This window comes from Lethenteron reissneri, chromosome 18 (assembly GCF_015708825.2).
Source record: "Lethenteron reissneri isolate LAM-NWPU_2019-01 chromosome 18, ASM1570882v1, whole genome shotgun sequence".
Lineage (NCBI taxonomy): Eukaryota > Metazoa > Chordata > Hyperoartia > Petromyzontiformes > Petromyzontidae > Lethenteron > Lethenteron reissneri.
Window position 1 is genome coordinate 4,511,598 of NC_083796.1, and position 121,896 is coordinate 4,633,493.

At 45.1% G+C, this 121,896-nt stretch overlaps 3 protein-coding genes and 1 long non-coding RNA gene across 4 annotated transcripts; all 4 read left to right on the forward strand.

Annotated features, from left to right (window-relative positions):
* The first annotated feature begins 41,716 nt into the window (after window positions 1-41,716).
* On the forward strand, window positions 41,717-48,975 carry LOC133343739 (zinc finger protein 474-like). The gene is given in 7 exon segments (XM_061553509.1): window positions 41,717-41,893; window positions 41,896-41,910; window positions 44,261-44,832; window positions 45,466-45,745; window positions 45,987-46,405; window positions 46,924-47,104; window positions 47,697-48,975. Coding segments are annotated over 7 exon segments (1,653 nt in total). The 5' UTR covers window positions 41,717-41,862; the 3' UTR covers window positions 47,852-48,975.
* A 2,312-nt stretch (window positions 48,976-51,287) lies between these two features.
* Window positions 51,288-59,186, forward strand: LOC133343586 (microtubule-actin cross-linking factor 1-like). The gene is made up of 7 exons (XM_061553278.1): window positions 51,288-51,855; window positions 52,494-52,574; window positions 52,735-52,863; window positions 54,446-54,526; window positions 55,256-55,365; window positions 57,794-57,855; window positions 59,146-59,186. Exons 1-6 carry the CDS (start codon window positions 51,577-51,579, stop codon window positions 57,795-57,797), a joined length of 684 nt encoding a protein of 227 aa, XP_061409262.1. The 5' UTR covers window positions 51,288-51,576; the 3' UTR covers window positions 57,798-57,855; window positions 59,146-59,186.
* Window positions 59,148-105,318, forward strand: LOC133343585 (uncharacterized). Its single transcript, XM_061553277.1, has 20 exons — window positions 59,148-59,231; window positions 60,198-60,299; window positions 60,886-61,035; window positions 77,440-77,568; window positions 81,027-81,126; window positions 81,408-81,478; window positions 86,910-87,026; window positions 90,065-90,182; window positions 92,062-92,184; window positions 93,143-93,265; window positions 95,017-95,116; window positions 95,372-95,489; window positions 97,181-97,357; window positions 99,899-100,078; window positions 101,837-101,979; window positions 102,137-102,248; window positions 102,448-102,665; window positions 102,907-103,035; window positions 104,772-104,843; window positions 105,155-105,318. The coding sequence occupies exons 2-18, from the start codon at window positions 60,243-60,245 to the stop codon at window positions 103,019-103,021; spliced, it is 2,151 nt and encodes a 716-aa protein (XP_061409261.1). The 5' UTR covers window positions 59,148-59,231; window positions 60,198-60,242; the 3' UTR covers window positions 103,022-103,035; window positions 104,772-104,843; window positions 105,155-105,318.
* A 3,198-nt stretch (window positions 105,319-108,516) lies between these two features.
* On the forward strand, window positions 108,517-120,797 carry LOC133343587 (uncharacterized). Its single transcript, XR_009755264.1, has 4 exons — window positions 108,517-108,605; window positions 117,935-118,160; window positions 119,403-119,678; window positions 120,483-120,797. It is a non-coding gene; the product is annotated as an uncharacterized LOC133343587 (long non-coding RNA).
* Window positions 120,798-121,896: the final 1,099 nt, after the last annotated feature.

The window sequence follows — 121,896 nt, forward strand, 5'->3', positions numbered from 1 at the left end:
TGTATGTAAACATTGGATTTTCTGTTTGCACTTAGTCACATATTCACTTTAAGATGTTTTTTGTTCATGTTTTTTTTTGTTTGTTGCGGTTGCACCCGATTCAAGAGCCGAATGGCTCACAGGGCTATAACTAATAAATGAACTTGAACTTGAATTTCGTTATGGAGCGATACACGGTGGAGCAATGGTGCATTGGGTTAGAGCGCGTGGCACGATAAACCCGGCGACCTTAGTTCAATTCCTGGACAGAGCTAACATGAGTGGTGATTAATAGCTGAATTGATCCGAACCGAAATTCCCAGCGTGGCAAAATGTGATCAACAACCACCATGATCACCACTGTGTGGGAGGCCTTCATCCCGCAGTAGATTGACAAAGGGCTGTACAGTATATTAGTAAATACATTGTTCTAAAATTTGAAATGATTATTAGTTGTGCCAACCCTAATCAACCAACTGAGCAGTTGATATCGTATAGCAGGCAAAGTTATTTTATTTCAATGATTCAATGCAAAACCAATACTGATGTATTCATTAAGGACATCTTACTATCTCCAGGTGATTTGCTTGTCAGTTTCTACGTAGTATCTTTGTTTACCAAAGTTCCTGTGCCTGACACCATTGGCAATCATTGAAGATTTTGTCCAACAAGGACTGAATGCTGATGTACCGGCCCTGGTTAGACACCGCCTCACCAACACTTACTTAACCTGAAATGGAACATTCTACAAACAAGTTGAAGGTACCCCAATGGGTTCTCCCTTATCTCCAGTTGTAGCCAATATTTTCATGGAAAAATTTTAGACAGATGCCATCCAGGCATCCACTCTACGTCTGTCCTTGTGGAAGAGGTACGTAGATGACACATTTGTCATCTGGCCACATGGCCTGCCAGCTCTGGACCAATTCCTCAACTACATCAATTCCATACACCGAACCATCAAATTCACCGTGGAGGTGGAAAAGGATGGCAAGTTACTATTCATGGATGTTTTAATAGAAAAGAGACCAGATGGCTCAATGGGACACTGTCTACAGGGAAGCCTCTACCATAAGGTTTGGCGCAAAGTGGCAGTCTGGATGGCGTCAGTCTCAAATTTCTCCATGAAAACGTTGGCTACAACCGGATGTAGGGGGGATCCCATTGGGGTGCCCTCAGTTTGTTTGTAGAAAGTTCCATTCCAAGTGAAGTATGTATTGGTTAAGCAGTGTCTCACCAAGGGGGGTACCTCAGTGTTCAGTCCTTGATGAACCAAGTCTTCAATGATTGCGATGGTGTCAGGTACAGGAACTTTGGTGAATAAGGAAACTACATCAAAACTGACAAGCAGGTCGTCTGGGGACAGGGAAATACCCTTGATTGTCGATACCAGGTGAGTAGAGTTTAGTACCGCAGAGGTGGTTTTTCCAGTGAAAGGACGCAGGATTTCAGACAAAACATCGCTGTCCTTGGTGCTGACGTTAGGAAAAACCGCCACTTTTAAAAAAAATTCTTGCTGTGGATTTCACACCTGATGACGATTGCTTGTGTTGCAGTCGAAACGTCGTGATAATTTTTATTGTTTTATATTTATATTATTTTATTATTTCTCTTCTACGTGACTTGGTTCTTTCTTTTACCGAAAGAACCAAGAACATGAATCCCTGCAGTCACGAAAGCTTTACATCATATGTACATATTTATTTAAGCAAATGATGTTGAGCAATTGAATTACAATTCGAGCCATGCAAACCACTATTTTAAAATGTAATTCGCCAAACATCCCCAATATTGGATCTTCCTGAAAAAAGTCTGACTCCGGGAGGCTATTCCTCGATAACTAATTCGTATTTCCGGAACAAAAAAATTCTACATTCATATAAAAACCTCAATACCATCCAGGAAACACATGTCAATTGGAGGCTCATTTGGGAAAATATGTGAAATGGCTGAGTAATTTCCCAGTATTGGTATTAACTGCCAAATGCTCAATTAAGTATAAAAATATTATCATGAGGTCCCCCTTGTAATCCAGAGCCAATCATATAGACTGACATTGCTGGGATGACTATATTGTAAATATAATTGATCCTTTTGGAGGCAGTGCAATGGGAAAACACTACTAACTGGTTGCAATGTGGATACATGAAATATGATTTTTTTTTACAATCTGGAAGTTCTACATTTGTAGGCTTAATTAAGATAATAAAGTACCATAACCAGAAGTCAATGTTTGTCTTATGTAATTAATTGGTACTGTACCATGTTTCAATACTTTTTCCTTTAATAAATCCAAGCAAAAAAAAATCACAAATATATTAAAAGTTTAATTTGAAAAAATAATGGATATGTTTCAGGTGTCTTGTTTCTTTTGCAACACATACATCGTAAAGTTATAATCACCCATGCTATTTCCACTGCAGTATGAAGGCTTCCCCCTCACCGTAATATAGCACGATACCACGATACCACAATCCAATGTGCTCCCACATTTGCGCTGATCTCTTTACTGCGTTTCCGCAGTGGTCATCCTCTCGGACACATTCTATCCTGCGTCTGCCATTTCGTCACCAGTCTTACCCAACTGCCATCAATCCCTTCTGACTGCCATACATTTTCCATTGTATTCTAATTTTCCTACGTGATGAAACATAACTTGCAGAGGCTGAACCTCACTGCCTTGCTCGACGCTGTGACCTTGGACCCACGCGAGGCTGTGACAAGAATGGCCTGCGTGTCGTTTCGCGACTGCAGCAGCATCAGCAGCAGAGTGGCCAGTCAGGAGTGCAGCATTCCCTCGTTATTCGCGAGGGAGCGCTGCCCTCCCTCGTTATTCGCGAGGGATATGTTCCGGAGGTGCTCGTGAATGGCAAATGTGGATAATGATATTGGCCTACGGAAAAAACCTACCTTTGATTTTTCATGAATTACCTTAAATAAATACCTAAATAAGCTATTAAATCTAGATTTGACAGACTGATGACGGACGCTTGTGTTGCACCCGAAACGTCGTGATTTAATTGAATTCATTTTGTTTTATAATTACGTGACTTTACCGAAAGAACCAAAGAGTAAGCTATTAAATACATGGAAATTATGATAACAGAAAAAATTGGTCATAATAAACATAAAGTAAATACATTATGAACATCAAAGTATTCAATAATAGTTTATAAATGAACTTACCTTAAATTATCATCACTTTCTCTCTCTCGATGCAGTCGTTCCAGATCAGAATCAGAAAATGCATTTCTACTGGAGGAATCCGATGAGTTATAAATCTATTTTCACAGATGTCCAGTAAGGGTGGGTCACCAAGATACAACAACAAACAATAATACAACAACACTTTATAGTAGTAGTACAGAGTTCAAGAAAGGTAAACAAATCACCCAAACACATCCAAATAAAACCAAACTATCCACATCCTACCAGGCAAAGCACAATTAGGTATTAACTTATTTTTCAAACGCGAACTGGCCACAATTGATAGCTCAACAAAGTGGAAATTAATTGCAGCCATATACTCCTAACACATATTTCTTATTGTGGAGGGAAAACCCGGAGGGACGGGAGAAAATATCCACGCCAACTCCAAATGGACAGGCATCGGTGGTTCGGGATCGAACCCCCGACCTCCTGTACACGAGGAGAGGAACATTACGTCGCTCTACCGTGGCGCCCCTTAAATAAATAAAAATGTAAAAGTATATGTTCCAATCGCATGATCAATTCCCAAGCTACGGAAAGGCAGTAAAACAACAGCAAAATACAATCCCAGACCACAACCAAGACAACACACAATCCGTCAATAAAAAAATGTACATTAAAATGTAACTTTCAATACATTGTAAAGGATTACATTTACAACTCACATCTTCAAATGTGGCCTTATCCAGCACTAATCTTCTGCTTGAGAATATTTTGAAGGAAGGTCTATGATTTTTTTCGATTTAAAGCTTTCGTGACGACAGGATTCACCTCCACTTTTTTCAAAAAAATCCTTGCTGTGGTTTTCACACCTGATGATGATTGCTTGTGTTGCAGTCGAAACGTCGTTAGAATTTAATTGTTTTATTTGTATTATTTTTTATTTCCCTTCTACGTGACTTTGCCGAAATAACCAATAATATAAAGATCTATGATGTTAAGATGCGGTTAGGAGAAAGCCAAAATCGCGTACAGCAAGTTCGTGAATAACGAGACTACTGTACAATACTGCTTTACGATGCATACAGTACCACTATCATCTTATGCACAGTTTTATAATTTACGTGAAGCGCGCTGCAATAAAGCGCTAAATTAATCTAGATGAGATAAGATCATTCCTGCCCTGCCCAAGACCACTTTTGTTAAGTCATGAAGATTACTCAGATTTGTATTCATTCTCTGAAACGTGCTCCTCTTCACGTGTCTCTGTGCACTTTTCAGCTCTTGATCTACATTCTTTGTGAGTCTATTTTCTCCCATCCACGGGATGAGAGAAGCCACGGCAGGTAATATGCACCGATTGGAAACTCCTTTGGTATACAGTACATACATTTATTATATTGATTTGGTGATCCTGCGTTGGCAGTGGTGCACACAAACACAATTAACCAAACAATGCCAATAACTGCCTACATTTTTTAAATATATCCAATAATCCATGTTCATATATATTTTTTTACAAAAAAATCCGAAATATCTCCTATTTGTTTTTATAAGGCAGCGATCTTGCTTTTCATCGTGAGATTATGTTTTCAAGCTGTCGTTCACCTCTGTATCTCGTCAATTCAAATAAAGATTCTAATTATGAATTTGACCAGTCCGCCTTCAATAACTGCCCATGATTTAGAAACTCTTGTGTTTTCCAGATGTATCCCTCCAGCAATAGTCTTATCTTTCGTATGTATCATCCTTTTCATCTCTCATCTTCATTTTGTTAACATGCTCCGTGTGGTTTCCCTCCCATCTTTAGTGCATTGTCAATGACAATAATAGTTCCATCATCGTGTGAAGTGGTTACACCCAGGGTTTTGATCCTATTGCTTAAGAGCCAGCAAAAATTCTCATATCCCCTGCAGTAGCCCTATCTACAAAACCAAGTTTGAAGATCCGGCGATGTTGGGATTTCAACGAAAATCCACACGTTTTAATTAATGTATCAAGAGTCATGATCTGTTCATTTGCATAACGATTACAAAACATGCTGTGAACAGCTGTTGATGCGACTGAGCTCAGAAAACCAAGCTGCTCCTTGTCAGAGGTTGCCACCGTTCTCGAGATAATGTACAAATATGAGATGTGTCATCCCCTTTTAAATCCCAATGTTTCTAATTGTCTGTCACGTGAAAGTGGTTTGTGAGGATTTAGAGTTTTTTTCTGGTTGCAGAAACTGAAAACTTTAAATAAAATACATGACGCAAGAGCCTCTTGTGTGCGAAAGGCTGTCCTCATTCATAAGACTTGAACAATGTTTAAAACGAAACTTGACATTTTAATGGTTGAAACAAGTGTTGTATTCATGCGATGAATACAACAAAATTAATGTTCTTTTAACTTGCACGGACATGGTGTCACTAATGGTGATGAATGTCAAAACAATGAACTTTTTTGTTTTTCTTAAAGGACATGGGCACAATTTCACAAGTTTTTAAAACATTTTAGAAAGTAACATTTGCACATGCCAGTTGAAAACAGCAATGTGTACAATTATGGCATATAATTTTCACCAATTTGTCATTCAATCCCAGTTTTAGCAAAGGGCAATTTTGCTAAATGTCACTGAGAAAGCTTTGGCTCCAACACACATCGCCGTCAACAGAAAATGATAGGACCAATGGCGAAAGCCTGCGATGTCTGGGGAATTCATTTGGCCATGAGCTCTTTAAAATAGCAAGAGGGCTCTTCCATGCCTGCCAGTAGCATTGGCATCCTCTACAAAAGAAGCCCATTCTCATTAACAATGGCACAGAAAGTTGGAACCACTCAGAGAGTAAATACACATTAAGCATGCACCCACGAAGCTCAGGAAAATTCGACAATGGGCGTAGCTTGATGTGTAAAATTGAAGTCACCTGCTGTGTGATTTATTGACAACGTGTATGACTATTTTAAACGAAATTATTAGCCTATTACGTCTGGGATAATGCGTAATGTAGAGTGAAACAGCTGCCACTAATATTGCAGGAATAAAAAAATTGGCAAAAGCCCATGGTGTTATAAATAAAATGTAGCTATGAAATTGTTAATGGCCAATGTGAAGTGAAGTGACAACTTGACGCTCACATGAACTCTATTGCGCTACGCAGAGCAAAATAACAAAATGCTTCGACAGCATATTATTGCCTCTGAGGATTTGTAAATGGCCATGGGTGGAGCTAACACATAAATTAGGTGGAGATTGCCACGCAGGGCGTGTTTCCACGACAAGAATACATGATTTAAGTGGCTTTTTAGTGCCATGTTTAAATCGTAGAACATAGAACCGTAAATAAAATGTTAATGCAAAATAGAGTGCAAAATAAAGTTTGCTTATTATTTGGCAGAGTTTAAAGTCATATTGCAGGACCACACGTTGCGTAATAAAGTTATTTACAAGCTGCAACAGCAAGGAGTGCGTGGTGCAAAAACCACTTGAAAAAAATGACGTTTCTCGGTTGGTCATAATATGACAATATTTATATTGTAAGTGAATACAAGCCAGGAAGATCTAAGGTCAACATAAGCCAAGAGAATAAGAAACAAACTCCAAACACATTCCATATACATGAATATTCGATACTCGTACCCTACCCGATACCCGGCTACCCGTACCCGGCCGGGTACGGGTAGCCGTTTGAGACCCTGGTGCGGCCGGGTACGGGTACGGGTAGGCCGTGAGTCACCGGTGAGTAACCGTTTGTCACTCATTTCGGGTAGGGTACGGGTAGGGAACGTCTACCCGTACCCAGCCGGGTACGGGTACCCGTTTGCGACCCTGGTGCGGCCGGGTACGGGTAAGGAATCAAAACCCGTTTGCGACCTCTGCCAGGAGCTCCCTACAATCCCCTCGGCACGGCCTGGCACTGCCCCAGCCGCGACCCCCCCCCCCCCCCGAACCCACCAGAGGGCTCCAAGGGCCTCCACCGTGACCCCCGTGACCCCCGTGACCCCAGCTCCTTGCCGGCACACCAGGGGAACACACTCAACGTCGTGTGCGCCAAGCGTCCACCTGCAACTGCAGCCGCCCAAAGACGGTCACCGCTATGTCACTACACGTGTAAGAATTTCCAATTGGCCTCGGGGCTTTAATCAGCTATTTATTATGATGGCATGATAATGGTGATGCTTAACATGCTAGTTTTGTAGTGTAATGGTGTGGTAAAATGCTCATTTGAAAAATTATGGGGTACCACCGTCGCAAAATTGGTTTGGAAATGAATGTGGCAGTATTAAATTGCTAATTTAATGCGTGGCACAAAAATCACAATTCACACACATTACACACACTGTTATGTTTATAGCAACAATTAAACTCTGATGCGTCTAACAAGGTAGAACATAATAATCATGATGTGCTTATATGAATTCTACGTTGGTACAATTGCCTTCTTCGATTTAAATTATTGAGACCCTGAAACACAATCATGAGTATTCTCAAATCATGCACTTTTACTCCACTGCTCGACGAATATCTGTTCTCACGTACCACCTTTAATCATGTGCAACTCTCTGTACCTTACACCCCACGTGCCCTAAATATATCCCTCCACGTTCCTTTTGATCTCCACTTCGTGCGTAGTTTATCTCTCGTCTGTCATCTCACTCACTAGTTGCATATGTCACTTGTGTCCAGCCAAAATCCAGATCATTTTTTGTTATTTTAATTAACGTAGGACACTTTAGAAAGTTGTTTGTTTTCGAACCCATCTATTTATGGTCTTGTCTCAGAGGTATCAAAAGCATGGGTTTTTCAAAAGCGTTCTTCTCAAAGTTTCTTTCATTTGTAAAATTTTATCAGTGTTATTTTTCTATTACAGCAATACTTATTTCATTGCTTGTCTTAATCTATTCGTCTATTTCACCTGGTTATTTTTGTTCCCCAAAAACGTAAATTTCAAAGTTGGACCATTTATAAAAAACATTTATCGGTATCATTATTTTATTAATTAATCTGAATTACATTATTTCACCTGCTTATTGGATTGAGATGGGGACATTTCGTTTGAAGGAGGGGGTGGGGCGGCTCTCCGTGGTGTCAAATCCCACATGAATGCACGTGGAACAGAGCGGAGTATCTATGAGTATGGGATTGCAGCAGAAGGCCTACAGAAGTGTTTATATAAGAAAGGGTGGTAAATGTGCGGTATAATCCCCCCTGATACGGGCCCTATTCCAAGACACAAGACACACGATAAAAAAAAGAGATGGCTTGTTTGAAGTGAGTGCCGCACGGAGTGGAACAAATCACAGAAATAATTCACTTCAAGAGTTTAGGTGCGGCTCGGATTAAATTGAATATGTGATGGTATTGTGGACACCCCCTTGAGATGGTTTGAGAGTCATAGAAGTCTGTCTCTGGAATGCACAGCAGAGGCACTGGGAAAAATTTGCAGGATATTTTTCCAGTTTTCTTTTTTTCACTGATACAACTTGCACACGTGGATAACGACAAACTAATATATCAGTTATTCTTTGGTTCTTTCGGTAAAGTCACGTATAAAGATAAAATAATAAATTAAATACTAGCATACTACGACGTTTCGATTGCAACACAAGCAATCATCATCAGGTATAAAAGAAATAGCAACAAAAATCTAACCAGAAAACTATAGACAGACATATAAGCAGACAGACATCATAAAGATACACAGAGAGAGAACACGTTTCGGCACAAAGAGAGAGGTCGTCTCTGTGACGGGGCCTTAAATATAGAGAGGGGGCGGGGGCGGAGAGAGGGAGGGGCAGAGAAAAAATTAGCATGTCAATGAGTGGACAACGACATGGTACGCTACCAAAGCATAATTCCTGCAGTCACGAAAGCTCCAAAATTAAGATTAATATATCAGTGCAATGTGAAGTGGAAAAATCAATGTTCTGGTGTTATTTCACACACATCTATTCTAATGCTGAAAGATGAACACCGTTACAAGAAACTTAAAAACACCTCTGACCCCAATATTACCGTAAAAATGTATTTAGTTTATATTCTGGTGCATTGAAGCTTTGCTCCGTTCGTACAGCTTCATTCCAAAAACATGGGGCCCTTTTAAATAAGCATTATTTCTGGGTGGATAGTTCTGCAGTTTGTATTGCCAAGGAAAACTGTTACACAGTGCAGTGCAGCATTGTGAAATCCTGTCCTCAAGCATGCATATGAACAGATGCCTCTAGAACCTTTCTCAGAATCACTTTAAATCAAATTTTACTTTATGTAAAATATTTGGAAGCATAAGTTGAACAGAAGGTTGAATATTTAAAAACCCCATCCCAAATGCTAAACCCCTAATAATAAAATCTCGCAAAACACCAAATGAATGCCGAGCAACATGCATTCCGAACACATACCATCGCTCTTCCCACTGATATTGCAAAGTTTGTACGTGGAATGGTATTTGCGTTCATCAGCATATTTTTTTCACGTGGATATTAAAACACATTCAGAACAAAAACACGGATTTCCAAATTGTGATGATCAAAGTACGTTGCATATATTTTATTCCATATTTATTATTAATGCATTGTTTGTGAATAATGTACGTACTTTCAACAGTTGGTACGAAATAAGTTAACTAAGACAATTCTACGATGTGTCACCTGATTCTCTGTTTTATATTGAACATTGTAAAGTGTCATTTATGAGTGGCTTTTGTATTAGGCTCATTATTTTATTTTTTGCGAGCAAAACTTACAAAAATATATATGACAATGGCAACATTGGCCATAAACTGGAATTTAACTGTACATTGACAATTATTCCAGAAGAAAATATGTTCCTACATGAAAAGCTATGTGCACTAAATAACGAACAAGGGTTTAATTCACAATACAAATATATATATCTGTATGCCCATCAGCCTATGCACCTTCTGAACATGTTTTTCCTCGCTAAATGTAATTTTATTCGCGGTCTTGTCATTGCACAGGCTTCCCTCGTGTACCCGGTAGTCGATGCATTCCAAGAAAAAGGCACACAAAGCGATCGCTGCCTGCTGAGTCGCGCACACAGTACACACGCAGTACACACGCAGTACACGCAGTACACACGCAGTACACACAGTGTATACACATTACACACGCAGTACACACGCAGTACATAAACAGAACACACGCAGTACACACACAGTGCACACACAGTACACACACAGTACATACGCAGTACACACGCAGTACACACACAGTACACACACGCAGTACACACGCAATACACATGCAGTACACACGCAGTACAAACACATTGTACACACGCAGTACACACACAGTGCACACACAGTACATACGCAGTACACACGCAGTGCACACACAGTACACACGCAGTACACACACAGTGCACACGCAGTACACACAGTGCACACACAGTACTCACACAGTACACACGCAGTACACACACACAGTATACACACAGTACACACACACAGTACACACGCAGTACACACACACAGTGCACACAGTACACACGCAGTACAGACACAGTACACACACAGTACGCACGCAGTATGCACGCAGTACACATATAGTACACACACAGCACACACACACTACTCACACAGTACACACACAGTACACGCAGTACACACGCAGTGCACACACAGCACACTACTCACACAGTACTCACACAGTACACATAGTACACACATAGTACACACGCAGTACGCACGCAGTACACACACAGTGCACACACACAGCACACACACTGTACACACGCAGTACACACGCAGTACACACACAGTATTGTCCCAAGTCTGACCGCATAGGTGCATATGAGTGAAGTCAAACTGCATATCGAGGATTTTGGGTCGAAATAGGTGAGCGAAATTGCCTAAACCGAACTCACATAAAGCGAGGGAAAACTGTAGATCGATACCAGGACTCTGTGGTGGTGTTGGATTGTTGGGTGCACTTAGCATAATATATCCTGGATATATTTTCTTAGGTGGCCCAGCCTTCCGATGATATAAGCTCAGGGTGAGATGACAAGAGATATCGAGAGAGAGACGTCGTGAGGTGAGCAATACAGATGCAACAGAAATCGAGTGAACAAAAACGTCGTCAGAAGGTAGAGCTGTAGCGAGATAAAAGAACATAAATGCAGGGGGACGAGATACAAATGTACCCGTTTATGTTCCGTAGATTTCATGTTTATTCAGATTTCAAATTTATCTCATATTTGGTTCATTCCTATTTGTATGAATCCATGCCCCTTTTAAGTGTTCTTGTACCAACCGCCACCAATAACCCAAACCCACCGCTGTGCTCTCACAGAATGCACTTACTCAGATGATGGAGGGGTGGGCTGAGGACACAGCTTGATATTAATATGATGTATGATGGAATTAGTCATGCAGAGAGCAGTAACGGTATTACCTACCTGTTTGCTCTGGTAGTTTTGGAGTCGGTCACCTCGGTGATTAATATTCTACGCTGCACTCTTAATGATCGTTATCAAATACGCGACAAGCTGAATGTAGCACACTCCCTTGGTGAACAAGGCCAGCTGTGCTTATATCAGAAGTGGTTGGCTTTTTTTTGTATTAAAACCTGTCTTCTGTCCTCCCCCTACTTCACGTTATTTGGCGATTCTGCGTTAGCAGTGGCGCACGAGTTCAAATAACAAAACAACAACAACAACAAAAAGCATTCATCAATAGCACTTCCTTAACGAGCATACAATGGGGCGACGTTTTGGGCAATGTGTAGATGATGTCCCACCCATCCTCACACACTCGCTCCACACAAACAAACACGCGTACCTTCTGCACTCGACATCACACACGCCACACGCATCAAACACGCGCACAGGGGATGCACCAGGGAGGTCAGGGGGGTCAATCGCGTCGGGCAGTGAATAGAGTCCAGGGGGGTGTGAGCACTGACGTGCCCGACGCGCAATCCGATGGGTGAGTGGCAGAGGTCGCAACCGGGTACCCGATACCCGTACCCTACCCGATACCCGGCTACCCATTCCCGGCCGGGTACGGGTACGGGTACCCGTTTGCGACCCAGGTGCGGCCGGATACGGGTAGGCTGTGAGTCACTGGTGAGTAACTGTTTGTCACTCATTTCCCAACGTCTTGTCTCTACTCACAATTCAAGTTCCTAGAATCAACCCACCCGCGCCTGCAACATGGCTTCATCCCAGAGGTCGCAATCAGGTACCCGATACCCGTACCCTACCCGTACCCAGCCGGGTACGGGTAGGGTACGGGTACGGCCGGGTACGGGTACCCGTTTGCGACCCTGGTGCGGCCGGGTACGGGTACGGGTAAGGAATCAAACCCCGTTTGCGACCCTGGTGCGGCCGGGTACGGGTACGAGTAAGGAATCAAACCCCGTTTGCGACCTCTGGTGAGTGGTTGGCACTCTGATTGGATCGGTGCGGAGAGCGAATCGAACAAGAGCGGGTGAATTGAAGAAAGGTGATTGGTGCAGAAGGGGTTTAAACGGGACTGGAAAACGTGGGGACGGGTTTGGGGTTGACGATGAGTGTTTGCCGTGGTGTACGATCGTTGACAACGGAGTAAAGCAGTTACAGAACAACCAGGCCAAGTCTCCTGTTCAAATGCATATTCTTCACAGCACATAGATAGGCCAGAGAAGTAAGCGTCTATGAATTCTATTATCACTCCACCTCTCTGGCCTATGTGCTGTGAAGATGGTCCATTGCCCGAAACGTCAACTAACATGCGTTTTTTTAAAGGCAACATTACAGACGAATGCGTTGAGTTTTAATGTTAACGTGTGTTGCTTGCATGTTAACTTTGCTGCTGACGTGGGATGCGATTATATCCATCTTCCGCTGTGGATCACATGTTGGAGATGACATAGTCATTCCTTTATGTAACAGTTTAGGTTTCCAATAGAGACCATGTCTGAAGCATAGTAGCCTCAATATGTTTTTGTAATAATAATCCCATTGATAGAGCGTTTTTCATCAAGGATATCAGAGTGATGTACAGGACACAGCAGGCACTCAGTATATATATAAATATATAACAAATACATTTTAAAAATCCATTTACGAAATGAACTAAAAGTTTAATACGCGGAAACGTATATACATAGGTTTTAAGACGCAATAAAAAAGAATGTCCACAAACAATCCAATTTGAGCAGCCAATAGTACAAGGGGGCTCCGGCCGGCAGCGGTGTGCCTGCTCATGAATGCTCATACTCTAAGGTTTTTTCGGTAAATTTACTGTATCAATTGATGTATTTTCATTTATTATTTAATTTTACTATTTTTTACCTACGTGACTTTACCGAAAAAACCTAAGAGTATAAATCCTTGCAGTCACAAAAGCTTCAAATCTACAACCTGCTCATGAACTCAAGATTGCAGCCCCCCCTGAAAGTGCACAGTATACAGCACTTGTGAGAAGCATTGACAAGACACACGCTGTTCATCTATGGGACCTTTTTGCCAGTATCAATGAGGATGGAACATAAGAATAGGTTATAAATGCTCGACTCGAGCTATAAATGCCCTGATACTTGCATTGCCTCTGTAGTGTTCGCCTTTTGGCGTTGCTCTCTGGTCTAACACCGGTAAGACAAGACCATAAAAAGTCTGTTGTAGGCCAATCCGATCCAAAGACAATTCATACATTAATTATCAGAGCATGTATGTTCGCACGTTTTTGCCACAATTATGTGTGGTTAATTCAGTCTCGATGTCTCGCGGAAGATATCTACGGCATTTGGTGTTTGAACATCTGAACACCTGATAATTGTTTTTTTACCCTTTAATCTGGCAACAAATCTGACACCTTTTTTACGAGGAGTCATTTTTGCATAGACCACAATACCTGCAGTCATAATGCAAACAAAAAAACATAACTCTGATGATGTATGCACTGTCCTTGAAGTTGATTGGTCCACACCCGAGACAGCTTTCCTTAGAGCCTAGTCTCACATGGTGTTGGACCAGATGACGCCAAAAGGCGCACAACTCAAAGACAATGCACCATCAGAGTATGAGAGCTCGGGGTAAGCATTTACACCATTGGTACTTCATTTGCCAGTAAAAAAATATGATAATTGTTTTTTTACCCTTTAATCTGGCAACACACCTTTTTTTTTTACTGACAAATGAGGTACCAATGATCTGAACACCTGTTTCATTTCCACAAAGGGTTAAGCCTCCACGTTGTTTAACTGGACAAACCATTGGTACAGACGGTGGGTGGTGGGTGGTGGGGGGCTGAAAAAATAACGCGCGTCCAAAAGAGCGTCAAACGTGGAGCGTAAACTCCGTCTGCTCGTGTTGTGTTTGAAATTAAAATATGCCAAAGCTATCGTAAGGCGACCTCCTCGCAGTCTAAATGGAAATAGACGTGCGATGACACCGCGCGACCTTATTTCCCAGTGTTTAAAATAAACGATAAGTGAATCGCATAATTAATGAGACCAATCAGCATCTACACGTGTTTGCTCTAAATACGATTGCCACATTAGCATACAGATACTATATCTCAACATTTCTATGGCACGTTCTTATACGTATTATTATACGCATCACATCGTTACCTTCATGTCAGCCGCTCCTTAAAACGACGAAAATAATTTGTCAAGATAAAAATGTTCGCTATAAACTTCATCATTGCAAGAGAAATACGGTTAAAGTAATGCGGTCTGCTTTGATTAGGATTTTTTTTAAATCTCGAACGTTACCTAAATAATGAATATTAGAAAGACAAGGGAATTGGTAATGTGCAGTATTTCCAAACGTGGGATATCTCGCGGTCGTGGCTAATGTCTCCACCGCTGAGGAACAAAAACATCTAGGACATGAGAATAAGAGTGTCTCACAACAGCAGAAGAGGGAAAGAACCACTCGTAAATCATTGTCTCAAGTGAATCATCATTATGCAACTGGCAAATACAGGGACTTTTAACGTCCCGGGAAGACAGAGTTGCCAGGGTGGCTACATTAAAAAGTCAACGATCTCGAGATGACAAGCACAGGTGGCAACCTTAGTGATGGCACCAGGCAAAATCCTTAAGCCTGGGACAACTAGACCCTTCAACAGCACAGAGCCCCTCGATGCCCATTACGAAGCCTGTGCCCACCCACAAGAGATGGGCATTCTTATTGAGCTCAATCCATCACAGCGTAAGCCTGCGGGAGTACGGGTTCCAATACCAGATTATTATGAAACATTTTAATATATATATTTTTTAATCTCCTTGTGGGCATACGACTGAAAACAGTTCAGGTTTAAATGCTGAAATTTGCAAAACGTTGAACAAATTGTATAAAAAAAAATCATTGCACCCTAAGGCGAGGTTTTTAACTCAAGGTTAACCTTTCTTTTGACAAGAGCAATTTCTCTCTCTTTTTTTCTTCTGGGAAAAACAACTTTCCTAACTTTTTCCAAACACCAGAGTGACGTGGAGGTTAAGGGTGGATGAATGGCACCAATGGTTCAGTCACAATGAGCACGAGACGTCCACCATTTGTGACAAATTAGGCGGTGGTTGTGGCAGGCAGCATAGCAAATATATTGCTCACATACAGGCTGTGTGAAGTATGCATTTTCCCCACCGAGCATCGCTTGAGATTCCACCGTCTATAGGAAAACAGCGGTAAAAAGTTATATTGTGTGGTCCAAATGTTGAGCAATAAAAAAAAGTTCGCTATATTTTTACACATCTTGTATTCTACACACTTGTTTCATGCACCAATTATTGTACTGTATATACAAAATAGACATGCTGGTAGCATAAATAAAATATCATCATGTACATCCCTATGTCAATCCACTGTGTAATAGAATCTTCGCCACACTGTCAGTTATGGAGGTTGTTCGGCCAGACTTCTGATTATTGATTAAGTATGCATTAGTGCAGAGAAAGACCAAGATCGGTTCAGATATCTCTCAACATTGATGTTAGTCGTGGCCAGCAACTGAACTCAGTTTCATACTTTTAGGTTTTTTCGGTAAAGTCACGTAAGTAAAAATAATAATAATAGAAATAAAATTATGATAAATGAAAATAAATCAATTAAATAAAGTGATTGAATTGATTTATCTATATATATAAAATCGTTCATGTCTGTCTGTCTGTGTGTGTGTGGACTTTGGCCCATACGCACTTTCATTGGACGGCGGTTGCCCCTGGCAACGGCTAGCCACGCCTTCGCCGCTTTCATTGGACCTGGCAACGGCTAGCCACGCCTTCGCCAAGGGCTGCAGTTTCATTGGACGGCGGTTGCCCCTGCCAACGGCTAGCCACGCCTTCGCCACTTTCATAAGCTCCGTATTTAATTAAATAATAGCCATTACACAGTATTGTTGGAGCGCTAGGGGGGGGGGGGAAGGAACGCCACCCGTACCCTGCCTCTTCCAAGCCGACAATTTTAGGCGAGGCCGCAGGCTTTGCACGCTACTAGGCCTCGACACCCACCACGCCACTCTGAGGTAAATTCATCAAAATTTTTCCTACTCTTCACTACACCCCCACCACAATGTGTGCTATTAATATTACTTTTAAACCCAACGCGCCAACAATCGATTACTTTAATGTTCACTGTACAAATACTCATTAAGCTGGGTGAGCGTACTGCCAGTCTATCATGTACACTGTAGCCTGCTTATTAAGCTCGGTGAGCGTACTGCCACTCTATCATGTACACTCTAGCCTGCTTATGAAGCTGAGTGCGTGTACTGGCAGTCTATAATGTGGACTCTTGCCTGGTTATTATAATCGATTCTTTATATGTTCTTTGTACAAACAGTCATTAAGCTGCTTGAGCGACCCCAGTTCGATTCCAACTCACGCCCACCACCGCTGACGATTATTTGAAACGGACCTGGCCCTCCCCTAGGTCCACTCAGCCTCAAAAGCGTAACTGCTGTCGTGTGTGAACATCGTCACTGGGGAGACAAAGGCGGCGGGGCATCGTGGATCCAAGTCCCGGGCGAAGCCGGGTCATGTGTATGTGTGTTTGTGTTTATGTGTATGTCTGTGTGTCTCTATGTATGTGTGTATGTATGTGTATGTATGTGTTTGTGTGTATGTGTGTGTGTATGTATGTGGGTTTTTTTTTATGTCTTTATGTGTATGTCTGCGTGTCTCTATGTATGTGTGTATGTACGTGTGTGCATGTGTTTGTGTGTATGTATGTGTGTGTCTATGTATGTGTGTGTCTATGTATGTGTGTGTCTATGTATGTGTGTGTATGTATGTGTGTTATGTGTCTGTCTGTGTCTGCATGTATGTGTGTGTGTATTGTGTATGTGTTTGTGTGCATGTATGTGTGTGTTTGTGTGTATGTGTATGTCTGTGTGTATGTGTTTGTGTGTATGTGTGTGTATGTATGTGTGTGTATGTGTTTGTATGTGTTTGTGTGTTTACGCTCGCATTACACAAATGTGTTGCTGGTCTAAGGCGTTCCTCGCACAGCATTGCCGCTTTATTATTTCAGTCGTTTACTGCCTTACGCACCCTGAAAGTCGTGTGTGTCTGCAGCAAGCGCGTGTATGTGTACCTATGGACGCGCGCGCGTGTGTTGTGTAGGGGGAACGGTAGTGTAGTGCTTAGCGTGCTGTCTGTGTCTGTGTGTGTGTGTGTCTGTCTGTGTCTGTCTGTGTGTGTCTGCGTGTGTCTGTGTGTGTGTCTGTGTGTGTGCGTGTGTGGTGTGTGGGGAGCGGTAGTGTAGTGCTTAGCGTGCTGTCTGTGTGTCTGTGTGTGTGTGTGTCTGTCTGTGTCTGTCTGTGTGTGTCTGCGTGTGTCTGTGTGTGTGTCTGTGCGTGTGTGGTGTGTGAGGAGCGGTGGGTGTAGTGCTTAACGCTACGCTGCGCTACCAACCCGGCGAACCCAGTTCCATTCCCGCTCACGGCCACCACCGGTGACGATTATTTGAACCTCCCCTAGGTCCACTCAGCCTCAAACGAGTAACTGGTGTGGCGTATTAACATCGGCACTTGGGAGACAAAGGCGGCTGGGCGTGGTAGATCCAAGTCCCGGGCGAAGCCGGGTCATGTGTATGTGTTTATGTGTATGTCTGTGTGTCTGTATGCATGTGTGTATGTATGTGTGTGTATGTGTTTGTGTGTATGTCTGTGTGTGTATGTATGTCGGTTTTGCCGCCGTGGTGGATCCAAGTCCCGGCCGAAGCCGGGTCATGTGTATGTGTTTATGTGTATGTCTGTGTGTCTGTATGCATGTGTGTATGTATGTGTATGTGTGTGTATGTGTTTGTGTGTATGTCTGTGTGTGTATGTATGTCGGTTTTGCCGCCGTGGTGGATCCAAGTCCCGGGCGAAGCCGGGTCATGTGTATGTGTGTATGTGTTTATGTGTATGTCTGTGTGTCTGTATGCATGTGTGTATGTATGTGTGTGCATGTGTTTGTGTGTATGTATGTGTGTGTGTATGTATGTGGGTTTTTTTGTATGTGTTTATGTGTATGTCTGCGTGCCTGTATGTATGTGTGTATGTACGTCTGTGGATGTGTTTGTGTGTATGTATGTGTGTGTCTATGTATGTGTGTGTATGTGTTTCTGTGTTTGTATGTGTGTGTATGTATGTGTGTTATGTGTCTGTCTGTGTGTCTGCATGTATGTGTGTGTGTATTGTGTATGTGTTTGTGTGTGTTTGTGTGTTTACGCTCGCATTACACAAATGTATAATGCGGGTCTAAGGCGTTCCTTACACAGCATTGCCGCTTTATTATTTCAGTCGTTTACTGCCGTATGCACCCTGAAAGTCGTGTGTGTCTGCAGCAATGGACGCGCGCGCGTGTGTTGTGTAGGGGGAACGGTAGTGTAGTGCTTAGCGTGCTGCCTGTGTCTGTGTGTGTGTGTCTGTGTGTGTGTGTCTGTGTGTGTGTCTGTGTGTGTGTCTGTGTGTGCGTGTGTGGTGTGTGGGGAGCGGTAGTGTAGTGGTTAGCGTGCTGTCTGTGTGTGTGTTTCTGTCTGTGTGTGTCTGCGTGTGTCTGTGTGTGTGTCTGTGTGTGTGTCTGTGCGTGTGTGGTGTGTGAGGAGCGGTGGGTGTAGTGCTTAACGCTACGCTGCGCTACCAACCCGGCAAACCCAGTTCGATTCCCGCTCACGGCCACCACCGGTGACGATTATTTGAACCTCCCCTAGGTCGACTCTGCCTCAAACGAGTAACTTAACTACTGTAGCGTATTAACATCGCCACTGGGGAGACAAAGGCGGCCGGCCGTGGTAGATACAAGTCCCGGGCGAAGCCGGGTAGTACAGCTAGTTTTCATATATAATTATTTTATTTCAATTTTTTTTACCTACGTGACTTTACCGAAAAAACCTAAGAGTATGAATCCTTGCAGTCACGAAAGCTTCAAAATCTAGAATGAACTCAGTTTGCTGGGTTTACCGCATCAACCGTTGCACCATATTATTTTTCATAATAAAACCTATTTTATAATCCTATTTCTATTTAGAGTTTGCTTGTCCCTTGTCCTCAAACACCTTACGTCATTGTATACGGTACTCGAAATGTATATTTTATGTGCACATGCTGCATGGTAGTTATCCAATTAAACAAATTTGCCGATATCAGAATCATATAACATGTTGATCATGTCAGCCCAATCGGTTTAATCTTGCTGAGTTTAGTGAGACGTCTGACTGTGTTCACTGATCTCCAAGTTTTTCACTGCATTGCTAATAGGGCTTGTTTTCTGTTTGCCAAAATGGCCAAGCATATGCAGTATCTGTCTCTGCTTTCTTTATTCGTCTCTGCCAAGTTCATAATCGGAGTGCATTACATTGGCTCGCGCATTTATTATCTGGATACAAGTCACTTAAATGCTTTGGATGCCGACAAACCCCTGACCATTACTTACATTCAATATTACGTGAAGCATGACAACACAGCTGTATGCGCATTTGCGAGCACATACGAAGCATGCATTATTTATGGCAATGAAAGTCCGAAGTTTTTTTTTATCTAAAGTGGGGTAGGGGTGGGCGGGGAGCGTTTTTAATAAAATATATTCGAAGCCACCTGTCATACACCATTATGGGACGTCTAAATATGCTCTGGCTCCATTTTCCTCCACGCTCGTAATTGACTGCCTGTCCCCACCTGCATACTCAGCATATGCCAAGGGCCATGGCATCACGGGGGGGGGGGGGGGGCAAAATAAAATGAGTCTTGGCCTATTATCCAAAGCACAAAAACAATATAATCTTCCTGCTCGATCGAGTGCTTGACCCATCTCGGGTTAAGTACATCACGGGAATTACGCACCTGTGTGTGTGCCGCTGTGAAACAAACATATTGAAAATGTCATTTAAAGGTAGCAATCCTCCTTCTATATGCCAGATGACAACGACAAAAAAAATCCCCCGTGTAACCTTAACAGACTGTTAGGGCAAGTGCTGTTAGCGAGCACCTGTGAAGCCCAGCACGGCATACGAGAGGTATGGGAGGCCAAAACCATGCCCGGCCGCCTTTGTCTCCCCAGTGACGATGTTTTCACACTGCACCAGGTACTCATTTGAGGCTGAGTCGACCGAGGGGAGGCCCAGGATTTGTTCAAAATAATTGTCACTGGTGTTGGCCGTGAGCGAGAATCGCGCTAACCGCTGCACCACCGCTCCCCACAACTACCCCAGGTAAGAGCACATCAACACACGCACACAAAATGTGTCTCCGATGCAAGGGAGATATTGACACTTGAACCACTGACTGCAGCAGTCGATGTGGCCCATGAAGCTGCAGAAGATATGTCAGGAGATAAGCAGGTGTGGAGTCTGGTTGATACACTAATACCTCGGTTTACGTTGGACATGCGTTCCTGAAATGTGCAACGTTTCTCTAAATGACGTAAATCAAAGTAATTTATAGGGCAAGGCGGAGTCGAAGGCTGATGTGACAGATACGAGAAAGAACAAATGATGCTTTCGGCGACGTAGGTGTGGGTTGAGGCAACGCAAATCGGGTAGTGGCTATGTATAAGGTGACAACTTCTTTGCGAAACGACTTAAAAGGGGGAGACGAAAATTGGGGTATTACTCTACGTGAGAATACCAGGTGGTGTAGGCTTGGACTGTAAGGTGGTGAGAGAGAGCAGTGGATTATTATATCTACCTGTGTGGATCTTTGAATGATATGTCCTCATGTGTTTTTTTTTTTAAAGGTGCAATGCTTTCCTCCCACGAGATAGTCGTGACATTGAACTGGCCAAACATCCAAATACAGGACCCTCCTGAAAAATAATCTTCGGATCAAGTGAGGATTTTTCTGGATGAACAAGATGTCATTACATCTCTTAGTTTAATTTTTTCTTCATAATGCTGCCGTGATGTGATGGTAATAAAACTAGACTTGGAATCTAGAGGTCGTGGGCTTGGTTCATTCTCCTAGCTTGGCATTTCAAACCAATGGGCAGTTTTATTTAATTCATCTGCCTCTGTCAACCCAGTAGTATAATTGGGTACAACGCAATTAGTCAAACGGCAGGTTGTGTGTAGTGGGGTAAAGGGTGGGCACTCCCACCGTTTCCAAAGACGCTGGCAGGTCAGCATGGAAGAGTAGGCCAAATACCCTTTAGATAGGCTCTCGAGTGTTCTCTTGCAGAGGTCCTTTCGCCAGCAGTGTAGCGAGCAAGTAATTGCAGGGCTACACTTTTACAATTACTATGTTCTATATGCTTCTGTGTTGAAGGGGTGGACATCAATGGTAATGAGGAATAAGGTTAAAAACGAAAGATTTGGTTGAGTTTATCCAATGGTGGGATTCGTCTTTTAACGTAGGCCTCTTTTTCCTGTCTGACAATTGAGAACGCAATGATACAACATGTCTATTTTTTGCAAGCGAGATAATGACACAATCAGCATGCTGCTTTCACACATCAGCCACACCGACTGGTGGTAAGCATCTGCCGAAGACGCCACTGCTGAGATTAAGCGACACACTCCTCTGTTGTATTCCACACGTGACCGCGCGTGGAAGGGGTTGAGTTTACCAACCGCGGTAAGTGAATAAAGCGAGAAATTGGAGCGATAACTTTAAACCGCTTCGATTAGCGATGCAAGGCGGCGCACGAGGCTGGGCGTGTGTAAATATCTCATCGGTACCACGTTGCCTTTGCTTCTGTGAAAGGAGGTATCGTGCACCCAGTACCCCCTTGATAAAATGTCACACGCAAACATTCAGACGGTTCAGTCGATGGTACTCGACTTTAATTGTTCGAGGGCCCAAACCCCCCCCCCCCCGCAAAAAACCCATACATTTTAGAAACAAACATAATGATTGGGGTGCAGAGGGGAGGGGATGGGGATGGGGGGTTACATGTGACGGCCTGAAAATTGTATGCGAGAGAAAAAACAGCGTCTTGTGGGCTGAGTAGCGTGCCGTTATGCCCCACTCGGTTGGAGCTAATGGCTTCATTCACATTCCTGTCGCAAGCCGCCTTCTACCGGTCGAATGATAGCTGCGCCTACTGTACACCAAATTTCGAATGTCTAAGAAAGGAAACAAAAAAGTTACGCAAATTTCGATTTAAAGCTTTCGTGACTGCAGGGATTCATCTTCTTGGTTCTTTCGGTAAAGTCACGTAGAAGGGAAGTAATAAAATAATAAAACATAATAAAATAATTCTCACGACGTTTCGGCCACAACGCAAGCAGCCGTCCTCAGGTGAAACCAGGTCTGTCGAGGCGACAGCGTCTGACAGACCTGGTTTCTCGACAGACCTGGTTTCACCTGAGGACGGCTGCTTGCGTTGTGGCCGAAACGTCGTGAGAATTATTTTATTATGTTTTATTATTTTATTACTTCCCTTCTACGTGACTTTACCGAAAGAACCAAGAAGATGAAGTTACGCAAGGCCAGATTTATTTGACGGAAGTTAAAGTTCACCTCCTGCACGTAAGAACCGCTGAGTGTACTTTCGCAGCACGGCTGCGTGCACACTGCGGCGAGAAAATGTTTTAGATGTTTTCGCCGGTGCGAAGGGGTGTTTAAATTGAGAAGTGTACATGCGTAGGACTGGCTCCTGTCTCTGGCTTGTGGACTGAACAGCAGGTCATGGGGAAGTCACGACACATAATCAATTCCCCGTCACAAAACAAAAAAAGTTTTGATTTAAAGCTTTCGTGACTGCAGGGATTCATATTCTTGTTCTTTCAGTAAAGTCACGTAGAAGGGAAATAATAAAAGAATAAAAATATTAAACAATAACATAATAAAAATATTAAACAATAAAATTATCATCAGATGTGATGATGATTGCTTGTGTTGCAGTCGACACGTCGTGAGAATTATATTGTTTAATATTTGTATTATTTTATTATTTCCCTTCTACGTGACTATACCAAAAGAACCAATAATATTTCAAAAATTATTTCATTTGTACGTGTTTTGGCAGTTTTCTGAAATATTTTAGCAATTCAGCATGGCAACGGCTCTCAGTCTCATAATCCTAAGGTCGATATTCTAAAAAGCCATTTCTTTGAAAAGAATCCTTTCCACCTCCACTTCCCAGCGAAGGTGGGTCCGTCTGACCATACTTCACTACACTGGTCCATGTGGACTGAAGGGAGAGGCCAGCCCAGGGAAAATTCAGTTTATCACTCACCACTGATGATAACAATGGCCAGTCTTCTCGACAGACCTGTTCTTCACCTGAGGACGGCTGCTTGCGTTGTGGCCGAAACGTCGTGAGAATTCTTTTATTATGTTTTATTTTTATTATTTTATTATTTCCATTCTACGTGACTTTACCGAAAGAACCAAGAAGATTAATCCCTGCAGTCACGAAAGCTTTAAATCGAAATTCACAGCACATATGTTATACATTACTGTAAGGTACATTGTAATGGCTGTCATATGGGCCCTTTGAACATTCGTGCTGGGGGGGAACCAAAACATGGGAAGCTTGTGCGTTCGTGTCTAAGGGAAACCAACAACATATCTGAAGCACTCAAGAAGTGGTGCCATTCTATGATTCTTCCTGATTGCCATTGTTGTCCACTCCTTCCACACAGCAGCATGTAGAATATAGGAATCGAAGAAGGTCAGCCCTACAATCACCTGCTTGCTCCACTGCTGGCAGGAGGACCTTTGCTAGAGGGGAACACTCGGGATCTCATCGCAAGCGTATTCGGCTTACTCTCAGCGACCCATTTAGCTCTTGTGTATTTTAAATTTACAAATACAAGTTGCATCACATCTTGTTGACATCAAAACCAGGGTTTTGTAGAAAAGTTTGCTTGGTCTTAATGAACAAAAGGCAACCCGTATACAGTATTGTCAATGAAAGCGGGCAATGCTTTCTGGTATGAGAAAAATAGATCACGTACAACACGTATACCACCAACACAAGAATAATACTGCATCGATTTATCAGATTATTCAGTTCACAACACAGTGGTATTTAATCAATCGAGTGTGTTATTGATTGATTTTATTATTTCATGAACAGAAAGTTCCTGGTTTACGTGACCTCTGCATCCACGAGTGGCTGCTACATGAACGACATTTGAAAATTTTGTTTGTAAATTAAATCGTGACACTAAATTGCTGTCATTTCATTGTATCTCCGGGGATGGGTCAATCGTAACATCTCTACCACGAACATTATATTTCTGTAACGAAACAATGTGCTCAATCGCACCTAAAGTGAGCAGTTGCTCCATACAATGTTAATTCAGCAAAGATGAAAGAGCATACATGAGGAAAGCGATGCGCTCAGTATAATCCATATGGTATTCTCATGCCCTGGCCAACTTAGTGCCTATGAAACATGCAGCATCACAAGGCAGTCACATGCACAGCAAACGCCTTGGCATCAACTCAACACACACACACGCAGCCTTGTTGAAATCTAGCTTTGCTCCATAATGCACTCATTTATTTATCTCACACAAGAACTCTGTCAACTTCACTGAACCCTCCCCACTGGTGGCGTGACGGCAAAGTGAATAACGCAGACTCATACAATTGCACCACTTATTGACTGCTTCAGATGTTATGTTGGTTATGTTGGTTTCCATTGAACATGACCCATATGACCCATATGACAGCCATTCTATTTTTCACCTTACATTATAACACGCGATATTGCATATGTCGCCATTTTTTAAAAATATATATATAATGCATCCAAGAAAACATTGCATCTGATCGTCAGGAATGATCTGACTCACGATCGGGAGCGGCGGTGTTGCGACTGTGGCGCTTACGAGAGCACCGTGCCGCTGTGAAATCAGGAGCTAATTTATTGACTCATCGTTAGTCAACGACAGCAATGTTTACTACGTCTGGGGGCCACACTGCGGCTGTCTGGTAAGTGGGGGAGCACTCCCAAGCGCACATTGCTCAGCATCGTCGAAATCGTTCACAATTTTCTCCAGACTACTGATCGCATGTTCTTGACGAAACGCACAAATGTATTCAAGTTTTGGTTAGCAATTTTTTTGTTTGTTGCAAAAACAAGAAATTATGCTGTAAATAATGTTCTCAAATTGTTTATTTTTATGCAGTTGGCCAGCCTGATTGATTTACTGACCACCGAGTTTGGCAGTTAGTAAAAAGGTTTTGTTGTTCAAAACCTCTTGCCATTGTACTCTTAGTTCTTTCGGTAAAGTCACGTAGGTAAAAAAATAAAATTAAAATTTATAAAAATAAAATAAAATCACGACTTTACCGAAAGAACTAAGAGTACAATGGCAGGAGGTTTTGAATCCTTGCAGTCACGAAAGCTTCAAATCTAGAATTAATACCCTCCTGCCATTGGGTAATGCTCCGAGGCAGAGCAGAGACTAACACAATGTCTTATATGCCCTACGGTACAGGTAAACATTGCATGCTGTACCATGCTGCATCTCAAATGTTGTTATTAAAAACTTTCAACTGTTATTATTGTGATTTAATGAGGACCCAACAGTCATTCTTTTTGACGGATTCTTAGCGAGGTTAAAATTCTTACGAAGATTCCGTTCTGTAGATGTGGCTGGGTCGTTCGGAGGTCTAAGCACTTATCCAACACCGCTAAGATTCTGGGTTTGAATCGAAGCAGCCACCCCACTATTAAATTGGGTCCTAAAGTGTTAATTATATCAGTCCCGTCACCAATTAGCGCATACAAACAAAGCAAAAAAACATTACATTAAATTGAGATATTTACACTTTAATTGATCATTGAACATTTAAAAAACTAATTGGTTTGACTTCCACGCAATAAAAATGTATGTTTAGCAAAGCATGCGGATTAAACGACCAAAATCCGCGCACGTTTGAAGGGATATCAGAAGAAATTCCATGAAATGTGCTTCTTCGGGCTATGCTCTCGCTGTCAAGACGTGCAGTCGTCTGCATCCTTCATCTCACGACGCGATGCCAAGAGCACAATTGGAAAGAAATAGGGAAAAAAGCCAAAATAATATAAAAAATAATCTCTTCTGTAGCGCATAACTGCACACATTCTTCTTGGCTTAATTGGGGCAAGAACATAACTGACAAAGAGTTAAAATGAATCACAACAAGGCCGCTAATTTGTTCTTAAATCTATCAGAAGTTTTTTTTTTTTTTGCCGTCTCAGTCAATGCGTTTAATTAAACATCTGCCGCAAGTTTGAAATTGACAGCATAATAGTAGCAAAACTGTCATCATGACACCGCGGTGCGTTTGATGCCAAGTGAACGGTCACTGGCAGATGGTGCGATGTAATGGGGTGGAGTGCCATGCTGTTGTCCCTTGGCCTCCCCCAGTGTCGGGCGGGACACGATGTGCGTCAAGGTCATGTGGCCCATATTGGAGCAAAAAGAACAAATTATGCAGTGAGATCACACCTGCGGTGGACAGGCTCTGTGCTTACACAGCTGGCAAAATGACGCGCAGTTTAGGGCCTCTATGATGAGGATTGATTAAGAGCTAGTTGCTGCATTTACCAAAACTGTTCATTTTGAAATCTGTGTAAATTAATATATATACACGGTACCATATTTTCAGGATTAAAACATGCAACTTTCCCCATGTAGTTTAAGCCAAAGTTTCTGGTGTGTCTTATACTATAATCTGTAGAATACACATGTCTTCCGGAAGACGTGTTTTAGATATTTGTCCATTTTATCATCTCTGTCCATTTTAAAGCAGCGCATACATAGTCATGTTCTGGAAGAGCCTCCGCATGGTACTGTATTCTCCCGATAATAAACTTTTTTTTTGTTCAAAAATACCATCACAGTTCTGGGCGAGTCTTGTTTTCTGCCGGATCTTATCAACCATAAAAATATGGTAAACATCGGATATGCTGGCTTTTCAAAATGCAACATAATATAATTAGCTATGTTCATTTGATTTTAGCTGTTGTTAGTTGAACCGTACGGTAGAATATCCAATGCTACCGATGTAAATCCAGCGGTGATGAAACTTAAAACTAGAATCGCATGGGGTTAAGGAGACCAGGTTTTGAAATTAGCACGTAATAACATGCATTAAAGCACCAACAATGGACACTCATAAGCTGAAAGTAAACACATTACAACAGGCCCAGGCAAAGTCCACGGTGTGCATTCGAGACGGCCACCTTTACTGAACCTTTTCCATTTAGCCGAGGATGCCAGGCACTTGCAAAGGGAGTATCCGCAGATGGAATAACAAATAAATAAAACAAATTCATGACTGCTGCAAAGCGCACATTCACCAAACCTGGCTTGTGTTTTATAAGCAAACCCTTATTATATGTTAAAAAAGAAGCATTCTAAAGGGCATCTGACAGCTTCAACATGCCACGCGTCCAGAAAACAGTATGCCAGGAACTTTCCTCAGAAAACTCTTTATTAAACGTGAATAATAAAGCAACACGAGTTATATTAATGATATGCAGTGCGATTTATGTATGTTCATCTTGAAGAATCATACTGTGGCACAAATACTAAAACAAGCAAACACATGCTCCCACAAGAAGGAGCTCCAGAGAGCCCCTCGAGAACATAGCTTGGCCTACTCTTCCATGCTGGTCTTATGTCTTAGTCTAGGTCAGGGGTGGGAAACGTCCAGCACGCGGGCTGTATAAGGCCCGCGAAATCATTTGGGTCTGGCCCTGCCAAGGCAACCGCAGGTGGGACTCGAAATTCAATAAATCTAGGAGCAAACCTGGAAAAGCAGTTGCGAGTAGCAACATCATCAATACCAGCTAACATCACACGCCTCGCCAAAGAGAAGCAGTTCCAGCCATCACATTAGGGGCGAGTTAATTAAATGTTTGACCAAATATAACGGGCTAATTTTTAAGTTGATAATTTTGTATGACCCGCGAATGATGTTATAAATATCCAAATGGCCCTTGGCAGAAAAAAGGTTCCCCACCCCTGTGGTCTAGGGGTGGGTAACCGCCACAACACGCGATCTGCTGATCGACTGGTGAGGCCATTTATACCGTTTGATGGACAATGTTGGCGTGGCGGGAGTGTTAAAGAAACTTGCACCATTGCTCAATTGCCACGCCAAGAGATTGAAATGAACGGGCGACCTCTGGATTGCAAGTCCATCGTGCTAACCATGACTAAATTAAAACAATTTTAAAACAATTTTACCAGCTAAAGCCCACTGCGCTTTACAACTATTTTCCAGAAGCGATCTGGCCACAAATGATAGCACAATGAAACGGCATTTCATGTGTACATTTATAGCGGCCAAACACTCTGAATGCACGTTTCTAAAAGTGGAGGGAACAACCAAATGGCTCGGAGAAGAAGCCACGCGACAACGGGGGGAGAGAAAGAGAGAGAACACGCAAACTCCAAATATACAGCAGGCATGCACACAAAGCAACATTGTAAAAAAAATATGCCCCATTCAATTCTCATTTGCGCAGTAATTAAAGTTGTAAATTAACCTCCGTTATGCAGGTGTGACTGCATTGCAGGAATATACACGAGAAGGCTATTAATGGTAACTCTAATAGCAAGTTATGTAATTAATCCAACCAATATCATAAGAGTGGGTAAGTGAAGATCTGTACGAGTAAACAGTAAAACTGCGCGGCAGGACAAACCGCCTTTATATTTTCAGTGTTGGCGTTGCGTTTTAAAATATGCATGCGCTTACAGTGAAACAGCATTACACGGAGTGCAGACATAACATTTGAGCACTGTGTACGAAGACTTAAATTAAATCCAATGGACATTCATAATTTATTACACTTGCCTCACTGCAATATAATACAAATGCCTTATCATTAATTTACCTCATATTTTCTCCTACACGATTGTGCTCTATTGTACCTTTTCAATACGACATTTTCTTTACTAAATTGAAGATCGGTAAAGCGTTACGTTTTACTAACAATCGCAGAAAGCTATGAAAGTTGGAAAAACAATTCCGGACTGTCAGTGAGACCGAGAGCCTCTGTCCAAAACACATGGAATGTGCCCAATCTTGTCAAATTTTGGAAGCTAAGCAGTTTGAGCCTGGATTATAGTGCTTGGATGCATGACCACCGGCTTGCTAGGTTGTCACGGGCAGCTGCAGGGATGTGCTACATTGCAACAGAGGGTAGTACATAGTAAAACGATCTATATCGTTAACTGTGCTTCTATGCTCCCATGTCTATGCTTGATGCATGGCCAGCTAACCCCCCATGTGGTGAAGCCTTCATCCAGCAGTGGATTGACAAACAAGCAGTGCACTGTCCTGTATATGCTCAAACACACACACATCACGTTCTGCGAAAATGTGATGTGGAGCAAAGACAAACACCGCGCGCGCATCTCGTGAAGCTCAAAAGCTGAGCGGGGAAAGCAATTGAGGATGATTATTTAGTTTGTGCAAATTATACTGAAGTAATGCCCGATATATCCCAGTACCACCTACACACGTAATCTCCCATGCACGAAGAACAAACAGCAGCGAGGCATTTCTTAGCATCACCGCGTATCATTGTGATGTTACAACATTGTTGTTGTGTTTTTTTACATCATAATCAGGGCTGTTTCTTATCCCCCATTGTGAATGTGCACTGCAGGTGCATACCAAGCATGCCACGGTTTCAAAAAATGAAGCATTTCTGTTCGTAAAAAATGCGGTGATGAAGGTGTCAAGGCTGCTATAATGAGTGGACATGCACGTAACAGTTTTAATTTAGCAGGTAAATGAAGAAAATCAAAACTTAAACGAAAACCAATCAACACAATTCATCTGAACACAATCAGTTATATTGTGCTCGTGTTCTAAATAATAAGATGACTATTTAGCCATTGCCGTATCACCTCACGTGACTCATATAATCCAAAGGAACCCACCGGGTCTGCGCAAAAACTCGTAGTCAGCTGCCCTATGCTTCCAATTATCCTCGATTATACGATGTAAACACAATTTTTGTTCCTGGGTAGTAAGTGTTATTTTCTAATTGCTTATGCCTCAAAATTATTTAAAAAATGGCTGTTATTCCCCACAAACTTTTCTTTTGTGACTAGGACTTTATGTGAAGGAATGACACAAATTCGCCAGTTTTCTCATTGAAAATAGGTACATTTCAAAATATCACTGTCCTGGCCACAAAAGCTAAATTTGTAGGGAATAATAGCCATTTTCTGTACTTTTGAGGCATAAGCAATTACGAAAATAACACTTACTACCCAGGAACAAAAAAAGGAATAAATTTGATACACAGTGTTCTTAATGGAGTGGATTATTAACTTTGATTTTATGTGCTGATCACAAAAAGCAAAGTTTGTTTTGAATAATAGCCATTTTCTGTACTTTTGAGGCATAAGCAATTAGGAAATAACACTTACTACCCAGGAACAAAAAAATGATAAATTTGATACACTGTTATTAATGGAGTGGATTATTAACTTTGATTTAATGTCCTGGTCACAAAAGCAAAGTTTGTGGGGAATAATATCCATTTTCTGTACTTTTGAGGCATAAGAATTTCGAAAATAACACTGACTACCTAGGAACAAAAAAATATGTTTTTGTTACGCAGTAATTATCTGCATGGCATTTCGTCAGTGGATAAGCAAACCCACGGGTGAGAAAAGTTATCCTCCAGTTAGTTGTGGGAACAGTTAACATGAGCAAGGGCATGTTAATACAAGGGTATAAAGTTGGCGTGCAAAAATTCCCAACTTACAAATGATTTAATGACGATGGTGGTGGAGCTTTTTCAGTCTTTGATTTACAGCAGATTTCATGGCAACACAGAAATTATTGGCCTCAACAGAGCCCGTGGGATAGAATCTTTACGGCTGTGCCTTCTAAGAATCGTCAATTAATGTGGAGAAAACACGCCAAACATTTGTTCCAAAGTTTTAAATTAGAATATAAACGAGCAACCCGCAGGTTTTTTGGATGTCACCGTCCGTCTGTAATGTACATCCAAAGACAACTATCTCCCATCTAGCATTAACAGACTTTTAACAGACATGGACACATGCCGTGAGCGAGCACCTTTGAAAACGAGTAAGGCACACGAGGTGGTGGTTGGCCAGCACCACGCCCGACCGCCTTTGTCTACCTAGCAGCGATGTTTACACACTGCACCAGGTACTCATTTGAGGCTGAGTCAACCTAGGACAGGCCCAGGACCGGTTCAGATAATCGTCGCTATTGTTGGTGTTCGTGAGCGGGAATCGAACCGCTCACACGACACCGAGTCACGCAGACGGACGAGGCAGGTTCAGCAGATCTGACATTTTTATTTAGAAAGATTAGTAACTATTAACGACATATAGGCACAGCACGAAGGAGGAGGGTAGGGGTAGCAGCCCCCCGTCCCCCTCCCCCCGTCTGTCCGTCAGAAGTCCGTTAACTCGGACGTCTCTCACGTGACAGACGGAATAAACGGTGGGCAGAGAGTTAAGATCTAATCCCTCCACTCACTTTCAATCGCCTATAGAAGGGGGACCATCGATCGGTTCTTTCAAAGACGCGGGGAGAAGCAAGCCAATGGGAAAGGGCCCAGAGGTTGAGAATGAGAGGTGGCACGTTGGTGCGAGGCTCGAGGCAGGGAAAATAATTTATTTTTTACTGGCAAATGAGGTTCCAATGGTGTAAATGCTTACCCCGAGCTCTCATACTCTGATGGTGCATTGTCTTTGAGTTGTGCGCCTTTTGGTGTCATCTGGTCCAACCCATGTGAGACTAGGCTCTAAGGAAAGCTGTCTCGGGTGTGGACCAATCAACTTCAAGGACAGTGCAAATGATCAGAGTTGTGTTTTTTTTTGCATTATGACTGCAGGTATTGTGGTCTATGCAAACATGACTCCTTGTAAAAAAAAGGTGTCAGTTTTGTTGCCAGATAGAAGGGTAAAAAACCAATTATCAGGGAAAATAATGTTAGTTTGTCGACTGCACGTCTACTGCTGTCTGCATGGCACCTGTTCAGAATGTCGAAATGAACATTACGTTCAATGGAATCTGCATCCAATGATTTTAGTACATCTTGTGCGGGGAACATTACACTTCCATCTTTCCCAGCAAAACGTTGTATCTTGTATAGAGTCCTGCCTTCTCCACCTTTCTCTAGCCCTCTTCTGTACACCATTTCAAAATTCATCTCGATTTTTCGCTTCGTCTGTTTCTCTATTCCCCTGTCCCCTCTTCGACTCTCTCTCCGCTGTACCTCATCCACTTGCCCTGCCCCCTCACTCTCCCTCTTTCTCTCACCCTCACTCTCCTCATTTCCACCTATCCCTTTCCCATCCCAATATCTCTCTTCTCTCCATTCCCACTGCTTGTCATGTTCCCTTGCTTTCCTCTTTCCCTTTTGCTCCTTCTTCCCATTTTACACCCTTTCACTCTCTTCCCACCGATCACCTCTCTGCCTCATCCTCCTCCTATCTCCCCCCATCATCACACAGATATGCGCAGTGACGTCACTAACCGTGCACACGCACTTGGTCGCGCGTCGGTAATACAGCCAGCAAAACTTTCTATATGATACAAAGGTTTTCCCTCGCTTTAGGGCCGTCCATAAATGACGTCACGCGATTTTGGACGATTTTTGACCCCCCCCCTCCCGTCGTCACAGGCGTCACAAAAAGTCATACCCCCCCTCAAATATGACGTCACAAAGCTCTGCCCCCCCCCCAAAAAAAATTAAACATGCTTCAAATCGCTTTAAACTATTGTCATTGTAGTGCGTATTTAATGTGCCGCTGCACTCTGATGTTGTAGGGGAAAACATTTATTTAAAAAGTCTATTCAACTAAGTAGAACGTGTTGTCTATATTTATTTAAAGTTGAGCATTTTGATGTGACGTCACATTTCTCAACCCCCCCCCCCCCCCCCATCGTCACACATCGTCACAAATGTCTGACCCCCCCCCCCCAGGCGCGTGACGTCATTTATGGACGGCCCCTTCATGCGCATTCGGTTTGTGCGATTTGGGGTATATGGGGCTAACCTATTTCAGCCCAAAGTTCCATATTTGTGGTTCGAATTCACTCGTGGCTATGCGGTCGGGCGTGGGACATTGTGGTGTGTGTAGTGTGTGCGCTACTCGGCAGACAGCTGTCTCCTCGTGCGGTTTTCCTTTGTGCGCCCCCTTTTTGCATCGAATATACCACATACAGCGAGGGAAGCGTCTCGTATATTAGGCAGAGTGAAGCCAAAGTTGGGTTCTGCAATGGCATGTCTGTTCTACAAAATAGCCTAATTACAAATTCCATGGTCAGCTGAAAAAAAGTTGTTAGCCTTGTATATTTTTTTCGTCATTGCATTAGTAAAACCAGAGCTGCATTCAAATTACAATGGACATCTGCACACCTACCTTAAACTAGTTCCATCGTGTTTGGACACTCATGTTTTTTCAACGTATCCTATCGCTTAACCTTGTATATTCCTAGTTTTATGCAACACTCTGTGATAGCTTTCCCATGTAAACGCATTTCGAATTATAAATGCACCCATGCCAATGTGGCACGCAACCAATGAGTTACACTGTGCAATAGCCTTCCGGTAAAATGATGTATCGTGTGCTAAATCGGTGTCAGTGCAATACTATGCTCAAACATACATCACGCAAGATGCATTATTGTTGGAGGAGTGTGGGCAGGAAAGGGCCTTGTGAAAAATGGAGGAAATGATTCCGTATTACATGACCTTCTAGGAAACAGCACATTCAGCTATTCTCATGCTTACCCATCCCAAACACCGCACCAATCCTCAAGTGGGGGTTGAACTTTAAAACGTATTGATCGTAGTCATTAATAGGTTTGGAGGAGTGGGTGCACACGCTGTGCTGTGTGTGCTATAAACACCAGTCACCTGATGCTCTTGGGTTTTTTTTCCGGTAAAGTCACGTAGGTAAAAAATAAAATTCAAATTAATAAAATATTAGAAATAAAATAAAATAGTAAATCACGACGTTTCGGAGGCAACACAAGCTTCCGTCTTCACGTGGAACCGTCACAGCTGTAGCAATCGTGCTGTGACGGTTCCACCTGAAGACGGAAGCTGGTGTTGCCTCCGAAACGTCGTGATTTATTATTTTATTTCTATTATTACTTTAATTAATTTAAATTTTATTTTTTACCTACGTGACTTTACCGAAAAAAACCCAAGAGTATGATTCCTTGCAGTCACGAAAGCTTCAAATCTAGAACCAGCCACCTGAGTTTGCTATCTGGCCATGGCTAACGTCTATGGGAAAGTTATCTCAAAAATAGACCCCCCCCCCCACTTCACCAATCTGCACTTACCAGCGTGGTGAAGTATGGCAAAACACACCTATGAGAAAACATGGAATGGGGAGATCTTCCTCCATTGGTAGATTGCGAATGGCTAGAATATTTGTTTTGTATGGATAGGTACAAATCATGCTGTTTTGTAGAGTAACAATAATTCGTTAATTGTGTTTTTTCAGTAAATTAGTGTAGAATGGTCAGAAGCTGAAGACAATAACAAGCCAAGCTGTATAATGGTTGTAGCCTTCCCTCACGTATTTATAGAATAACACAAATTCTCGTTAAAATTATCTATATATACACATACACATCTAAACGTTAGGATTAAGTGCTTAAATGTGTGCACAGAAGTTACGGCATTATCTTAACTTGTCTAAATGCATTCTTATGCAATGGTTGTGAATGCATTAGGACGAGCAACTTATTTGTTCCAAATGATTAACTTCTTAGATGTTACATAACCAGTATATGTATCGCTAATAAAATGCTAATTAAAGTAATTACGCAAGGGAGAGTTTACCAGCTCAAACACAATGCTGTGAAATTAATCCATAGCGCAATTAGACCAATACGACTAAAGGATATTTATTTTCAGGTGGAAAATAGCAGTCTGCTTATTTATGTTATTACCCATCTATAACCACAAAACATTAGAGGGTTTATACGATAATGTACCAGTATAGCATTTTGTAGTTGAAAAGTAAGCTGCCGTCTAGATGAGCCTTATTGCCAATACTATCTGGTAATGCAGCAATAATTAACTACTGATGAGCCAAAAAAATTCGAAACTGGACTTGTTTTGTTGTTCTAGACAAATGCAGCCTGGTAATATTGGTCTCAAAAGGCAAAAAGTATTCAAATTCTATGTGAAGAGATAAAGGTCTTTACTTTTAACAATTTGTAATTTAAAATTAAGACGTTTATTTCGATAAGCTGTGTCAATGCGGTTGCACAGCCCTGTAAAGGGTTTCTTAGTTTTTGTTTTAACCAATTAACAGAGCGAACACACCCCTGATACCAAAACAAATCATTGTTTACCAAAACTCACCCCCCTGAAAACACTATAAATGGTTACTCGATTTACTGTTTCGTCTGTAATTATAAAATTATTATAAAAACATGTATATGAAATAAAGAGAAAATACTTTTAAAAATTTACGTGAAAACCCACTTACTACTATGCATAAAGGATACAGTACAGTATTTTTCATTTATATATATTACCTCTTATGATATCTATCAGAAACCTAGACACCGATTAAGAAATTGCAAGATCTGTAAAATGTACAAAGAACTTTGGAGAGGAGGGTGTTAGGACGTACACAAAGATACAGAACGATGAATACATGATCAGAGCACAAATACATGTGTAGTGAGTGCAACTGAGTCACAGACGTTATTCTCCAGAGGCAACATATTTATTCACAACACGTATATACAAAAGGGGTAACTGCCCCTCTACCAGATACAGCCTGGGGTGGTGACCACCCAGCTAACTACACTACACATAGGGGTTATGGCTACGATGGATCGGACCCTCACTTGGGTCCCCGGCCATGTGTTGGTGCCTCTTCAGACGTAGGACGTAGAGCTTCCAGCTTGTAGGACGTAGAGCTTCCAGCTTGTAGACGTAGAGCTTCCAGCTTGTAGACGTAGAGCTTCCAGCTTGTAGAACGTAGAGCTTCCAGCTTGTAGAACGAAGCGACCCCGGTCCCTCTCAGAGACCCACCTTTTAGCCTCCCCTCGGCCCCGCCCACCTTCGCGAGCGTTCTAGCTCCCTCTCGAAAGCTCTCCCCGGACACGTGATCACCCTCTAGCCCCCCCCCCCCCACCTGGGGGCCTCTCTGTGGACACTCCGGATCACGTGTCTACAGGGTCAACCAGAGTGCCATGACCCGGGGCAACCCTGCCCCTGGGATAACACTCTCCCGCTCCCACTTGTTGGAGCCCGCACTGTACGCCATGCGTGGTGCCCGCGCTGTCCCACTGCTCACCAAGCCCCGCTGGGGCTGGTACTACACCCACCTACGGGGTGTACGCGATGACAATGCATCGCACGCTGTACTATGCTAGAGCCGGCCTCACTCAGAAACCCACCCGGTGCTGTCCGCGACGTAAGTACATCGTACGCCACGGCCCTCCTGGGCCAGCACCACACAGTGACATCCCAAGTGTCACTACACATGTTTGAGAAATCAGATTGACTTCTAATAAATGTGAGTTTGGGCACGACACATTGACAGGTGTGATAACTATTCTCGTGATAGAATAACAGCCAAAGCAGTTGCTACAGCAGAGATAGAGCAATAAGATCAGCATCTGTGCAGGAGCTAGATGGATTGTTGTATTGTAGAACCGTGAGGAGGGATAGCATTGACTTTGGGAGTCCTTTATCCAGAAGTGGACATCTCAGATGATGATTGAAAAAGAACGCAATCTCTTATATAAGCATACAACGCTTAAAAAGTGTAAATCATCACAATACACAAAAAGCAGAGGTATATAAATAAAGCTCCGGAAGAAGTACAAATAACTTTAAAATTGCTACGAAACAAATCCCACTGCAAATTTACATTCATAAAGACACAAAACCATGTACAATATGCATGCTGTACACTGTCAAAATTAGGTCCACACGTGTCTCGTTGAGAAGCCAGATTATGTTCCAGCAAGTCCACTTCCGCCGCACGTATTTATATTGTTCTGCAAACTCCACTCTCCGCAGCACGTGCTTCTATTGTTCTGCAACTCCAATTCTCTGCTGTACCCTCTTGTCCACCCCTAACCATCTCCTTCACATCTTCCCTGTCTCGCTCCTTCTCGTTTGAATCCCCTGGCCTCTTACTCATCCCCGCACTTCCCGGAGTGGCTGTCCAGAACAGGAATATTGTATACGATATGATAATTGCTGATTTGTACTCTTTTATTACTTTAAAATAAGTTTTGCTGGCTGGCCACGCACTGCCCAACGCACGTTCTTGCTGGCTGGAGGCCATATGTCACACAGAGGGTAACTGATGCGCGTGTGGGGGGTGCGTGATGGGAGTGCGCGGCCACCGAGTGGCAATGCGGGTAGGGGGTGTGTGGGGGCCTGTCGGAGGGTGAGGGGGGCACGGGGAGTTGTGGGTAGACGGGGTGCCTGGCGGTTCTCATGTGTGAGAGAGAGAGAGGGTACGTAGGGGTGGGGAAATGAGGACGTTGGAGGTGGGAGAGGACTGTTGTTCAACGACGGGAACTTTATACGCGTATATTTGAAAAAAAGTTTGGCTGGCTGGACAGACGGTCACTTCAAACGGGCGTGCATCCTGCTCGTTAAAAAAACACAAAGAACATTCCGTGTGCATAATGTTCTTCTTCACGAGGTACAGGACGTTGGCCATCCTGTCGAACACAGTACCACCCTAAAACACATCCGAGTTATCTTGAGGATTGTTGCAAATCCCAAAAACAACACCGTTAGATAGGATTCTAATTTGACGCAAACTGGTCTCTACATAACAAAGTAATCATTAGCGTTATTGTGGAGAATACAAGTACCACAACACATAAGAAAACTGTGGGAAGGTTGATTGTCTGCTTATTTATGTTGTTACTTATATCTTTCAGAACAACGTTAATACAGAAGAGAGTCTGTGCACGTGCGTTTTAAATTACGGCCCTACAATGCCACCACGTGGATTCACACGGACATAGACGGTCACGTCCATAATGGCCTCATCAGGAAAGTATGTCCACTTGTTTAAAGGCACAGCATATGAATATCCAATCAATATTTAAATACAATACGCGTATATTTTCTCTTTGCAAAACCACGCATTCATTGACCAACATGTCATGCTGCATTTCATTTAAATTATTATATTTTAGAATTGTATTAAGTGGAAGAAGAAAACAAAAGCAACAATCAAATCAACTAATGCCAATCTATCGGATACTTCCCAAGTGCCAATTAAAATGGAGACCTCTTATCCGCGGCCTTGAAATATGGTCAAAGGGGCCGTCCATAAATGACGTCACGCACCTAGGGGGGGGGGGTCAGACATTTGTGACGATGTGTGACGAGGGGGGGGGGAGAAATGTGACGTTACATCAAAATGCGCAACTTTAAATAAATATAGACAACACGTTCTACATAATTAAATAGACTTTTTAATAAATGTTTTCTCCTACAACATCAGAGTGCAGCGCCACATTAAATACGCACTACAATGACAATAGTTTAAAGCGATTTGAAGCATGTTTTATTTTTGGGGGAGGGGCAGAGCTTTGTGACGTCATATTTGAGGGGGCCTGACTTTTTGTGACGCCGTGTGACGAAGGGGGGGGGGGGGGTCAAAAATCGTCCAAAATCGCGTGACGTCATTTATGGTCGGCCCCAAAACACAACACCCGCCGTTCACCAAGGCGCCTGCGCCAGGCTAGGTGCACTTTGAGGCCACGTGAAGTGTCGGGGACCCCAACCCCAGGTAGAAGGTCACGGGACAGACCCAGCAGGTGCCATGGGTTAACTGACTGAGATGGTTGCACCAGCTGTGCCCCCTACTGTGACAGCTCTCAGATTTATCCGCCCGGCGTTCCGCTCGTTGATGTGAGCCTCGCTCCTCTGCCCTCCGCTGTTGTTGTTGCTGTTGCTGGAGGGCGACTGCCTCCAATTCCACAGCAGCGTCCTTCACGAGCCCTTCTCCACAGAGGTCGATCTTGACACCGCTGGTACCGGTCATGGGCAAGTCCAATCAACTCCACATCCTTGTGGACCACATCAGTCCGTCTCTTCTTCTCGCCCAATGTCACAACACCAAAGGTCCCCCGTGTAGCCTCAACAGGCTGTTGGAGCAAGTGCTGTTAGCGAGCACCTATGAAGGTCGGCACGGCACACGAGGGGGTGGGTGCTCAGCACCACGCCCGACCGCCTTTGTCTCCCCAGTGGCGATGTTTACACACCGCACCAGCGACTCATTTGGGGCTGAGTTGACTTAGGGGAGGCCCAGGACCGGGTCAGATATTCGTCACTGGTGTTGGCCGTGAGCAAGAATCGAACTTGGGTAGCCGAGTTCACATCGCAGGGCGCTAACCGCTGCACTACCACTCCCGTAGATCAGCCACAACTCCACCCCCTCCCTCACCCCACCACCCCCTCCCTCACCCCGCCACCCTCACCCGCCACCCTCTCCCTCACCCCACCACCCCCTCCCTCACCCCACCACCCCCTCCCTCACCCCCCCTCCCTCACCCCACGACCCCCTCCCTCACCCCCCCTCCCTCACCCACCACCCCTCCCTCACCCCACCCCCCTCCCTCACCCACAACCCCCCCTCCCCCCCTCCCTCACCCCACCACCCCCTCCCTCACCCCACCAACCCCCTCCCTCACCCCACCACCCCCTCCCTCACCCCCCCCTCCCTCACCCCACCACCCCCTCCCTCACCCCACCACCCCTCCTCACCCCCCTCCCTCACCCCACCACCCCCTCCCTCACCCCACCACCCCCTCCCTCACCCCCACCTCCCTCACCCACCCACCCCCTCCCTCACCCACCCCCCCTCCCTCACCCCACCCCTCCCCTCCCCACCCCCCCCTCCCTCACCCCCCACCACCCCCTCCCTCCCCCCCCCTCCCTCACCCCACCACCCCCTCCCTCACCCCCCCTCCCTCACCCCCACCACCCCCTCCCTCACCCCCCCTCCCTCACCCCACCACCCCTCCTCACCCCCCCCCTCACCCCACCACCTCCTCCCTCCCACCACCCCTCCCTCACCCCACCACCCCCTCCCTCACCCCCACCACCCCCTCAACCCCTCCCTCACCCCACCACCTCCTCCCTCACCCCACCACCCCCTCACCCCACCACCCCCTCCCTCACCCCACCACCCCCTCCCTCACCCCCCCTCCCTCACCCCACCACCCCCTCCCTCACCCCCCCTCCCTCACCCCACCACCCCCTCCCTCACCCCCCCTCCCTCACCCCACCCACCCCCTCCCTCACCCCCCCTCCCTCACCCCACCACCCCCTCCCTCACCCCACCACCCCCTCCCTCACCCCCCCTCCCTCACCCCCCCACCCCCTCCCTCACCCCACCACCCCCCTCCCTCACCCCCCCCTCCCTCACCCCACCACCCCCTCCCTCACCCCCCCTACCTCACCCACCACCTTCTCCCTCCCCCAACCACCCCCTCCCTCACCCCACCACCTCCTCCCTCACCCCACCACCCCCCCTCACCCCACCACCCCCTCCCTCACCCCACCACCCCCTCCCTCACCCCACCACCTCCTCCCTCACCCCACCACCCCCCTCACCCCACACCCCCTCCCTCACCCCCCACCCCCTCCCTCACCCACCACCTCCTCCCTCACCCACCACCCCCCTCACCCCACCACCCCCTCCCTCACCCCACCACCCCCTCCCTCACCCCACCACCTCCTCCCTCACCCCACCACCCCCCCTCACCCCACCACCCCCTCCCTCACCCCACCACCCCCTCCCTCACCCCACCACCCTCTCCCTCACACCACCACCCCCCTCCCTCACACTACCACCCCCTCCCTCACCCCACCACCCCCTCCCTCCCTCCCCCACCACCCCATGACGCGCCGCGTGACGTCGCGCCAGGTCGCCATGACGACCCACGACGCTGCCGCCGCAGCTGCGGCCAAATCTGCGGCCTCCTCGAGTCCGCGTGGTGCGTTCACTTCTCGCCACCACCACGACCACTGTGACCACCACCACGACCACTGTGACCACCACCACCACTGTGACCACCACCACCACTGTGACCACCACCACCACTGTGACCACCACCACGACCACTGTGACCACCACCACTGTGACCACCACCACCACCACTGTGACCACCACCACCACGGTGACCACCACCACCACTGTGACCACCACCACGACCACTGTGACCACCACCACCACCACTGTGACCACCACCACCACCACTGTGACCACCACCACCACGGTGACCACCACCACCACGACGACCACCACGTCGCTTCGCCACTCTCCACGGGCACCGCCTTCACGTCTCTGCTCCTTTACCGCGCGCATCGTGAGCGCAGCATGGCCCGGGAGAGGAACGGGGGATGCGGCTGCCGGAGCTGGAGAAGGCGGAGGCGGCTGTGGTGATGCCGGTCGGCTAATTTGTTGGTCTTCACTAAGAGACACTTTTAACTTTGTTTATTTATTTATTGAGTAAAACAGCCACTGTAGAGAGAGAGAGAGTCTGGTAGGGGTCCACTCGGCAGCACTCATGAGTGACCGCAAGACCAAAGGTAAGATGAGGTTCGCACAAGTACAGTGTCCATCCACTGCTGGATGAGGAAAGGGCCTTCGTAAACTCATGGCACCTGCTAGGTCTGTACCGTGACCTCCTGCCAGAGGGCCTTCCACACTCCACGTGGCCTCAGTGCACCTAGCCTGGCACGAGCGGTGGACGTCGGTTGTTGTTGTTGTTGATATTTAACTTCACCCGCGATGGGTGGAGACGGAGCCATAGTACAGCACAACTGCGGATTAGTTTTCTGCATTGGATCTGCTGCCCACCAAGGTAGCACTCGCAGCCCTCACACCTAACATCATATTAAAATACAATTATATCCATAAAAAACATGTATTAGGTCTTGATTTAAAGCTTTCGTGACTGCAGGGATTCATATTCTTGGTTCTTTCGGTAAAGTCACGTAGAAGGGAAACAATAAAATAATAAAAATATTAAATAATAACAATTCTCACGACGTTTCGACTGCAACACAAGCAATCGTCACAAGGTGTGAAATCCACAGCAAGAAAATGTTTTAAAAAAGTGGATTTCACACCTGATGACGATTGCTTGTGTTGCAGTCGAAACGTCGTGAGAATTTTTATTGTTTTATATTTTTATTACTTTATTATTTCCCTTCTACGTGACTTTACCGAATGAACCAAGAATATGTATTAGGTTATCAAAGGTTAGAATTTCGTCTCGTAACGGGTAAACTTTGAGAACTGCTCCAGGCAAATGGCTCATGCATTATTGAGAAAATTCCACTACCTTGCCATCGGGAAAGAAGAAGACTCGGTAACTACATCTTTTAAAAACGTATATTTGAAAGAGTTAAATGTCAGTGATTTAAAGGTTGATGTTTATCGTAGTGTGTAGGTCTGTGGGAGTTATGGAAGGCAGGACGCGATATTGGAATGGATTTTATTGCTCTGCGCTCTGAATTAACAGCTGCTGAAAATCACCTGAGCAGCAGTTAAGGATTAACTTTTCAAATGTTGTTATGTTACTAATGTCACTTTAGAGATTCCCGTGAATCGCCACGTCTGTGGGAAGCTGTGAAAAGTCATTGACTTGTCCACATTATTCACCGTCTTTTAGTTCAAATGAAAATAAGAGAAGCCAATGTACTATTTGGTGAAGGAACTTCTATATTTAAATTGCCATTCAATACTCAATGTCGGCATGACACTAATAGCAAATTTTCCGTAATCATGGTCCATTGTAAAATGTGCGTGAGACTGTCAAATGTATTACATCTATTAGCAAGGGTACTTAAAGCTGACACTTTTAACACTGGAAAATAGAAATTCACAATATATTGCTTTGTTGGCATGGAGCTGGGCACCACCATATTTAACATGTTTGTAATAGGTTACCTGCAGATATAAACATGACAATAAACATGTCGCTGTGTGTGTTTTGTAGCCAGTGAAGATTAAACATGCCACAAGTTCTTTCCTGCAGCAGTCTAAGATACTGTTGATAATAGAAGCCTTTTAAAAAGGAAACGTGCCCTAAAACAAGTAGGGACTTGACTCACTGGGGTACTGAGCCTCAGTGGAACTCTATACCCCATCCAGCTGGAGATGAATGTGCCTTGATTATACTTTAATGATTTCATTGTTTGACACATGCACAGTACCTTCTTCGGGTTTAAGTTTCAGAAATGATCTGGCCCTTTTAAAGATGTTCAGTCAAGCTAAGAATGCATACAGTTTAGAAATTATATTGTTGTGTATAGTTAGGAGATCCGCAAATAGAGATAAGTTAAGGAATCTTTTTTTTATTCATATGCAGTATGATTGTAGAAGTCTTGGTGGTCTGCTGTTATGCACATTAGTGTATTCAGGATCTGTTTAAGCAAGTTAATTAAATCGCACTATAAGAACATTTTATATCGTGTATTTTTTTTAATAATCACATTGTGAGAGCACTACATTACAGTCAGTAAAATCGTTACGATAAAGCTTGCCTCTGATGGTATAATACGAAAAAATGATCACAATGCAGTAACTATTCACTGATTTTATTTGTTCACGTGGGTAAGACACATTCGTCCCCAAGTTATATTACAAAAATTAGAGAATCTTGGTAAAACAAAGTAACAGCAAATAACTATTGAAATCATGAAAAATGTTAAAGCTCTTCAGAGACTACCCCAAGTGCAGTGATCCATACCTTTAATGAAGCCTATCTTTTTTTGCCCTCCCTTGTCGAAGTTGCTCAGCAGAAAGCAGCCAATAGAAGCCCACGAGCCGATCTCATTCCTTGCAAACACTGTGGGAAACCTTTTCTGGGAGCACGTTTACCGACACATCAACGCAGCTGCGGTGCCTTAAAAACAATTGCATCCACCAAGGCAGACCCAAGTGTCGCCACTTCTGAGAAAGTGCAAAACACTTCAGCCACAGAGGCATTTAGCAAATCAAGAGGCCACGATTCGCCAGTCACCCTTGCGTCTGGACCAAGTCATGCTCCTCTAGTGCTACAACAGGAACCAGGCAAAGCAATAAACCACGGCAAGCGACTTTCCAGGCCGAAGACAACCACCCTTCCCCTGCGACCCAACGGGGTGTTTTCACACCCAGGTTTGGAGAAGCCATATTCTCTGCCCACCATACCTCCGAGACGTTCAGCTATGAGAGTGTGCTACATCTGCGGTCGGGAGTTTGGCTCAAAGTCCATCTCTCTGCATGAGCCAAAGTGCCTGGAGAAGTGGCAGATTGAGAATGAGAAGCTGCCAAAGCACCTACGGAGGCCAGAGCCCAGCAAGCCAAATACGGACTCAAAGGCAGGGAAGCATTTTTTTTATCATTAAATTCGTAATAAGAGATGGCATATCCAGAATTTTTTTTGTATTATAAAGTCTATAATTTCGTTAAACATTTTTATTACATATATAGTCTATACATTTTGTATCATGTAATATCTAAATGTATCTAAAGTGATATATACATCAATCAACAAAAAAAACTCTTGAGTAAGTTGAGTAAAATATTTTCCAAAACATAATTGTTTCCTTGTAACGGCCACTACTGATTGTGTTCTTTAATATATGCATATTTTACATTAACCTCTTGATTATAACTGTGATTGTTTGGATCTAAACATATATTGCTTATTTCAACCTAACATCTATTCACTGCATTGGAAATACATTTGTTCGACAAAATATGAAACACATTTTATGTTACATAAAATATTATATTAATATGGAAACTATTCAATATTTTGGAAGTAATTCTATCATTAAAATTCCATATGAAAAAAAATGAAATTGCATTTAAAAAAGGAATAAGCAAACATTAACTGATGTGCTTCTTTAGTGTTTAGCCTTCCTTGACAATAATGGCATATTTCTTTTTTGGGAAATTCATGAATAAAATTTAAATAATGAAATACATATAAATTTCTCAATTTTCAGGCTGGTGTTGGTGCAGCTAACGACTTGGCTTGGCAGAGTGCTCAGGCGCAGCTTGTTGCATGCGATAACTGTGGCCGCACTTTCTTGCCTGACCGTCTTGCCATCCATCAACGGAGCTGCTTTAAGTCCAAGGAGATTGCTGCCAAGGATGGTGGCCGTGGAGGGCCCTCCCTGTCCCGTGGAGCCACTTTCCGGAAACCCTCAAGCACTGTGAGCTCGTCCTTGCCCGTTGTTTCAGCTCCCAAAGCTCCCGGTGTCGAAAGGCTTGGAGTAGACAATGGTAAGGAAAGGGTTAATACATTAATTCATAATGTGCATTGGGTGTTTCGATATTTTTTTAATATCACAATAAGGAAGTAAAGTTAAAAGTGAAGTGGTTCAATAATAAGATACATTAAACGGGTAATTATAACTTACATTTTTGCACTTGCCATTCGGATTTTTTCAACTGTCAACATATTTACAAAACTCACATTATGTACCGTACATGTACCGACTTGTGCAACCTTGCTTGTGCTTAGGAGGCGGCACGAATAAAAAGAACGGGAGTGTGACGGCATCGCTGCAAGCCACAAAGGCCCCCATTCCACGCACTCTCATCTGCTACATCTGTGGCCGAGAGTTCGGGACAAAGTCACTGAGCATCCACGAGCCACAGTGCCTGGAGAAGTGGAAAAACGAAAATGACCGACTGCCCAGAGAGTTACGCCGGCCGGTCCCAAAAAAGCCACTGGTGGCACAGGCTGGCGGGGGCACCGGGGCAATTGCAGTGAGCAATGAGGCAGCCTGGGAAAGCTTCAAGGGGCAGCTGGTACCATGTTCTAACTGCGGCCGGAAGTTTGCGCCAGACCGTCTGCAGGTGCACCAGCGCAGCTGCAAGGTTAAAGGTCCTGGCACTTCACCTGCTTCTACTGGAGCAGGAACAAGTGCGGCCATGCAGGTCAAACTCCCCATTATATGCTGTGGCCACGGCGATAATTAATTCATTAAAAAAATGGTCTATTACTGCTTTACCTATTTATGGTGATGGTTAGCTGTAACATATTCTGTGAAGTATATACAGTGAAATATCGTGTTGTCTTAATTTATACTGAACATAGTTTACTCTGTATGTACATTTCTCTGAAGTAGGGTAATGATATATATTTCTGTTATATAGGACAGCCTTATTTGTCATGTAACCGCATTACATTAAATGTATTGTTATGCTCATTATACATGCGTAGAATTGTGCATGTGAGAATTTATATTTTAGGGTTTATACGTTTTGTATATAATTGGTTCGTGATATATTTTCTATGCAGCACAATGTCGAAATGAATTATTGAATCGAATTGTAACTCCATATTGTGACAGTTCATCAAATATGTCGAGAGTGAGCAGTGCATTTCTATTTTCCCATTCATTATAAACGAGTCACACATTTACATAATTTTTACATCTTTTATTGAAACCCAGCCCAAGGTAATCCGAAAGCCGCAAACGGTCATCTGCTTCATCTGTGGACGAGAGTTTGGAACCAAATCTATCTCCATACATGAGCCACAATGCTTCACGAAGTGGCATATTGAGAATGACAAGCTTCCAAGGAATATGCGTCGGCCTGAGCCCAAGAAACCTGAAGTGGCCTTAATTAAATGTAAGTAATGTTTGCAGCAATAAATATTAAATACACTCACCACTCAGCCAATTAACCATTAACTTTCCTAAATCACTTGACCTCTTCTTTTACCAGTCACTGCACCATTGTTTTCCTAATGTAATTTGATAATGAAAAGCAATATACCCATGTGCTTAGTCAAGAACATTTTCACATTGTCTGTTCTAATGCATGGATCAGAAATATGGATAGTGACAAAAATGGCGCAAATAGCAAGAGTTGTATGTTATGAATTAAAGTTACTGACAGACAAAAAGATATTGTTCACAGAAACAACACAAAATATGGACGTCATATTAAATGTCAAAAAACTAAATTGGCTTGGAAAGAGCACTTCATCACTCGATGGGACCGGTTTCCATACGGCAGCCAGGAGAGGGATCGCATGCGAAATGACAGTCAATTTGAGAAGTGGGCGTTGCATTCTGTTCATATGCAGAAGTGTGATGAATTGTAACAGGACCATGAGGAATGGCTTGGGGAGGTCTTCATCCAGCTGTGGATAGATCATGGCTGATAATGGTAGTAAGGGTCTCCATCTGGATAACTCGTGTGTTGTGCCTGTGTGCAGCGAGTGGGACCTATGACCTGGAGGCAGCCAATGCAGCGGCGTGGCAAAGCTCGCAGGGCCAGCTGGTGCCATGCCCTGTCTGCGGCCGCACATTCCTGCCTGATCGCCTGGCTGTGCACCAGCGTGCCTGCAAACCAAAGCCTGCCAAGGCTTGAGCTGGACCAGCTGGCTCTGGAACAGCTGAAGATAGGGAGGCCTTCAAAAAATGTCCTTCTGGGAGCTCTGAATGTTCTTCCAGTTGGTTACCAATTGTTTATAAAAAAAATAATAGTGGAACAGAGTGGTAAAAAATATTCTGGGAAGTTTACATTTACAGCTTTGATGCTCATTAATACATTCACCAACGTGTAGAGGCTAGAAACGTGTCATACTCACTTCCATGCTGATGCAAATGGGTTATTATACAGATAGAAAATAAACTGGTTTGCCTTTAATTGTCTCTACCTTCACAACTGCACCATCACAGCCTTCCCTGTTGATATGCTGTAATGGGTCATTGCTATATTAATGAAGGCCGAAATTGAACCAAACCTTATCCAGCATTGCCCAATGTCAGCATGTTGACTGGGCTAGAGCAAAATGAATGAACCTCAAATTAACATAATTCTATCCTTACTTTACTCCCCCCTTCAGCAATCAAAGCTTTCAACTGAAATCCTAGTCAGCCTTCACTCAATTTTCCCTTGTTGCCCTCATCGTCTGGAGCTTCATTTTCCCAGACATCCATATCTTCTGCTTCCTGCCCTATACAATTTCAGAGTCAAGACCTTGTTTCCTCTGTCAATGACTGTCTTGATCTTTTTAAAATAAATATTGTCCACTGTACAGTGTCTTGCGATATGGTTGCATTTAGATACTTTACGAGTTAAGACTAACAAAATATCAGCCAAATGAAGGGGCTTATATGAGAGAACGCGTCTGCTACGGAGATGGAGGGATGCCATCCGCTTGTATGCAGGTGCAAGATGGATTGTTGAATCACAAACTATAAGAGGTGGTGGCAGTTGAAGAGACCTTCATCCAGCAGTGGATAGGTCAAGGCTAATGATATTGATGAACATTTGTATTATATGCACTATTTTTGGGGAATTTTTTTTCACAAATGTATGTAATGATTTTTAATATATATGCAGCAGGGCAGAGTACCAAGATTTTCCAATTGTTTTGCACTTCTAATATGGTATCATACTTTACTCAATGAATGTGACGGTTCATGTACCTTTACATTAAATCATAGCATGTGTATGTTGAAATATATAAAATCTCTTATAATAATATAATAAAGATGTGTACTACAACCTGTGTGCATGTGCATTGAAAATATGGAGTGCAATGGTCAAAGCAAATTTCTGCTCTAATGAGCATCTCATTATAAGGCTGAAGTAGTGGTTTAATTATGAATGAATTATGTTATATTCAGGGTGATGGCCGTGTGTATGGGGTAAGAGGAATAGGTCAGTGTTGCCAAGGTTCCAGGGCTCGAATCCTGGCATCCACTGATTTAATAAAATGGTTTCTCAAGTTTAGAAACGCGATGGTCTTGGCCTGGTCACCAATGACTACGCAAACGCTCCTCGACACTTTCAATTTGGTCTGTCACTTAACACGCTCTGTGATTTTAACACATTTAATGCCACAGTCTGCATTTTCTTTTGCCCTTATTGTCACAGACACGTTCACATTCAGCGCAACACGTGAGGACGTGGACATGTGCGCGTCTCATGATTAGCCTCTGTCTCTCACAAAGCACACACAAGAAGCTAAGAAGGATTTACTGCTTATAAAAACCCATTTATTTCCCCCACTTTCCAGCATAAGAAAACTAAGCAAAAGCTTAGTGCACCAAACAGCTTAAGATTAAATGAAAAAGGGATGCACCAAATAGCTCTATTTTAGACTCAGACATTAAAGGTCAATTGACGTAAAATATATTAAATTTATCTAATTGTTTTCAGCTCTCCTCTCATCTCACTACATCTTTGTCTCTTGACTACATCTCTCCCATCTGCATCTCTCTTTTCTCATCTCATTGCACATCTATATTTTGTCCACATTTCTCTCATCTAGCTACATCGCTATCTCTTCTTTAAAACGCAATAAAAAATGGGGGGGGGGGGGGGGGGGATAAAATAAGACGAGAACAGACATTGTAAATAAAATGCACGTGTTTCACCTTTGATGTTTCGCTTAGAATAACAATCACGTGTAAAGTGCATGCAGGTAAAGGTGTAGGCCTTCAATGACTGGCTCACACCGAAGCTGGTAAAAGGGCCTCTGCTGGAGGGAGTTCTGAAGAGCCCTACTAAGAGCAGTGTTTCACAACCTTTTTTTCATGGCTACTGTACCCCCCTTGTCTGAATTTTAGTTTCAACCGAGTACCAGCCCCTCGCCTGACCCAACATGCTTCCGAAAAATGAACGTATGAAGATTTTAACCAAGTGCCCATTTTGTGAGCCAGTCACTGCGAACGAATGCAAAACAAATCGATGGATGCTCTGCACGCAACGACGTTATTTGTTCACGCTGGCTGGTTACTCGTGCAAACCACATTTTTTTTTACGATCAGTGAGTTTATAGAAGGTCTTTTAGATCGTTCTATGCCACCATATGACTTAACAAGTATAAAAACAAAGTTTTTCACTATAAATCCTTTATATGCGTGGCGGCTAGAGTCATCTCGTCCTCTGGCTTGAGATCGCTGCCACCTATGGGTCAGATTATTGTCTGGCAGCATTAAACAATTGGTAATTAAATATTTAAAATTTTTCCCTAAACAGTGTAAAATTTTGGAAACATTTTTTCACGAAAATGCATTGTCACGCACAACGAGTCTGTGTGCAAAATGTCAGCTCGATTGGATCACGGGAAGTGGGTTAAAAAACGACCGAAAGATTTGCACGGTCCTAAGCAAGCAAGCAAGTGAACTTAATATAAAGGATTTAAAAATGCATCGTAGTTATTTAATATTGACAGATTCGCGCAAGATTATTCACCAATTACTCGTGCGTGATATAATTTCACGCATTTATACAGCACCTCACGTGCCCCCTGAGGCATTGCCACGTGCCCTCGGCTGAGAAGCACTGCTCTAGGGGGTACTTAGGCCTACTCTTCTACGCTGACCATGCATCCTTGAAAGTGGTGGGAGTTAGCCGCACTTTATCCCACCACATACACCCTGCCTGGTGGACCCACATCTACTGTTGGGTACGCAGAGATCGATTGGATTTAAAGAAACGTTCCCATTCTTTAAATTGCCACGGCGGAAGATCGAAATTATTCGGTGGCCTCTGCATTGCAATACAAATTTGTGTTTTTTTTTCTTTTTAAGCATCAGATGCGTCAGCAAAAACGAGTCATTGCGTTATCACCACACACTCTACGTTTCTCAGTGGCCTGTGTTTTGAGAAAGGCAGATATTTCACCACGACAACCACGGCTAAAGGGCGAAGGAGTGGTGACTCTTGGTGATGCAGTGACTGCCTGGATATTGCACGAGTGGCATGTGTAAGCACCAGGGGCCCAGCCCTCTCCAGGCAGATCAAAGGGGTCTCTTAGCCTTGTTCCACAGCCTGTGCCCCACAGGGAGTGTGCACCTCACAATGACACGCGTTCCACTTTGGTGCGCGAAGCTATCCCCGTTTCACTGCGATATTGAACACTGAAGTGGAGCAATTTTTCAATATAAAAACACGTGTTACTTTGGCCTCTAATAGCGAATACATTAAGTGAGATAAGTCATAAATAACTTGGTCATTGTATATGACATTGGGAAGTATTTGCCCATGACAGGTATGTTTTAAAGATAGTGGTAAGCTATCTAGTTAGTCGATCGGCAGGACCGCAGCGTTACCTATGCCCGGGGAAGTTATCTGGAAGGATGAAAATGTTCCGCCCTGGGTCACGCACAGCTCAGGGTAGCGGGCATCACAATGCCCCCGCATTGGGTTCCTCCGTCTTGAGCCAGCACGGTCGGTCGTCTGGCCTCGCGTGCGAGTTCACGGTGGTGGCAGGAGACGGGGCATCTCGACACGCGGCGCCTCCAGAGGAGGGCGAGGAGGTGCGGGCGGTGATGGAGAGAATGGCCCTGGTCAAACTCGCCCGCCATGCGGATAAAACGCAGCAGGAGCTGGAGAAGATCAGGACTCGAGTGGATCACGTACGTACATTGCCAATTCTGTAATGGTTCATATTCTTAGGTTTTTTCGGTCAAGTCACGTAGGTAAAAAATTTTAATTAATAAAAGTAAAATAAAATCACGACGTTTCGGAGGCAACAAGCTTCCGTCTTCAGGTGGAACCGTCATAGCCACGACAGCTGTATCAAGTAAATGAGAGATTACAAGAGCTACCACTCCGTATATATAATGGTTGAAGAGGGGAAGGGCCAAATTAATACTGTAATGGCTTTGGGTGTGCGCGTCAGCTAGCAGTGGTCGGTTTTGATGACGTTGAAGTCAAATTGCAGAGTGATTGTGTAAATGTATTTAGGAATGCAACTTTGCGAACACAAATTTCAACACGTGAATAAAAAAAAACTCAGCACAAAGATCATCGGTGTCCTTTGAAGAAAGGTTTATTGGCAAAAACATCACATACTTTGTTTCGTTTAGTCATTTAGGGCAGCATTATTGACAAATGTGTTAAGATTGCATTAATTGTGCTTATGCACCACTGCTAGCGCAGTAGCTCTTTTTTATGGCAGGTAATTGTTGATATAACATTCTTCGTTTTTTTTCCCCTCTATGATGTCTTTCTCTGGACCAGCTAAATAGTCGTGTTTGCTCTCTTACGACAGACGATGGAAGCCTTTGAATTGGGGAACCGTGCTGTCATGGATTCTTTGAAAAGGGCAAATATGGAGTGTTTTGAGAATTTGGTGAGCGCACAGCACACAGCACCTGCCGTGGAAGAAAGGGGATATACACCCGGAGTAAACTTCACCTGACATTTGTGTTGGTTTTCTGCTATTGTAATTTTCACACGACGCTCAAAAAAAAAATCAGTTACCGCTCGTTAATCTTCGTATTTATTTTCAGGAACAATTAGAATCATTTCTGTCGAGCTCCGCGCAGAGGCGACAGCACCAGCAGGATACGATGTTGTTCATCGTTGGCTATCAGGAGAAGTGTGGCTGTCGCCAGCAGCTGCTGTCCCAGCTCAGCGAGGTACAACTCTGCCCACAATTGGGCAGCTGTGTTCAGAGGTGGTATGCGGTGGGGTAAAGCGTGGTGACTTCTACCTCTTCCAAAATGTCTGGCGGGAATGGAAAAGTAGAACAAATACTCTCTAGAGCAGTGATTCTCAAGCTCTGTTGGCTACTGTAGCCCTTGACGAATGTTGTTTCAACCGAGTAGCCCCTTGCCTGACCCAATGTGGGTTCTGAGAACTTGAGAAGTAAATGTACGTAAATATAGTGATTGCATGTGGGAAAGACAAACAAGATCGGGTGCAGTATTCTGGTATAATTACCAGTAATGGATTTTCAGTTTACATTCATGTCCCTAACTTAACCGAATTATTTTATTTGTGACAAAGATTTTTTAAAACATACTTGCCACCAGTACCGACATCCGTGCGATTCTGTGAGAAAAGCATCTTAGAAAAAACGATGTTATTTGTGATTTGAAGCTTTCGTGACTGCAAAAATTCATTCTCTTTGGTTCTTTCGGTGAAGTCACGTAGGTAGAAAATAAATGGATTCAATTTTTTTTCCGCCTGAGGACGACCGCTTGTGTTGCGATCGAAACGTCGTGATTTATTTTATTGTATACCTACGTGACTTTACCAAAAGAACCAAAGAGTATTTAATCAATTGTCCATTTTGTGAGGTATTCCAACTCGCTAATCACTGCAAGGGAATTTTAAAAACATGTTAACGGACGCTGCTCTGCATGCATGAGGTCATTTGTTCGCACTCGCTGGTTACTCTTGGAGATCACATTGTTTACGATTGACGAGTTTAGAAATGTTTTATTTATCACTCCACGTTACCATTGTGCATTTAAATGTTATCGTAATTATTTCATATTTCCGGATTCATCCTCTCTAGAGAGGTTTTCTTGAGGGGTCTCTCTAGAGGGGTCTCTCTAGAGGGGTCTCTCTAAAGGGGTCTCTCTAGAGGGGTCTCTCTAGAGGGGTCTCTCTAGAGGGGTCTCTCTAGACGGGGTCTCTCTAGAGGGGTCTCTCTAGAGGGGTCTCTCTTGAGGGGTCTCTCTTGAGGGGTCTCTCTAGAGGGGTCTCTCTAGAGGGGTCTCTCTAGAGGGGTCTCTCTTGAGGGGTCTCTCTTGAGGGGTCTCTCTAGAGGGGTCTCTCTAGAGGGGTCTCTCTAGAGGGGTCTCTCTAGAGGGGTCTCTCTAGAGGGGTCTTTCTAGAGGGGTCTCTCTAGAGGGGTCTCTCTAGAGGGGTCTCTCTAGAGGGGTCTTTCTAGAGGGGTCTCTCTAGAGGGGTCTCTCTAGTCTAGAGGGGTCTCTCTAGAGGGGGCTTTCTTGTTCATCCTCTATCGGAGGCCCTTCCACCAGCAGTGGCATGAGAGGATATCCTTATCCTTGTATTCCCAACCACGGCATTAATTATTTATGCAAGCTGATTGTACGAAAGCATCTACAAGGGGCCCATAAATATATATATACTTTATAATCTTAAGTCATACTGGGGTTATTACAGGATTATTGTTGAAAGGGTTTATCAACACTAAGGAGTAAAGTGTATGGAAGCGTGATAAAAACGAATGTAAACCCTTTCTTGCAGTTCTTTGATCACAGTTCAATACTTACTGATGGAGATTCGTCGAAGGATCTGGACGTGGATATAAGTCACAGCACGCAAAAGGTAACTTTAATTCTTAAGCATTGCATCACTTTGCCCTGGGGCATAATGGATGCATGAGCTCACATGCTGCACTATGAACCCGACAAACTGAATGTGATTCCTGGCCATGGCTAACATCAGTGGCGAGCAATATCTGGAACTGGTCCTTGGCCGGCCACCCCTTCAACCCACGCTGCCCAGCATCGTGAAGAATGGCCAAACAACCATCATGACCGACACAGTGTGAGGGAGGGCCCTCATCCAGCAGTGGATCGACCAAACGGCTGTACATTTGACACGGCACCGATAAGTATAAATGGGTGGGGAAAAAATTACCCGTAAAAACAAAGTTTTTCACTATAAATCCTTTATATGCGTGGCGGCTAGAGTCCTCTCGTCCTCTGGCTTGAGATGGCTGCCACCTATGGGTCAGATGATTGCCTGCCACCATTAAGCAATTGGTAATTAAATATCATTTTTTCCCCTAAAAAGTGTAAAATTTTGGAATTTTTTTCACGAAAATTAATTGTCACGCACAACGAGTGTGTTTGGAAAATGTCAGCTCGATTGGATCACGGGAAGTGGGTTAAAAAACGACCGAAAGATTTGCACGGTCGTAAGCGTGCAAGCAAGCAAGCAAGCGCGCAAGCAAGCAAGCAAGTGAACTTAATATAAAGGATTTAAAAAAGACGATGAAACTGTAACAATAATGATAGCAGAAGCCTGCTCTTGTGCATTTTGTTATTAAAGGTTCAAGAGGCTCTGGAGTCAACCAGGCAGGCAATGGAGCACTTGGGGACACTGCACAGTGCCCTCATTGCGCTCACCAGCCACATGGGCAGTGCCAAGGAGAAAAAGAGGTACGGTGCAGTGCACAGCCACACTGAAAGTTGAGGGTTATTGGCCAGATTACAGATGGAGATCCGTGACTCAGAACTGAACCTGCTGGCGGTTTCATTTTTATTTTCAGTTTTCAGTTTCATTTATTTGGTATAGCCCTGTGAGCCATTCGGCTCTTGAATCGGGTGCAACCGCAACAAACAAAAAAACAAAAACATGAACAAGAAAACATCTTAAAGTGAGTATGTGTAAACAGAAAAATCCAGGAAGAAATTGCAAAGTCTTCCAGAAAAAAAGCACCTGACACCAACGCTGTGCAAAAATCCCAGTGGGATGCAAGTCAAACAACAACAACAACCACAAGACAACTTAGATTAAAGCCATCATTCTAACTCCGTACTGCAACAAACAGACATGGCCAAACCAAAAAACCAAAAAACTTTTCGAAAACACCAAAATAAAGCCATAAACAATGTAACAGTGATCATAGGAACTGTGACCGAAATTTCACAATAAACGACACAGCATGTACCACCAAACCCTGTAGCCATAACTGGCTGCATGAGTCACTCCACAACAGCAGGATCATCAATAGGAGTATCAAAATTTTTCAAATGCACCTTTAAAGATCAACACACTAAATCAAAACACAAGATCATATGTTGCAGCGGTTATCCGGAACAAAAACATTTGATATTAGGTGTGCTACTGTGTATAATAGAGGTTCCGTCGTCAGCACAATCAGCGTGACGTTATAGGTTTCTCTTCGCAGTGGCCGAGGAGGTGTTATATACCTCGCCTGGCATGCAGAAGGCCATGGGTTGATTCTGACCCTAATGTTGTATATTTTGGGTTTGCATGTTCTCTCTTTCCCCCGTGGTCGTGTGGATATTTCTCCGCATTTATAAACATGCCTTTAGATTATTTGCCATCTATAAATTCCCACGTATGGTAAGCCACTTCGATTAGCTATCATGTGCGGCCAGGTCGCCTCTAAAAACAGCTAATAGCTCGGTAAGCTTACCCGATAAAACAGATGAGTACATATATAGAAATATTTTGGGATTGTCACGAAACCCACAACACCCACAATGGCTCCACCTGGTACAGTGTCAGAGGCTAAGCTGCATTGAGTGCATGGAGGTGGTGGGAAGGATGGCACAGCAGGGATGAGCAAGGGCTCAGGGAATAGGGGAATGCAACACAATCCTCAGGATACCCTACCCTTGCCGGCAAGAGATGTGATCAATAGCGGCAAATGAGAAGTGGAATCAGCCTGGCATGAGATTTTTTTTTTTTTACAGCATGGCTAGCACACGAATGTGCCTCCCATCACTTCCCGCTCTCTCCTACTCACTCCCTGAGCTGCCGGTGAGGTGCATGACTGCGTAGGGAAATGCACTCTCCACGGTGCACAACAATATCGAGTCAGGTGCAGACAGACGTGGGCTGAGCTGCTCGAGGGTGCTGAGCTGTATCACGGAGAGGGGCGGAATGCAACGCATGCATAATTCATGGAGACACAAACAACGCCGATCGATGCAGGCTCACACAACGGTAGCACAACTCCCACACCGCTAACACCTTCCAAGGGTATAGTGCTGCCACTATCGGCGGGAAGGACCTCAACGAGAGGGAGCTCTGGATAAACTCTCTAGAAGGTATTTTGGCCTAATTTTATTTTGATACTTAATGAAGATATGTTGCGCTTTACTTCAGAATCATCATATTTATTTATACTGGAGGAATCCGATTAGCTATAAACGATTTTTTCACAGATGTCCAGTTGGGGCGGATCAGAACGTAACAACAGGCAAAGCTCACTGAGATATTGGCTTCTTCTTCAGAAGCGACCTGGCCACAACTGATAGCTTAACGAAGTGGCTTATCAGCATGGAAATTATAGCAACCAAATCATCTAAATAATCTTCATCACCTTACACACCCTGCCGATCGACTATGGGGGACCCATTTACGCTTTTGGGTGGGCAAAGGCGGGGGAGGTTTTAAACGAAACTCGCTCCGTCGTTTCGACTTCCGCGCCGGGAGATCGAATTGAATCGGCGACCTCTGGCTTGCAAGTCCAGCGTGCGAACCATCACCCCCGCTGCTGCATGCCACTAACGCTGTCATTCCCATTCATTTATATCCGTGTAATGAACCTCTGGGTTGCGGTGGTGCGTGTGGGATCAGTGTTTTCTTTTCAACCGTGAATATTGACTCAGATGGCTCAGCGGCGGGTTGAAGTGCAACCACTTGAGCATGTCCCAGCTTGGGAGGAGTTTCGATTTAAAGCTTTCGTGACTGCAGGGATTCATCTTCTTGGTTCTTTCGGTAAAGTCACGTAGAAGGGAAGTAATACAAGAATAAAAATAAAACATAATAAAATACGTCGTGAGAATTATTTTATTATGTTTTATTTTTATTATTTTATTACTTCCCTTCTAGGTGACTTTACCGAAAGAACCAAGAAGTTGGGAGGACTTGCCAACACGCAGCGGCAGGCCACCGTGAGATGAATGTATTTATGTTGAACTTCTTTCGCACCGTACACAGCCAACCGTGCTAATCGGAGGTGGGTGGTAAGGCCAATAAACTAAACACAAAAAGCGGTTCTAAAGCAAGTCGTCTTCAATTTTAAGTTAAATGTCTAGTGGCTTCCTAATATCGGAAGGAAGAGTGTTCCAGACGGCCACAGAAGCTGCATCTGAAAGTGTGCGATGCGGTGACCGTCTTCGTTCGATGGTTAACCAAAAGAAATGCACGTTACTTTGTCTCCAGAATACACGCGTGCGTGTGAGTGCCACCAATGAGTGAGTGTGGGGAGAGGTAGTGGTTAGCGCACTGCACTACGAACCCGGTAACCCGAGTTCAATTCCCGCTCACGACCAATAACAGTGGCAAATATCTAAATCGGTCCTGGACGTCCCCTTAGGGGCCGTCCATAAATGACGTCACGCGATTTTGGACGATTTTTGCCCCCCCCCCCGCTCGTCACACGGCGTCACAAAAAGTCAGACCCCCCTCAAATATGACGTCACAAAGCTCTGCCCCACCCCCCCCAAAATAAAACATGATTCAAATCGCTTTAAACTAGTGTCATTGTAGTGCGTATTTCATGTTCCGCTGCACTTTGATGTTGTAGGAGAAACCATTTATTAAAAAGTCTATTTATTTAAGTAGAACGTGTTGTCTATATTTATTTAAAGTTGCGCATTTTGATGTGACGTCACATTTCTCAACCCCCCTACCCCCTCGTCACACATCGTCACAAATGTCTGACCCCCCCCCCCCTCCTAGGTGCGTGACGTCATTTATGGACGGCCCCTTAGTCGACTCAGCTTTACATGAATACCTGGTGCTGTGTGTAAACATCAGCACTGGTGGGCGCTCGTGGAGTTGGTCATCCGCCCTCTTGTATGTGGTGCTGGCCTTAATAGGTGCTCGCTAACAGCACCTACCATAACAGTCTGTTCCGGCTCTACGGGGGGATATTTGTATTTGTGAGCAACTGCCACCATGACAGGTGGCACAGTGGTGAGCACAGATGGTGCATCTGCCAGGAATCTCAGTCAGTTAGCCCAAAATTATTGGGTCTATCTCATGACATTACGTCAATGAGCCTTCGACACTTCACGTGGCCTCAAGGCGTACCTAGTTTGGCATCACCATCGCTGTGTGCCGATTGGCAGCTGATGTTTTTGCTGGTGTGTTGCAAATGGTACATTGGTGTCTATTAAAACAGGTAAATACACAGAGTTATTAAAAGTTAAACTGTGCGTGTCTTTTATTTTGCTCAGGGGCAAAACTAAACTTGAAAAATCACTGAAGGATGCAAAGGCAAAAATTGAGCTTCTGGCAGAAAACCTGCAGGAAACACAAACAGGTGAATTCACAATGATTCAGTGAGATTGACACTGCTCTACATCATCATTATCATCAGCCACGAACTAACCACTGGTGGCCACCCAAAGCTCTCAGTGCCTCTCATAGTATTGCAATGTCGTGTCTGCTCACGAGCTAACTTCATCGCTCCATCTCCATGGTAGATGTCCCCTACTCCGTTGTGAGTCTTCACTATGATCCATCAGCCATTCTAGCGACGTGCCCTACCCAAGCCCACTTACTTTTCTTAACGGTCAATAAAATGCCTGTTTTCTCTGGTCCATGCAACCCTCTTCCTGTATCTCAATGTAATTCCAAGCTTGCACCACTCCGGGTTTCTTAGTGCAATTTTTAGGTGTTGTGCCATTGTCTTTGTCAGTGCCCATGTATATGATGCATATCTCAGAACAGGTAACATACACTGATTAAAATATGTCTTCGTTAAGCACATTGGCAACCTGATTTTCATTATTAAGTTCACTTAACAATTATTTTCTGTATCAATAATTATTAATAAATCGTTATAAATAATAATCATTTTCATGATTAAATCTTGACTTAAAGCTTTCGTGACTGCAGGAATTCATATTCTTTGGGTCTTTCGGTAAAGTCACGTAGATAGATTCAAAGAAGAAGATAACAAAATAACAAAAAATCTACGACGTTTAGATCGCAACACACGCGGTTGTCATCACAAGCGGTCGTCTGATGAAACGTCGTAGTTTTTTTTGTCATTTTGTTATTTTCTTTGAACCTATCCTATGTGACTTTACCGAAAGACCCATATAATATTTCACTAAGTTCACTTTTTTCGAAAGTATTCCAACCTGCTTGTGCCTGCCTCTTAATTTCAATATTTTTATTCAAGAAAACTTTCAATAATCTGCCCTAGGTGTACGTATGCTTAAACAAATGCTTGGCATGCATTGGATGTATTGCATTGCTCATTGTTAAAACCTGTGAACAGATCTCAAGCTAAAAGAGGAAAACATCAAGGAACTCCAAAAGCAAAATGACCTCACGATTTCAGAGTGTCGACAACTCAAGGACTGAACTGACATTGACAAAGGTAAGGCATTCATTTTCCAAAAGGCAAAATAATTTCACCTTACTGGGGTCTCACAGATCTGCAAGAGTGTATGTGAATTGTCCTCAAGCCTCGATGATCGTGTCCACAACTTTGGTTGCATGTAACTAAATCGCTTGTATGTGGATGTCAGTGCAACTAATTGCAGGCAGTTGTTCAGCAGTTGCGCACAATCGGTTGCTCAGAATAGACAGACCCGCTCATCAAATTTGGTTGCTCACCTAATCGCTCAGGTGCAAATCCTGCTTTTACAACGTCATGCTTTACTCTATGAGACATCTCCTTTACCAGTGGCAAAATATAGTAGTAGGTTTTTACCCTTTCAACTGGTACAAAAACTGACACCTTTATACAAGGCATCATGTTTGCAATAACCACAACACAAGCAGTTAAAATGCAAACAAAAAGAAACAACTCTGATGATGATAATGATATGCATTTTGACTGCTTGTGTTGTGGTTATTGCAAACATGATGCCTTGTATAAAGATGTCAGCTTTTGTACCAGTTGAAAGGGTAAAAACCTACTACTACAACGTCATGCTTATTCACTTTACTCTCATCGACAGAAGCAAGCTGAGAAGAAAAGCCACGAATCGGAAATCCAGAAGGCCCTGTTGGAGCAGAAGACTCGCGCGAGTGAGGAGAATGTTTCAAGGCTGGAGGCTCTTCTGAGCGAGACCATCGACGAGTTAAACGAAACACGCGCTCAGTTACAGGTGTGAAGAGCGGACCTGCCATGGTTAGAATGAGGTCTTCATTTCTCAGGCTTAGCCCCGGTCAACTCCGGCCGAAATTAATCCATAGCTTAGAATGATAACTTTTAAGCAGCGTGCATTGATTCACATCATAATTGGCGCACTAGATTGCTGAACTGAACACATTCAACCCAACGAGCAAGCAGTCGACCGTGTATCCTGAACTCAGGCAAAGTGCTAATACCCTGAGATTGACGTTTGTATTGGCAATAGCCTTCAGCCGTGTCATTAACCACCCACTAGATTTTGATTGAGTACACTGGTATTAACCTAATCACCCAGAATACGACGAGTCTCGTCAGGTCGGGGAAGCTAAGCAGCGTTGAGCCTGGATAGTGCTCGGATGGGTAAGTACCATGCACGCTAGACTGTCCTAGGATGCACTGGGGTTGTGTGTCGGTCAGCAGAGGGATATTAGTTGTACTGCACTTCTGTGCTGCCACCTCAGCAAGCGTGGTGACCAACGTGGTGAAATATGGTCAAATAAACCCCCACGATCTACACGGAGTGGGGGTGTTCTCATGCAGCAGTGGCCTGACAACACATTCCTGCGGAGGGAGCTGGTAGGAACGTTGGGTTGCTCGGTCAATGGCCAGGGTCAACGGCGGCGTGGTGTATTCCGCAAATATGCCCGACTGTGAGGGCGGGCACAAGCCGGCGTGAGTAGGTTAAACGTTGAGTTTTATAATGGCACCACGGCGTGACCAGCCCCTCCCCACCCAGCCCCACCCCTACCACCCCCCACCCAGCCCCACCCCTCCCACCCCCCACCCAGCCCCACCCCTCCCACCCCCCACCCAGCCCCTCCCCACCCTCCCCACCCTTCCCCTCCCCACCCTCCTCACCCAGCCCCTCCCCACCCAGCCCCATCCAACCCCTTCCAACCCTCCCCTCCCCACCCAGCCCCACCCTCCCCACTCAGCCCCTCCCTGCACGACGGACGGACGGACACGATAATCCCCTGTGGGCTTGTGGAACCAGTGGGTTCCTACCAGTAGCATTGCTGTACATATACCTTTTCAACTTGGTATGCACGTGCAGCTGTATCATTGTAGCTATGCCTTAGCCACATATGTCCAGTTGATGGCAGTGTCGCCTAGCCATGCGGGAGTAATGTTCAAGATCTGCAAATGCAATGTTTGTATAGCGAGTGCTTTTAAACTTATCATGAGCAGTCTCCCACTTTGTTTAAAGTGCGGTGGAAGTCCTACCGAACGTGCAGCAGATATTCCTGCAATGCATTGTAGTATGAAGAAGGGCCATTGCCTGAAACGTCGCCTATGATATATTGTTTCCTTTTAGGGTAGGGTTATAGACGAATGTGTTGATGTTGTGTTAATCGCACAATGCTATGGTGCATTATTATCCAATTGCTGATGTGTAAATGACATTGATTTTTTATTCACAACACAAATACGTATTTTTAAATCAGCTAAATGATGCCGATCGAGCCTAAATGTAGCGAAAAGTTTCTTCACTCGAGTTGCATGTGGACTTCATATGTGTAAAACGTAGAGGCACAGCCCTGAAATGTCTTGCTTACGCCATTGCCAGTGGAAGGGCCTAAGCTGGAGGGAGTTCAAATCCCTAAAAAAATACTGTGCAAGTTTCAGCTGTGAAACTACAATCGTAGTTCTGATGAGAAGCACTCAGCGCTATTTACAATACACGGCACTACTGTGTTGCCATACATCATTGCATTTGCAGCTGATTTATTTTAAGAGCAAAGTTATACCACTGAATGAATGTTTCTTTTGTTAATAGGTTCAACAGACGTTTGAGATAAATGGGCAGGCTAGTGACCGCGGGCAGTTTAACCTAGACAATAAAACGTGGACAATCTGCAGTTGCCATTTTCCATTCCTGGGACTGCACAGCCAGGCATCCGGAGTGTCCCTCTAGGTAGAGAGAGACACCAGGTAGAGTGAGACACCAGGTGGAGTGAGACACCAGGTGGAGTGGGACACCAGGTGGAGTGAGACACGAGGTAGAGTGAGACACCAGGTGAGACACCAGCTAGAGTAAAACACCAGGTAGAGTGAGACACCAGGTAGAGTGAGACACCAGGTAGAGTGAGACACGAGGTAGAGTGAGACACCAGGTAGAGTGAGACACCAGGTAGAGTGAGACACCAGGTAGAGTGAAACACGAGGTAGAGTGAGACACCAGGTAGAGTGAGACACGAGGTAGAGTGAGACACCAGGTGAGACACCAGGTAGAGTGAGACACCAGGTAGAGTGAGACACCAGGTGGAGTGAGACACCAGGTAGAGTGAGACACCAGGTGGAGTGAGACACCGGGTAGAGTGAGACACGAGGTAGAGTGAGACACCGGGTAGAGTGAGACACCAGGTGGAGTAAGACACCAGGTAGAGTGAGACACGAGGTAGAGTGAGACAACGGGTAGAGTGAGACACCAGGTGGAGTGAGACACCAGGTAGAGTGAGACACGAGGTAGAGTGAGACACCCGGTAGAGTGAGACACCAGGTGGAGTGAGACACCAGGTAAAGTGAGACACCAGGTAGAGTGAGACACCAGGTGGAGTGAGACACCAGGTAGAGTGAGACACCAGGTGGAGTGAGACACGAGGTAGAGTGAGACACCGGGTAGAGTGAGACACCAGGTAGAGTGAGACACCGGGTAGAGTGAGACACAAGGTAGAGTGAGACACCAGGTAGAGTGAGACACCAGGTAGAGTGAGACACGTGGTAGAGTGAGACTCCAGGTAGAGTGAGACACCAGGTAGAGTGAGACACGTGGTAGAGTGAGACACCAGGTAGAGTGAGACACGAGGTAGAGTGAGACACCAGGTGGAGTGAGACACCAGGTAGAGTGAGACACCAGGTAGAGTGAGACACCAGGTAGAGTGAGACACGTGGTAGAGTGAGACTCCAGGTAGAGTGAGACACGAGGTAGAGTGAGACACCAGGTAAAGTGAGACACGAGGTAGAGTGAGACACCAGGTAGAGTGAGACACGAGGTAGAGTGAGACACCAGGTAGAGTGAGACACCAGGTAGAGTGAGACACGAGGTAGAGTGAGACTCCAGGTAGAGTGAGACACGAGGTAGAGTGAGACACCAGGTAGAGTGAGACACGAGGTAGAGTGAGACACCAGGTAGAGTGAGACACCAGGTAGAGTGAGACACCAGGTAGAGTGAGACACGAGGTGGAGTGAGACACCAGGTAGAGTGAGACACCAGGTAGAGTGAGACACCAGGTAGTGTGAGACAACAGGTAGAGTGAGACACCAGGTAGAGTGAGACACCAGGTAGAGTGAGACACCAGGTAGAGTGAGACACCAGGTAGAGTGAGACACCAGGTGGAGACAACAGGTAGAGTGAGACACCAGGTAGTGTGAGACACCAGGTAGAGTGAAACACCAGGTAGAGTGAGACACCAGGTAGAGTGAGACACCGGGTAGAGTGAGACACCAGGTAGAGTGAGACACCAGGTGGAGTGGGACACCAGGTAGAGTGAGACACGAGGTAGAGTGAGACACGAGGTAGAGTGAGACACGAGGTAGAGTGAGACACCAGGTAGAGTGAGACACCAGGTAGAGTGAGACACGAGGTAGAGTGAGACACCAGGTAGAGTGAGACACCAGGTAGAGTGAGACACCAGGTAGAGTGAGACACCAGGTAGAGTGAGAAACCAGGTGGAGACAACAGGTAGAGTGAGACACCATGTAGTGTGAGACACCAGGTAGAGTGAAACACCAGGTAGAGTGAGACACCAGGTAGAGTGAGACACCGGGTAGAGTGAGACACCAGGTAGAGTGAGACACCAGGTGGAGTGGGACACCAGGTAGAGTGAGACACGAGGTAGAGTGAGACACCAGGTAGAGTGAGACACCAGGTAGAGTGAGACTCCAGGTAGAGTGAGACACCAGGTAGAGTGAGACACCATGTAGAGTGAAACACCAGGTAGAGTGAGACACGAGGTAGAGTGAGACACCAGGTAGAGTGAGACACCAGGTAGAGTGAGACACCAGGTGGAGTGAGACACGAGGTAGAGTGAGACTCCAGGTAGAGTGAGACTCCAGGTAGAGTGAGACACCAGGTAGAGTGAGACACCGGGTAGAGTGAGACACCGGGTAGAGTGAGACACCGGGTAGAGTGAGACACCAGGTAGAGTGAGACACCAGGTAGTGTGAGACACCAGGTAGAGTGAGACACCAGGTAGAGTGAGACACCAGGTAGAGTGAGACACCAGGTGAGACACCAGGTAGAGTGAGACACCAGGTAGAGTGAGACACCAGGTAGAGTGAGACACCAGGTAGAGTGAGACACCAGGTAGAGCGAGACACCAGGTAGAGTGAGACACCGGGTAGAGTGAGACACCAGGTAGAGTGAGACAGCAGGTAGAGTGAGACACCAGGTAGAGTGAGACACCAGGTAGAGTGAGACACCAGGTAGAGTGAGACACCGGGTAGAGTGAGACACCGGGTAGAGTGAGACACCAGGTAGAGTGAGACACCAGGTAGAGTGAGACACCAGGTAGAGTGAGACACCAGGTAGAGTGAGACACTAGGTAGAGTGAGACACCGGGTAGAGTGAGACACCAGGTAGAGTGAGACACTAGGTAGAGTGAGACACCGGGTAGAGTGAGACACCAGGTAGAGTGAGACACCAGGTGGAGTGAGACACCAGGTAGAGTGAGACACCAGGTAGAGTGAGACACCAGGTGAGACACCAGGTAGAGTGAGACACCAGGTAGAGTGAGACACCAGGTGAGACACCAGGTAGAGTGAGACACCAGGCATAGTGAGACATCAGGTGAGACACCAGGTAGAGTGAGACACCAGGTAGAGTGAGACACCAGGTAGAGTGAGACACCAGGTAGTGTGAGACACCAGGTAGAGTGAGACACCGGGTAGAGTGAGACACCAGGTAGAGTGAGACACCAGGTAGAGTGAGACACGTGGTAGAGTGAGACTCCAGGTAGAGTGAGACACCAGGTAGAGTGAGACACGTGGTAGAGTGAGACACCAGGTAGAGTGAGACACGAGGTAGAGTGAGACACCAGGTGGAGTGAGACACCAGGTAGAGTGAGACACCAGGTAGAGTGAGACACCAGGTAGAGTGAGACACGTGGTAGAGTGAGACTCCAGGTAGAGTGAGACACGAGGTAGAGTGAGACACCAGGTAGAGTGAGACACGAGGTAGAGTGAGACACCAGGTAGAGTGAGACACGAGGTAGAGTGAGACACCAGGTAGAGTGAGACACCAGGTAGAGTGAGACACGAGGTAGAGTGAGACTCCAGGTAGAGTGAGACACGAGGTAGAGTGAGACACGAGGTAGAGTGAGACACGAGGTAGAGTGAGACTCCAGGTAGAGTGAAACTCCAGGTAGAGTGAGACACCAGGTAGAGTGAGACACCAGGTGGAGTGAGACACCAGGTAGAGTGAGACACGAGGTAGAGTGAGACACCAGGTAGAGTGAGACACGTGATAGAGTGAGACTCCAGGTAGAGTGAGACACGAGGTAGAGTGAGACACCAGGTAGAGTGAGACACGAGGTAGAGTGAGACACCAGGTAGAGTGAGACACCAGGTAGAGTGAGACACCAGGTAGAGTGAGACACCAGGTAGAGTGAGACACCAGGTAGAGTGAGACACCAGGTGGAGACAACAGGTAGAGTGAGACACCAGGTAGAGTGAGACACCAGGTAGAGTGAGACACCAGGTAGAGTGAGACACCAGGTGGAGTGAGACACCAGGTTGAGTGAGACACGAGGTAGAGTGAGACACCAGGTGGAGACAACAGGTAGAGTGAGACACCAGGTAGAGTGAGACACCAGGTGGAGACAACAGGTAGAGTGAGACTCCAGGTAGAGTGAGACACCAGGTAGAGTGAGACACCAGGTAGAGTGAGACACCAGGTGGAGTGAGACACCAGGTAGAGTGAGACACCAGGTGGAGACAACAGGTAGAGTGAGACACCAGGTAGAGTGAGACACCAGGTAGAGTGAGACACCAGGTAGTGTGAGACACCAGGTAGAGTGAAACACCAGGTAGAGTGAGACACCAGGTGGAGTGAGACACCGGGTAGAGTGAGACACCAGGTAAAGTGAGACACCTGGTAGAGTGAGACACCGGGTAGAGTGAGACACCAGGTGGAGTGGGACACCAGGTAGAGTGAGACACCAGGTAGAGTGAGACACCAGGTAGAGTGAGACACCAGGTAGAGTGAGACACCAGGTGGAGTGAGACACCAGGTAGAGTGAGACACCAGGTAGAGTGAGACACCAGGTAGAGTGAGACACCAGGTAGAGTGAGACACCAGGTAGAGTGAGACTCCAGGTAGAGTGAGACACCGGGTAGAGTGAGACACCGGGTAGAGTGAGACACCGGGTAGAGTGAGACTCCAGGTAGAGTGAGACACCAGGTAGAGTGATACACCAGGTAGAGTGAGACACCAGGTAGAGTGAGACACCGGGTAGAGTGAGACACCAGGTAGAGTGAGACACCAGGTAGAGTGAGACACCAGGTAGAGTGAGACACCAGGTAGAGTGAGACACCAGGTGAGACACCAGGTAGAGTGAGACACCAGGTAGAGTGAGACACCAGGTAGAGTGAGACACCAGGTAGAGCGAGACACCGGGTAGAGTGAGACACCGGGTAGAGTGAGACACCAGGTAGAGTGAGACACCAGGTAGAGTGAGACACCAGGTGGAGTGAGACACCAGGTAGAGTGAGACACCAGGTAGAGTGAGACACCGGGTAGAGTGAGACACCAGGTAGTGTGAGACACCAGGTAGAGTGAGACACCAGGTAGAGTGAGTCACCAGGTAGAGTGAGACACCAGGTAGTGTGAGACACCAGGTAGTGTGAGACACCAGGTAGAGTGAGACACCAGGTAGAGTGAGACACCAGGTAGAGTGAGACACCAGGTAGAGTGAGACACCAGGTGGAGTGAGACACCAGGTAGAGACAACAGGTAGAGTGAGACACCAGGTAGAGACAACAGGTGGAGTGAGACACGAAGTAGTGTGAGACACCAGGTAGAGTGAAACACCAGGTGGAGTGAGACACCAGGTGGAGTGAGACACCAGGTAGAGTGAGACACCAGGTAGAGTGAGACACCAGGTGAGACACCAGGTAGAGTGAGACACCAGGTAGAGTGAGACACCAGGTAGAGTGAGACACCAGGTAGAGTGAAACACCAGGTGGAGTGAGACACCAGGTGGAGTGAGACACCAGGTAGAGTGAGACACCAGGTAGAGTGAGACACCAGGTAGAGTGAGACACCAGGTGAGACACCAGGTAGAGTGAGACACCAGGTAGAGTGAGACACCAGGTAGAGTGAGACACGAGGTAGAGTGAGACACCAGGTAGAGTGAGACACCATGTGGAGTGAGACACCAGGTAGAGACAACAGGTAGAGTGAGACACCAGGTAGAGACAACAGGTAGAGTGAGACACCAGGTAGAGTGAGACACCAGGTGGAGTGAGACACCAGGTAGAGTGAGACACCAGGTGGAGACAACAGGTAGAGTGAGACACCAGGTAGAGTGAGACACCAGGTAGAGTGAGACACCAGGTAGTGTGAGACACCAGGTAGAGTGAAACACCAGGTAGAGTGAGACACCAGGTGGAGTGAGACACCGGGTAGAGTGAGACACCAGGTAGAGTGAGACACCGGGTAGAGTGAGACACCGGGTAGAGTGAGACACCAGGTGGAGTGGGACACCAGGTAGAGTGAGACACCAGGTAGAGTGAGACACCAGGTAGAGTGAGACACCAGGTAGAGTGAGACACCAGGTGGAGTGAGACACCAGGTAGAGTGAGACACCAGGTAGAGTGAGACACCAGGTAGAGTGAGACACCAGGTAGAGTGAGACTCCAGGTAGAGTGAGACACCGGGTAGAGTGAGACACCGGGTAGAGTGAGACACCGGGTAGAGTGAGACACCAGGTAGAGTGAGACTCCAGGTAGAGTGAGACACCAGGTAGAGTGAGACACCAGGTAGAGTGAGACACCAGGTAGAGTGAGACACCGGGTAGAGTGAGACACCAGGTAGAGTGAGAAACCAGGTGAGACACCAGGTAGAGTGAGACACCAGGTAGAGTGAGACACCAGGTAGAGTGAGACACCAGGTAGAGTGAGACACCAGGTGAGACACCAGGTAGAGTGAGACACCAGGTAGAGTGAGACACCAGGTAGAGTGAGACACCAGGTAGAGCGAGACACCGGGTAGAGTGAGACACCGGGTAGAGTGAGACACCAGGTAGAGTGAGACACCAGGTAGAGTGAGACACCAGGTAGAGTGAGACACCAGGTAGAGTGAGACACCAGGTGGAGTGAGACACCAGGTAGAGTGAGACACCGGGTAGAGTGAGACACCAGGTAGTGTGAGACACCAGGTAGAGTGAGACACCAGGTGAGACACCAGGCATAGTGAGACACCAGGTAGAGTGAGACACCAGGTAGAGTGAGACACCAGGTAGAGCGAGACACCGGGTAGAGTGAGACACCGGGTAGAGTGAGACACCAGGTAGAGTGAGACACCAGGTAGAGTGAGACACCAGGTAGAGTGAGACACCAGGTAGAGCGAGACACCGGGTAGAGTGAGACACCGGGTAGAGTGAGACACCGGGTAGAGTGAGACACCAGGTAGAGTGAGACACCAGGTAGAGTGAGACACCAGGTGGAGTGAGACACCAGGTGGAGTGAGACACCAGGTAGAGTGAGACACCAGGTAGAGTGAGACACCAGGTAGAGTGAGACACCAGGTAGTGTGAGACACCAGGTAGAGTGAGACACCAGGTAGAGTGAGTCACCAGGTAGTGTGAGACACCAGGTAGTGTGAGACACCAGGTAGAGTGAGACACCAGGTAGAGTGAGACACCAGGTAGAGTGAGACACCAGGTAGAGTGAGACACCAGGTGGAGTGAGACACCAGGTAGAGACAACAGGTAGAGTGAGACACCAGGTAGAGACAACAGGTGGAGTGAGACACGAAGTAGTGTGAGACACCAGGTAGAGTGAAACACCAGGTGGAGTGAGACACCAGGTGGAGTGAGACACCAGGTAGAGTGAGACACCAGGTAGAGTGAGACACCAGGTGAGACACCAGGTAGAGTGAGACACCAGGTAGAGTGAGACACCAGGTAGAGTGAGACACCAGGTAGAGTGAAACACCAGGTGGAGTGAGACACCAGGTGGAGTGAGACACCAGGTAGAGTGAGACACCAGGTAGAGTGAGACACCAGGTAGAGTGAGACACCAGGTGAGACACCAGGTAGAGTGAGACACCAGGTAGAGTGAGACACCAGGTAGAGTGAGACACGAGGTAGAGTGAGACACCAGGTAGAGTGAGACACCATGTGGAGTGAGACACCAGGTAGAGACAACAGGTAGAGTGAGACACCAGGTAGAGACAACAGGTGGAGTGAGACACGAGGTAGAGTGAGACACCAGGTAGAGTGAGACACCAGGTAGAGTGAGACACTAGGTAGAGTGAGACACCAGGTGAGACACCAGGTAGAGTGAGACACCAGGTAGAGTGAGACACCAGGTAGAGTGAGACACTAGGTAGAGTGAGACACCAGGTGAGACACCAGGTAGAGTGAGACACCAGGTAGAGTGAGACACGAGGTAGAGTGAGACACCCGGTAGAGTGAGACACGAGGTAGAGTGAGACACGAGGTAGAATGAGACACCAGGTAGAGTGAGACACGAGGTAGAGTGAGACACCAGGTGAGACACCAGGTAGAGTGAGACACCAGGTAGAGTGAGACACCAGGTAGAGTGAGACACTAGGTAGAGTGAGACACCAGGTAGAATGAGACACCAGGTGGAGTGAGACACCAGATAGAGTGAGACACCAGGTAGAGTGAGACACCAGGTAGAGTGAGACACCAGGTAGAGTGAGACACCAGGTAGAGTGAGACACCGGGTAGAGTGAGACACCAGGTAGAGTGAGACACAGGTAGAGTGAGACACCAGGTGGAGTGAGACACCAGGTAGAGTGAGACACGAGGTAGAGTGAGACACCAGGTAGAGTGAGACACCGGGTAGAGTGAGACACCAGGTAGAGTGAGACACCAGGTAGAGTGAGACACCAGGTGGAGTGAGACACCAGGTAGAGTGAGACACCAGGTAGAGTGAGACACCAGGTAGAGTGAGACACCAGGTAGAGTGAGACACCAGGTAGAGTGAGACACGAGGTAGAGTGAGACACCAGGTAGAGTGAGACACGAGGTAGAGTGAGACACCAGGTGGAGTGAGACACCAGGTAGAGTGAGACACCAGGTAGAGTGAGACACTGGGTAGAGTGAGACACCAGGTAGAGTGAGACACGAGGTAGAGTGAGACACCAGGTAGAGTGAGACACCAGGTAGAGTGAGACACGAGGTAGAGTGAGACACCAGGTAGAGTGAGACACCAGGTAGAATGAGACACCAGGTAGAGTGAGACACCAGGTAGAGTGAGACACCAGGTAGAGAGAGACACCAGGTAGAGTGAGACACCAGGTGGAGTGAGACACGAGGTAGAGTGAGACACGTGGTAGAGTGAGACACCAGGTAGAGTGAGACACCAGGTGGAGTGAGACACGAGGTAGAGTGAGACACCAGGTAGAGTGAGACTCCAGGTGAGACACCAGGTAGAGAGAGACACCAGGTAGAGTGAGACACCAGGTGGAGTGAGACACGAGGTAGAATGAGACACCAGGTAGAGTGAGACACCAGGTGGAGTGAGACACGAGGTAGAGTGAGACACCAGGTGGAGTGAGACACCAGGTAGAATGAGACACCAGGTAGAGTGAGACACCAGGTAGAGTGAGACAACAGGTAGAATGAGACACCAGGTAGAGTGAGACACCAGGTAGAGTGAGACACCAGGTGAGACACCAGGTAGAGTGAGACACCAGGTAGAATGAGACACCAGGTAGAGTGAGACACCAGGTAGAGTGAGACACCAGGTGAGACACCAGGTAGAGTGAGACACCAGGTAGAATGAGACACCAGGTAGAGTGAGACACCAGGTAGAGTGAGACACCAGGTAGAATGAGACACCAGGTAGAGTGAGACACCAGGTAGAGTGAGACACCAGGTAGAATGAGACACCAGGTGGAGTGAGACACCAGGTAGAGTGAGACACCAGGTAGAGTGAGACACCAGGTGAGACACCAGGTAGAGTGAGACACCAGGTAGAGTGAGACACCAGGTGGAGTGAGACACCAGGTAGAGTGAGACACCAGATAGAGTGAGACACCAGGTAGAGTGAGACACCAGGTGAGACACCAGGTAGAGTGAGACACCAGGTAGAATGAGACACCAGGTAGAGTGAGACACCAGGTAGAGTGAGACACCAGGTAGAATGAGACACCAGGTAGAGTGAGACACCAGGTAGAGTGAGACACCAGGTAGAATGAGACACCAGGTAGAGTGAGACACCAGGTGGAGTGAGACACCAGGTAGAGTGAGACACCAGGTAGAGTGAGACACCAGGTGAGACACCAGGTAGAGTGAGACACCAGGTAGAATGAGACACCAGGTAGAGTGAGACACCAGGTAGAGTGAGACACCAGGTAGAGTGAGACACCAGGTGGAGTGAGACACCAGGTAGAGTGAGACACCAGGTAGAGTGAGACACCAGGTAGAGTGAGTCACCAGGTAGAGTGAGACACCAGGTAGAGTGAGACACCAGGTGGAGTGAGACACCAGGTGGAGTGAGACACCAGGTAGAGTGATACACCAGGTAGAGAGAGACTCTACCTCTATTGCCTCTCTGTGTGCTGTGAAGGAGGAACGTTGCTAAACTAACAGATGGCTGTATCCTAGTTTGTTGAAGCGGGTTAAAACCCATTGATTTATTCTTTTTACGTGAGCTGCTGGCGTCCAAAGCCAAATGCAGGAATAAGACAATGACAAAATCTGTAGGAAATTTAAGTTAATTGACAACAAGTTGAGCAAGGAACGCAGAGAACGATGGAACATAATAAATGCTACAAATGAAAGCAAAATCTCAGTTCATAAATACTAATGATTAATAGCATTGTCATGAAACAAATGACGAAATGCTAGAAGAGACGTATGCATTAGAACACACACTTTCAAATACAGCACAATCACACGTGAAATACAATTCAGGAGAGTCACAATTGCAACTACACAGCAAATTGACAAAAGCTGCACTTGCATTAAAGCCAGAAGGCCCAGGGGTAAAAAAAACCTAAATTTATCAACATCAGTATTCTCTGAGGCAAAGAGCATCATGGGAGTAAGCATGACCCCGTGACCCCGTGGGTCATCTCGCCGGTCAGCCCCACTCTGCGATCTGCTTGCCGTGGCCTGAATGGAACCAGGGGAGGAGGCGAGGGTGAAGTTTTCGCTTCTTGGCTGCCGTCTTTGGGACAGCAGTGCGATGCGAGTATGGATTTTGTTGTCAGATTGTGCATCTAGTTGTGTAACTCGGTCCCAGTTTCATGCAATCAGTCAACTTTAATTAACTCCACTGGGAAAACGCTGCACTTTTGGCGACAGAGCCGCAAAACAGAGACGGGCATTTACATTGTGTAAACATTTTCTCTCTTGTTTAACGAGTGGTGTAAGGATAAAAAAAAACACATTTCAATAACGATCTTGCTAAAGTACTAAAGTTCGCAGGGAAATATACACAAGCCCAAAATGATCGTTTTAAAGTAGGATAAACTGAAATGGAATATCTATATTTATATATGTCGACCTTAACAATGTGCACTCCTGTATTGACTGAAATCAATGCAAATCTAATGCTGATGCTCATTTGACCAACGATGCATTGTACCATTATGGTGAATGACACCGCATTAGTGGAGGCTTATTCGACTGGGTCTCATTTGTGCACACTCTCTTTGTGCCTCTTGAGTTTCCTTAAAATTGAGATTAGAAACTGATCAGTGCCTTGGTGAAGGAACGCAACACATTTCTCATACACGGGTCCAACCTGAATTGACACACAGTCCGTTTGACACATTCCACTTTTCCCAATCAAAACATGAGTGCAATATATAATGGCCCTCCAATGCAGTCGATAAGAGAATGCTTGGGAATTGGCAAACAGTCAATGTGGGAAGGTCTGAGGATTAGAGTGTGGGGAGTCTTTCCGTGGCAGCAGCGCCACGATGGGGATATGTTAACTACCTCACCTGGTAGGCAGGAGGTCGTGGGTTCGATCCTGATCCCGACCCTGACGCCTGTACATTTGGAGTTTGCATATTCTGCCTGTGGTCGCATGGATTTTTCTCTGGGTTCTCCGGTTTTTACGTCCATATTTAGAAACATGCTTTTAGAGTAATTGGCTGCTAAACATTTGCACGTGATAAGCCACTTCGTTGAGCTATCATTTATGGCCAGGTCGCATCTGAAAAAGAGCCATATAGCCCAGTGGGCCTTACCTGGTAAAATAAAAAAAATAGCATGTATTCCTGTGCATTTGTAAACTATTATAATTATTGTTTTTTTTTATTCTTGGGTTTTTTCGGTAAAGTCACGTAGGTAAAAAATTAAAATTAAAATAAATAAAAATTACGACGTTTCGGAGGCAACACAAGCCTCTGTCTTCAGGTGGAACCGTCACAGCACGCTCGCTGTATCAATTATCAAGTAAGTGAGAATTTCTCATTTACTTGTATCAAGTATCAAGTAAATGAGAATTTCCCATTTACTTGATACAGCGAGCGTGCTGTGACGGTTCCACCTGAAGACGGAGGCTTGTGTTGCCTCCGAAACGTCGTGATTTTTATTTTATTTTAATTTTAATTTTTTACCTACATGACTTTACCGAAAAAAACCCAAGAATATGAATCCTTGCAGTCACGAAAGCTTCAAATCTAGAATTATTGGTTTTATTACTGCTCAGGCTTTCGCTATTGTCCTGTACAGCTCTCTGTTGTGTTTTTGGGGTGGGTTGTCCAGCACGATATCTGACGCTTTTCTCCACGTGTCGGGAGCTTCTTCAGCTTCAGGGACTGAATTCCAAATTCATGGAGCAAAACGTCGGATATCGTGCCGGACGCCACATGGTACAACCCGAAACCACATCGGAGGGCTATACACTCCTTGCGGGTTTGTATTACCCACTCCACATGAATTCGCTCATGTTAATTCAACGCTACTCATTGCCATTAAACTTAGCAGGTTGGCTAAAGTTCTGACCACCCACATAAATGTGGGGGGAGGAGGGGGGGGGGGGGATCTTTATACCTAATCCAGCAAAGCAAGGTTTTAAGACATTTTTTTAATTACCAATTTCATTGCACACAACATGTTTGGAGAGATTTTCTGCATTAAAATGTCCCACATGTGAAAAAAACGCATTATTATTCCATGCGCATGTCTCAAAGATATTTAGAAGAAAAAACAACCATCTGGCTTTATTGTACAAATTTTTATGAAAATGTCATAACTATAAAACTGAGCAGGCTGGCTACTTAAACCAAAGCAACTGGTATGCCGCATTAATAACCACATGAACACAAGTAAAATGGTTTATTTTCCCAAGACAAGTACCCTTTTCTCTTTGACTGTCCCCGAGTCAGCAAAAGAGCTGATAAACTCAACTAAGCATTAACCAGACATTGATTCGCTAATTGGCTAATGGTATATCAGTTTGTGATATTTTTTGTCTCTGGAGAACAATTTGTGAGTTAATTTGAGTAAATATACTCAATCTAAAGAGGCCGTGAATGTATTGACTGTTTATTATCAGAGCTGAGAGCGTAGCCAATCAGTGCGTGGGTTATGGCAGTCCATCGAAAGCCTCTGGTTTAAATCCTGCTCGGACCTGGCAACTCTGCTACTCTGCTGGTCTTCTTCTGCTCTTTGTCAAATACGTTCAGTTGGATTTTGTTGTTACTCTTGAAGCCAACTCCCTCTTCAGTGATGTAAACCCTGGCCAAGAAAGATAGCCGTGAAACGTCTGTAAAGTTTTGATTTTGTGGATGAGATTAAACACAAAAATGTCTAGCTCCAATATTCCATTAAAAATATATGCACGCAACATAATAAGGTATCAAACATTACTTCTATTGTATTCAGAAAGAGTGCTTTGAATGGAAGGATTGGTTTACACTTTTATATGCATGTAACAAAACATTCTTTGCTATTTTTGGCCACCGATTACATTGAAGGACCCTCCTGACAGAGTTTTGAGACTCAGTGAGGCCCTACAAGAAACTTATTAGTAGATTATTCAAAGTAAAATATTGTACAGTTTATACGATGAATATCATTCCGTTCAACACACCCACTGCAAGATGGGCAGTGCAAACTGTGGAGTGTGATACTAAGAATGTAATGTCAGGCCAAAAGCATTTTTTTTCTGTGCTTTCCTTCACAACCTTGCTCATTCGAAGACACGTGTTAACTCCCATCTGTTACACCTTCAATGGTGCTGTTTGTTTTGATCAGTGAACGAATTGGGCCTTTGAGGCTCCCTATACAATTTATCATTGCAAACGGTACATGAACTCAAATGTGTCGCCCCTGCATATCCGTAAGGACCATCACTAGGCTGTCTTCATCCTAAAGCACCTCTTTAATAAATCTGACAATTACTGAAAGGATTACTGAGTTCCTCCAACTCCCTCCAGTAGTCTCATCAGTGCCTCCTGATTCCTACTAAAAAAATCCAGTCGCTAAAACTTTGTTTGGTGAAAAAAAAAATGTTCCTCTGTGCTGCTCCACGTTTCTGGAATGCCCTCACCGCCCATCGACAGCTCGGCTCCCTCTCTTCACTCTCCCTCACAAAAAAATACCACGTACCCGAATGTCCTTTTAAACAAATAGATTTCCCTGCATGTAGAAATGCATGCCTGTAAGATGCTAAGGGTCGCTGTCATCGTGTCATGGTTCGCACACTCGACTGTCAATGAGTTCGCTGGTTTGATCGCCTTGCATGGAAGTAAAAAAAAAATTGGCACCTTTAAAAAATAAAATACCCTGCTAGAAAAAATATAAAAATAAAAACTCTGTCTCCACCCAGCAGCGTAAATGAATCCACGGTTGGTAAATAAACAGTTTGCATGTGGTGGGGTAAAGTGTGGGTGCTACCATTTCTTCCAAAACGGCCGACCAGCGTGGAAGAGTAGGCCAAATACCCTCTACATGGACTCTGTACAGCTCTTTCTAGTGGAGCCCCTACCGCCAGCAAATCTCGGGTTGCACTTTTAACTTCTTACATTTTAGAAGCTCCTTAGTAGCGGGTTGCTCAGAAGATTGTTCCTCCAGTTTTCTCATAAAGTAAACTTGCACAGAGCCCTAAAGACCCCTACAAACTTTGTGTGCAATGAATTCAGGCGGCTGGCAGATTTACCCCTTCAAAGAAAGCAGCTCCAATGCTCCCCTATGGGTTTCACTGGTGGTGTGTCTTCCGCTAGGGTGAGGCTAGCAAGAGTCCAGCAAGAGAGACAGACAGCCCTCGGAGTGGCCACCACGGCTTCGTTATGGACCCCTCGCCACCACGCTCTCCCGACGGCCCTGCCTGCCCTGCCTGCCCTGCGCTGGAGGTACGGCAAGTAGCTGTGCATACCATACTTCATTACAGTCTTTATAACAAAGCTGCTGCTGCTGATGGATACAAAAAAGCAGAGACCGGACAAAGTTTTGTTTTTCAACATGTCACTGGATTATATAAATCCCGATAGCCAATCGGCTGCTGGGCAAAATTATATATCATTAACCTTCAATCCACTGCTGGATGAGGGCATCCCTCGCCAAGCCACCACCATCCTCCCAATGATCACGAAATGCAAAACAATTCACCCAGCACCGGAGCACCTCCCCTGCAGGTGTCCATCTCCTCGGCGGATGTTTTCTCGGACGCATTCTGTCCCTTGACTGCGACTCCGTCATTACTCTTGGCCATTGACCTTCATCTTCCCTATGTGGGAAGAGGTCCAAGAGTAGCCGATTCGAGCTCTGACCCCGCACCTCCGTTTTGCGATATTTTGTTATTATTATTTTGGTTCTTTTAAGGCGCTGTTGAAATGTTTAAACACGAATTCTCGTGTGGAATAGCTTAGTTGTAAAAAACATTACTTTTCAGTCATAATTTTCATTTTATGAGAATAAACACAACTACATGTAAGTATATAAGTGAAACATGAGCGGTGGTAACAACGTGGTAATTGACGGTTTGTAATTGTCACGGTTATCAAATATAATAAATGGTTTAGACATATTCTTTGGGAAAAGGCCAAAAAAGACTGATGGCGTTACCTATAGAAGAAGTCAATATTGGCGATGAAGAATTATTCGCTGTGTTAATAAGCAAGCTACATGCACAAAGTCAATACATAGATTGTTCAAGGGGTTGAAGGTTCTATTTAATCATTTTATCCATCAGCCCGTACATTTTTCATTCGTACAAACAAAAAAATATTCTCAGAACTATAGGTGACCACAAAACAGGTCGTTCTTCATGAACGCGATCCACACAGAGTGGAGGGGGACACGTCCTCTTTGTGGAACGCCAAGACTATTTACCTAACCCCCGATGTCATTGAGACGAAGCTCGAGCGTTGGAGAGTGACATCGTCTAAACGGTTAGGAAATGTATTAAAGTGAAAAATGTCCGCGTTGACTAAAGGGGCCGTCTATAAATGACGTCACGCACCTGGGGGGGGGGGGTCAGATATTTGTGACGATTTGTGACGAGGGGGGGGGGGGGTTAAGAAATGTGACGTCAGATCAAATGCGCAACTTTAAATAAATATAGACAACACGTTCTACTTAATTAAATAGACTTTTAAATACATGTTTTCTCCTACAACATCAGAGTGCAGCGCAACATTAAAATAGGCACTACAATAAAGGGATTTGAAGCATGTTTTATTTTCAAAATGGAAATATGGTTTTGGGGGGGGGGGGCAGAGCTTTGTGACGTCATATTTGAGGGGGGGGTCTGACTTTTTGTGACGCCGTGTGACGAGGGGGGGGGGGGTCAAAAATCGTCCAAAATCGCGTGACGTCATGGACGGCCCCTTATTTTGTTTCGAGCAACATATTCTGCCTGTAGACATTTTCAAATAATAAAAATAATAATTCAACCCTTCATCAATCCACCGCTGGATGATGTCCTATCTACAATGTGTTGCTTTTGCAGGGTTCGTTTTGCCATATTTCACCACGCTGGTCGCCATGCTGGTTCGGGAATAGGGCCACGTGGAACTGGTTCACATGTCACTTGCCACTCATGTTAGCCGTGGCCTGGAATCAAACTCAGGTGGGCAGGTTCATAGCGCAATCCGTTAACCACTGCGTGGCAATGGAGCTTGCCCCAAACATACACGTGTAGAATGTACAGGGTGTCTATAAAGACATCATTGTAGAATTATAATGATACTGCGATTTCAGCCAGTTCAATAAAACTGTACACACACACACTCGCACGCCTCCGTTGAGCAGTTGGCTACTTAAGGTGCGAAATAAGTTCAACATACATACACACGTACGCACACTCTAAGAGAGTTATTTTATTTTCCACGACAAATCCTCCACGTGGCTTTGGCGACACGGGTCGTCGTATCGAGCTTCAGGTGTTTGCCAGCATCTCGAGTGCGATCGTCTCTAATGCCTCTGTCGTGTGCAGTTGAAGATCACCCACGTTTTGTAGTTGAAATCAAACAAACACAAACCTATAAAACGAATTTGTCGGCAGCATTCCAACCGTGCCACTCATGCTCCTGTCAAAATTACGATTTAACAATAATGGGCAATACTTTTATGAACACCCGTGATAAGGATCTACGAGCTATACGTTGTATTTTCTTTTATACATCGGGGTAAAAGTATTTTTAAAAAACCTGTATGTATGTATGTTGAACTTCTTCTTGGTTCTTTCAGAAAAGTCACGTGACTTTACCGAAAGAACCAAGAAGATGAATCCCTGCAGTCACGAAAGCTTTAAATCGAAATATGTTGAACTTTTTTCACACCGTACGTAGCCAATCTTGCTAATCGGATGTGTAGAAAGCATTGCTCATGTCACTGCTGGTGGAAGGGCTTTCAGCAGAGGGGAGCTCCAGAGAGCTTTTCTAGAGGATGCCTACTCTTCCATGCTGGGCAGACGTCTTGTAAGAGGTGTTAGCGCCCACACTTTACCCCACCACACGTAACTTGGTGATCGATGGGCTGCAGCGTGCGCCCATTAATACGCTGCGGTTGGAGGCAACGTGCGAGGAATGGTGCACTTTGTTTCTCAACCGCTGCGCCGGTGCGTACCTACTTAAACATGTACCCCCCCACCCCCGGCATTATTTCCCTACCCTTTTCCTACTTTAAATACGATCCGCGAGTGTTTAGCTCACACCTCCCCTTCAACTTGATTTTCTGTTTGCACATAGTCACTTTAAGATGTTTTCTTGTTCATGTTTTAGTTTTTTTGTTTGTTGCGGTTGCACCCGATTCAAGAGCCGAATGGCTCACAGGGCTATACCAAATAAATGAAACTGAAACTTGTACAACTTTCGCGATGGTTTTTTCGTTACCCCGAGAATTGACACGCCGCCATGCCGCAGGGGTGATCTGCGGACAGCCAGGGAGCTGAAATTGGTCGACGCTTGCCCCTGCCGTGGCGATCTTCCTTCCAGCTCGCTCGGCGCGATCACGAGTTGCCACGTGCGACAACGCTACTCACCGACGCATTTGTATATTTCTATTTAAAGCTTTCGTGACTGCAGGGATTCATCTTCTTGGTTCTTTCGGTAAAGTCACGTAGAAGGGAAATAATAAAATAATCATAATAATAACATAATAAAATAATTCTCACGACGTTTCGTCCACAGCGTCAATCAGACGCTGTTTCCCCGGCAGACCTGGTCTTCACCTGAGGACGGCTGCTTGCGTTGTGGCCGAAACGTCGTGAGAATTATTTTATTATTTTTTATTTTATTATGTTTTATTTCACTTCTACGTGACTTTACCGAAAGAATCAGGAAGCATTTGTATTTTTTTTTGTTCGCAGCAAAACTCGGAGGACATTTCTCCCGGGACCGGCGTGCAGAAGGGAATCATTACGGGAGGCCACGCGCTTCACAACAATATAACGGCATCGACGCCTGCACGTAACGTGTCTCCTCCAGTTCATTATCAAATAGATTCTGCTTTCGTTCCGCGCCACTGTTCAATGCGCGGGGCCTGGCTGTAATGTAAAAACCCCGCACGCGCCGCTTTGTCAATTGCCCTCCAATGATGTATTACTTACATTTTGAAAATACAATTAAAATTAAATGGCCTGCCGAGGCAGTTGTGCTCTTTTCCGGTCGGACATGACATTGCATCGCTGCCCCCGCGAGCTTACGTGCTTGCACACTTACGCGCTCCAACGTTCCGCCTTTTTTGACAGCTTGCCCGGCAAACACAGAAGACCCTGCGGTGGCTGCGAGCATCAACCTGACGGATTGCGACGATGTCCCTGTGAGTATTCCTTTAAACCCCACCCCACACACACACACTCCTCCGGCCCGCCGCTACGGAACACGCAGCATCGTTTCAAGAAGTGGCGAAGCGGAGGGGACTGTAAATTTAAATGCATTGCTTAACATCGAGAGCGATAAAAAATAATTACGTCGAGGGACGAGCATTAGCAGCCCCCATCAATTTGTCCTCACGCCTTGAGGCTAGGCCCGAGGGAGGAAGAGCTTCCATCACGCCACTCTATGCCGCGGGGAGATAGCGCCTCGCTCGTTAAGACGATTGATGGCGCGAATTGAGCAATCGGACCCGGCCTTCCAATAACGCGCGCCGGAAAAACTTTGCGCGTCCCGCTATTAACGACGGTGGCACGTGCGCGCGTGCAAATGTGATGCACTGCGCTGCGTGCGCCAATGGCAGAGGGATCGCCGCTTTATAACCGGCGCGGTGCCCAGGAGCGCGTCTGACACGGAGGCGAGATGTTGACTACCTTGCCTGGTATGCAGGAGGTCGTGGGTGCAATCTCGACCCTTGGCTCCTGTATATTTGGAGTTTGCGTGTCTCTCTCCGCGTGGTCGCGTGGGTTTTTCTCCAGGTCATCCGGGTTTTCCCCTCCACATTTAGACACGTGCGTTGAGGGTATTTGGCTGCGATAGATTTCCACACGATAAGCCACTTTCGTTGAGCTATCATTTTTGATAGCCAGGTTAGCTTCTGAAAAAAAGACCCGTATAGCTCAGTGGGCCTTACGTGGTCAAAGAACAAAAACATTTAGAATAGTAAAATAGTAACTGGCGCGGACGCGCGGTACTGGCCGTGGGCGCATCGCAGCCGGCGTGCACGAATCCCATGGGTCCGTTCTTTTACCCATCGCCTGCTCATGCTGCAGACCGTTGATTACAAGGCGCTGGCCACTTCATGTTGGACGTCAGCAGGCGTCGTGAAATCACTCGCGCGATGGCCATCGGTTCGTCAGTTCGCAGTGGAAATGTAGGAAATGGTAAATTAATCCTAACCTTTCGCTAAGTCATGAAAACAATGCAGCCATATTTTTGTTATTTGTATTGTTGACCTTTCAAAATGTCTGCTCTTTTTTGCAGTATGCTTTTAGGTCTAAGGAGATTGTTATTAGCTTTTGTCTAAAGCTTAGCCATCATTAAGTAGCGGCTCGGTGGTTAGAGCCCTGCAGACTGAACCTGAAGGCCTAATATGAGGGGGGCTATTGATATCAGGACCAGGATTGTGTTTCCAGTAAACATGGAACGTTTGCCCAACGTTGGCATATTTACTGGGCTGGCCCCCTTCACGAACTCGCACAAACCATCGTGGCGACGACGTATGGTTCAACAACCCACAAGATCGAAAGTAGCATGGGGAGGCCTTCATAGAGGAGTGAATTAACAAAGGAATGTCGTCTTCTTGGTGCTTTCGGTAAAGTCACGTCGAAGGGAAGTAATAAAATAATAAAACATAACAAAATAATTCTCAAGACGTTTCGGCCACAACGCAAGCAGCCGTCTTCAGGTGGAAAAGAGGTCTGTCGAAAACACCTGAAGACGGCTGCTTGCGTTGTGGCCGAAACGTCGTGAGAATTATTTTGTTATGTTTTATTTTTATTATTTTGTTATTTCCCTTCTACTAGACTTTACCGAAAGAACCAAGAAGATGAATCCCTGCAGTAACGAAAGCTTTAAATCGAAAAGGAATGTCGATTATTATAACAATGTGTCGAAAAATGACGCTATCTTTTCAACAAGAAAAGATCGTGTTTACTTTTCCTCATTAGAACCTTTAAAAAGTGCACACTTTCTCAAATATAGAACTCAAACTCGTGATATGTATTAATCGTCTAGCCTGGAGCGTCGGTTTGTGAATACAACGCTTCCGACTGGCCCCCAACAGTTCTCAATGTATGTTAAGGTCATTTAAGTTAAGAAAATTGTAACAAAGTGAGACAGTTCATTTCCTGACATGTTTGTACACAAAGGGAGGAAAAAAGTTGCCTCGGCAAAAAGAGTATTGGGAAAAGTCTGTGTAACAGATGTTTTAGGTTACACAATATTTATCTTCAGTGCGCCTGCGTGTCTGCAAATATTTTTTAAAGTTGCTCAGACGGTTCAAGAATATTGTAAAATAATTATTCTTTTCTGGAAGCTCAATCTTTTGTTTTCCTCTTCAGTTTAAATTAGCTTACGTCTTTTTAAAAAATGTTTAAATCAAGGGCGAGCCGTCTGGTTGAGATGCTCATCTTGATGCTGTTAAATAGCCGCGGTCAAGTGTGTGCCGTCCGTGTAGCGTGCTGCTTCGCTTGGCAGTTCTAACTTATGAGACATTAAACATCAACAGCCATAACTGTGTTGTTTTAAAAATGTTTAAATAATGTAGAAAATAAATCTCGAACCTCCCAAACGAAATTTACGCCCCTGACAAGTGTTCTTTTAAGGTAATCGTACGTAACAGTTATGTTTAAAGTTAGGCTTGAGGTAAACCGTAGGGTAGGTTTTAGTGTAATTTGATTTCGTTTGGTGCGTCTAGAAACACAACTGCATTTGCATGCATTTTCTGCCTTTGAGGTAGCACGTTTGCCACACTCATATACAAGAACACGAAGTCGAATTTGGATTTTTGTACGGCGATTAAATACGAACCGCGTCTCAACACTGAACACAAACAGTGGGACGTGCATCACCACAGAGGAAGGAGCTGTACGTCTTAATAATGTGGAAGAGAAAGTCATCAGCACAAGAGAATAGGAAGTACGTACCACAATGAAACATATCATGATAAATAATAGACTGCATATAAACACGTTTTGACTAGAAAAGTTATAGTACGTGAAGCTAGGGAAGACGGCGGATTAGGTTACAAAAGCGATTAAACAATTGGATGCAACTGGGAGTAATGCAAAGTTCTTGAGCAAATATGCACAGAGCTTAATGTAAAGAAGGCCATGATGATCGCCGACGTCTTTGAAAAAGTCCGTGCCACTACTGTATTTACATTAAAATCAAAATTTAATCTTACCATGTTATAGGATTCTATAGAGGACAGCATGAACGTGAGTGTGTGAGCGCGTGCGTGCATGCGGTAGTGTCGCGGTTAGCGCACTATGCTACGAACCCCTGTTCGATTGCCGCTCACGGCCAACACCAGTGGCAATTATCTAAACCGGTCTCGGGCATCCCCTAGGTCGACTCAGCCTCAAATGAGTCCCTGATGCGGTGTGTGTAAATATCGCCACGAGGGAGACAAACGCAGCCGGGCGTAGTGTTGGCCACCCACCCCCTCGTGTGCCATGCTGGTCTTCATAGGTGCTCATTAACAGCACTTGCCCCAACAGTCAACCGAAATGGCTGTGTTGTAGACTTTGGCTGCGAGGTGGCCATGGGATTGTAGTGTTGAGTGTCACCCCCCCATACGCGTGGTGTTCACCCAGGAACTCGGGTTTCTTTCCACATGAAGCCAAATACTCATCGATGGCATTGGTAGAATATCCTAACACAGAAACCCTCCCGAAGAAAGAGGCCGGAGACTCAGTGAGGCTTCTCTGGATAAATAATTGGAAATATTTACTGTAAAAAAATCCCCTAAGTTTTTATGTCTCCATAATTTCCCAGTGCGATGGCTGTCGGATGTACATTCAACACACCAGAGGTAGCAAGCCCACTGAAACATGTGGCTTAAGAAAACCTTCCACAGCTACAGTAATCGTTTCTAATTATTGGTGTTATTATTTCTTTGCCTGGGGCTGCTGTCGAAAAGGGAGACATGGCAGAAGAGACATGTATGTATAACATGATTTATAACGATGCTGAGCTCTTTCAAAATCCACTGCTCGATGAAGGCTTACCATCACTGCATTGGTCACGTGGGGCTGTTTGACCATACTTCACCATAATGATGAGTGTGGGTTGGTAAAGGGGGGCACCTACAACTGTTTCAGATATCACTTACCACTGATGTTAGCAAAAGGCAGGAATCAAATTCAGGTTGCTGGGTTCATCCTCCAATGGTTTCAGAGTCTCCGTTGCCCACAAACACCCTCGCCGTTTGATGTGCATAACACAGCCCACGATTTAACATTCTACACTGAAATTGAATTCACCATTTCCCCTGATGCATACAGTTCCCGAGTTCCGTTTTTGACCATCGTCACAGGCGGTGCACACGCTGGAGTGAAGCACACAACTTCCTCGCCTGCTGTTAATGGGGCGTGGGTTCAATCCCGACCGTGACGCCTGCTGCATGTTTGGTAGCTTGCGCGTTCTCCCCGTGATCGCATTGATTTTTCTCCGGGTACCTCCGGTTTTTCCCTCCACATTTTTAAACGTGTGTTTTAGAGTATTTGGCTGCGATACATTTCCACATAATAAGCCAATTTCGATGAGCTGTCATTTGTGGACAGGTCACTTCTGAACAACATTCCTGCTGCGGAGGGAGCTGGTAGGAACGTTGGGTTGCTCGGTCAATGGCCTGCAGGGTCAACGGCGGCGTGGTGTATTCCGCAAATATGCCCGACTGTGAGGGCGGGCACAAGCCGGCGTGAGTAGGTTAAACGTTGAGTTTTATAAGGGCACCACGGGGTGACCAGTCCCTCCCCACCCAGCCCCTCCCCACCCTCCCCACCCAGCCCCTCCCCACCCTCCCCACCCAGCCCCTCCCCACCCTTCTCACCCAGCCCCTCCCCACCCTCCCCTCTCCACCCAGCCCCAACCCTCCCACCCCCCACCCAGCCCCACCCTCCCCACCCAGCCCCTCCCCACCCTCTCCACCCAGCCCCTCCCCACCCTTCTCACCCTACCCCTCCCCACCCTCCCCTCCCCTCTCCACCCAGCCCCACCCCTCCCATTTTTTGATGCACGACGGACGGACACAATAATCCGCTGTGGGCTGGTGGAACCAGGTGGTTCCTAGCAGTAAAAGAGCTATATAGCTCAGTGGGCCTTATCTGGTAAGATAAAAACAGAGTAGTTTAGTTGTATTTGTGTATTTTTTTAAAGCGATTTGTTTATCTTTCCTATACTGTGCATTCTTATCGTGTTTTTTGTATTGTTTGTTGTTGTGACGTTCTGACCCGCCCCTTCTGGACATCTGTAAAAATTAGCTTCATAGCTCATCCCATGCATTCATTCATCACGCATCGTCAGCGAAGGGTCGCTGCGTCAAACGCGTGACCTCTTGCGACAGCATTCGCATAAACTGCTCTTGCTGCCATACCCCGAGTGTACATAGACATTCCGATTCTGATGATTCTGATCCGACGTCGAGGAACTAAAGAGGCTCCCTGCACGGTGTCGCAAACCGTCGGACACCGTGCCAACAAAACCACGGCGCACCCCACCAATGCATCAGCGCAGCTGCACCACCCTGAGAGCCGAGGCAACGGTGAGACTGCGATATCGACACTCATCATGAACATTTCGCTCGCCTGCAGCAGGAGAGTGGAGAGCAAGGGCACGGGATTGAAGGTGAACGCGAATGGCTTCCCGCTCCTGAATGCAACTCGAGCGAGACGCGACAGCCAGTGGATCCGGGTGACGTCAACCAACAGGTAAAGGTGCATATTCTTAGTTTTTTTCGGTAAAGTCACGTAGGTAAAATATTAAAATTAATAAAAGTAAAATAAAATAAAAATAAAAATCACGATGTTTCGGAGGCAACACAAGCTTCCGTCTTCAGGTGGAACCGTCACAGCTACGACAGCTGTATCAAGTAAATGAGAGATTGCAGGAGCTACCACTCCGTTTATATAATGGTAGCTCCTGCAATCTCTCATTTACTTGATACAGCTGTCGTGGCTGTGACGGTTTCACCTGAAGACGGAAGCTTGTGTTGCCTCCGAAACGTCGTGATTTTTATTTTATTTTACTTTTATTAATTTTTATGTTTTACTTACGTGACTTTACCGAAAAAACCTAAGAATATGAATCCTTGCAGTCACGAAAGCTTCAAATCTAGAATTAAAGGTAAAGGTGCAGCCCTGCAATTGCTTGCTTACCACGCTGCTGCCGGAAAAAAAACAACAACCCTGTGCTCGAGAGCTCCCTATGTCTGGTACATTGGCCCCCTCTTCCACGCCGGCCAGACGTCTTGAAAGAGGCGGGAGTTCCCACATTCTATCGCCACCACACACGCGAACTGTCGATCGGCACTCATTTGTGCCGACGAGCGGACAGAGTTCGGTGGGGGGAGGATTCAAGAAAACTTGCGCCATGATCTCACGCAGCGAGAGCGAACCTCTGCATCGCCAGTCTCGCGTGCTCACCGTCTAAACCACGGGCACAACAAAGTCGGGACTCACCCGCTCTGCAGCTTGCCGTGGGTCCTGCGGCAGCGCACACCGCAGAGCTGCGTATGCGCGCTCGTGCCGGTTGAATGAGGATTGTTCAAATGAAGGATGACGACTCACGGCAATCAAAACAGGCCACATGCGGAGATAGGCACCTGAAGATGACAAGACCCTGCAGATAGCTGGGGGGGGGGGGGGATTTATGGTCGTCGGCATCCACCCCCTCTAACTTTCACCCCCCCCTCTCCCCCCCCAGTTATCATATCGGGCTGACACTCAGACACCAGTGTGTGCTATGTAAAGTGCTTGGCATACATCGTCCATCGCCGCTATCGCTTTACGTTTAATGTTGAACGTGGATTCAAACTGTGAGATTACCTACTACACGTGCCTTGCCTATATTTCCTGGCACGGGATGCCTCGGCATGCGTCAATTATGTATTATAAATGTTTCGAGTGTTCTGGCACCTTTATTTATGTTTTTGAGCTTTGGAAATTAATATTATATTATTTGGATATGTCCCCGTGCAGACACGGACAATGACAATAGGCTAAATTTTGATTTAAAGCTTTCGTGACTGCAGGGATTCATATTCTTTGTTCTTTCTGTAAAGTCACGTAGAAGGGAAATAATAAAATAGTAAAAATATAAAACAATAAACATTTTACGACGTTTCGACTGCAACACAAGCAATCGTCATCAGGTGTGAAATCCACAGCAAGAAAATTGATTGCTTGTGTTGCAGTCGAAACGTCGTGAGAATTTTTTTGTTTTATCTTTTTATTATTTTATTATTTTCCTTCTACGTGACTTTACCGAAAAAAACAATAATATGACAATAGGCGAATACGATTTTTTTAAGGTTAATAAAAAAACAACTGACTTTCTATACATAATCTTGATTTTTTTTCAATACATAAATTGCGTGTATATTAAAAGAACATTTAGATCATGCTCATGGTAGCGGGGTGTGGAACGCTGGTGCTAAAAATATCTGGCAACTTGAGGTCGATTTCTGGCCACGGCTAACGTCAGTGGCGAGTGACGTCTGAACCAATCCTGGCCCAATCCCATTCACCGCGCTGCGCTGACCAGTGCAGTGCACTGCGGTCAAACAACCCCCCATGGATCTACGGGGCAACCAGCAGTGGACTGTTAGGGGTTGTAAATCAATCCGTGGGTCATGAGGAGGCCTCCATCCAGCAGTGGGTTGGCACATTTAATTATATTTCATGGGACCTCCTTTGCCAGTACCGAAATATGATAATAGGGTTTTCCACTTTTTTTCTGGCAACAAAGCAGCTGCTTAGATGTTAAAACACTAAACTTAAACCGTTTACAAGGAAAAACACTGATAACACTGGTCAACAACAAAAAAATAATCTGGCCTGGACTTTTGCAGCTGTTTTAGACTAATTTCAGGGTGCTGATTCCAAATCTGATCTCAGATTTGCTCTATCACATCATTTTTATGCTATCAGCATACCCCATTTTCATTGATTTTACCCGAAATTAACTCTGTCACTTATGATTGCAAGTTGTTGCGAGTCAATGACTGCTTTAGTGTTAAAATATGGTGCTGTATTTTTAGGATCGTGTGTTTATAATATCATTTTATGTAGAAATTCACATTTATTTAATATTTTTCTTCTGCCGTTTTTGTTGAAAATGCAATATTTGATATCTCAAAAACCTGATGTGATAAACAAAAACTGATGCCAGATTTGGAATCAGCACCCCCAAATTACTTTAAAACCGTTGGAATACCTTATGCCAGAAAAAGTGTGTTGACCAGTGTAATATATGCATTGTCCACACTTCTGGTCTAACATCGTTTGAGACGAGGCTCAAAAGAAAGCTATCTCTGGTGTGGACCAATCAGTTTTAAGGACAATGCATATATTGCGTGTATATTGTTTGCATTTTGACCACAATCATTGTGGTTAATGCAGACATGATTCTTGTAAAAGGTTTCAGTTTGGTGTTTTAACATCTTAACACAGCTGTTTTGTTGCCAGAAAAAAGGTAAAATAACAAAAAATTCCGCTATTTTGAATGATGCACCAGAGTTGGTGGTCACGTTGCTGCAGCGGCGTTGCATCCCGCGACGACGGCGAGCGTCACGTGCCCACCGTCATCCCGTGCTTGCACGCGTCCGTTTTTCAGCTCAATTTAAATTATGCCAAACGCTCAACGCAATGGTGAATACATTGAAATGTGACAGATTTGGCAGCATGGAGGAGGCTGGTCGCGAGCCCCTTCGTGTTCATTACATGCGAGTGAACGATGGTCGGCACAGCTGGAGGCAGATACAAACGGACACGCTGCAACTCGAGGGAGGCTCCTGCCACCGTCGAATGAAAAGTGGAGTCCCGTGCGGTCCGTCCGCCCCGAGCCTGCCGCTCGACGACCAAACGGTGGGCACCGTGCGAGAGACGAGGCAACGGGCAGCCGACTGAGCGCGATAATTAGGGCCACGATCTAATAGCGAAATGCTTGAAGGCGATTCTTTTAGAAGAAAATGTTAACGTTTTTCGAGCTGCGTTGAGACTGAAATCAGCTCATGGGTGTGCAGGCGTTAGATCAGGGGTCGGGAACCTTTTTGACTGGGAGAGCCATAAAAGCCAAATATTTCTAAATATATTGCATTGAGAGCCATATAGTATTTTTAACGTATAATAAATTAAATATGTCTTACTTTTAATGCGACTTCTGGTGCCGCATGGTTTTGCTGATGGCCTTGTAGTCTGGTTCGTACGTGGTGAGGTTGAGCTTCATGCAGGCGTTGAGGCCCCGTGACCCGTGAAATTTATCTTCAAAACTAATTTCTGTTTACTTTAAAATGACACAGTATTATTAAGCAATATCACAAGTATTTTAAAATCAGTTCCAAACTGATTTTTTTTATTTTTTTTTCAACTCAAAATTGTCTGGGAGCCATATGCCGTCACCGGAAGAGCCATATATGGCTCGCGAGCCATAGGTTCCCGACCGCTGCGTTAGATGGATTGTTGCATCGCAGGGCCGTGAGAGATGGGGACAGCTTCGGGGCGGGGAAGCCTTCAGCCAGCAGCAGATTGGAAATTTTCTACGTTTGCGTTTGTTCAGAAGCTGGTGTTCCGATGTGTAATGTCGAAAGCAAGTATGTACGTTGGACTTGTGTTGCACCGTACAAAGCCAACTGCTAATCAGAGGTGTGGGGAAAGGACGTAAAAATGTTTACAGTGTTTGGTCAAATTGTAATTGCATGTCGTTAAATGTACATGGTGTTTCAAAAGTCTGTAAAAGCTTAAATTTGTATGATGCCAATAATTAATGTGATACTCAATTTGTGCCATGTCAGTACCGCAACAGTATTTCTCGTAGTGTAAACCGTGGCTACGTAAGGCTACTATATGGCTACTGCAATACATGGTACACTGCGGTAAACATGTGCTGAATCATTCCCAGTTTTTACGTGGAAACTGTGGATTTTTTTCTCTCGATTAAAATATAGAAAAGGGAGAATTTACCCATTTGTCCAAGCTAAAAAGTACATTTGCTTTCACGGTGCATCACATTAATAAATGTGCATTGTGAAACATCAGATAATTTTTTCAAAGTAAGATTTATCACCATTTAAAGTTGCAGCTAAAACAACTGCAACATTAATCACGGGGCATTAACTCTTTGTGCAAACGCGTTCATTTCCTGCCTGGGGCTCAACGCGAAAGTTTTGTACCTGCAGTCAGTACCTCCTACGTCTGTCACCAGCGCGTCATGGCCAACAAGTCTGCGGTTAAACTCATCATCGTTGCTGTGTTGACATCGCGAGCCTCTCGTACATACCGTGTGCATTATAATGACGACGGCGTATTAATTGCTGGAAGAAAAAAAGAGCAAGCCAGCTTTAAAGACGCCGAGTTAATCTTCATCCACGCGGCCTGTCAAAACTCTTTCTCAATACAAGAACGGCGGCGTTACTCCCAGCGTAGTGGTGTCAAGTCCCACGCTTGTAAAATCGTGACAGTGCCAATATACACGCTTTAAAGTGACAGTTCTGGACATTGGGGACACATAAACTCGGCTCCGTATTTGGTCGCACTTTACCTCAAAGGGTGTGCGCAGAAAAGCCAAACGCCTCTGTCCGGCCGTTGATTAAGCTGTTTTGTTGGCTGTGCAGGGCACAGGCAACGGGAGTCTGCCCTGGGTGTTCCAGCTTCCTTATCGCCTGAGCCAGCTGCCTGACCTAAAGGCCGTGATTTATTCTCTCGGCTCTGCCCCCGGCGAAAATGAATTTCTCTTGTCTTGTCCTAGACTTCGCCTGCGCTGATGCCGGTGCCCGGCTCTCACCCGCGGCGTCGGGGCCACAGCGTGACCAGGTGTACGCAGGCCTCGTGAGGTTCCACGAGTCTCTGAGCCGCGTGCTGCGAGAGTCAGGTGAAACGCGTCGCGTCGAGCCTGGTGTTTCCTACCTCTGTGTTATTATTATTATTGGAGGGCCTCTCAAAAAGGACAACAGTGGTTGCCCTATTCTTGGTTCTTTCGGTAAAGTCACGTAGAAGGGAAATAATAAATAATAAAACTATTAAATTCTCACGACGTTTCGGCCACAACGCCAGCAGCCGTCCTCAGGTGAATAAAATTGGTTGCCCTGCGGAGCGACTCATCCCCACCATGGGAATGTGGAATTTCTACCACTGGCTCAAGGCTATACATAGGAATTGCCTCAATGCTCATTTGAGCAGGGAATTACGTTGACTCGTGGAATGCAGACTTATTTGCTAATATTCACCAGAAGTCTTTCTATTATTCAACTTATCAGGAAATGATTCGACATTCTGAGCATGACTGAACGCAATCATGTAAAAACAAACATATCGATGTTCCAAACTTAATAAAGGTGTTAATCAGTGTATATTACCTAAGAAAATTTTTATTTTGGAAAAGAAGATGAAACAACATTTGAAAAGTACGAACAAAAGCATGGAAAGGTGCATTGCTTGGAATTACACTGAGATGCAGAGAGAGAGAAGCACATGGATTGGAGAACATTCGTGAGAGAAACCATATAGAAGAAAAGTCAGTGGGCTTGGACAGGACGCATGGCCGATGTAGGCCAAGAACAATGACAGAGTGGCAACCAGAGAGGACAACCACAACGGAGATGGAACATTTTGCATGGCATACGCTCGATGGATTGTGGCATCGCAGGACCGTGGTGAGACGTGACGACAACTTGTGGAGGCCTTCATCCACGAGTGGATTGATGATGGCTGCTGGCTGCTGATGACTATCATCATTGTCCTTGTCAATATCTTGTCGTTCGGCATGAATACTTTTGCACGGCGGTATATTTCCAACAGGTGTCCCGTGCCCTTGCTGCTCCCTTGTGCAGGGACTTCTGCGGAGGAACTGCTGCCTCCTGTCCCGGCCGTGGAGTTCGTTTCTGGGGAGTTACCGGCACTGCCCTGTCGGCTTGAGCTCTACAGCCAACAGCTTCTGACGAGCGCTCTCACAGGTATGGTTGCCACCCCAACTAAACTATGAATTGTTTTTTTAATTTTATTTTACCAGGTAAGACCCCAACTGAGCTATATAGCTCTTCTTATTGGTTCTTTCGGTAAAGTCACGTAGAAAGGAAATAATAAAATAATGAAAATAAAACATTACAAATAATTCTCATGACGTTTCGGCTACAACGCAAGCAGCCGTCCTCAGGTGAAGACCAGGTCTGCCGGGGAGACAGCTGTCTTTGCTGTCTTTCCGACAGACCTGTTCTTCACCTGGATTGGAGGACAGCTGTCTTTGCTGTCTTTCCGACAGACCTGTTCTTCACCTGAGGATGGCTGCTTGCATTGTGGCCGAAACGTCTGCTTGCGTTGTGGCTGAAACGTCGTGAGAATTATTTTATTATGTTTAATTTTTTGTTATTTTTTTATTTCCCTTCTACGTGACTTTACCGAAAGAACCAAGAAGATGAATCCCTGCAGTCACGAAAGCTTTAAATCGAAATTTAATCCTCGAAAAAACTGGAAAAACCAGCATTGGCGAGATGTTAACTCCCTCGCCTGGTATGCAGGAGGTCGTGAGTTCGATCCAGACGCTGACGCCTGCTGCTGTATATTTGGAGTTTGCGTGTCTCTCTCCCCGTGGTCGTGTGGATTTTTCTTCGGGTACCTCCCGGTTTTCCCCTCCACATTTAGAAACGTGCGTTGAGAGTTATTTTGCTGCTATAAATGCCCCCGTGATAAGCTACTTCGTTGAGCCATCATTTGTGGCCAGTTCGCTTCTGAAAAAGAGCTATTTATTTCGATTTAAAGCTTTCGTGATTGCAGGGATTCATCTTCTTGGTTCTTTCGGTAAAGTCACGTAGAAGGGAAGTACTAAAATAATACAAATAAAACAATAAAATAATTCTCACGACGTTTCGGCCACAACGCAAGCAGCCGTACTCAGGTGAAGAATGAAACACCACCAAGCTTGGAGCGTATATTTAAGCTGGGCCTGTTTGCCCTGGGAAATATGTAAGTCATTCCGGGACATGGGCGGTGACTTGGTCGAGTGGTCGCAGTTTTTCCAATTTGTAGCAGAGTTTTACGGTTACAGCGCCACAGACACCATGGTTAATTCTGCGGGCGTGTTAGTCGTTACATTTGTGCCGTCTTCTTCACAGTCAATGTTAAGGGATCCTAATTATGTGTGCTGGCGTCAAGGTCCAAATTTGCAAAAATGTTGAAAAAAGACCTGAATATTCCTCAATTGGGGAAAATCTGCGTAGAAAATGTCACCCTCTGCTGCAAAACATAGCAGGAACCACCTCAAGATGTCTTGAAACTCAGTGGGGCTTTTCTGTACAAATGAATGAATAACAATGTCATTAAAAGTCGCGGTATTTGTCTGTTGTCTAATAATTCACCATTCCAGACAATGCATTTACATGTAGTTCACCGCTTCTTCAGATATTGCGAGATGTTTCCATGATATGCCCCTGGTGTTTTTTTTTTTCCATTAAAGTGGCTACTCTACTCACAGGTACGATCAGTGGAAGGGTTAACTGTGAAAGAGTAGCTATGAAGACGCCTGATCGCTGAGCAATGAAAAGGTCTTTTAAACAGACAATGGGAAGAGTGGTCATTTTGATGAAAAACTGGCTTATCCAGCGATGGACCGGCCCAGAGATGTGTTTACAAGGCTAAGCGATAAATACACATTACGATGTTTCTTGGAATGATTTCTTGCACATCCATCATATCGTTCTTTCTCTCCCAGCGATTCAACAACTGTGCAGTTCTGAATCTGCCTTCTCTTGCCACGAAAACACCATTCAGAATACCTTGAGAGCGGAACTGCAAACAAGGCTGCAAGGATTGTGAGTCTATATTGACAGTTGGCTTGTCCGCTAATTCTCGTGTCACGTGCCACTGTTTATCATGAAAAAAATATATAAATTTGAGAGAACGTGTTTGGACATTTTTTGTGAAATGTGCTTTCCCCGTTTCATAACACAGGTAACGTTTTAAGTGCCAATAAATTGCCTGGCGAGCGTGACCCAGTTTATAACGTCAGTGGAGCCGCAATTTACGAACCGCAGTGATAACTCTTCTGCCCTTCCTTCTTGGCGCAGGGAGAACCGTGCAGGGGGCATGAGACATCAGCACATCGTGGACTCGCGCGAGGAGGCAGAGATGTCCCAGGCGAAGGAAGTCGTTCACCCACTACAGAGAGAACCGAACCACGATTGTGTCAGTACCGCCACCACATACTAAACACACGTGCAGCCATTTTTTTGTTGCGTGTGATTCCATTGCCAAATTAAAAGCCTCTCCGTGGCGTGAGGGTGGTGGAGGGGTTATTTGACCATACTTCACCACGCCGGTCAGTGAGGGTTGGTGAACGTTGGGTAACATAGACGTGGGAGCATAGTACAGTACACACTTAGATTTGAAGTTTTAGTGACTGCAAGGATTCATACTCTTTGTTTTTTTCGGTAAAGTCACGTAGGTAAAAATGTATTTAAAACATTTAAAAATTCATTTATTTTAATTTTTTACCTACGTGACTTTACCGAAAAAAAGAAAGAGTACAGTTCACACATTTAGTTTTCTGCCCTGCCCTATGCTGCCCACTATATAATCTCCCCAACAGCAGCCGATTATCGAAACACTATCTATGGTCATTCTTGCTTAGCTTCCGAAATGATCATGGGCATGACAATTTACACTGCTGGGGCACATGTCTATTTACAGACGCCTGTGTGGTGGAAAGCGTTTGTGCCATAAATATCTGTGGAGCAACATGTGTTTCTGTGATGGTGGGGTTTCAAATGTCTTGCCTTATAGGTTGATCAAAGATCAGCAGAGAACTTATATCAAGTTGTGTATTTCAAACACCCCACTGTACTTTCATGTCAGCGCGCACAGTATTTGTTTTTTGCCGAACTAAAATAATGTGCAGCTGTGTTGCAAATGCCACACGCACTGTGTATTTAGTAGCTTGGATACGGCGTGTACACGTTTGTCTGTGGGTACGAAAAGGTCCCATTTTAACTTTTTTGTGTGAACGTTTCCAGACTTTTCTTCACGACGCAGAGTACTGTACACCTGCAGTGGCTTTCGGTGTTTCGAGTACGCTCTCATTACAGTCCTCTTCCAAGGCCTCTGGCCAGCATGGAAGAGTAGGCCAAAAGTCGCTTTAGAAGAGTGGCTCTCCAGAGTACCGCTCTCATTGCTTTCATGGCTTTATTTTGGTGATTTCGAAAAGTGTATTGGTTTAGCCATGTTTGTTTGTTGTAGTACAGAGTTAGACTGATGGCCTTAATCTAAGTTGTCTTGTGGTTGTTGTTGGTTGTTTGACTTGCATCCTACTGGGATTTTTGCACACAGCGTTGGTGTACGGTGATTTTTTTCTGCAATATTTTGCTGTCTTTTCTTGGATTTTTTGTTTGGACTTCGTCACATATTCACTTTAAAGATGTTTTTTGTTCATGTTTTTGTTTTTTGTTTGTTGCGGTTGCACCCGATTCAAGAGCCAAATGGCTCACAGGGCTATACCTAATAAATGAACTTGAAGGTCCCTCCGTCAGCAATGGCAACGAGCAAGCACCCTTTGCCTTATCACTGCACACGTTGCATATGTCAAGGTTGGCAATTATTAACAGCGGTGCAGTGGTTCGTGGCCTGAGTTTGATACCCGTTCACGGCTAACATCAGTGGCCTGGGCTCCAACCATTCAGAATCTCGCACTGACCGGCGCGGGTGAAATATGGTCAAACAACCTCCCACGTTTGAGACAGCATGGGGAAGCCCTCCATCCAGCAGTGGATTAACAAATTGATGTGAGTTTAAGTCAACCGAAACAAACAACACGACAGTGCTCGTGCCAGCTCACAAACGCAAATTAAATGGAATTCTTTCAAGCCCTTTGCATCTCACAGGGACAAGCAACACGGCCCGAAGACCTGGAGAAGTGTCGCGTCACTGCTGATGACGTCCTGCAGGTGGAAGCTGGGCAACACGGCTGCATCCACTTCACGTGGATGGACTTGCAGCACAACGCGATGGTCCTCAAACGCGGCCTCCGGGACGGGCGACTGCATCCTCGCGTGTGCGAGGTGAGGAGGGAGCCACTCGCCTCGATAGAGTCGAGCACAGTCAAAGTGCTTCCCTGATCAAATTCGTATTTGAGGAAGCGCTCACCCGCCGTTTACAGCCCTGAGCTTGCGATGGGATTTCCGCATTGCTCTGGCAAGAGCAGAGCTTTCCACAGGACAACAAGTTTTGCCTTCCCCGACAAAGTGGTACTCGTTTTATCGACCCAGTGCGGTGATAGGTGAAACCAAAATGTGTTCTTTAATTACCAGGCCACGCCATGCAGGAAGATGCTTGCGCTGTCAATGGGCTCCTAAGTGGAAGAAAAAGAAAACTGATGACATTAAACGTAACCTGCTAATATAAACAAGCAGAGCTCCATTCCGTGTCCAAATACATCTATGCTTTAAACAATCACCCTCTTCAGTCCGATGTTATCAAGTCGTATTTGTTTACAAAAGGAAACTCTGCACTGGCTTCGACCTTCGAGGTCCTGCCATTCGAAGTCAGGCTTGCTGTTGGATTCCAGATGTCATTGGCAAGGATACTCCACATAAACCATGAATGCTCAGTGAATGCCAAAGGCGATGCAGTACATAAACTCGTGCATTGCTGAATTCATTTTTAAAAAATGTATATGTGGAGACAAAACAGTTTCCTTGTATAATTGCTTTTACCTAAAATGTTCCACTCCGAATGATAAACCGTCTGCAGCAGCAACTTTTAAAAGGCATCTCAAGGTAGCTTGCAAATGACAATGCAAAGTGCCCATGTAATGACAAACCACACTGTTTTTTATTTTTATGAACGGCATACGGGGTTACATATTTATGTCATTACTAGCCAAGCATAAACATATAGGGGCAGTGGTGGTGCAGTGAGTTTGATATCCGGCCACAACTATCATCAGTGGTGGGTGATACTGGTAGGAACCTCCTGGTTACAGCAGCCCACAGAGGATTATTGTGTCCGTCGTGCAGGGAGGGGCTGGGTGGGGAGGGGCTGGGTGGGGAGGGTGGGGAGGGTGGGGAGGGGCTGGGTGGGGAGGGTGGGGAGGGGGTGGGAGGGGTGGGGCTGGGTGGGGAGGGGCTGGTCAACCTACTCACGCCGGCTTGTGCCCGCCCTCACAGTCGGGCATATTTGCGGAATACACCACGCCGCCGTTGACCCTGGCCATTGACCGAGTAACCCAACGTTCCTACCAGCTCCCTCCGCAGGAATGTGTTATCACATCCAGTCCTGGGATCCAAGCTGCACTGACCAGCGTGGTGATGTATGGTTAAACGGGCCCCAAGACCGACACGGAATGATGAAGACATTATCCAGCAGTAGATTAACAAAGTATAGATATCTTATTTACAAATTTTTTTTATAATTTTCACACTGGAATAGCGTACTCTGATCGTGGTGGATTTTGTATAACTTAAGTTTAGTTTCTTGCACCTAACCGGGACGAGGCGACGACAAGGGCGGGCGCGTTTCCTTAATTCCACGCAGATTGTGGAAAATAAACAACGGTGGTGAGTGCATGGGATTGTGTGCGTCCGATAAGCAGGTGAAGGTGGTTCTAACATAGCCCTAATTAACCTTTGGATGACATTACAAGCGCTGATAGTGTTTCCAACAACAGTTGAGCCCCTGGTCAAATATAACCCTGGAATTCTTGCAAATCATTTAAATAACACTTATGGATATATATGTACCGAATGGGATGGCGTTGACCGAAAATGTTTTTTGAAGTAATACAATCTGCGTCATTAATAGCAGGTGCCAATTAACGGCACCTTAGCAAGCCTCCGACAATGTACTTCGTGTGTTTTTGTAGCACTGCCAGTGGTCGTCTTGTGCACTGATAGAGTAGCCTATTACATAGAGGTAATTGCGCCCTTTGTGATAAGAGTAACCTCCTGCTGAGCAAATTTTCAACTTGCGTTTTCCAGCTCCGTTAAAAGGGGAGGGACCCGCGGATGCAAGGGGCACGGCTTTAGGCAACTGACCCCGTTCCCTCTTTGCAACTCTAACGTGAAGCTGAGCGACCAATTGCCGCGCGCTACGAAATTAGGATTGTTTGAGTTCACGTAAGAAGTGCGTACTCCCACCTCTTCCAATATGTCTGGCCGGTGTGAAAGAGTGGGGAAAATACCGTCCAGAGGGACTCTCTAGAGCTCCCTTAGTGGAGGCCCTTCCGCCAGCAGTAGCGTGAACGAGCAATTGCAGGGCTGCACCTGGTCCAACACCAATGGAGACTAGGCTCTAAAGAAAGCTGTCTCGGATGTGAACCAATCAACTTCACGGTCAGTGCATATCATTATCATCATCAGAGTTGTTTCTTTTTGTTTGCATTTTGACTTCTTGTGTTGAGGTTATTGCAAACATGATACCTTGTATAAAGGTGTCAGATTTTGTACCAGTTACAAGGGTAAAAACCTATTACTACTGCACCTTTACATTTTAAGCAGAGAAGCACTCACGTATCTTGTTGTGAAACAGGAAAAAAACCATAATCCTGTTAGGTATTTATTTGTACAGGGGTTGTTGATGCTGTTGTGCAAATGATTGCGAAGGTGCTTGTGAATGCCATGGAGCAGTACACCAAGCTACAGAGAGAGAGGCTGGCCTGCCTCGTTCACAAGTACCGTGTCCAAGTCCAAAACAAGCGTATGGAACAGAATCTGCGATCATGGGGAGAGACAAGTTTCATTGTCTCGAGGGTCCGAAACAACTTGTATAACCACCGAAAGGAGGTGAGCTTGCAGTTGAATACAGTTTCACGTTTCATCAAAAGGCCCATTAGATATTTGTGGGTTAAAAGGAATGTCAGAAGTAGTTCTGTGATAACTGATTCCGTGGACCATTCTCTAACACTTTGGGTTGGTTGCACTGTTCATGGAGCAGGCAGCTAAGATTAAATACAATTCTTCATTTGCCAGAGTGTAGTCCACGAAAAGAGTATACAAGTTTGAACATGTGTAGTGTGCCATTGGAACCTCCTTTGTCAGTAGCAAAATATGATCATTGGTGTTTTACCCTTTCATCTGGCAACAAAACTGACACCTTTTTTTTTTACAAAGAGTCATGTTTGCATTGACCACAATACCTGCGCCTTTTGGCGTCATCTGGTCCAACCCATGTGAGACTAGGCTCTAAGAAAAGCTGTCTCGGGTGTGGACCAATACATTTCAAGGACAGTGCATACATTGTCAGAGTTGTGTTTTTTGTTTGCATTCCGACCGCAGATATTGTGGTCTATGCAAACATGACTCCTTGTAAAAAAAAAAGGTATCAGTTTTGTTGCCAGATAAAAGGGTAAAAAACAATTATCCTGTGTAGTGTGCTCACATTTCGCAAATGCCAATTGTGCACAACATCAGTCAATGTTCACGCAGTACGTACAAATATATATATATTTTTTAAATCTTCACTTTTAAATTCGAACAATTCCTGATGCTTTAAAAAAAAAAATTTATTGTAACGTATTTTGCTACATTTTATTTATTGGCTTCATGTCACGAAAATCCAGTTGGAACTCTCGCAGTGTGCTAGAGAATGGCTTCGTGGAACTGTATATCATGGAGCTACTTCTGAGATTCCTTCAAGTTACTTTTTTATCCACCCACTAGGGGGAGAGGGGCACTTTCCCACACACCCTGCTACAGAGAAATGTTCTTTGCAAGGGCAGTCAACCAGACAATCTTTTCATTCTCCCAGCTGGAATTTAACCGTATTAAGTGCAAACCAATATTCTATGTAATGGATGCTTGCTGTGCAATCATTGGTGACTGGACTGAGACCGACAATACACTACACTTGAGAAACCAATTGATTCATGGGTGGCTGCCCGTGCACAAATCCAGAATCTGAGCAATGCAGCTCAGTGCTCTGACCACTGAGCTACCTGGCTACACTGATATAATTCCGTGCATTAAGGTGGTGTTTGTGAATGGTGATGCTGATTATTTTGCTGGACATTCTATTCACTTGCAACAGTGTTAAACAAATAGTATAGCAAAACGGTGGAGTGATGGCCCGGTGATTAGTCAACCGTACTGTGTTCCCAGTAACCTGTATGTCTAGGACCCCCCACCCCACCCGAGCCTCTGGTTACCCTCTATGACTCAAACGTTGTTGTTACATTTTTCTCTTCTTGGTTCTTTAGATAAAGTCACGTAGAAGGGAAATAATATAATAATAATAAAACATCATAAAATAATTCTCACGACGTTTCGGCCACAACGCAAGCAGCCGTCCTCAGGTGAAGAACAGGGCTGTCGGAAAGACAGCGTCTGAATGAAACACTACCAAGCTTGGCAGCGTATATTTAAGCTGGGTTGGAGGGGGGAAGAGCGCCTTGACAAAATAATTTTTATATCAAGAGGATTTTAGCATATTTATGGGAAATGCAGATATGGGATTAGTCACTACTTGTGGAATGCGTAGGAGGTGGGCGGGGGGTTTCAAAGTCATGATATGCCCGTGCGTTATGCAGGATGTTGTTCTTGCAGTGGACCTCGATTTGGAGCCGGAGGCTGAAGATTCTCGGGGCGGAGCGGCAGCGGACCGCCGGCTTCCTCACGGCGTGCATGAGCGTTGTCGAGACGCATTGCGGCCTCTTCTTGCGGAAGCCTCTCCTTGCCTCGCCAGACAGGTGTCCCGGCGCAGCGGCTATGTGCTCACCTCACGAGTCTTCCCTGCAGTTTTACAAAACATCAGAGTGCTTATTCCAAAATGGGAAGAAAAAAATATCCTGACATTTTTTTTCCCCCCTCCCCCCTCCCCCAATTTCATATTTTTCCTCCTTGTAGGTCACTACGTTTCAAACCAGGAAAAGAATACCGAACACATCTGGTTTCGCGTACACGTGCTCCTCTGATGTGCCAGCATAATAAACCTGCAACAGATGGATACACAAGCGAGGTAATATTGCCTTTCAAAAACGTAATTGCAATAACGTTGACATTAAAAGTCCACATTTGCTTACGCAGTACGGTATTTGTTAACGGCGCAATGATGGCCGTCATGCTGCCACGTGTTTACCTCACACGGCACACCGCAATGGCAGCGTCGACAGTCGTTGCGAAGTTACAGCTGTTTTTGTTTGTTTTGTCCTCACAAGTCGAATACTAAAGACGCGCAAAGGTCAAAATCCATCAACGTAACGGGCAGCTCTGCGTGCCAAGCCATGGACTCCAGAGACTGGTGGCCATCACGTGCTCCGGTGCCTCCTGATTTTGCCGGTGACGAGGAACGTCCGGCACCAACCACGTGCGTGGATTTGCCGAGAATCCAACAGATGGACCTGTGCCGCGTCGTCATTGGCCACCAAAATGTCAGGTAAACATTGTTTGGTGTCACGTTACTTGAAAATAAATAAATCCACAAAGTTACAGGGTTTTTTGTTGTTCAATGCAGTAGATGTGTTCATTATCAGTAGCTCTACTTAATGCCACTGCTATATGAAAAAACATCCCCAGTTATCGCCATCTCTGATGTTGTCATGTAATAATCCACCAATCACGAGCGGATTTCATAGATCCACACACTTTATTAACAAAAGACACAAACTGTATTGCAGTTCCAGGTTGCCTGACATCAACAAGCCTACGGAGAGGAGACCACGAGTATTGTCACACGCCGTTTACCTGAGATCTTACTTTCCTGTGATGAGTTCGACTGCAGGCCAGCAATAGTCCTCAACGTTCAGGTTCGTTCGTTCGATTCGTGTCTCAATCCGTGGCGGCTGCGTGTTGAGTCGGGTGGCCCAGACCTCCCTTTCCCTGGCGACAGACTCGAGCCCTTCCTGGAGAATTCCCAGGCGTTGTTCCCAGGCTAGCCGAGCGACGTCGTCCCGCCACCGTGTGTCCTGGGCCGGCCCCCCCCCCCCGAGGTCTTCGCATTCAAGTACTTTGCGTAAAAATTGAGCGAGAAAAATAGTGAAAAGTTACACCAAAGTGTAATAACGCGTAGGTTTTTGTGCGGTCGTGCTGTGTCGCTCGCCGTCGTGTTTTCGGGTTGCACTGAGTGATGTGAACTGCTTAATGCAGTTTCTGAAAAAGCTGTCAACACGTGGAGTGAAACGTCGGACATTGTGGCGAAACAACACGCGGTACAAGCCGAAAACACATCGGAGCGCTTTGCACCAAGGTGTGTTACATACGTTAATGCAGCTATTTGTTTTAAAACCTCTGCCTTGGGAAGCGATTATGCTCAGAATGCAGGTATTTAGCCACAAATTGAACAACGTAATTGAAAGTCACACTGAAGTGCACATTATGCATTTTTTGTACAAACTTTTCCGAATATAAAAAAAACACACACTTCAGTGTGCACATGCTCTTTTGAAATTCTCCTTTTTTAGTTCCAGCACGGAATTTTGTTTAGCCTGTGGGCAATCCAGTATTAGAGGCACAATTTGTGCTTGGCAAGAAAACAGCAGTGTCCCGTGTCTGTTCAAGAAATTATCTGGTGAGATCAATTAGCCTTGCACTTGATGCCTAGTTACAGCGGCAACAGCAGCGAGGCTATCCCCGTGCAGACTCAATAGTCAACAACTGGTGGATATTGACCAAAGCCTAATTATGTGAAGAGGTCTCCTAACTCTCCGGGCCACGCAATAAATGACCCCACTTGTTTCATTAACTGAGTAATGGGGGAGGCGGAAAAACCGGCGGGGAAACTGGACGCGGGCCCCCCCCCCTCTACCCGGTAGCGCGGCGGTGCAGGACGCGTCGTTTATCATGCGCCCGGCGAGATGGACAGGGTGCTGAGCGCGAGGCGCGGCCTCGATGCCGTACAAATCTGTTTGGGAAGCTCTCTGGGCCCACTTATCCCCAGGCAATTTCCAGCCGGCCTCATAATCCTGAAACAAATTACTGGAGGGCTCACGGGGGAGTGTCCACGGGGCGGCCCCCACGCGCCGGCCAGCCCTCCGCCGTAATCGCTTTGCGCCGTGTCCATTAATCACCGGGTAATGGCGACAGGTCCCCATTCCTCACTTTATTAATAGGAATCCCACGCGGTAACGTAACAGAGATCCCGGAATCCACTTCCCGCGCCTGTAAACTTAATGACCACAGTTTAAGCCGTCTCAAACTGTCGCCGTCCTCCTCTGAAAAGGGACTTTGTTAACGAGGAAAAAGTGATGTCTCTTCAAGCGGAACTACTTTGGGTATGGATAGGCTCCATCGTGCTAGATCGGTAAGTGTTTTCGGGTTGAGAATTATTTTCTGTCGATGATATCACAGTTTGGCGAACCACGTATTTGATCTTTTACGATGTTTTTTTTTTCTTAAATATTACATGGCGTAACTGAGATCGTTGAGAAGTAGACTGTCAGTGGGTAAAATATTAGAACATCTGGCAGTTTGTATTCAAATACCAAAAGTTAAATAGCCACTTTGTACATCAATTGCTCATGCCATTACGTTTTTTTTTATGTAGATGCACCCAGCAGCAAAGTTCTCCCTTCCATTCAAATTCCTTCACCTGCTGTCATGAAAACATCTGAATGAGGTACACTGTTGGCTCACAATAATGGACACATTTGTATAAAACGGTCTGTCTGTAAGTAGCTCCGCAATCGACTGCTGGATGAAGGCTTCTCCAAAATCCGCCTCCACACGTCACCTGCACCTTGAGCTGATTTCCTCCGATTAGCACGATTGGCTCGCGTACGGTGCGAAAGAAGTTCAACATACATACATTGTATCGCTCCGTCTCATCAGTATTAATGCATAATATTGTTGCATAATAACATTCAGACATATTTTTGAAATAAATATTTTTTTCAAGGATACATTGTTTAACTATGTTTTCCTTTACAGGACCCTGGTGCAGAAAATATGAAAAAACCTCTTGACTTCAATTGTATTTGTCTTTGAGCGATTGTACTTTTCTATAATGAATAAATACGTACATGTAGTCTGGCCTTTCTGTCAGTTCACTACTGGATCAAGGCCTTTCTGCGCCGTGTTGGTTACGGGGATTGTTTGACCATATTTCACATCGGTGATGAGTGCGGATTGGCCAAGGGGAAGCTCAAGTCTGGTTCCAGCACGATGTACCATTTGCAATACCACCCGTTTCACAATCCTAATATGAATTACACATCAAATAAATAATGCACCCCTTTCTGAATCCACTCTCCTCCCTGGCTCCTCCTCTTACCTGAAATCATATCTTGTCACAAGCAGCTCTTTTGCCCACGACAGCAATTTGTTTCTTGCTGTGGCTGTCCCACCTGATGACAGAAGCTTGTGTTGCTTCCGAAACGTCGTGATTTTCTTTATTTTATTTTGTTTTCTTTTACATTTATTTTATTTTATACCTACGTGACTTTACCGAAAGAACTAAAGAGTATGGGTCATTGCAGTCACGAAAACTTAAGATCTAGATTGAATCCACTTGTTTACCCACACGTGACCAAAACTAATTTTAACGAAACACCGCAAGGCAAAACCTTATTGGCCCTGTTCCTAAATCTCACATCATCACTGACTAACCCATTTTGGAGTCATCATTATGAGCGCCGCAGCACTGAACGTAAAATAACCCAGTAACAAAAACATTCACACTCCCATCGGCTCCTGGAAAGACTATTGGGAACATGCAGGGTGCGATGACAGTCGCCTTCCAGGAAAATCGACGATGCCACCAGTGCTCCGTGTTATGATTTGTTGGAGTACAAATTGAAGGCTGACATTCATCAGAAACACAGCGTGGAAGATTGAGAAAGGGAAGCACGCGACACGCTGTTCGCATACGACAATGGGATTGATGGTAAAGCTCGGATGGGATGTTCTGGGACATCTCGCAAACAGCCCAGACCTAACCCCCTTTGGTATTCCATCTGGACGGGCCTCTGAAAGAAGCTTCTACGTCGATGACGGCTCACCTGTGATGAGGCTGCACAAGCAGTGCTGCTTAGTGGCCAACCAGAAATCTTCCATGATGCTTGGTTTAGGAAGCTTATGGATGGCCGAAACAACTGCGTTTTAGTAGCGGGTGGCTCTTTAGATAAATATGTTGTCGTTTAATGTGGACAAATGTTTTATACTCTTGGGTTTTTTCGGTTAAGTCACGAAAAAAAAAACATAAGAGTATGAATCCTTGCAGTCACGAAAGCTTCAAATCTAGGACAAATGTTTTCTCAAACGACTCTTGACATGTTTCTTTACTTCATGGAATACCCTTGGAAATCTATTTATTTAACACGGTTGCTTAGCACAGGGGCCAAAGACTGAAAGTGCCAAGCAGCCAGTAGCAGAACGGTTAAATGTATAACAGATTAATTTCTTAAATTATGCAATCGAGCACGCTTATGAGAACTTATGAGTCAGATGTGCTTCGTGTGGACACGCATTTCTAACTGTTTAATGCAAACAAGATGAGCATGTTAAAACTGCAGCGCTTCACAATCTTCACGTTGGATATACTGCAGATGCCACAACTGCAGTCTTTTGTCTTGAGGCCAAATTCATTTGCTACAGTGAAGAGCAAACGAGGCAACTGCTAGAATGTACAGTAGACGGATGTAAGCAACGTGTGCTTATACCAGAAGTTGCCCTTTGCCTTCTCCCCATATCCATACACATGTTGCTTATATCCAGACTCCACTGTACTGCGAGAGTCTAACACTACAGCGGGCAATTGGACATTTTGGATGAAGTGGCCCATTAATCAGCTGTGGTAAAAAAAACGGTTAATTCCATTACAAGGGCAGACCTGGTACCTGACCAGTACTGACCAGGTCAATCCACACAAGCTGGAGCACGTGCATGGACAGCTAGAGGCTCCATCATGGGACCTCCTTTGCCAGTACCAAAATATGAGAATAGGCTTTCCCCTTTTTTCTGGCAACAAAACAGGCGTTAAGATGTTAAAACACCAAACTGAAACCTTTTACAAGGAATCATGTCTGCATTAACCACAGTGCTTGTGGTCAAAATGCAAAAAAAAGCTGTCTGGTGTGGACCAATCAGTTTCAAAGACAATGCATATATTATCAGATTATGTTTTTTGTTTGCATTCTGACCACAAGCATTGTGGTTAATGCAGACATGATTCCTTGTAAAAGGTTTCAGTTTGGTGTTTTAACATCTTAACACCTGTTTTGTTGCCAGAAAAAAGGGGAAAACCTATTCTCAGCTAGAGGCTCATCAAGACAATTCTCTCCCCGTGTCTACACAAACCAAAGGTCCACACCAGCTGTCACATTCTTATAATCTCATCCAGGTCTGGGGCACAAAAACCGCTGGTGAACACAGTGGAACAACGCGCATGTGCAGAATAAACACCTCATTCGAGGCCCGAACATCGCGGTGGCGAGATGTTAACTACCTCGAATGGTATACAAGAGGTTGTGGGTTTCATGCCGACCCTGACGCCTGTATATTTGGAGTTTGCGTGTTCTCCCCATGGTCCCATGGATTTTTCTCCGGGTCCTCCGGTTTTCCCCTCTACAAATAGAAACGTGCGTTTAAAATATTTGGCTGCTATACATTTCCACATGATAAGTCACTTCGTTGAGCTATCGCTTGTGGTCAGGTCGCTTCTCAAAAATAGCGATATAGCTCAGTGGTCCCTACCTGGTAAAATAAAAATAGTTCATAGTTCATACCGCACCTCCCGGCTTTGACATTCCTCGAAGACACTGGGGGAACCATCAACCGCATCAGATCATCGACAGGCCGATGGGCACATCTCCTTTGTTCATGGTAAGTTCAAGATACACAAGCCACAGCAGTGCAACTCTGGCCTTGCAAACCAAACTGTGGACGGACCATATCGCGAACCACTGTAGTCAGCGCTCCATCGACAGAGGAGTAACAAGAACTCCCTCTAGAAGCCCTCATGACTAACGGACATCAACATTTGCATTGCCATTGCATAGCTCAAGACCGAGGCAATTTCACAAGGCTCCGTTGTAAATCGGAGGCGAGAAGGGATGTATCATCACCATGGCAGTGGCTTGGAAATTGCACCTCGCACAAGTGTAATGCCAGTAGAGTCAGCCTGCAGTGCCAATGGACTGGCGGCTACGGGAATGATCGAGAATAGGATCGTGGCCAGGTGACAGCTGGTAGAGCGAGCAGTCTAGAACCAGCGAGAAGGTTCGGGAATGGGGGCGTGGCCTCGGATTGTATATAAAAGGGAGATGCGTGGGAGACTCGGGGCTGTTGCGGTGGGGGTCTCCGCCCGTCCGAGTGTGAGCACGTGGCTCCTTAATAAAGAAAACCTTCCCAGGACAAGTGCGTCGAAGTCGTCTTTACGCAGGTGTAAAATAGGCCATGATGCACTCATGGAATTTAGAAGCAGAACTGGACCGGGCACTGCACATTGGTAGCAGCAGCGAACATGAATGATTGGTTTTTTACCCTTTTATCTGGCAACAAAACTGACACCTTTTTTACAACTCTATCAGAGTTATGTTTTTGTTTGCATTATGACTGCAGGTATTGTGGTCTATGCAAACATGACTCCTTGTAAAAAAGGTGTCAGTTTTGTTGCCAGATAAAAGGGTAAAAAAAACTATTTTCATATTTTTTACTGGCAAATGAGGTTCCAATGGAGCGAACATGAACTTTAAATATCTCGATACATCGATTACAATCGATTCTCAGGATACATGCATCAAATTGTGTGGATAAAAATTCATCTGTTTCAAAACATTTGCATGTAGCGTTTCCGAACTGTACAGCTTATGTCCACTTATGTGGCTGCACATTAATTTGTTTAAAGATAGTTGTTTGAGAATGAACCCGGGTGTAGGTATGCACTAGGGCTGAACGATTTGGGGAATATCTAATTGCGATTTTTCTGACAGATAATGCGATTTGCGATTACAATTTTTAAAGTCAAGCTTCAGTTCAAAATTGACTGTGTAATAGATTTAAAACATGTGATGGAGCATTACCACATGATCCCATCAAAATATGAACTGCTCTATATATTCTAATGCAAGAATGAGAACTTAAAAGTTATGAATTGCTTCCAACATGTATTTACTAAAATGTTTAATTGACATAGAACAATCAAACATAGAACAATTGTTAAGTTAAATAAATAAAGTTATAATACTAAAAAATAAAAATTCCAATAAGAAAGTAACAGGACTTCTCAAATCGCAAAGAATCGCAGCCTTTGCGATTTGCTAAACGCATTGTTTCAAATTGCGATTTCGATTTGAAATCGATTAATCGATTTCGATTTGAAATCGATTAATCGTTCAGCCCAAGCATGCACACAACGATGGACGTGGGAGTCGTATCCCGTTATACTCTTGAACTCCAACTCGAAACCTGTGGGCAAGAAGCGTGGTGCTTATGTAATATGAAGATACAACATTTCTCTTAATAACATTGAACAGCATTATGAACGCCTTTTGCATATGAACTCTTCAAAAATATAACCCACATCATGACCATTCTCGCGAATTAGATACACTCTTTAACATTAAGTATTCGTGTATCCATCAGCTAACAATTTGAATCAGATACAGTACTGTATAGAAGCACTAGCTGTACTACCCGGCTTCGCCCGGGACTTGTATCCACCACGGCCGGCAGCCTTTGTCTCCCCAGTGGCGATGTTAATACGCCACACCAGTTACTCGTTTTGCGGCTGAGTCCCTCCCTCACCACTCTCCCTCCCTCACCACTCACGCACGGCCGCCTTTGTCTCCCCAGTGGCGATGTTAATACGCCACACCAGTTACTCGTTTTGCGGCTGAGTCCCTCCCTCACCACTCTCCCTCCCTCACCACTGTCCCTCCCTCACCACTCTCCCTCCCTCACCACTCTCCCTCCCTCACCACTCACGCACGGCCGCCTTTGTCTCCCCAGTGGCGATGTTAATACGCCACACCAGTTACTCGTTTGAGGCTGAGTCGACCTAGGGGAGGTTCAAATAATCGTCACCGGTGGTGGCCGTGAGCGGGAATGGAACTCGGTTCGCCGGGTTTGTAGCGCAGCGTAGCGTTAACCACTACACCCACCGCTCCTCACACACCACACACGCACAGACACACACACAGACACACACACAGACACACGCAGACACACACAGACAGACACACACACACAGACACACAGACAGCACGCTAACCACTACACTACCGCTCCCCACACACCACACACGCACACACACAGACACACACACACAGACACACACACACAGACACAGACAGCACGCTAAGCACTACACTACCGTTCCCCCTACACAACACACGCGCGCGCGTCCATAGGTACACATACACGCGCTTGCTGCAGACACACACGACTGTCAGGGTGCGTACGGCAGTAAACGACTGAAAAAAGAAAGCGGCAATGCTGCGCGAGGAACGCCTTAGACCTGCAACACATTTGTGTAATGCGAGCGTAAACACACAAACACATACAAACACATACACACACATACATACACACACATACACACAAACACATACACACACATACATACACACATACATACACAGAGACAAACACATACACACAAACACACACATACATACATACACACAAACACATACACAATACACACACACATACATGCAGACACACAGACACACACATAACACACATACGTACACACGCATACATACACAGAAACACATACACACATACATACACACACATACATGCACACAAACACATGCACACACGTACATACACACATACATACAGACACGCAGACATACACATAAAGACATACAAAAAAACCGACATACATACACACACACATACACACAAACACATACACACACATACATACACACATACATAGAGACACACAGACATACACATAAACACATACACACATACACATGACCCGGCTTCGCCCGGGACTTGGATCCACGATGGCCGGCCGCCTTTGTCTCCCCAGTGACGATGTTCACACACGACAGCAGTTACGCGTTTGAGGCTGAGTCGACCTAGGGGAGGCCCAGGTCCGTTTCAAATAATCGTCAGCGGTGGTGGGCGTGAGTTGGAATGGAACTGGGGTCGCTCAACCAGCTTAATGACTATTTGTACAAAGAACATATAAAGAATCGATTATAATAACCAGGCTACAGTCCACATTATAGACTGGCAGTACACGCACTCAGCTTCATAAGCAGGCTAGAGTGTACATGATAGAGTGGCAGTACGCTCACCGAGTTTAATAAGCAGGCTACAGTCTACATGATAGACTGGCAGTACGCTGACCCAGCTTAATGACTATTTGTACAGTGAACATTTAAGTAATCGATTGTTGGCGCGTTGGGTTTAAAAGTAATATACATTGCACACATTGTGGTGGGGGTGGAGTGAAGAGTAGGAAAAACTTTGATGAATTTACCTCAGAGTGGCGTGGTGGGTGTCGAGGCCTAGTAGCGTGCAGAGCCTGCGGCCTCGCCAAAATTGTCCAGCCGGCAAAGGCAGGGTACGGGTGGCGTGCCTTCCCCCCCCCCTCAGCGCTCCAACAATACTGTGTAATGGCTATTATTTAATTATTTACGGAGCCTATGAAAGTGGCGAAGGCGTGGCTAGCCGTTAGCAGGGGCAACCGCCGTCCAATGAAACTGCAGCCCTTGGCGAAGGCGTCGCTAGCCGTTGCCAGGTCCAATGAAAGCGGCGAAGGCGTCGCTAGCCGTTGCCAGGGGCAACCGCCGTCCAATGAAAGTGCGTATGGTCCGAAATCCACACACAGACAGACAGACATGCACGATTTTATATATATAGATGCATCATACAGCAAACATTCTAAAGGCAGCAGACATCGTGCTGCCCGCAGCAGACATCACCGCTGTCGCGATATTCACCTGAAGACGGGCGCTTGTGTTGCGTTCGAAACGTCGTGATTTATTGTATGTTATTTCTACCTACGTGACTTTACCGAAAGAACCAAAGAGTTTGCTAAAGTAGCATGTGCTATGCCTGTATTGTTATTGACCCATTAATAATTATTCAAGTTAAAACAAGTCACTTTTAACACAATGAACATTTCCTACATACAGCACTGTCATATATCTGGTGTAAGTTCTTAATATTTGTACTTTATACTGTCACTGTATATTTATTAAACCATTATAATGCTTAATAATAGTTCCCAGTCTTAACGGAGCATTATTATCGCATAGGCAACCACGTACACTATGACATAAGTAACATATGCAACAATTAAAAATTTCAAAACTAGTTCGCGGGTATGGGCTTATCTCTTCACAATAACAGTATTCCACACTCTGTAACTGTGAAACCACTGTAAGCCACTTGAACAATTTACAGAAATAACGGCGCATTATTTATTTAACACACATTAACGATGATTTTACAGCATTTTTAACTTTCATGTGTTTTGATCATAACGTGCCTTATGAATAATCCAAGCTCCCTATCTATGTTACTCTGATTACTGAACTATACACATTCATCTTCTTGGTTCTTTCGGTAAAGTCACGTAGAAGGGAAGTAATAAAATAATACAAAATAAAACATAATAAAATACAATTGTATGTTACTTAAATACAATTGTATTTTATTATGTTTTATTTTAGTATGTTACTTAAATAAAATTTATTTTATTTACAGAAAGAACCAAGAAGATGAATCCCTGCAGTCACGAAAGCTTTAAATCGAAATATACACATTAAATAAAGCCATAATGCGATGAACAAATGTATTACATCACAGCCATGAAATTGGGCTCGTGGCCTTCTCAGACATACGATACATTCTTAACCACCTAACCAACCCCGTAACAGACTACACTATACAGTCAAACCTTGGATTGCGAGCATAATTCGTTCCGGAAACGTGCTTGTAATCCAAAACACTCGTATATCAAAGCACTCGTATATCAGTTGTGATCACGTGACGCTCGGCAGACAAAGCGTATACACGTACTACTCGTATTGCAAGATCTCTCTCGTTTATCAAATGAATATTTATTTTAAAATTTTTGCTCGTCTTGCAAAACACTCGCAGACCAAGTTACTCGCAATCCAAGGTTTTACTGTAACCTCATCCCACTGCACCATTGGAACCTCATTTGCCAGTAAAAAATATGATAATTGGTTATTTACCCTTCTATGTGGCAACAAAAACTGACACCTTTTTTACAAGGAGTCATGTTTGCATAGACCACAATACCTGCAGTCATAATGCAAACAAAAAACATAACTCTGACAGTGCATACATTAACAGAGTTATGTTTTTTGTTTGCATTATGACTGCAGGTATTGTGGTCTATGCAAACATGACTCCTTGTAAAAAAAGGTGTCAGTTTGGTTGCCAGATAGAAGGGTAAAACCCCAATTATCTCATCCCACTGATTTCTACAATCGTAGCTGTAGCTAACGCACACTGCCAGTGGCTTAATTTGCCAATTAAACATTTGGCGCTCCATCAACCGCTTTAGAACAACAACTTGTCGCTGCGCACACCTCCCTCCACACGTCGAGAGTTGAAGACAACCCACGGTATACTCTTTGGTTCTTTCGGTAAAGTCACGTAGGTAGAAAAAATAAAACAAAATATAAATAAAATATCACGACGTTTCGATCGCAACACAAGCGGTCGTCCTCGGGCGGAAAAAAAATAATCCAGCAGTGGGATGCAATCTAATTTCCCCTCTCCAGAAATATAGAGCACTCGGCTGACGTTTCGGTTAATGACCCTGCTGGATGATTGTTTTCCGCCCGATGACGACCGCTTGTGTTGCGATCGAAACGTCGTGATATACTGTATTATTTTGTTTTATTTTTTCTACCTACGTGACTTTACCGAAAGAACCAAAGGGTATGGATTCCCGCAGTCACGAAAGCTTCAAATCAAGATACAACCCACAGTGTGACTGCGCCCACGCGGACCGGACGATTGAACCCGTATCGCGAACGACGGCACCCTCCGCCCTCTCTGGCGAAGTGAGCAGCATTAGTCGCGGATACTCCCGAAGCTATCGGCATGGCTCACGGACGCCAACTCGGACGTGTGATTTGCACAGACTTGCCATGATTTTGACGGCTCGCAATCATTACGGGTTCAAGTGAGATCAGAGGGGAAGATTGTCGGACACTCGTGAGTCCTGACCAACAATTTTGGCGAGAGATACAATTACCGTAATTACACCCTAATCCCAATTTATCATTGAGGTCGGGGGAGGATTTTATCAGACCCCTACTTGACACTCTGCGCCACAAATTAACCTCATGGCGGTACCCCGGGGTTCCATAGTACCCCGGCTCTCGCATGATGTCCGTGATGCAGTCATTTTTAGTCTGTTGGTGGTCGGCGATGCGGCCATCGACTCATCTCGACGAGCTGTACACGATGCACTACTACGGTGCGTACCGCGAGCGTTCAGGGTTTCAGCGCAATCGTCCTCGCTGAGTTTTGACATCGCGGAGTGTGGCACTGATGTCGGATTGATTGGTACCCCAGTCGCGGAGTTAAGTACACCCCTGGAAAAAATAGTGTCCCAGAAATAAAATATTTAATTGCCTCGGCTCATTTTGTATTATTTGGTACCCCAGGGTACCGCCATAAGCATCAAATGTCCTGTCATTTGTTTATGTCAACGTCGCAGGCCACAAGTGTCTCTCCTACGTTCACCACCGAATAGTCATAGAGCGACCTTGACAAACGGTGACGAACGATTGCATCGCAAAAGGGGGAAAAATGATTCCACGACTACAAATGACGTTTGACGATCCATGGAGGAAAAATCGATCCGAAATCACCCGTCGCTCGGCGCAGCTGAGTGAAATTGTGGTCGGCAAGAGCCGCCACTTTGTATGGCGCAGTTTTATTCCTGATGCAGCTGCCTGGCCACTTGACGTCGGAAGTGTTGAACAAATGCCATTATCTGAGCTGCGTTAAGGCACCACTGAGAACCTGGGTCTGAATCCGAGTTTAAGCCGACCAAGATGTAGTGATTTGATGTTCTCCACCTGGTTTCAAATTATTTAACATTCAGGAATACTTCTAGATTTGAAGCTTTCGTGACTGCAAGGATTCATACTCTTAGGTTTTTTGGTAAAGTCACGTAGGTAAAAAATAAAAAATAATATAAATAATAATATAAATAAAATAATAAATCACGACGTTTCGGAGGCAACACAAGTCTCCGTCATCAGGTGGGACCGTCACAGCTAGATTTACTATCTCTTATTTTATTTCTATTATTATTTTTTATTTTTTACCTACGTGACTTTACCGAAAAACCTAAGAGTATTCAGGAATACCTTGCACTGTCTTCTGGTTATCGGCCATCCATTTAGTCCGTACGCATGGAGGGAGGTGGGGGGTAACCCAAATGCGTACGCTTGCGTACGGGAGAGTCTACTGACAATGTGCGTACACATAGGAAACGGGGGGGGGGGGCAGTGGTGAAGCCTCGATAATAATTTGTCTACGTTGGCCTTCAAATGAGCCACAGTTCAGTTTCTTCAGCTGTCAAACAACAAATACTACCGGGAGAAGTGGGACTGTGGGAGAGGTGTCACTTGTGTGCCACCGTGCCCCCCTGACTGCGAGCTAGCACGCAGCTCAGCAACATAAGTGGCCAAGGTAAGCGACTGGATTCTTTAACGCAGTCTGTCTGCTGAAACACGTGAATAGTATTAATCCTTGATCGTTTCTTGCGTGGATTAAATATCGGCCGTTCTATAGGAATTCGGGGGGGGGGGGGGTGGTGTAAAAAGTCTGCGTGCGTACAGAGAGGGGGGGAGGGGTCAAGTTACGACAGATTTTTGCGTACCTACTCAATGGATGGCCCCTTAGGGAGCAGAGCGTGGAAGAATGTAAAAAATGGACGAATGTCAAAGCAGAGCCTTTAATTAGCTTGCAAATTTATTTTGGCCGGCGAAAAACGTGCATGCAAATAACTACAGTGAATATAAAAACGTACATGCAATTAACTACAGTAACTATAAAACACATGCGTGCGAAACCTAAATAAATAGAAATAAAAGAAAAATAAACATGATAATCATTAAACAAAACTAAATAAATAAGCAAAACTAAATTAACAAAATTATACCTTTAAATATTTTTATTCTTGCGTAAGTAAACACTGTAGTATTATACTACTATCACAAAAATAACCATGAACTGTTTACTGTATAATCACAGAAATAGGTACAGTATTAATCATACATGAATAAACACCAATATAAGAGATGCTCACTGAACGACTTCCATTCAAAGACTGAACGAAAAAGACGGCGCGTGGCGCGAACGTCGTGGAAGGTTTGGGGATGAAATCGGACGAAAGAGGAAAGCCACGTGGACGACATTTGAAATGTGGTTATAGTTGAAAACAGCCGAAAGAGCGAAGCGTCGAAAGTTAAGTGGACGAAATTCAAGGTATCGCTGTAAGTATTTAGTAAACCCATCGCATTAAAACAGAGTTTTCACTTCATCTGATCCTGACGCTAAAATATCTGTATCGGTTTGACTGCAGCATGACAAAAAATGTCTCTATTGGGAAAGGCAGCTTTACCCTTCTGCGTGGATAAAAGAGGGCACTTGAAGGATGTCTCGGACGTAGTTGAAAGCTGCTTCTGTGGGCCAATCTCTCACGCCCGGGTGATGACCCACGGTCATTTCTTCGTTTCATGGCTTTGACTGTACCGCACTGCAGGGGGCAGCACTTTGCCCACCCATTCGGCTACGGAGAGCAATGTCCGTGGCATGCCAGTCAAAGTAATATTTGCAATCATCAGGGTGCGAATTGAGCAAAATTACGCGCGGAAATAATGTGGATGGGATGGGCATTTGTGTGTGTGTTTGTGCAGTAATTGGCTCCTGGGACAAGACCATTAACTCTCTACACTTGAGAGGCCAGGATTTGAAGCTGTGGATCTCAGCAGTCTCAGATGAGTGCTCCGACCTCTGCACAATTCGGCTACCTCACAAGTTGGGTATTAAGAGTGAGATGCAACCGAAACCACAAAAAGCAATCTTTTTTTTAAACACGCCTTGCCCGTTCAGCGGTGATGTCAGACGAAAGTTGAAAGCTTGAAGCTGCTCCACTTATAGGCAATGATGTCACTATGAATGTCACTGCCGTATATCACAGGACGGTGCATTAATGTTGAGACGTCACGAGAGTCCTATTCTTCAGCGCCTGATGGCAGTGTTTGATTGCAATTTCATTGCAAAGCGTGCCCCTGCTTGTTGTCGTGTTCGTGTTGCGGTATTCTCTTCGTAGAGTTAACATTCCACCTGCAGTCAGTCACGTGTCCGTGCGAGTGTTATTTTGGAGCGATGATGAAGTCAGCTCGTGGGCAGGTGGCTGGTTGGATTGTCGCATCGCAGGAACAGCGATAGGGTGGCGGTGATAGATTGGTTGAGGGTGGGATCAGCTGCTCATTCATACAGCAGTAGATTGACCATGGCTGATGATGACAACGACGACGACCAATCAACGGCAATTGCAGGGAAACCAAAAAAAGGACAATCGCAGCAATTTGACAATTCCCCGCGAGCATTCGACGAAGCACGGTTGAAATGTTTTGAAAAAGTTTGCGAGCTGAGCAGCTTTTTTTCTTCTTTTGTAAGTGCTGCCTTGCAGTGTTTAATCGAACTGCCTCTGACTGCAGATTTGTCATTTGATTGCAGTTGCGGCACCGGGCCCTTCAACGCGCCGGCCCTGAGCGCGGCCCGAGCCACCAAACAACACTCCACGTGGCGGCCAGGGCTACCGACACCGTCAACAAGATGACGATCAAGATGAATGAGTCGCACTCGGCCGGGTAGCCGCCTGATGGCAGTGTTTAATGGGCCTTATTAATGGTTCCCTAATCAGGACAAACAACACTGTCGGCTTCACTTTACCTCCCTACGGGTATGTAACCTACTCCTGGTGCACTGCCTACTTAAGGTAACCTACCCTGGTGGCCTTTGTTTAAAGGGCTGTAATGCATCTGCGCGTCGGTTTCGGCGTTTAAGGTGGGTTTTGCGGCCGGAGTCAGATTAGTTTGATGGACTACCTTTGTCCGAATTGAATACGGTTCTATCACCGTGGCAAAAGGTCGTCAAGTACATTTATAGATAAGTGCGATGTCTAAATAAAAGTCTGTTTGCCCGTTCTCATTTACACACCCGTTCTCTGAAAATGTACTGTTGGTAGAGGACTGATAAGGAAAACAATTTAAACGTCTTGAGTGAAAAAAACAACGAAATCACATGTTGCATTGTTGTGTTGTACCCCTGTTTAATGGAAAGTGTCTCTTTCCCACGGCGCTTTGAAGGAGCACAGACACGAGACAACTTCAGTTTAACACGCGGTCGGCTTACCATTAATAGAGGGTTTTTTGGGTTAGATCGCGTAACTTTAAATGTGTCGTTAAACTCGCCATCATCCAAATCTGGCTGTCGCCTGATGATGCTAGTTGTAATCACTGTCGAAACGTCGTACTCGAATTGTAAATGTTGTCGGTTTACTCTCCAACACACCGTTGTGTTGAACGAGTAACGAATTGGCACGTCTTGTTTCCGTGACAAAACTTACTAATTGGCTGTGTCGGATAGGTGGCGGGTTTAACGACACATTTATATTTACGCAATCTAACCCCAAAAAACCTCTATTGTGGATGAGCCAACTTCAATTACATCTAAAACATTGTGTCAAGATAGTCATCCCTTGAGAGGTTTTGTCTTGACCCCCCTCCCACTCTATGAAAACAAGTGGCTGCATTGTTTGTAACACTTTCTAAGGATTAAAAGCATTCATGCATCAGCTCTGTCCATCTATCTGTCCGTAGAGGAGAATCATGATACATTCGTGGAGATTATCTCAAATAAAATTACATTTTAGTACGGGTGTAATGTTGTGTTGCTATTAAGGACTTAACCGATGTAACAGCGTGCCAATCGCTCAAAGAGCCATTACTGTGGATAATTAAATACATTCCGAGGACAAGGGGAATACGTGCATATGCATGCCTTTCTTCCTCGTTTTTGGTTACATATCGGACCTGTCTTCCCGCACAATCGAGTAGACCGTGGCATAATTTATTCCACCGCCGACTGTTTCAGTTCAGGGATGCAATTACGGTGCCCCTAATTCCTTTTTACCATTTCGCAGGAATATCTGCGAGCGCAGACACATTTGTGGAGAGTGCTGGCCCACGTTAGGAGGAGGCTTGGAGGGCGGCCGCTCGGTTCGCCAAGGTTAAGGGGACAAGGAAAATCAATGCCCCGCCACAAAGCAGACGAACGCCAACTCACGCCACAATTTGCGGGGAAGCCACTCGCGCACACTGCATGCCATTACAACCAACCAGGACCACCAAGGGCACACCAGTGCTAACCCCCCCCCCCCCCCGCTCAAAGTCTCCCCGCGGCTGAAACGCTTCTCCCCGTAAGTCTGTTTTAAAACAACGTGTAAGCTTTTCCTGACTAAAGAACCTGACCGAGACGGAGAATCACTGGGTTGGTGATGTGTTCTCAGTTTGTTATTAGCTTTTTTTCCCAGTATCGGTTAGGTTTAGTGTGATATGCACGATCTCTTTCGATCTTCAGATGGATGTTATGTAAGTACTGTTAGCCACTATTTTATGTGTTGTTTCATACCTTTAATTCGTGCTGAATTCGTGCTGATTATTTTGCCAGAATATACATGCAGCCGTAATGTAGGACGGCGATCCATTGTTAAAAGTAACAATCTATATCATGTATTACGTTTTCCAGTAGGTGGCAGCAATTTTGTGTGAATCTGGCAAATGTTACCAATATTTTCTGGAGTTTTTTAGCATTCACGGCATGTGCAACCAGCCTTGGGCAAATTCACGTGGAGCTAAGAAATAAAACATTTATACCATGATGTTTAACCGTACAGTAGTAACTATGTTGAATAATGCGCATGAATAGCACGCATAATGAATACATCTCAAAGGTTTACACCAGGGCTTCATTTCAGATGGAGCTGTCCAGGGCTGACCTGCAGAAAATATTCCCGTATCCCCTTCCCCCCGAGGGTTCGGTGTTTGGGGTAGGCCATGAGAAATTAAGCCTTGGATTAAACTTTTATATTTGAATTTTACGACGCTTTCAACTGATTTTTATATTTGATGTGACTTAGCTGAAAATATTTAAACATTTAGTCGGACCTTTATAAAAACAATTTCTTTTTTTTTAAGTAACAACTTTCTTTCTGCGTGTGCAGATTGAATAGACGGAAGCATGGAACTCATACAGATGGGGAAAAACACAGGAAGCCAGAAGCGTCAGCAGCTGATCTACCTTTGAGAAGCATGGATCTTGTGAAGAGGACAACGTGGTGTAAACAGTCCGATCCCATTCCCTTTTAGAGATATCTTTGTATAGGAAATCTTCGCTTTAGAGCATACACCACCATCCTTCTTGAGCATTCTGTAAAAATCAATTGCCTCTATTATCCATCCCTAGCTCCTGGTGACATTCCCACATTCGCATCGAGAATGTTTGCGTGGTAATTCAATTATGTAGTGCGATCATTATAATGCCGATGGTGATAATAAAGTATGTTTCATGAAGTTTCGTGTACCCGTGTGAAAAAGTATAAAACATGTTTTACAGATGCTCTATCTTTTGACAACAGTTCAAATAGAAATCACTTCATGAGGGCCTGACCTGTCGTGTAAATTGTACGTTATATATTTCATCAGCTGTTGCTGAGCAGAGGCCCAAAGACCCAACATGCCAAGCGACCAGTAACAAACGGCACAGTCGAATGCGTTTATAGAAAAGAGTTCACACATTTTTCTTGAATTGTATAAGGTTATTAAGAACTTCGGAGAAAGAGATGGTAGGGATGGAATTCCAACGTTTTTGCAGTAATACTGGTAAATACACAGCAATACAAGTAAATGTAATCACGCTTTAGACACTATACTTTTTTTAGGAGGGATTGTAGTTGGTAAAGTCAACTTAAAACTGTTTACAAGTTTTCGCCGCATACCTCATATACTATATATTTTAAAACCGTTGTGTTTACTCAAGCTGCTGATTTTTTCCATCAACACAAAAATACTTGCATACGGAAGCGCGCTCTGTCAGGTCACGTGCTTCATTTGTAGCCGTCTCTGCTACGCAGCCTCATCACACCAGAGGTCGCAACCGGGTACCCGATACCCGTACCCTACCCGATACCCGGCTACCCGTACCCGACCGGGTACGGGTACCCGTTTGCGACCCTAGTGTGGCCGGGTACGGGTAGGCCGTGAGTCACTGGTGAGTAACTGTTTGTCACTCATTTCCCAACGTCTTGTCTCTTCTCACAATTCAAGTTCCTAGAATGAACCCACCCGCGCCTGCAACACTGGCTTCATCCCAGAGGTCGCAATCAGGTACCCGTTTGCGATCCCTGGTGCGGCCGAGTACGGGTAAGGAATCAAAACCCGTTTGCGACCTCTGCATCACACACACTCACTGCTGCCAGCACCACAATCTACCGAGCTGCATCGCAAGTTTAGCTGCGCGTGTGTGCGTGTACAGACCCTTTTTGGCAATCCGCTGCTGGATGTGGGCCTCCCCATCAGGTTCTGTTCCAGTTTCTCCTGGATGATGGTGGGGCCAGTTAGAGCTCTCGCGTGGGTGAC

What these genes read in the sequence shown, in the direction of transcription:
- LOC133343585 (XM_061553277.1), top strand. Translation starts at nt 60,243, where the DNA reads ATGACCTCACGATTTCAGAGTGTCGACAACTCAAGGACTGAACTGACA. An exon ending in CGGGTGACGTCAACCAACAG is followed by an intron (nt 87,027 to 90,064) that starts GTAAAGGTGCAT and finishes TGGTCGGCACAG; the next exon opens with CTGGAGGCAGATACAAACGG. An exon ending in CCGCGTGCTGCGAGAGTCAG is followed by an intron (nt 92,185 to 93,142) that starts GTGAAACGCGTC and finishes TCCCTTGTGCAG; the next exon opens with GGACTTCTGCGGAGGAACTG.
- LOC133343586 (XM_061553278.1), top strand. Translation starts at nt 51,577, where the DNA reads ATGAAAATGTTCCGCCCTGGGTCACGCACAGCTCAGGGTAGCGGGCAT. An exon ending in TCAGGACTCGAGTGGATCAC is followed by an intron (nt 51,856 to 52,493) that starts GTACGTACATTG and finishes CTCTTACGACAG; the next exon opens with ACGATGGAAGCCTTTGAATT. An exon ending in TGCTGTCCCAGCTCAGCGAG is followed by an intron (nt 52,864 to 54,445) that starts GTACAACTCTGC and finishes CCTTTCTTGCAG; the next exon opens with TTCTTTGATCACAGTTCAAT.